General features: G+C 40.1%; 7 protein-coding genes across 16 annotated transcripts; 4 read left to right on the forward strand and 3 right to left on the reverse strand.

Annotated features, from left to right (window-relative positions):
• Nucleotides 1-10,220: 10,220 nt before the first annotated feature.
• On the reverse strand, nucleotides 10,221-14,453 carry LOC311298816 (T-cell surface antigen CD2). The gene is made up of 6 exons (XM_084422070.1): nucleotides 14,331-14,453; nucleotides 13,536-13,829; nucleotides 13,153-13,401; nucleotides 12,976-13,053; nucleotides 12,396-12,545; nucleotides 10,221-11,468 (listed from the first exon to the last, which is right to left on the reverse strand). Exons 1-6 carry the CDS (start codon nucleotides 14,386-14,388, stop codon nucleotides 11,296-11,298), a joined length of 1,002 nt encoding a protein of 333 aa, XP_084278196.1. The 5' UTR covers nucleotides 14,389-14,453; the 3' UTR covers nucleotides 10,221-11,295.
• A 5,917-nt stretch (nucleotides 14,454-20,370) lies between these two features.
• On the forward strand, nucleotides 20,371-31,841 carry LOC311298098 (uncharacterized protein). Of its 5 annotated transcripts, XM_084420775.1 has the most exons (14): nucleotides 20,471-20,485; nucleotides 20,576-20,672; nucleotides 21,664-21,954; nucleotides 23,109-23,357; nucleotides 23,450-23,554; nucleotides 23,673-23,711; nucleotides 24,497-24,535; nucleotides 24,706-25,194; nucleotides 26,101-26,154; nucleotides 27,671-28,159; nucleotides 28,923-29,168; nucleotides 29,269-29,334; nucleotides 29,489-30,088; nucleotides 30,281-31,841. In XM_084420775.1, exons 2-14 carry the CDS (start codon nucleotides 20,621-20,623, stop codon nucleotides 30,904-30,906), a joined length of 3,345 nt encoding a protein of 1,114 aa, XP_084276901.1. In that variant the 5' UTR covers nucleotides 20,471-20,485; nucleotides 20,576-20,620; the 3' UTR covers nucleotides 30,907-31,841. The 5 variants fall into 5 exon arrangements, with proteins under 5 accessions (XP_084276900.1, XP_084276903.1, XP_084276902.1 ...); XM_084420774.1 differs by having other exon boundaries at nucleotides 20,371-20,672; XM_084420777.1 differs by lacking the exon at nucleotides 29,269-29,334 and having other exon boundaries at nucleotides 20,371-20,672.
• Nucleotides 31,842-34,057: 2,216 nt separating this feature from the next.
• On the forward strand, nucleotides 34,058-48,037 carry igsf3l (immunoglobulin superfamily, member 3-like). The gene is made up of 9 exons (XM_084421115.1): nucleotides 34,058-34,309; nucleotides 41,799-42,167; nucleotides 42,463-42,879; nucleotides 43,098-43,496; nucleotides 43,738-44,121; nucleotides 44,269-44,643; nucleotides 45,579-45,962; nucleotides 46,323-46,706; nucleotides 47,528-48,037. Exons 1-9 carry the CDS (start codon nucleotides 34,204-34,206, stop codon nucleotides 47,719-47,721), a joined length of 3,012 nt encoding a protein of 1,003 aa, XP_084277241.1. The 5' UTR covers nucleotides 34,058-34,203; the 3' UTR covers nucleotides 47,722-48,037.
• Nucleotides 48,038-52,643: 4,606 nt separating this feature from the next.
• LOC311298131 (lymphocyte function-associated antigen 3-like) lies at nucleotides 52,644-63,143 on the forward strand. 5 transcript variants are annotated; one of them, XR_014628910.1, is made up of 7 exons: nucleotides 52,644-52,729; nucleotides 52,852-53,026; nucleotides 53,433-53,723; nucleotides 61,856-62,095; nucleotides 62,178-62,294; nucleotides 62,506-62,599; nucleotides 62,979-63,143. XR_014628910.1 is itself a non-coding variant. In XM_084420831.1 (7 exons), exons 2-7 carry the CDS (start codon nucleotides 52,966-52,968, stop codon nucleotides 63,062-63,064), a joined length of 933 nt encoding a protein of 310 aa, XP_084276957.1. In that variant the 5' UTR covers nucleotides 52,644-52,729; nucleotides 52,852-52,965; the 3' UTR covers nucleotides 63,065-63,143. The 5 variants fall into 5 exon arrangements, 2 of the variants coding, with proteins under 2 accessions (XP_084276957.1, XP_084276958.1); XM_084420831.1 differs by having other exon boundaries at nucleotides 62,462-62,599; XR_014628911.1 differs by lacking the exon at nucleotides 52,644-52,729 and adding an exon at nucleotides 52,736-52,782.
• A 2,860-nt stretch (nucleotides 63,144-66,003) lies between these two features.
• On the reverse strand, nucleotides 66,004-67,250 carry LOC311298133 (eIF5-mimic protein 2-A-like). The gene is made up of 3 exons (XM_084420835.1): nucleotides 67,052-67,250; nucleotides 66,847-66,969; nucleotides 66,004-66,759 (listed from the first exon to the last, which is right to left on the reverse strand). The coding sequence occupies exons 1-3, from the start codon at nucleotides 67,233-67,235 to the stop codon at nucleotides 66,725-66,727; spliced, it is 342 nt and encodes a 113-aa protein (XP_084276961.1). The 5' UTR covers nucleotides 67,236-67,250; the 3' UTR covers nucleotides 66,004-66,724.
• A 19,167-nt stretch (nucleotides 67,251-86,417) lies between these two features.
• Nucleotides 86,418-97,349, forward strand: cd58 (CD58 molecule). Of its 2 annotated transcripts, none has more exons than XM_084420833.1 (7): nucleotides 86,418-86,449; nucleotides 86,546-86,689; nucleotides 91,639-91,929; nucleotides 95,781-96,020; nucleotides 96,103-96,210; nucleotides 96,369-96,461; nucleotides 96,840-97,349. In XM_084420833.1, exons 2-7 carry the CDS (start codon nucleotides 86,629-86,631, stop codon nucleotides 96,944-96,946), a joined length of 900 nt encoding a protein of 299 aa, XP_084276959.1. In that variant the 5' UTR covers nucleotides 86,418-86,449; nucleotides 86,546-86,628; the 3' UTR covers nucleotides 96,947-97,349. The 2 variants fall into 2 exon arrangements, with proteins under 2 accessions (XP_084276959.1, XP_084276960.1); XM_084420834.1 differs by having other exon boundaries at nucleotides 96,375-96,461; nucleotides 96,840-97,057.
• Nucleotides 97,350-101,864: 4,515 nt separating this feature from the next.
• Nucleotides 101,865-108,201, reverse strand: bzw1b (basic leucine zipper and W2 domains 1b). Its single transcript, XM_084420830.1, has 12 exons — nucleotides 108,087-108,201; nucleotides 106,651-106,723; nucleotides 105,992-106,168; nucleotides 105,802-105,896; nucleotides 105,044-105,109; nucleotides 104,822-104,957; nucleotides 104,637-104,746; nucleotides 104,036-104,206; nucleotides 103,797-103,943; nucleotides 102,453-102,591; nucleotides 102,248-102,370; nucleotides 101,865-102,160 (listed from the first exon to the last, which is right to left on the reverse strand). The coding sequence occupies exons 2-12, from the start codon at nucleotides 106,712-106,714 to the stop codon at nucleotides 102,126-102,128; spliced, it is 1,263 nt and encodes a 420-aa protein (XP_084276956.1). The 5' UTR covers nucleotides 106,715-106,723; nucleotides 108,087-108,201; the 3' UTR covers nucleotides 101,865-102,125.
• Nucleotides 108,202-144,179: the final 35,978 nt, after the last annotated feature.

A 144,179-nucleotide genomic window follows, 5' to 3' on the forward strand; every position in this document is an offset into this window, starting at 1 on the left:
CAGATCGAAAAATCCAAAGCAATCCAAATAATCTTATCTAATTAATATGATAAGACTATTATATAGCTAGGCCTACTATAATTATTAATAGCAATATATTATAACTATTCTAACCTGATATAATGTAATAATATACAGCCCTAACACATATGACACAATAACGACAATGACAATGGGAGTTATCTAACTCTCTGACTCTGACACTACTACAACTGCTTCTACTACTCCTGACAATACCCACAAGGTGGCGCGAGTTTCGAACCGCCTTTTATCCGGAAGCAACACTCAGACCGAACCGATGACATATCCACACAAACCGAGGCCTCGTTTGTCAGTGGTCACGTGATTTTCACGTAACAACACAAGCCTCGAATCGCGGCTTTATCTGGCACGTTCATTTTTTCTCAACACAAGCTCCGACGCCTCGGTTCGAATGTCACATAACTCTCCCTGGGGCCGAGTATTGTACTGCGTTTAGCATTCCCCTAGTGTTAGCTTCTCTACGGGGCCCATCCAATGATCTTAGTCTTGCCTTGTCTTTTGTGTTTTCCTGTGTTCTGATTCTTGCCTGTGTTTCCTGGATTCACCCTTAGCCTACCACTTTGGACTCTGTTTGCACCTCGTTTGGATTATTGCTGTTTACCTGGATTATCTCTCTTTGCCTTGCCCCTGTTGGATATTGTTAGCCGATCGTCTACTCACGCTTGCCCTAAGGATTACTCTGTGTCATGCCTCTGCCATATCTGTTTGCTGTTTATTGACCCTGCCTGTATGATGACCATGTTTTGGAATAAAGCCTTGCATATGGATCCGCACGTCTCACGTCTTGTTCACCCCGTTACAATGTGAGAATGCCAAGGAATAATTCTGAGTGTAAAATTAGTCTACGTCAAATAAGTAAGTCGCTTTGGATAAAAGCGTCTGCTAAATGACTAAATGTAAATGTAAATAATTATTACAATAAGTTAGGCTCCATTGTCTAACAAGCAAATTCAAATTATACACATTTATTATTCACAATATGGAAAGAGGAAATAAAACATAGGTCATTAAGAGCATGACTCAAACATGCCATTAATGGGCTAAATCATGTCCTCTTTTATTTTATAAGTTATTTTTATCCATTTCACATCTCCCACATATGGGTAGTTGACAAATGGCTTTAAAAGTACTTTTTTTTGGAAAACATAACTTTTTAAGAAAAAATACATATATTTATGGAGTATGAAAACTGCAGTTTCAGAAAATAGTAGTGGTCACTCATTTTGTCAATGACTTCACATATTTTTTTCACGTTTTCACTCAACAGTACTGTAAATGTGTCCTATGGTGTGACATTTAAAAAGTACTAAGAAATTCTATTAAATAACATAAAAAAATACTTGAGAAAGAATTGTTCACATTATTAAAACATTATTTTCTTAAAGTGATATTTATTTTACATGAAAGTACTAATTATAATCATTTTCAACATGGATAGATGAACCTGATAAACTTTTCCCTACGAATGTCAATAAAACTTTTTCGCCAACCTTACAAAACTTTTTGAAATTGTACCTATTTAAGAGGAGATATTATTGTAACTCCCCTAATGCCAAACTATTTTAAAATAAGTATATTTTTCTGTTGTTTTATGTTTGTCACACCATAGGACAAAACGTCACACTAAAGGACAAAGATAGTCATTGCATAAAAAGAGTCAGAATATATAGTGTTTATTGTAACAATAATAAAGGAGGACATTTTTTTTAACTTTATATATTCGTTTTAAAAGCTTCTTAAGGAGGTCTTGTCCTATGGTGTGACATCTGTGTCCTATGGTGTGACAGGCCAAAGTGTCACACCAAAGTACATTTCCTGTGACATTTTCTGTCACACCAAAGGACATTTGAGCTGTTGTGGCAGTTAATTACCATGCTAATACTAGCTGAACAGTTATTAGCAATTGGCATGGCACATTTGCATAATATTACATAGTCCTGCTGTTAAAAATAAAAATTTTAATTAAAAATTTAAATTTAGGGGTGTCACACTAAAGGATAAAAAAAACTTAACAACTTCAGTGGTCTGAAAACAGTTAAATATTTGAACAATTCTGAGAGAAATACTTGCCATGTGCACTTCCATGGGCTTCATAGGGGTCTTCAGTCACATGACCTTGAATGGGGTCTTTCAACTAAATTTAGTTGTCCATGATATTGCCCAACTTAATATCAGGTTATTGCATAACACCAAAGGACATTTTTATTCTGTGACAAACTTTATTAAATTCCTACACTTTTAGAAATGTATGTATAGGAAAAGTGATGGCCACTTAGTGAAATAGACACTTGCACAATTATGCCAGGAGTGTTCATTAAGATGTTTAAACATTATTTTCTTTATTTATAAAAGTTAATATTTATGAAATAATGTTGTCTACCGTCACACCATAGGACAATTTTGAGATTTGGCTCAAAGTTGTAAAAAAATTAAAAAATAACTCGGTATTTAAATAACAAATTCATGTAAAATTAAAGCTGCAAGCAGCCTCACAGGGGCCAAGCCCTCCAATGGTTCCCTGGGTTCAAAAAATAGCTAAAAATACTTTGCTTTCAAAACTTTATAAGAAACTTTTATTAAAGTATTTATTAAAGAATACCAAAGTATTCTTACTATAGCAGAGCCGCAAGAACAAAAACAGCACAAATTGAATATACATATAAATGTACATCGAGCATTTAAGCACCAACAGCAGTGCAGAGCTGGAAGGAATTTAAAGGACATCTTTATACACAATTTTAAAGTTGTCCCACATAGGATTCGAACCCACGACCTGAATGGTTTGGGACTCGTGATATGTGGTTTAGCAACTTGCGCCACTCAGAGGACGTGAATTACACAGCTGCTGAGGAGAGGCTTCACTATATGAATGAGCACACAAAATCATGTTAACGAGATTAGCATGCTAAGCTAGCTTAATGCTAATGTAGCTTATAGTTATCCTGATAGCTGAAGAGCCACATTAGAAAGAATGGCATCTGGTTAGCATGCTAACCAATTTTTTATGCTAAGCTAACTAGCATAAGACAACAAACACAGGCTAGGTCAACTTTGGAGACGAATATCTCGGGAACGGTAGCGAAAATCAAAAATCTATTCAGTCATTTCTGTGCAGCTTGGTCCAAAGATCATCTGAGCAAACTTTGGGCAAAATTGAGCAAGATTTGAAGGAGGAGTAGCGAAAAAACTGTTTACCATTTGCTTCAATATGGCGGACAGTCACATTGTTGGAAAATGACAAATGAGATATCGTCGGAATCTGCATAATCCAATGAACGTAATGACATAAAGAAATCAAATTTTAACCAATGTTTTCAAAAGTTATAAGCATATTTGCAAAACACCTTATACCTCTGGAACACTAGGTGGCGCTGTGTTCAAAGTTCTCAGGTACCTTCAGGCCATGCCAATGATGATCTCTACCAATTTTTGTGCCGATATGTCAAATACTTTATAAGATAATGCAATTTATGACAAAAATCAAAATGGCGGACAAGTGGTTCATCCAATCCTGGCATAATCGGTATCCATGGATTCGGCATGACCCAAGGAATCCAGAGATACCGAATGTATGCTTTTCTGACAAACTGTTCAAAAGTTATTGGCCAAAATAGCCATTTTCCATATCTCATGACCCGTAGGTGGCGCTGTTTCCAACTTTGGCATGGAACCTCAGGGCATACTTCCGATGAAGCGTACCAATTTTCGTTTCGATTGATAAATTTTTGGCCAAGATACAGCCTCTGAACCAATTTTGGGTCGACCTCGTAAACTTTACGACACCATAACTTTTGAACAAACTTGAATAAAAAAAATCTGTTCAGTCATTTCTGTGCGTCTCAGTCCAATGATCATTTGAGTTAATTTTTGTCAAAATTGGTTAAATTTTGAAGGAGGAGTAGCGAAAAAACGTAATACTGTACTTGTACAAAATGGCCACTTTTCTTAATGGACTATATTGGTCTTGATCACCATGATGAGAGGAATCAAGTGTACTAAGTTTCATTTTTCTAGATCTAAGGGTTCAAAAGTTATAACCATTTCAATGTTGAATCTTTGAACTGGTGGTGGCGCTATAGAGTTGGTCCTAGAGACTCCAAAATTGGTCCAATTACTTTTCATGACGATATGTACAAGTGTGCCAAATTTCATCATTTTCCTACTTACAGTTCATAGGGCTGCCATAGACTTCCATTTACGGAATAATAATAATAAGAAAACTAACAGATACAATAGGTGCCTTGGCCCCTAACAAGAAAATGTTTAACCATTTATAGTATTCTAAATGATGAAAATGTGAAATAAATTATTTTTTATCTTCTGTTACGGTGAAAAAGCCACGTCACGTCAACTACCCATATGTGTGTTTTAGCAAGGCGGTCTGTGTTGAAAGTTGGTGAATGAAGATACTTGCCAGGTTACATGCCACGACTGCTTTATTAATTTATCCAGTGTGAAACCCGGACACCGCCACACAAATGTGGCTTTTTGTTAATGACTGTCCTACTACAGGATTTAACACAGAGTAACAGCTCACTACCAGTAACAAATCACACTGTAACAGTCTGACACAGGCAATTCTCGTTGCATTTTCATCAATTCATTTCTTAAGTTATCCTTTGACTATGTTCTAGCCCGCCATCTAGTGGCAAATTTTTTTTTTTTTTTTTTGGCCCGATGCCAAACTTACTTGCCAACTCCTCCTCTAGATTGCTCACAAACTGTCATCTATATGATTTAGATTTCTAGGGTGCTCATTGTTCTACTTTCTGTAGAATATACAGGCCATTCTTGACAGCTTATCTTCTGTTATCTCTTTACATTCTCTCTTTGTCAAACAGGTACACAGAAACCTTCCACAAATGATGTTTTATAAACAAAGTTCGGGAGGAGCACGTTCAAATAATCAATCCAATCTACTTGTCATCAAACAATTACTATGTCTACCCTATCAGCATGAGAAGAAGCATATATATATTTACACAACTCACCTAACATTCCTTGACAGTTTTTCAGCATCCCTCCACCACCCCGACTCCTCACTCTTGGCTCATTCTTTTACCGAGCCCGGAGCCTCTCCTCGGACAGCACGCCAAATACGCTTTTATTCTATCAACTTATTTGTAAGTGTGAACTCGTGAAACTGCAACAAGGACATCTTAACCGGCATACTGTGATCTCTAGAGCAGAGTGCAGAACTGTTTATCACTTAATTTGCCTAGTTAATTAGTTCACTCTTCATTAGTTTGTGTCCAGAAATGAAAACACATAATTGATGTTTGTGTTTCTGAACACTGGGTACTAGTGTGAGAGAGTTTCACTTCAGACATCAAGAGCGAGGAAACCCAAATGAAAACAGGTCAATGCGGCGTTGCATCAAGCAATATTTTCACGGTTTAGAGCGTTTGAAACGCATGCAAGTCATTATTAAAGATGAACTGAACTGGAATTTTGAGTAAAGGTGATATAAAAGATGCATTTTATTTATTCTCATTGGTACAATTTTTAAAGTGGCAGAATTTGTTAAAAGGGATAAAATGGTATGTTGAAAATGTTGTTGTTGTTACACGGGCGCCGCCATCTTGGATTTCAACATTCGGCAACGTCACTGGAATGGTAAGCTACTCCGTTGCTAACCAACACTAGCAGAGCAGCCATTGCATGCAGCCCCTGGATTTCGAGTCCGTAGTGAGCATTTTTTAGCGACAGGCTATTTAGAGAGTTGTACTTTCAATACAACTGGTTCACTGGTGAGGGTTAGGCTAAACCTGAGGCTATTCCGTCAATGTTAAACTTTTCAGGCTGTAGTACAGGGCAGACCGATAGACCAATGGCAAGTACTAACACCACCGATGCTATCTATGTAACCGCAGAGACAGGGCGCTGAAGAGGACTGTTATCATGATAGCAAGCTAAGCAAAGGGCTGGATGTAACGTTGTCACATACACAAACCATATTGTGTTCAATATAGCTTTATAGCGTTCAACAAAACTGAGACACTCATTCATTGAAATTGAGTAACAAAATCAAGCTATATACCAAACGATCCAACCTAGGGAAAGAGCTAGCAGCTAACGTAAACACGTTGGAAGCACTTTTGTCAAACTCCACAAGCTAGCCACCACTCCGACCATATAAACCATGACTCGTCTCGATAATAATGCCTTTACTAGCTGCTAATAAAACCACAGCAGGTCTGTAAACAGATTCCAATGTCCTACCCACCCTGAAGCTAGCTGATGTCCATCGTCTCAGGGCACATTGTTGATACAGAGGGAGTTCAGTTTTTTTTTTTTTTTTTTTTTTTTTTACGTTTCTTCATTCGGATCCATTTGCGATCCATTTCATTCTGAATAAACAAACAACGCAGTTTACATGCTTCATCCTTGTTGCATTATTCACTAAGATAATAATTAATAAATGCACGCACAATTATCCGTTAACTTGATAAATGTTGCAGTCAGATATGTTTTATGCACAAACAAATGCCTTTCAACGTACACAATTCAGAAGTAATGAATAGGCAGCAATTTGTACAAATAGAGAGTCTGTAAGCCTACTATACGTGTTGTAGCCATTAAATAAGCCCATTTAGTTTCATTAAAATATTATTTATTCTTTTATTATTATAATTTTTTTCATCTATGTTGAATATAAAAAAGTTAACAGCGTGAGTAAGATAGGATATGCGCAATATATCGAGAGATATGGAGCGGGTCAGACATGATTTTGACCACTTAATTAAGATTTGCATTGTAGAAAGCCTTTCTTTAAAGTGAATTTCGTTTTGTATAAATTGTATCTTAATTTTAATATTTTTTCATCAACCTGTATTTAATAAGCAAATATAGCAGACATTATAATCATGGAGGCGTCCGCGCGTCCACTTGCATTGCACGTGAACTGGAGCGCATCTCATCCTAACTTAACCGAAACTCAGTGTATGCCTTACACACATGAGAAATATAGAAAGCTTGAAATGTCTTTAAACGAAACAATTCAAAACGAAAATAAATAGGCTACTCTCTGATTGTGTAATGATGTGCATTTCTCTCTAGGCGCGTTCACTACGGAGATGGCGATCGTCAGCTTAATCTTTGCAGCCGACACTGTTTATTAATATAAATAAATGCATGCGCGTCACCGGATTTACAAATGCACATCTTGCTTGTTGCACGCACACATATTATGTAGGCTACATATTACGAAATAACGAGATATTATGTTGAAATAATTAGGCTAATTATTAATTCTCATTAGGCTATTAATAATAAATCTATAAGAATATTTGATTGAATGCTGAATGTTGCTTGTTCAATTGAATACAATTAATACTTTAATTGTGATAATTAAAATAATTGATTATTAAATAGTAAGTGGCCTATGTTTGCTCATTTATTAATACTATTTGTATATATCTAGCACCCCCTCAGCACCTGCGTCAAAAAATTCTGTGGCGCCGCCCCTGGTTATAACGGCCCACGTATTAAAAAAATGGTAGGTTTAAATCGGGCTTGGGTTCATAATTACAGTTAATGTGTCAGGCCGGGCGTGTGGTGGTAGTCAGATACCCATGCCATTAAAATTACTCATTTTCGTCTGTGTATAGGACCTGCAGCTGCAGCTGCCTATATACCTTCGCAGGTCCTACCATGCCGGTGACGTCATCGGAATTGCCAGCGTTCTTATACTAACAAACGCAATTTTTGTGTTGCTTAAAAAAATAGCTATATTGATATTTTTAATTCAAATTTTTTGTGTAATTTACTTTTAATTGTCATAAACAACACATTATCAACTTTGATTATTTCAGTTCAGTTCATCTTTAAGCAAGTTATTCTTATTAGCTATACCCAGAGCCGGCCCAGCCACTAAACGACCTTTGCAATTGCAAAGGGCCCTGTGGCCAGCAGAGGGCCCCCTAAAGTCACTGCTACAACGCTCTTTATCATGATATTTATCATTATGCATCATGATAAGCACAGTTGTTATTTATTTATTTCTTATAGCGATTAACAATTTTCCCGCGACCGCGAGTCTTGACCCTGAAATGTCCCTATGATGTCACTCGTTGTCAGTCAGTCAGTTAGGCCAATTTATACTTCTGCGTCGGGTGCGCGTAGTAGGTACGGCATAGACGCGTATCATACGTCGTACCCTTCGCCGTACCCTGACGTGCACCTCCTCAAAAATTTAACTACGCGTCGCGGTGACGCAGACCGCAAGATCTGTGATTGGTCGGCTTGGTAGCATCGCATTTCCTCCTACACATTTCCGGCGTGTTCTTCTGCACCGCCCGTCATTTTTAAATTCGGTTCAACCGTCAACAGGTTCACAGGTCGCACGTACCATCTCCTCCGACGCCTTCTCTCGTTTCTGCCTTTTAGTTTTAGTGATTTCACTAAAGCTGTTTTTCCACCCCGATAAGCTCCAACTCCAACATGATCCACTCTCTTTCAGACGCTAGTAGCCTAAACTCAAAACAGCCGCGAGGAATCTAAACACAGTGGAAAATTAAAACCCGCCCCCGCCAACTAGCGTCTCAGTGGTGTAACTGTAGAGCAACACAGACATAACGCAGAAGTATAAATGCTCACGACGGAGTCACCTACGTGCGTAGCCTACGACGTACACTAGGGCGTACACTCGACGCAGAAGTATAAATTGGCCTTGTCGTGACTTTGACGTCGAGCGTTGACGATGTCTGAGAAAAAAAGAAAATATCTTTCTGGAAATGAAAAACTTAAGAAGAAAAGACTGGAGGAAGAGAAGAAACAAGAAGAAAAAGGTATGTAAGCCTAATTGTCCGATACCTGTATGGATAACGTTAATAATCTGTATCTGCACAAAGTCGTATATTAACATTAGCCAAAATCGCGCATGTATTAACTTTCATTACCGCTACAGTTGTTTACATGCTAATAACATGCTGCTGCATGAAATTGGTTTAGTATTATGCCTATTATTCGATGTGGTGTTAATGCATTTAACAGCAATATAAACCCAGATTGGCTTCTAACTTACACTAAAGGGCTAACACATTAATTTATTCCTTATGTCCAGGATCACTTTTAAAATACATGCTGCCAGTGAACAAAGCACTCATCTTTTTTTTTTCATTGCAGCTCCATCAATTCCTAGTTCACAAGAAGCTGACAATGTTGGTAAGTTCTGTGTTTTATTTATAGAGATAGATACATTCCCCAGTGGTTGTAGTGTCCTGTCCTTTGCTCATACATGAAATTTGTCATGAGGTGGGTTTGTAGTAGCTGTTTTATTGAGCAAAGCTGCTAACGTTGAAAATACAATTTACCTAAAGTAACTTTAAAAGAAAATGGCAGATTGCATTTGTAAATCTTCCAGGTTTGATGCTAGGGACACGGGTCATTTCAGTTCAGTCAGTCAATTACATTTTTTTTTTTTTTTAGCAGGTCCATCCATCCCTACCTCCAGCTCTAGTGTCACACAAGAAGCTGACAATGCTGGTAAGTTCTGTCTTTTATTTTAAACTAGATTTGTATAGTTCTATTGAAATGTTATTATTGTTTTTTTTTTTTTTTTTTGTTACTATTGATCTTATTTGTGGTGTTTTAGATGTTATTGTTTTGTTTATTTGAAAGATTCTAACATTTGAATGTTCTATTTATTTATTTATTTATATATTATTTTATTTAAATGTTATTTTATTTGCTCTATTTAATTTAAATTATATATATGCTTGTGCCTCTTAAATTGTTGTCAATAAAAGATTGGTTTGGTCAGAGAAAATCACTTTATCAGTCTTTTTATTCAGCAAGTTCATCAATGTGTGTTCAGCTTTCACTTATAATAATACAAATAATAATTCATTACATTTATATAGCGCTTTTCTAGGCACTCAAAGCACTCTACATAGAAGGGGGAATCTCCTCAACACTTCTGCTCAGCTCAGTGGTATCACTGTTTTTTTCTGTTAGACATCAAACATAGTAGATATAATAATAATAATAATAATATGTATCGTATAGTTATTAGGTAGTCATTGCTTTTCTTTAGGCCTTAAAATGGTCAAAGGGGCCTCAAACCAAATTTTGCATAGGGCCCCCAAAGGTCTAGGGCCGGCTCTGGCTATACTATTAGCTACATAGATTAGAAAACAATACATTTTTAAAGAATAAAGAAACATGGAAAAACACTTGCATATTCATGAGGTTGATTTTATTCATTTAGAAAAGATGTGGAAATGTGATACCAGCATGTCTCATTTTCCTCTCACATATAACCAGGTTAACCTTCTGACTGCTTGAAAAACCACATCCCACTCATTTTTCAATTGGACGCAAGACTTACGCAATAATGTGTTTATTCATTTGACGTTTCAGAAGTCATGTGGAGGCACAATGGAAAATTCAAATACATTTGAACGGGAGATCAAGAAGGCAGACAGAAGAAAGCACATGTACCCACATCTTCACACATTCAAACCAAGTGTCAGAATCACATTTACACTTACCACATGTGAGAAACCTCAATGTAACTTACTGGTTCACTGTTAAACTTTAACTTGTTATTTAAATGGTGAGATAAAACACTTAAGGGCACCGTTTTCATAAAGTGGACCCATTTCTGTTTCATGGATAAAAAAATCTACCTTTTACGTAACTTTGCTAACTTGTAATTTGTTGCTGGAAGCCATTTAACAGTAAGTGTGCAGTAAATTTTAAAGGTTTTTTGAGTCTACTGAACTGTGAGAGCTCTGTGTTACGCTGTTTTCTGAACTCAACCACAATTCAGTGACATCAGTTAAAACAGGAAAAGTGCAAAAAGTCTGTTGTGCTTGCATGTACGAAGGTGGTCTCGCTGAGCCCAATCACATAACTTCACACAGATCCTCATATAATCGACGGAAATGACCTAGATTCAGTGAGATACATACAGTACACTTACAGAGTATTTATGAAACTAGAAATGCTGTTTGTTCAGAATAAAAGTTGACATATAAAACAAAGTTATATTAACTCAAACATACCCAAACAAACTGAGAGACTAAACTAATATCACACACACACACAGAGAGAAACATCACATCTTGACAAATAAGCTTTTTTTAGGCTTCCATTTGTGCTACTTCATTGTTTCGATGACTTTACAGTTACTCTGAATTGTTTAAAGCTGTAATAATGAAGAATGAGTAGATGTGTGTTTTGACTGGTGTATTTTCCATTCAGCTTTGGTGTTGTTGGTCTCAGAGTCTCGGGAAGGCCAGGTTGTTCTCACTGGGGTTGAAGAGCAGGAGGACCTCGAGAGCTGGGCAGGGGTGGAAGAGGACGCAGGCTTTTGGACGGTCTCTGAGAGTCCGATTTCTGCATGTACTGAACATCAGGCTGATCGGTGTAGTCGTACTGTGTACCCGGCATTAGAGAGGCGAGTCGAAACTCAGCTTCCTCTGTGGAACAGACGGAGACAGCAGAACGTGAAACGACCGGTCGGTTTGAGAATTTTCAGAATATTCAGATATTTTATATTAGTTTGCCCCGCTTCATCTATACTTATTTGCGTGGTTGTGAAACACACCCCATTATTACCTCAATCAGACCAACAAATGGCTGTTTTCAGCTGTTTGTCTGTTCTAAGTGTGAAGACAAACACAGTATGTGACGGATGTGTCACGGATATGATGGCTGTAATCAAGCGCATGATGAAGGAGATGCTATAGGACACTTCAATCCAATACTTGAACAAGAAAACGTACAACCACATATCACAGAGAACTGAAATAATGCTAGACAAGAGACTGACTGAAACATAGCATTACAAGACACCGTTTTCAACTAAAAAAGTAAAACTTTTTATGGTTTTGGCCGTTCGTTTACACGACAATGTAATGTGTTTGGGCGCCTCAAACTTTTGAAACCGGGTTTCAAAGTGCAAGTTTTTGAAAACGGTGTCCGTGTAAACAACAACAAAGAAAAGACGCTGATGTCATATACATGCATATTACGTGTTCAGTCTATATTGTTTAGACTACATTGTTATCGCCATCTAATGGCCTGGCAGCAGAATACAGCGCTTTTAGACATTTTCGCGGATCCGTGTGAATGGGGATCGCTTTGACAAAGGTGTCGTCTCTACGCGGAAAACTCAAAGGAAAAACGTCTCCGTTTCAAGCATATCGTTGTCATGTAAACGTACCCTTAAATGAATGGGCAAACAAGATAATAGACAAGACACACCTGAACTCAAATCAATAGTTAGTAACAAACAGGGAGAGAATGGAGAACTGACCTAATTAACAGACAAGAGGATGAACAAAGAAACTCACACATGAACTGAACAGAAAACAGATCAAAACACAAAACATGACAACTCTTACCCTTGGCCTTCCTCTTGTTTCGTCTGCAGCAGCGACAGACACACACGAGGCAGATGATGAACAGAACCAGGAGGAAACTTGCTCCTCCCGTCAGGATCACCAGCATCCACCAGAAATCCAAGCCAAATAGCAACTCCTTCTCCGACACAACTAATAAAGGATCAAATACAAATAAAACATTTTCATCACCACCATTTATAATTTGATATGAATTTAATATGTGAGAATGAGACTATAGAGTGATTTGAGACATAAAAAACTAGCATAGCGACATATGAAGTCAATTTTCTTTTACAACATTCAATGATACAGTTTAGCATCATTATACAAAAGAATTTTGTGATTGACCAATTAGAATCAAGTATTCCAAAGTACTGTAATATATGTTATGTAAATGGCTTTATATGATCTTTTTTGTGCAAAAGAACATTTGAACAATAATGATATAATTTCATGTAATACGTGTTCATAATTTAACTTAAGAGACAATCAAGGTTGATAAAAGGAGCTTCATAACAGAAATCCCTCAATGGCAGAAAACATGATCATGAGGAAATTTGGGACCAAAATAGACAATTACCATCTTTTTTATTTTTGTTGTTGTTGTTCTCTTCTTTTTTGCTTTTCTTGTCTTCATTGGTGTTTTTTGCTTGTGGTCCTTTAAAAGGGTTATAAAATATTCTTAGAGTCAACTAATTAACCCAATGTTGTCCTACATGAGAATAAACATGTGAAGTGATTTGTTCTGCTATATAACCTGTGTCAGAGCACTTCGGCTGAACATCTTTTGCTGATTTATTGCTGATCATGTTTCTGAGTGTGCATGAGAACCTATCTCCAGGTGTGAGCTCAGACGAGCTGACGTGTAAAACGGCACGCGTCGTGTCGGACTTCTTTCCGTTTTTCGTCCAGGACACAGAAACCTCACTGCTGTTCAGTGGACTACAACTCAGATTGACTCCGTTTTCTACACACTCGAACATGACTGTAGGTTCAGGCACTGGCTCTGAAACACACACACACAACAACAGCAAGGCTCAATGCTGACACACACTTGGTCTTGCTTTGAACGGGCAAAAAGAGAGGAGAGAAATAACTCAATGCCTTAAATCGCAGCAGACCACAAGCTATAGTACGTACCTTGTACACAGAGCTGGTGTGTGGTTTTCTTTATGAGCTTTCCATGTTTATCGTGGACTTCGCCTTCGTACTTCCCAGATTGTTTTTTCTGTATGTTCTCCAGTATCAAGGATCCATAGCGGTCAACATCGAAATCATGTATCTTAACTTTTGAGCCCTTTTTTGAATATACCCTGCTGCTTACATTATATGTCCAAACCAGGTCGTTTTCCTCTTGTAATTTTCCAATATCCAGTCGAATCTCAACTCTTTCACCCACTGCTTTGTAGATACATGAGGAGGATACAAATTTACCTAAAACAATAAAGTGGTGCAAAAAGTTTGAGAATATTCTGTTGTGCTGCGTATCAAGCACACATGACCTTTCATGACTTGATCTGACACATTCACAAGAGAAAAGACTGATATCTTAAAACACTTTTACTCAAAGAAATGGGTCTTACATGGGAAACACATGAATGGGTGAATTAGTTATTCATATGAAACCAAATGCAATTCTATGAAATGTGATTGGAAGTAATTTAATTTGTTTAAAAACGATCTGAAAAAAGCAGAAAAGAAAATTGGGTTTGCGTTCAACAACTTTAATGACTGATAAATGAAACTAAAATTCAATCCAAAACCAAAAACCGCTCAATTGATTTCTTATTTGGTGAAACAAACAATTCACTAAGAAGAACATTTTGTCTATAATCAGACAAGAGGCATTACAGAAAAAAAAAAAATATATATATATATATATATAGATAGATCTTTTTTAATTATACATATGTATATAATTGATCAACAACTTACCAGAAGAGAAGATGAAGATTAAATCAAAGAGGAGAATTAATGTGAAGTTTATCATCATTTTCGAGCGAGTGAGTGAGCAGTTTTGTTGTAAGATGTCAAGATCTCAGTGGTTTAGTTTCCTGTAAGTGTGTGTCTGGGAGTGTGTGCGAGTCACGCTGTAATTCAGTGATTACAGTATAATGAGATCATTCTTATTGTCTATTGTTGAGAATAAAACTATAGAAAATGCATTGTTTATATATTGTAGTCTCTGCATTGTTAATATACAGTATTGATAGTTTATATATAAATAGTGACTTCTTCATTCATTTTCACTGTAATACACAAATCATTATTTTTAATCAGCTCATATGTAAAGAATGAGTTCAATGGTTTTTATGCTTTGAATCCTAATATATATATAATGTATGCGTGTGTGTACCTGATATAGGTTACGGGAACCAAATGTCCCCACAGAGATATTTTTGACTTTGTGGGGACATTTTTTATTGTTTTGTCTAATGTGAGGAAACAGCTTATAAATCATATTAAGTGATGTTTTTTGACAATGTAAAAATGCAGAAAGTTTTTTGTGTGATAGGTAGGTTTAGGGGAGAGAATATACCGTTTATACAGTATAAAAACCATCTATGCAGAGCCCCATAAAACATGAAAACACAACATTGTGTGTGTGTGTTTGTGTGTGTGTGAGTGAGAGAGAGAGAGAGAGAGAGAGAGAGAGTGTGTGTGAGAGTGTGTGTGTGAGTTTAATGTATTTGTAAACATTTAAAAAACTCTTAATATGAATGCAATTAATGTCCAATAAAGGTTGGCTTAAAGCACTTAATTTATTCATGCTTATCTATGTGTTTGTTTTGCAATTGATCACAATAATTTCAATCTCTTTATTTAAAAAGTCTTTGAAAATGACTTTTACTTTGCAATTTCTGTCCAGGTTATTTCTCTCAAATGAATAAGTCATCTGAGCGTGCAGTGCAGTGCTGCCGTCTGGAGGAGATGTGAAGGAGAGACAGTTCCCCACTGTACCGGAGTCAGTTTCAGTTTTAAATTCAGTTTCTTGGAAAGACCGACTGTATGTGCGAGACTTCAATGTGTGACACACTTAAAGTGCAGTAATATGATAAAACAATTACCCAAAAAACTAGTGTGTTGATTAGTACCTTATTAAATTAAAATACTTGGAAAACAAATACCCATTTACAACATCCAGCAGCACAACGAACTGTTTCTGCACAGATAAATTATAACTAGAGACTGCTGACAGCGAAAGCCACGCACATCAAGTTTAAAATGACCGATCTCACTCTTACATTAAAAATAAGTGAAAAATTAATCATTCATCATTGGGTTACAAGCCATTTGGGTTAAAAGTAACCCAACAGTTGAATTTAGGCTACTATTTATTTTTATTAATTACATTATTTATATATATATATATATATATATATATATATATATATATATATATATATATAACCTAATGATGTTAAAAATGACCCAAATGGTTTTTCTTTGGGAAAGTAACCCAACTGACCCAATACGTGTAACCCAATGTGTAAACAACCCAATGTTTTTTACTGTGTATGCCGAGTAATGTCAAGTTAAATCAAGTCACCTTTATTTATATAGCGCTTTTTACAATACAGATTGCATCAAAGGCTCAGTCGGAGAGACCAGGCTCAGTCGGAGAACCCAGGCTCAGTCGGAGACCCCAGGCTCAGTCGGAGAGACCAGTCTCAGTCGGAGAACCCAGGCTCAGTCGGAGACCCCAGGCTCAGTCGGAGGACCCAGGCTCAGTCGGAGGACTCCAGGCTCAGTCGGAGGACCCAGGCTCAGTCGGAGACCCCAGGCTCAGTCGGAGAACCCAGGCTCAGTCGGAGAACCCAGGCTCAGTCGGAGACCCCAGGCTCAGTCGGAGAGACCAGTCTCAGTCGGAGAACCCAGGCTCAGTCGGAGACCCCAGGCTCAGTCGGAGGACCCAGGCTCAGTCGGAGGACCCCAGGCTCAGTCGGAGAGACCAGGCTCAGTCGGAGAACCCAGGCTCAGTCGGAGAGACCAGGCTCAGTCGGAGACCCCAGGCTCAGTCGGAGAACCCAGGCTCAGTCGGAGAGACCAGGCTCAGTCGGAGGGCTCAGGCTCAGTCGGAGGACCCAGGCTCAGTCGGAGACCCCAGGCTCAGTCGGAGAACCCAGGCTCAGTCGGAGAGACCAGGCTCAGTCGGAGACCCCAGGCTCAGTCGGAGAACCCAGGCTCAGTCGGAGAGACCAGGCTCAGTCGGAGGGCTCAGGCTCAGTCGGAGGACCCAGACTCAGTCGGAGACCCCAGGCTCAGTCGGAGAACCCAGGCTCAGTCGGAGGACCCCAGTCTCAGTCGGAGGACCCCAGTCTCAGTCGGAGAACCCAGGCTCAGTCGGAGAACCCAGTCTCAGTCGGAGACCCCAGGCTCAGTCGGAGAACCCAAGCTCAGTCGGAGGACCCCAGGCTCAGTCGGAGAACCCAGGCTCAGTCGGAGAGACAAGGCTCAGTCGGAGACCCCAGGCTCAGTCGGAGAACCCAGGCTCAGTCGGAGAGACAAGGCTCAGTCGGAGGACCCAGGCTCAGTCGGAGGACCCCAGGCTCAGTCGGAGAGACCAGGCTCAGTCGGAGAGACCAGGCTCAGTCGGAGACCCCAGGCTCAGTCGGAGAACCCAGGCTCAGTCGGAGAGACCAGGCTCAGTCGGAGGGCTCAGGCTCAGTCGGAGGACCCAGGCTCAGTCGGAGACCCCAGGCTCAGTCGGAGAACCCAGGCTCAGTCGGAGGACCCCAGTCTCAGTCGGAGGACCCCAGTCTCAGTCGGAGAACCCAGGCTCAGTCGGAGAACCCAGTCTCAGTCGGAGACCCCAGGCTCAGTCGGAGAACCCAAGCTCAGTCGGAGGACCCCAGGCTCAGTCGGAGAACCCAGGCTCAGTCGGAGAGACAAGGCTCAGTCGGAGACCCCAGGCTCAGTCGGAGAACCCAGGCTCAGTCGGAGAGACAAGGCTCAGTCGGAGAACCCAGGCTCAGTCGGAGACCCCAGGCTCAGTCGGAGAGACAAGGCTCAGTCGGAGAACCCAGGCTCAGTCGGAGAACCCAGGCTCAGTCGGAGACCCCAGGCTCAGTCGGAGGACCCAGGCTCAGTCGGAGAACCCAGGCTCAGTCGGAGAGACAAGGCTCAGTCGGAGAACCCAGGCTCAGTCGGAGACCCCAGGCTCAGTCGGAGAGACAAGGCTCAGTCGGAGAACCCAGGCTCAGTCGGAGAACCCAGGCTCAGTCGGAGAGACAAGGCTCAGTCGGAGAACCCAGGCTCAGTCGGAGAACCCAGGCTCAGTCGGAGACCCCAGGCTCAGTCGGAGGACCCAGGCTCAGTCGGAGGACCCCAGGCTCAGTCGGAGAGACCAGGCTCAGTCGGAGAACCCAGGCTCAGTCGGAGAGACCAGGCTCAGTCGGAGACCCCAGGCTCAGTCGGAGAACCCAGGCTCAGTCGGAGAGACCAGGCTCAGTCGGAGGGCTCAGGCTCAGTCGGAGGACCCAGGCTCAGTCGGAGACCCCAGGCTCAGTCGGAGAACCCAGGCTCAGTCGGAGGACCCCAGTCTCAGTCGGAGGACCCCAGTCTCAGTCGGAGAACCCAGGCTCAGTCGGAGAACCCAGTCTCAGTCGGAGACCCCAGGCTCAGTCGGAGAACCCAAGCTCAGTCGGAGGACCCCAGGCTCAGTCGGAGAACCCAGGCTCAGTCGGAGAGACAAGGCTCAGTCGGAGACCCCAGGCTCAGTCGGAGAACCCAGGCTCAGTCGGAGAGACAAGGCTCAGTCGGAGACCCCAGGCTCAGTCGGAGAACCCAGGCTCAGTCGGAGAGACCAGGCTCAGTCGGAGGGCTCAGGCTCAGTCGGAGGACCCAGGCTCAGTCGGAGACCCCAGGCTCAGTCAGAGGACCCCAGGCTCAGTCGGAGGACCCCAGGCTCAGTCAGAGGACCCCAGTCTCAGTCGGAGACCCTAGTCTCAGTCGGAGGGCTCAGGCTCAGTCGGAGACCCCAGGCTCAGTCGGAGAACCCAGGCTCAGTCGGAGAGACCAGGCTCAGTCGGAGGGCTCAGGCTCAGTCGGAGGACCCAGGCTCAGTCGGAGACCCCAGGCTCAGTCAGAGGACCCCAGGCTCAGTCGGAGACCCCAGGCTCAGTCAGAGGACCCCAGTCTCAGTCGGAGACCCTAGTCTCAGTCGGAGGGCTCAGGCTCAGTCAGAGGACCCCAGGCTCAGTCGGAGACCCCAGGCTCAGTCAGAGGACCCCAGTCTCAGTCGGAGACCCTAGTCTCAGTTGGAGACCCCAGGCTCAGTCAGAGGACCCCAGGCTCAGTCGGAGGACCCCAGTCTCAGTCGGAGACCCTAGTCTCAGTCGGAGGGCTCAGGCTCAGTCGGAGAACCCAGGCTCAGTCGGAGAACCCAGGCTCAGTCGGAGAGCAGCATCTTTACAGAAAGTGCATGAGTCCACATTACAATCTAGAGTGTTCTGTTATCAGAAGTGACTGTCTTAGTTATGCATTTCAGAAATTAAGGTTATTTTCGTAAACGAAAACTGAAACTAAGACTTTCTAGACTATTGGTCAAAAAACATTTTCGTAAACTGAAATAAAATAGAAATTTCAACATTAATGAAAAATTAAAACTAAACGAAATAACAACAGTTACTGAAAAACTAACTGAAACAAAATAATAATTAGCAGAAATAAATAATCTTTTTCGTAATTAATAAGCTGTCATCCTGTAGCCTACCGGAAATTCACTTTTTTCCATTCCACTGTGCTACTTTATTTTTCAATGTATGACCGCTGCGCTCGAGTCTCGCGTCTTCTGCAGCATCACGTGCATGACACGACGCTCTAAAAATGCGGCACTCAAGTTAAAATAAGTTCAACTTTTAAAAGACGCGTTTTGTGCGTCTCAAGACCTTGCGCTTTTTCCCCATTCCTCTGCCCGCGTCTTTCTGTGTGAACCAGCCCTAAGAAGCAGAAAGGCCCAAATAAGTATTTCCACCTCATGCAAATACAGCTGTACCTTAATTCCAGGTATAAGATCACCATCTCATGTGAAACTAGCCTAAACAAGATAGGCCTATACCACACATATTAGACAAGATACCACACTGAGCAGAAAACGGAAACAACAAATAGCATGTCTAGAGCCCAGAAATAGACGTATATTTGTCAGAGTAGAAGTAGGCCTATACTAAATGTCTGGTCTGAAGAGAACATTTGAATATGTGTATAAGTATATGATTTTAAACGATGCAATAGACAAAAAGGGATAAAAGGATCCAAATAAATGGATCAATACAAGAATAATGTTTGAAAGGATTAATCATTGAAATAACCTTAAAGAATAATCGTACGCATATCATTTTCTTTTTCTTATACACCACGTTTAACAAGATTTCATTTTTAATATTATTATATAATTTTTACTTTTTAGTTGCATTTGTTTGGTTCTTTGTTCATCCTCAAACAATTATTTTATTTTTATTATCAAGAGGTTTTCACAAGAGTTAACTGCAAACTGCAAACATTAAACTTTGCTGAAATTAAATGTCTTTAACTGGAAGTGTTCTGTTTTACTCTGCTAAACTATAATTACTAAAACTAAAACTGAAACTAAATCTATAAAAACTAAAAAAAAATGTGTTCACAACTAAAACTAACAAAACCATTAATGAAACTAACTAAAACTAAACTGAAATTTATAGGAAATTTGAAAATGATATTAAAATAAACACTAATTTAAAAATGCAAAACTATAATAACCTTGATGTATATACAAAATCACAGTTAGCTAAAAAAATATTAATTTAAACAATAATAATTTAATGCAGAAACAATGAGCTCATTGAAGTAACGAATACTTGTTTGTTAACAAATAATTACATTAAGAAAATATAGCATTGGTGGTGCTATGTTTTGTGATCGCTTTTAGTGAGAAAATCATCATGAAAGAGACCATTAGCTGTTATATAACCGGTTGTCGTTTACTGCATGCGTCACTTATAAAGGTGCGTTTACACCTTCAGTCTCCGCCCACAGTTTCAGGAGGACACTCGATATAACTTTAAGCTGAGTTTTCTGTTCATTGTTCCTTTACTCACTGCTTCAAAACGGTGTGGCGAGTTTTTAATGGTTTATTTGTTTTGTTTTGTTAGCGTTAGCTGTCGAGATTTATGCAGTCTCCATTAATTATCCCCGCACAGGCGCGCGCACGGGGTTAAAAAGAAACTCTCGAGACCTGAGGGAAGATGGCTGTAACTAAGAGTTTGGTCTTCATTACATGTCTCTGTTTTGCTCGAGGTAAGTCCACAGCTTTTTTAACATGGAGATGAAGTAAAACAGACTATTCCCCTGTAATCCAGGTGCAATGACCTGTGCGGGAAACAGAAACTTCTGGGCAGGTCGAAACATACAGACATTCGCAGTAATAAATGCTTCTTTAATAAGTCATTGTTTAAAGAGTTCTGGAACGGGGTATGAAGTATTTAGCATTTAAGGAATAGTTGAAGCCAGACTAAAAAGATTAAAAGTCGAACGTTTGTAAACTTTGGTGAATCTCTCTTTGAACGCAGGACTTTAGCTGAACTTTGGACTGAAGCTGTTCTGTGATCTTGAACTGAAACACAAAACCTTTATTTGATAAGATCAGGCTAGAGATTTATACCAAAATGGGATTTGTTGTTTGTTTACAATATATATATATATTTTTTTTAACCAACAACTTGCAGGCTGGTAACTTGATTTAATGAAACATCCAGAACAAGGTCATATTTCTTTTCAAAATCAAAGGAATAAAGTCATTGTATTTAGCATAAAGACAATTAAATCTCAGGCTCTAAACTTTAATGTAGTTTCTATGCATAATTGTATTATTTATAATTGAAGTATCTATTGTTTTAATTGTTTAATTGATATTACAAATGTATTACAGTATATTTACTGTTATATAGTAAAGATTGCTGTATTGCAGTAATGATAATCTGTCATTAAATATCGAAACATGTAGGCTAGACACATTATGGCAATGAGAATGTTGGGGGAATATCTTGAAAATTGTTGGTGCATTTAAACATTTATTAAAAATGTTAAATTTTTAAATATGGTACAGTGCAAATAATAAAATATGCTTAATTGTCTCATAGCAGAATATTATGTCCTGTATTTGTCTTTTGATTTTAGTGTAAAATATGACCCAGGTTTATTTTTGTGAGATTCACCCATTGAACTTCACTAAAGAAGAACCATTGAACCAAAGAACCTTCACTAATAGTGTCTCTTTCATCTCCTATAGATTTTGTTTTCTGTGATGACTATGAAGAAACTGGAAAAGAAATCACACTTACTCCAAGCATCCGTGGAAATCCTACAGAAATAGTGTGGAAACACAATGGGAACATGGTTCTGTGGTATGACGGGAGTGAGGTGGTGGAGTACGGCTCGTTCACTCGACGTTTAGTGATTGATTTCGAAACAGGACAGCTCACAATAAGAAAACTAACCAGCCAAGACAGTGGACAATATACGTCTAAAATTGTGATCAATGGGAAAGATCAGACCTCCAGTCATACCGTGACAGTTTTGGGTAATCTATCTATCTATCTATCTATCTATCTATCTATCTATCTATCTATCTATCTATCTATCTATCTCTTACCTTACCGTCTGTAGTGTCAAACTACAAGGCTCTTCTGCTTGGTGAAATTCAATATTTTAGACTAATGTATATCAGTTGTAGCAGATTTTGTTTCAAGGGAAATATGTATATTTAATCATAACTCCTTATAATTAATTATTAATATTGAATTGATTCAAATTACAATCAGTTCATCTGTTCGTCCAGCGAACACTCAGTATTGTTCGTCTATCAACTCTCAGAAAGGATATTTTTCATGGCCACAGAAAAATAACGCTGTATAGCATGTAGCTGTGATTACATTGTTAAATTGACGTTGATTTAAAAGCAGAGACTAGAATCAAAACTCACATGAATGTGCACAAAAGTTTTATTTAACTAAATCCAAAACACATAACTGATCTAAACAAACACATACACACAATCACGCATACATGGGAAATGAAAAACGTGAGATTGAATGAAACCGAGTTCAGAACCCGGGGGAATGAAGCGATCAAAAGAGTCATTTAACCATCTTAAGGAACCATCAGCTTCTTACTTCAGAGCACCTTGTCAACAAGAGGTCTACCGCTTATACTAAACCCCTGTGTCGTTAGATAAATGTAGGATACATGCAATGCCTTAGCTGTCGAATGAGCGTCCGGTTGCAGCCTCAGGAGAAAGTCTTGATGGCTCAGTAAGTCAATGGAGTTGAAGTTACAATCAGTTTCTTCTTTGTTGAACAAAGAAATGAACACTTGCGGTGTTAGTTTGACTCTGTTATGGTCAAGGAAGTTATACACATGGCTTGATTATTTACTTGTGAATAATACAATATTTACCAAGCCTTCCTGTAGCTCAAACAGTAGAGCAGGGAAAGCAAGAACTGATAAGAATGTAAATGTGTACCTTGAAATGCTTTGGATAAAAGCGTCTGCCAAATGCATAAATGTAAATGTACCCATAAATATTTAAAACAGAGAAAGTGACGTTAACAATGTTATTGATTAATAATCAATAACCTTGATTATTAACTGAAACAGTTTTAGTTATTGATTAGTAATCTCAAAATGAGCAAATATCCACTGATTATCACTAATGCCTCTGCTTTTGGGTCTTAGATGTTCTGCCAGAGCCTCAGGTGACCTGTGAACCGGATGAGACTTCGAATGTTAAAAAACTGTTGTGTTCGGTGGAATCCCGAACTCAGCTGAGATATAAATGGAGAGGACCGAATATAAAGGTTCAATCGGGACCAGAGCTTCTCGTTGAAGAACAGGAGGAAAACCGTGACTCGGTCTATACCTGCACTGTGGAGAATCAAGCTAACAGCAAGAGCACAGACTTTACTCTGAGAGACTGCCACACAGGTTCGCCAGCCGATCATTCAACACAACTGTTGTAGATGCCTTGAGACTCTGATGCAGATGCTTTACGTTTACACTATGTCTTTTGTGTGCAGGCGGAGCAGGGACTGCTGTACTTGTTTCAGTCATAATAGTAACAATACTTCTCATCATTCTGCTTATTCTACTGGGAATATTCTTATACAGACGTAGAAAAAAGTGTAAGTGCCATGAAAAAGTATTCAACAATTTGCTCTCAAAATACATCTTAATTTGACATCCATGTCTCACAAAGATTATATTACAAAGATTTTTTTTGTCTTGTACATGGATGAGCAGTAAGGCAGCCTGGCAAGAAACCACCAGACCCTGAACATGGTAAGATCAGGGTTTGTACAGAGCTTGGAAAATGTTAGATTTTTAACTCTTATGCTTTCAAGGTTTGAGATGCTTTCAATGTTTGACATGACATGATTTGGCATCTTGTGTGACTTGTGTGAAAAACAATACAAATGTTGCTCTTTCTACAAAACAAACGTTTGCAAGTTATATAATTTTGCATAATATGCTTTAGCCAAACATCCATATTAAAATAACATCATTATCTCAAATAGTCTTATATAAATATAAATAGTAGTTCTTTTATTACGATTTTTTTTTCTTTTTAATTGCTCTAGTTAGCAATTTCTTGATGACTGTCTGTCCAGGAAGCCTGGCTTCCCTCAAAATCTCATCAGAAATGTATTTTGTCTATGTATAATTAATCTCTCTATTTATTAAATATTCGTATGCATTTAATATGTATGTGAATGTAAGTTAAATCATATCATGACTTCTGTGTGCAGAATCACAGCCTATAGGGCTTCAGTTGAAGTTTATGGGAGATAGATAAGCCATTGATTTCAAAGGGGCAAAGTCAAAGATATAAAGCTTCAAGCTTGGGATTCACTAAATGATATTTGCCTATAATTTGCATATAATGCCCTGCCTTATCTAGTTGAGGATTGGATGAGCTCCTAAATATGCAGGACTTTGCAAACTTGATAGTTCTTGTAATTTATAAGCACTGCCATAAATTCACTTGTAGACATTTAATAGAGCATAAGCATTTTATCTAATAAAAGATAATTTTATGTAATCAATAATGTTTTCTGTTAATTTAGGTAGCCTGTTGAGAAACGACCCAACGGATGTCATTCCAGGTAACAATTACTATTTAGTATTATTATCAACACTAGACATGCTGACATGATATTTACAGTGGTAGCTGTTGCTCGTGTTGCTGGATAACACTATAAACTCACTCTCAGCTCTCACTGAGAATGAACGACGCTTGAATCTGCTGTTAATGTCTTTGAATGCTTTGTTTCAGGTTCGTCTGAAGCCACACTCCCTAGTCACACCAGACTTCCCCCTCAAAAACCATCTATTGTTGATAAGAAATGGCATCAGGACAATGGAGCAGAGAGTTCAGGTGAAACTGATGAAGAACAAAAACTTTTGGAAAAAAAATCGCAGGAACAAAATCTTAAACAGAGTCCACAATCTGCTGTGTCAGAAACAAACCAAGAGGACACCGGAAGTGGAAATGAAGGAGATCTAGACAAAAATGAGAAGAACAGCAAAAATGCAGTTGAAGCAGAAGAAAACATTTACAGCAAACCTGATGAAACTGAGAAGGAGAGACATAAACAGAGAGAAGAAGAAGAGGAGAAAGAGAGAAGTCAGAAACAGGAGAGCGGAAATGAAGAGAAGTTTCCTGAGCATCAGAACGAGAGAGAAGAGCAGAAACCTGAAGATAACCGTGAGGATAATCAGACACCAGGAGAGAAAGAAGAGCCGAAAGACAGACGAGACACAGGTAAAACACTGATTATATGTTTGTCTGGAGAAACAGAACATGATTCTGAAATAAACATCTCATCTGGATATAAAATACCATTTTTATTACTTCTGTAATGTTTTTAAATTTACATAGAAGGAGTTTTAAAGGAGCCGTATGTAAGATTGTGTATAGAGCGGTGTATCCCCTCCCCCTCCCCCCTGACTCGAGGTTGCCAGATAGGCTGCAGGATCCAGCAGGAACGTTTGTAGCTGCAGCTGTGGTAACTAGAGCTGAGCTGGCAACCCAGATGCCGAAACACTACTGACTTCGTGATTGGTAGATAGGTGGAGGGTGGGGCTTCAGGCCAAAACACAAGATGACAACATCAACATCAGTTGAGGGCTGCAACTTCACTTTTTAAATGACAATATCCTGGCCGGACTACTGTTGTCAGTGATATAAGTATTTGAAATGAACATGATTTCTTAATGTCTAGTGACATATCAGGGCCATTTTATGATTAATTCAAAAACATTTCTTACATACAGCTCCTTTAAGGGTTTGTTCACCTGATTTGTTGAGTCATTTTTTGGTTAAAAAGATAGATCACTCCAAAAAATTGGTCTTTTTTTTTCTCTCATCATATCAGCAACATGATGGATATCAGTGGAACACAAAAGGAGAGTTTCAATCATCTTCACACAGCTCTTTTCAAGTAGATCTGTCAAGCTCCACAAACTACATTAGAAACATAATAAAAGTGATGAATGTGATTGGATGAGCTCCTAAATAGGCAGGACTTTGAAACGAGTGACTAATAACTGACAGTTGGTGACATTTATAAGCACTGCTGTAAATTCACTCAGAGAGTTAATAAAGCAAGAGCATTTAATATAATGAAAGATCATTTTAAATAATAAAAAATGTTTTCTATTAATGTAGGTGAAGGCCAAAACCTGTTAAGAAATGACCTTCCGCCACCGGTCGTTATGACAGGTAACAAATGATTTATTATTATTATTACTAGGTCTGAGTGATATGGCCAAACAAATTATTGCAACAAAAATTTTCATGTCAGTCAATTCCAATAATTATCACGATAAATGTCAGATCTTTATTTCTTTCAAGTTTAAAGGGAGATTTATTTATTTAAAATTTTTTTTTTTTGCTTCTAAGTGAAAGTTGTAGAAACCAGACCGTTGGTTGTGGTTTTAAACTACAATTTTAACATCTGTAGAAATTGAAACAACCTCATTTCTGTCAGGACCACTATTGTCAAACACGATTGACAGTTAGCACACAGTTTGGATTGGTGGTATGGTTCTGTCTGGGCAGCCTAGCATGGATAAGAGCAGCGATAACCCCCTTAGGGTCTGAACAGAACAGAACCAACATGAATGTATGCAGATCATTAATTCATTTTAATGTACAACATATTTAGAGAATTTTAGTCTGATGTGAGGGGAATCAGAATGGACAAGAGGAGGAGCTGGGGAGGGAGGAGGGTAATTTGCTCCTGAGAAACGCGATAGCTGCTGATAATACTGAAGGAGCTTATATATGTATACAGTGATAGGCGTCGTATTCCTATAGGTAGATGTGGATCAGCTGAGGGTCACTGATGTGAGCTTGACTTACGTGACCTGCCAGAACTGACGCTACGCTTGATTTTTAAATGGTACAATGTAAATATTCTGATTGTTTGAATTTTATTAAAATAACCCATTGGACTTTCATAGTAGCATACATTTTAGATCATGATAACCACAGTTAAAAGCACACATATATCACCTCAGTATCATGGTAAAATGTAACTATATAGTTTCTATGGTATTGTATGAAAAACAGTAGCCTAAATATATTTAGTATAAATGCACAAAGTTTAATCACATAAAAAAAAATATGTCATTATATTCCATTAATCCTTTAATAAATGCAAGGCATGTCTTAAATTTGATATTTGATTTGATTAGCCTTTATTGTCTCCTAGCGGAGAAATTCATCTTGGGCATTCGGGACAACAGATGAATATGTCAATATGAATATCCCACATTCCTGCCATAATACTATGGTGCAGTTAGTGTTACTACAGTAAACCCATGGTAAATGATCGTGATTTATAGATTGAAAAGCCTTCAGACTGTATCGTTGCGCAGTGTTTCTCCTGTTTGTCAGCGCTGTTTAATCTGGCCATTAAATTATTAACTCTGAGCGGATAAATGGTGCGTGTGGCGTGGTTCAAATGAGTAGCACTGGTTCATTTCCTTGTTTGGCACATTAACATTATCGAACATTTTTCGAACTCTTGTTATCGTTTTATCGAGGAACATTATAGCGCAATAATTAGCGTTTTATCGCCCAGCCCTGATTATCACTAGACATGCTGACATGATATTTACAGTGGTAGCTGTTGCTCGTGTTGCTGGATAACACTATAAACTCACTCTCAGCTCTCACTGAGAATGAACGACGCTTGAATCTGCTGTTAATGTCTTTGAATGCTTTGTTTCAGGTTCGTCTGAAGCCACACTCCCTAGTCACACCAGACTTCCCCCTCAAAAACCATCTATTGTTGATAAGAAATGGGATCAGGACAATGGAGCAGAGAGTTCAGGTGAAACTGATGAAGGACAAACACTTTTGGGAAAAAAATCGCAGGAACAAAATCTTAAACAGAGTCCACAATCTGCTGTGTCAGAAACAAACCAAGAGGACTCCGGAAGTGGAAATGAAGGAGAACTAGACAAAGATGAGAAGAACAGCGAAAATGCAGTTGAAGCAGAAGAAAACACTTACAGCAAACCTGATGAAACTGAGAAGGAGAGACATAAACAGAGAGAAGAAGAAGAGGAGAAAGAGAAAAGTCAGAAACAGGAGAGCGGAGATGAAGAGAAGTTTCCTGATCATCAGAACGAGAGAGAAGAGCAGAAACCTGAAGATAACCGTGAGGATAATCGGACACCAGGAGAGAAAGAAGAGCCGGAAGACAGACGAGACACAGGTAAAACACTGATTATATGTTTGTCTGGAGAAACAGAACATGATTCTGAAATAAACATCTCATCTGGATATAAAATACCATTTTCATTACTTCTGTAATGTATTTAAATTTACATAGAAGGAGTTTTAAGGGTTTGTTCACCCGATTTGTTGAGTCATTTCCTGTTAAAAAGATAAATCACTCAAAAAACAAATGGATCTTTTTCTCATCCTCATGTCAGCAATATGATGGATATCAGTGGAACACAAAATGAGAATTTCAAGCATTTCCACGCAGATTTTTTCAAGCTCCACAAACTACATTATAAAGCATAATAAAAGTTTCATTCATGTAGCTTGTGCACTATGTTCCTATCCATGAGTATTTATGTAATAGCTTATAACATACAGACCTAAATGTTATTCACTGAAAGTTTTCCCACCACAACTCTCGTATTTAATGGAGCGCATTAATGGAAAAATTTAATCTTCAGTCTGTTTGTCACACAAGGCTTAAGGAGATTGGGAATATAACACATGAGATGTATGGACTAATTTTATGGTACTTTCATGGTGATTTTATTGTGTTTTTGTCCGTTTTGATATTGGTCACTATGAACTGTTGAATAAATACGAGTTGTGTGAAGATTAAAAAAAATACTCCTTTTGTATTCCACTGAAAAACTAAGGGTTTAAAGCAGACCTCAATATCAGAAGCATTAACCTATCATTAGGTGGAAGACACACAATTACTAATTTTCTACTAATCAATTTTGAAATCATAGAGACTGTGAGTCCACAATCTGCTGTGACAGAAAAAATGGATTCAGAAAATGAAGCAGAACAACAACACAAAAACGAGAAGAAGAGCCAGAGTGACAAAGGTGAACAATCAGTTGAGCAGCAGAACGAGAGCATGAGAAATCAGAAAACCAAAGATACGGCTAATAGTGAGGATTACATGAGACCAGGAGAGAAAGAAGAGAGAAGTGAAGAGAAAAACCAGGACGGGATAGACAGAGCAGACACAGGTAAAATGCAGATGATGTGTTTGTCTTGAGACACAAAACCTTGCAGACAAATCACTGGATTCTGAAATAAACATCTGATCTGTTTTTCTGCTTATTTCAGTGGAAGCTCGCGATCATCCCGCCGTGGATCAGCTGTTGGACGATGAAGCTCTCAGTTCTCCGGCGGGTTAGTTTCTGCCTTTTCTTCTGACCTGACTTTAACTGTGTACTTATTGTCTACACATCCAGTCCAGATTCAGAAGATTGATATTGTCATTTATTAGTCATTTGAACAAAGTGTTTGAATGAGTGGATGACGTTTCTTATCTTGTTCAATTTAGTAATAGATTCACCATGCCTGGAGAAGAAACCTATAAACAGCAGTGACTCGTCTTCGAGTCAAACTGACCGAAGTAATTACACAGAACAAGACAAAGAAGAAGAAAGAAAACGTCCTGGACTGGAACCGGAAGGTGGCCAGGAACAAACCAATCCTGATCCAGAGACCCAAAGCTGCAAACAAACTGATTCAGACACTATAATAAACAGTGTGCCTCAGCGGCTGGGACACGACGATGAGTTGAGTAGACAAGATGAAGAAGTGCAAACAAAAAATCTAAAACAGAGTCCACAATCTGCTGTGTCAGAAACAAACCAAAAGGACACCGGAAATGAAGGAGATCTAGACAAAAATATGAAGAACAGTGAAAATGTAGTTGAAGCAGAAGAAAACACTTGCAGCGAACCTGATGAAACAGTGAAGGAGAGACATAAACAGAGAGAAGAAGAGGAGGAGAAAGAGAAAAGTCAGAAACAGGAGAGCGGAAATGAGAAGTTTCCTGATCATCAGAACGAGAGAGAAGAGCAGAAACCTGAAGATAACCGTGAGGATAATCAGACACCAGGAGAGAAAGAAGAGGAGGAAGACAGACGAGACACAGGTAAAACACTGATTATATGTTTGTCTGGAGAAACAGAACATGATTCTGAAATAAACATCTGACCTGACTTTAACTGTGTACTTATTCTCTACATATCCAGTCCAGATTCAGAAGATTGATATTGTCATTTATTAGTCATTTGAACAAAGTGTTTGAATGAGTGGATGACGTTTCTTATCTTGTTCAATTTAGTAATAGATTCACCATGCCTGGAGAAGAAACCTATAAACAGCAGTGACTCGTCTTCGAGTCAAACTGACCGAAGTAATTTCACAGAACAAGACAAAGAAGAAAGAAAACGTCCTGGACTGGAACCGGAAGGTGGCAAACAAACTGATTCAGACACTATAATAAACAGTGTGCCTCAGCGGCTGGGACACGACGATGAGTTGAGTAGACAAGATGAAGAAGTGCAAACAAAAAATCTAAAACAATCTGCTGTGTCAGAAACAAACCAAAAGGACACCGGAAATGGAAATGAAGGAGAACTAGACAAAAATATGAAGAACAGTGAAAATGTAGTTGAAGCAAAAGAAAACACTTACAGCAAACCTGATGAAACTCAGGAGAGACATAAACAGAGAGAAGAAGAAGAAGAGGAGAAAGAGAAAAGTCAGAAACAGGAGAGCGGAGATGAAGAGAAGTTTCCTGAGCATCAGAACGAGAGAGAAGAGCAGAAACCTGAAGAACAAACTGGCCAGGAACAAACGGCAGAAGAAAAAAATCCTGACCCAGAGATACATGAGGAACAAACCTGCGCTAACGTAGATGAGTTGAGTACCCTAATGATGAAGAAGTGCCAAATAAATGAAAAGTGACTGATACAGGCCAAAGCTTTAAATTGATTGATAATAATGCAAAGGTTATGCAAAATGAAGGCGAAACTGAAGTGCAATTACAAATTCAACATGGTGGACACTTAACTCAACCAGAAGATAGTGGTAATAGTGGACAGAGAGACATGAGCAATGAGCCAGAACAAGACATGAAGGAGGAAATGATCCACCGGAAATGAGTCAACACGTCAAAAATGAACAAAAGTTACAAGACTGTGGTGTAAATGTCTCTGATTCAGACTAGATAACCAGTGACATGCCTGTGCCAGAGGACAAGAAACAACATGCAGTGTAGGACAGTCATCGTTCAGCGCTGGATCTGAGCACACATACGGTTTCTGGTGGAAGAACAGATGTTGAGATTAGCAATGAGGGAGGTGAGGTTTTGAAAGATGAACAGACAAACACTGGTGACCTAGAGCCGTGTGGAGGGAGTAGTGAGAGTTGTGAGAAGGAAAACACTGGAGGAACATCAGAAATAACAGAAGATAATGAAGGAAATGATGGACACGTTCTACAGCAGGTGAAAACAAGATGTAGAGAAGGAACAGTCCAAATACTCCGGCATCAAATTGTGCCATCTGAATAAAAACTGTGGCTGTCAATATTTTACATTAGTTTAGTCCAGTGGCAAGAATACGTTAGTGAACGCTTTGAAACTATATCTCTGTGTTTCCAATGACTTTATCCAGCCTGCCGTGTCAATGCTCACTCAATATCATACATTTTTGAAAAGTACTGTACAGCTGTTTGTGTGTTAGTTTAGTCAATATTGTTTGTTATATAGATTATATTTGTCCATAATTGTAGCCTAGCTGAAGATCAAACCACATTTTATGAGTAATCAATGCAGAAAACTAGTTTTTGCCATGCAAACGTGCGTTTAGCACCAGCCTGTGGTTTACAGAAGCATTATGAGAAAAGTGGAAATGTATTTTAAAGAAATGTAATTGATGTATATGCCAGTTACATACAAAATATTTATTTTAAAAAAAATTGGCAAAGACAAAATATATTGTATATGATCACATATATTATTTAAGGAAATATTGTTATGGTTGCAGTTGTCTTCAGCTCTGTTTTGAAGAAAGCTGAAGAAGTGGCCATAGAAAGCTTAGGTGAGGTGGGATCAAGGTCAATTAAGGTAAAGACGATTACAGTGACAGTGACAACTAATGTTTAGTACATTAGGCATGCGAGAGTGAGTCTGTTATTATTGATGCGCAAACAAACTGTATGTGCGCTCCTGCCTCACTGATCACTATAACATCAGATTTCTGCATGAACACAGTTCAGTGTGGCCTGTGTGTAAAATGAAAGTCCTGCGAGTGTTTTATAACGGATGCTCATGAAGAAGTGGGTTGAGGCAGTCTGAAACTGTTCACTTCTGATGTCGACCCACCTTCAGAATCATGCGTTTTGAATTATGAATTTTTCTTTTGAATTATGCGTTTTTCTTTTGTATTTTGCGGTGTTTAGTAATTCTGAATGGATCCGTAGAGTAGCTGTATAAATGCAGTCAGGTCAAAGCGGAGGGTTAGGGATCTTTTGGTGTCTCCCTGTCCTGTGGATCTGTTCGGGACTTGAGTACTTTTAAGTTGTAAAGTGTCTGCTTTGAATCTGTCTTATATATTGTTTTAAAAAGTTATAATTGATAGCTATTATAATAGCTTCATTTTACAAAGTGTGTTTGCAAAAAGAATTCTGAAGGTTTAAATCTATCTTGAATTTATTTTGTTTAAAAAATAACATGCAGTAGAAGAGTAATAACACTAGGAAACAATTTATATATATATATATATATATATATATATATATATATATATATATATATATATATAAAAGGTTTAAAAACAAACACTTCTCTTTGCTGCAGAAGTACAGTATAGGAAATGTCATCTTAGGGGATCTTGCAGGATCGATTTGGAGAAAAAGGTTGAGAGCCACTGGTTTGTTGGTTGGAATGTGAATAATAAGGCCCTATTTTATTATTTTTCTTACACAAATTTAACAAACCAAAATGTCTGTGATTGTTTCATTTAATTAAAAACATTCTAAATATTAAATCTTTTCTTGGCTGATTTCTAGAAATCTGATAAAAAGGACTTGTACTTTTTAAAATTGTGTTTGTATATGTGTATGTCCAGATGCTTATTTGTTCACATGTTTCCCAATGATTCAAAGAAAGAAAGGTGAGTACATGATGACAGAATCTTCTTTTTTGGGGCGAACTCCCTTAAAAAGTGTGAATGATTGTTGTTTAAATTATTAAATTACATTTAAAACAAATTGTGAACATCTTAAAATTAGGCTACTGGTTGGCCTGTAAACATTATAGTAATCAATATGCACACACACACACACACACATGACACACACACACTAAAGTAAAAAGGGTAACCCGTGGTTCAAAGAGTTTTATCATTTTTGATAACGAGACCAACAAAATCGGTGGAGTAGCTTTTAAATGTAACTCTGAGATGATTAGTAAGGTTTCAATTGTTGTTCACACATGTTCGTTTTGTGTGAACTGTCACAGTCTCTTGCGTCAGAGAACATCATGTTTATGCGCTTGTTGAAACCTGTATCAGGCCCGGTTCCAGAATCAAATTACTGAGGGTGTATAAACACAGACATAAAAATCTAAATCTAAAGAACCATTCTGCTATAAAGAACCTTCTTCTGTACAATGGAACGATTCCATGCTAAAGGTTCTTTATAACCATTGATGCCAATAACCTTTATTTTTGTATAAGCAACGATTTCACCATAGCAGTGTACAGTGAGACATTTAAGACTGTTTAAATTACAAGTCATCACTTTTAACAAAGTTTTATTTTCTATTAATGTATAAGTCTGCCTTTACATTGCTTTAATGCGTTACTATTTCAACATGTCATATTTCTGTTCCGCGCAGAGTGAATCCAGCATGGGGATGTCACTTCCGAAACTTCATAGCCTGTAAAACAAGTTTTATTCAATAGATTAGCCTCGAGCGCGAGCCAAGACCGCTCCCTTTACAGTCATTAAAACACCTCTGATTGGCCGTTGCGTTCAAAAGATTACCATATATGTCTGTGATTGGCTGCATTGCTCAACTCTGCTTAAACACGTTGTACATTTGAGGATCTCCAGTCCAGAGCGCAAACACAAATACGCACGGAAGCGTTTCCCAAACCTGTTTCGCCAATATATTATTACAGTATCAACTAACTGAGGGTTTGAGTTATGCTGTTCTCGTAGAACCGGGCCGGACCTGTGTTAACCTGTTCTGAGGAGATGAGGGAGAAAGCGAAAGGATCGATCAGATTAAGGATGTTGGACTTTTGGTGCCGACTGTGTCACCTGTCTCTGTTGATGTGTCTCACAGGACTCCTGCAGGGGGGTAAGACTGAACACAATTTCATTTTATATTAAAGATTACAAATATATAGACTGAACTGGTCCTTTTATGTTTAAAACGTCTAGAGACGCCTTGCCCAGGTGTAGGGTAAGTGTCAGGGTACAACTAAAGACACACCTTAAGATACATGTTCTTTTCACTACTCTAGTATAAATGCGGGGGAAAAAGTATATGTTTGAATTGAACATTGGTGGAGCAACATATTTTGTATGGAAATAAATCATAAAAGTGGTTTGTTTGGTTTAAAAGTCTTTTAAATGTATGAGGTTTCAGGGAGGATCTTTTACCCCACATGCAGACACACGGGGTAAGAGGCACACAGTATTGATGCAAATACTTTATCTAAAGTAACATGGTTTTAATAATGTCTAAGTTATTACTTGTTCAAAACAATCACTTTTGCAAAGTTTGTACTATTTTCTGTTTATTTTGATAAATATAATAATTATTTATTGTTCAGTAAACATACTGTCATTAAAATGTTATATAAACTATATATATATATATATATATATATATATATTATATTATATTATATAGATTTACAGTGGTAACAAAAACATATTTTATTATATGATATGATTATCATATTTTTAAATATGATGGTTTCATTATAAATATGGTGATTATCTCTAAGGTGGACACCCAACTTAATATATGATATTTACCATCTGAATCCGACCGTGTCATGTCAACAAATCGACAAGTCAGTCAGCTGTTTATTATCATTTTAATTATTGTGTCTTTCGCCTTTTACCCCAAATACCATACTTGTACATATTCTTCTGTTACTGAAAAACGGTTGCTTTAATTACCTTGAAAAATAATAATAAAATAAAAATAATATTTTTTAGCGATTCTCATTTGCTAATTAAAAAAAAAAATCTAATATTTGATTAAATTAGTGCAGAATCAACTTTGCGCTGCAGTTATCACAAAATAATCCCAGATCGGGTGATCAGGATCCTGATCCGAAGCTTACGCAAAGAAAAATTCCTAGCAAGCAGCTTTGAGCATAGGTTGAAAGATGAACATTTAAGGGGCAATGTACAGTCATACCACATACTAAGCTTTTCACTAAATAAATAATAATGTGGACATGAAATATTGATTTGATTTGAAACGGTTTTAAAATCTGCATTCCATACAACCATCCCTACATTACATTGTAAAACAATCATTCTGGCAACAAGGCGAACATGTGTACTTATGCCTAAAAGTAGTCTTTTTGTATAGATTATACATTCTAAAAAACATTGGGTGGAAAGTAACCCGGTTTGAGTTGTTTTGCAATCAAATGATATAGGTCAAACCCAAATATAGACAAACCCAACCGTGGGTTATTCTAGCTTAGCATGTTGGGTTGTTCTTTAAACTCACCGTAAAGGTTAATGTATGCTAGTTCATTTTACAGTAATACTAGCTTGTTTGTACCTCATACATGGGACATGTATTTTGTAAAATACACAGCAGAGCAACCATTGTGTTTACATGATACAACCTTTATTTTGAATGAATACAGTTCAGTTTTTATTAATGTATACCTACATTTAAACTTGTTTAACAAACATTTTAGAAATAAACATTTAACATTTAAGAGTAACATTTCAAGTGTAATCAACCGTTCTCTATTATCTATGGAAGCTTGTTTCCGCCTCTGAATAAAAAATAAAAAGGATAATTGCGACTTTTTTCTTGCAATTGCATTGACGTCTCTCAATTCTGACAAATGCGTGATTTAAACTCGCATTTGCGAGTTATAAAGTCATAATTGTGATATATAAACTTAGCCTGGAAATCCAGACCTAAATCTAAAAGATTAATGGTCTGGCGTCGACTAATGAAACTCGGCCAGCTCGAGGGGCGGCACCAAGCGTGCATTTGAAAATCTCACTGCACGCAATTGGTCAAACTATAACCAATCACAACAATAAACCCCATACGCTCTTAGCTACCAGCGGAGCTAACTGGTAGATTATACTCTTGCCGTATCCGGTCGGCAAAACAGCAAAAACGCCCTTCTTGCAAAGGAACGATTCGAGCGCCGTCTTCGGTTCCTCTTTTAGATAAAAAGCCAAATCTAACTCGTTCATTGTAGCGGCCAAAGCCGTTTCAAACAACTGGTATTCATCCATAGCCATCTTGCAATGTTTACTAATGACTTCGACGTCACAGCGCTGTCGTCATCTCGCCTCTGGCCCGCCTATATCAGATAACCCGATGTGATTGGTGCAGCTCAGATCGAGGGGCATATTGTGACAACGAAAGATATTGTGACCGACTCCCTATAACCTGTACATAAACAAAGTACAGAGATCTGACAACATTCAATCAACTTTGTTCAAAACACAGAGGTCCATAGAGACAACACAGTGTAGATATATATATATATATATATATATATATATATATAAATATAAAACAATACAATACAAAGCATTTAAGAATGATGCAGATGAGGCATATACAGGCTTCGGGTCCAATGTTTCCAAAAGCAAGATGTGTACCTTGTGTCACTCTTAGAAACATCAGCTATGGACACAATGATCATATTCTTAGACCCTGTCAGTCTGCACATGAATCTAGACATAACATTTCTTAAAACAGCGTTAAAAGTGGGCACATTGTTAGACACAAACATTTCACTGGCACTACTCCACCTAGGAATTTTAAGCACAATTCTCAGTGCTAAAATGACACCACAGGTGGGCAGTATACAGTGGAGTGCAATAGGTTTTGAAGAGATTTTAACATCAGGAGTGCACATGTGGAGTTTGCGTGCCAGCATGTTTGCCTGCCCATACAGTTTTCCACACTGACGCTGCACATCATCATCATCTCTTATCACATGTCCCAGATATTTAACTTTCTTTACAACCTCTAGTGGTTCACCTGCCAATGAGAAAGAAGGATAGACACAATTCATATCCTCCTTGGTTCTGGCGATCAGTACCACACTCTTCATTGAGTTAAATTTTATATCAAACATTAGTCCATATTGAGAGCATATTCTAAGAAGTTGCTGCAGGCCAGCACTGGAGGGAGACAGTACCACCAAATCATCAGCATATTGCATATGATTAATGAGACTATCCCCCACCAAGCAGCCAGTCCTACAGCCCTTTAGCTCCCTAGATAAATGATCCATGTACAGACTGAATAGCAGCGGAGACAGAATTCCGCCCTGCCGCACTCCATTGGAGACATAGAAGGCTATTGACAAACTCATCCCCCACCTGACTTGCATAGTTTGGTGAGAGTACCAGAACTGCAGTATCCTGATTAGGTAAGAGGGGACACCACGCTCATGTAGTTTACCAAACAGTTTCCCATGATTGATACGATCAAAAGCCTTTGACGCATCCAGGAAACACATGAAGACTGTGCTATTGCGTGATCTGTACCTATGGACAATTTCTTTAAGTGCGTAAATACACAGATCAGTTCCATGCTTGTTCTTAAAACCAAACTGATTATCTGTTGACGCTATGTATTCTGCAAGCCTATCCATAAGGATCCCTTCTAGTACCTTGGATAGTATACTTGCAAGTGCAATAGGTCTATAGTTATCTATACTTGTTAATTTACCAGTCTTATTTTTAACTACAGGTACTAGCAAGACAGATAACATGGATCCAGGAAGTATGCCATGCTTCATTAACCCAGAAAAGCATAGAGCAAGTAAAACTGAAATACTTTGACTAGCGTATTTCAGATGTTCTGCTGTTATTCTATCCCACCCACAGGCTTTGTTCATTTTAAGTTTGTCAGTAGCATAACATACTTCTTCTGGCCCGATGACTACACCATCACTGTGAGGTATCTCTCCTATGTTAAACACATCACTCTTCACACAGTTAAAAATGTTCTCATAGTGTCTCCTCCATAGTTCTGCAATGTTTTCAGGTTCAGTAATGCCATCAATACTAGAAGGCAGTGGCATTTTGCTGTTGTTAACCACTTTCACCTCCTTCCAGAACTCATAAACATTATTAGTTTGTAACTTTCTCGCCATAGAGTTCGCCCTCATAGTCTGCTCATTTCTTTTTATAAAACGCACAGCATATTTGAACCTAGCATTAGGCCGTACCTTGTGCTCACAGACTGGGCCATGCCTAGGTTTGCCTGCTAAGACCCATCTTCTAAATGCATCTCTTGCCTCCATATGAACATCACGGACATAGTCATTCCACCCTGGTCTTACAATATGTTGTTTCACCACTTTACTTCTTAGTGGTTCACTTCCATCAACTAAACAGTTCACAATTCTATCATACATTGCACATAGGTCATTATTGTGACTTACATTCTTACAGCTGCTATCCACACACATAATTGCATCAACAGGTAACTCAATATTACTCAAGTGCACATCAGTCAGTAACTTGTAATATTGCAGGTCGTCTTCTGTGAGCCTTGTCCAGTCCAGTATCTCACCTGGTTTATGGCTGTCACTACAGACAAGCTCAGGTAGACCCTTAATATTTATGAACATAGAGACAGGAATATGGTCTGCTGTGGCCAAACCATATAGGATCTCAGCCTCCTATATACAATCATGTGCATCAGCTGTAGATATACAATGGTCCAACCAGGATGTAGTATGCCAAGCTTCACTCACATGTGTATAGCTATCAGCTGGCAGTAATTCCTTAGTGGACAAAATAACCTTGTTATCTTTGCAGAATTGTGTCAAGTGTTGACCAAAAAGTGAATTAGTATCTGATATATCAGCATTCAGATCCCCCAAGACAAATATGGATGTATATTCACTTTCCCTTATGTAAGACCCAATAGAAGCAAGCTTATTCAAGTACTCATTTTCATTTTTGTGACATTCACATGGAGTGTATACATTTAAGATTATAAAAACATTCTTATTATGCACCACCTTAATTCCTATGCACCAGTCCACATCTAACCTGATCACAGTGACCAAAGGGTCAAGTTTCTTGTGCCAGAATATGGCCACACCTCCTGGGATCCTTCCACTCAGAATTCTGGTGTTTCAGTCTGTTGTGGATTCCCCTGCCCCATGGAAATCATTATGCACAGTGTTACGTTTATCCAGATCTTGAATAGCTAAAAAAGTCTCTTGCAAACACACCACATCAGCATTCTCAAAGAGCTTGTCAATAACAGTGTGTTGGGCTCTCGCTCCAGCATCCTGTCCAAGCTGCAGACCACGGGAGTTATAAGATACAACTCTCATAGCAGTTTATCATTGTTTAACATGCATGGGACATTTTTTTAACATCCAAAGTAATTAGATTCAGTATAATCATTTAAAAAAAATCATCATGCAAAATGGCCGATGCTGACTGACACTTTTTGCTTACTGATATCTCATCCCTGTATGTTACATTTCATAAAATAATATAATTTGTAACACAGTAAAAACTTGTATAAACTACAAAAATGTATTTCTCCAAAGAAGTGCATCGATTCGTCAATGCTGAGAACTGCTCTCTCCTGAAGCGGATGCAGAAAGCCCACACTCTAACTCAACGGCTGGGTTGTTTGGGCAGTTCAGTAAGCAGACATACTGGCTAAACCACCATCTGCTAGCCGCCTCACGTCACAGAAGTCAGATAAATGCAAACACAGAGACTCTTTCACCTAGATATCATCAGTAGGGGCTTTTGCACCAGGTAGTTCTAGGAACTCAGTTATAGGAACTAGCCACCAGGGTTGTTCCCCGAGAACTAGTGGTTCCTCTAGGGCCGTTTTCCTGGTTGCATTCGCACCACCAGTAGGAACTCTGAAGTGGCGTAAGCCGCGCTTGATGGTGTGAGAACGCCAGAGCCTGAGCTCACAGTGCTCACATTCACTGTCTTCATTCGTTTACGATCTGTTGCACAGTCCTGTCTAATACGTTATTAGATAGAACTGTTATACAATGAAAGTAAACATTATATGAAAAAGTATTAGCGTTTTGTGTGGCTGATGCTCAAATTATGTTTTGCTTTGTCCCCTCAAAGTTGCGTTAAATTTTCTACTTTGCAAAAGTTGTGTTGTCAAAAGAACCGACTTCGATACCAAGTCGGTACTGAAATTTAAAAAATGTGATGCTTTTAGTGCTGTTGAGCGTAATCGTAAACACCTCTGATTGCTCATTGTTCTCATCAAATCATCAACTATGTCTGTGGTTGACTACAATGATCAGCGCTTCAAAAACATGTTGTAAATATACTTCAATGACGCTCTTGACCAAGCGCTTACACAGATACACATGGGAGCGTTTGAAAACAGGGATCTAGTAGCGGACCGGTCCACTGATAGACACCTGCTTGTGCTTTCAAAAGCTCCCGCTTTCGAAACACTTTCAAACACTTCTGTGTGCTCTCAATCGCTCACGTACGTTGATCATTGTAGCCAATAACAGACATATCCAATGAGCGCGTGTACACAATGGGCAATCAGAGGTGTTTACGATTGCGCTCAAAGCGTCACATTTTTCATATTTCAGCACCGACTTGGTACCAAAGTCTTTACTTTTGACAACACATGTAACAAGGTTAGTTTTTCAGGGAAAGAGGCAGGAACTGGCAAACATTCAATAACTTTAATATCCAAAATAAACAAACACAAAACAAAAGGAAAAGCTCCAAGCCTGGTCCTCTATCGTCCTTCACTGTCATCGCTCCTTCTTTTATGCTGCTGAAACTGCCCCGTGAGAACTCGAGACTGGTGCGCCGTGCAGGTGACACTCATTAACACTCATGCCACGGGGAGAGCGGGGAAAAAGATTTTTGGTCCATTTCCCAAAACATACTGCCATCCAGTCCTCCACCAGCTGGGGGAACTCCTCTGCCATGCCTGGCGGTGGACCTGGATAGCCCTCGGTGGACGGCCTATGACTCCTCCTCCGCCTGGTGGACGGCAACGGCTCCTCCGGGTTCGGGCAGTAGGCAGGAGTCCTCCCCATCATGGCGGACAGCAGCAGGCCTTAGCAAACGGCCAAGACTCTCGGATGGTCTGCCCGGGCGGACGGCAGCGAGATAGTCCAAACCCCCCGGCAACTCACTCCAGCCCACCGCTTTGAGTGTCAGTGGTGGCAGAAATTAACTCTGTTTGCATCATTGAATCATTTTGCTGTTATCTCTGCAAAGCTGCTTTTGAAACAGTCTGTATTGTTTAAAGCATTAAATAAATAAAGGTGACTTGACTTGACTTATGTCAGAGGGTGGAGGAGGGGTGTATTGTTACTTTCAACTGTGAGTGAGATTGACAACGGCTGGGTTAAAAAAGAAGAAAGAAAAGAAAACAAAAACACCAACAGGCATGATCCAGCGTTTAGGGAGTTTTTGGACATACTTCCACGTAAAAAAGAGAATGTGTTGATGCAGTTGCGTGCATCCTGTTCATCACGTCACATTTAATGTCACTCCACACATTTCAGATTATTTAATATATGCTACTTAACAAGTCTTCCTAACAATTTGCCTGTCTGATGCATCTCTCCACACAGATCTGTGCTACGGCCAGCGTCTGGTCCAGATCCAGGAAGGTCCTCTGTATAGAGTGAAAGGATACCCCATCTCCATATCCTGTAATGTTAGCGGGTTTAAAGGCTCATCTCTGCAGGATTTTGAATTTAAGGTCAAGAAATCAAACGTGGATATAAATATCATCAGTACTAAAGAGACAGACTTTGCCTACGCAATGTACTCCAGTAGAGTAAGGGCAAAAGAGATTGAGATTGAGAGGTTGTCAGGATCTTCAGTTCTCTTGAGGATCAAAAATTTGCTGGAAGGGGATGCTGGTGATATCTTCTGTCAAACCCCAAACACAGATGGCAGATATTTCGGAAGTTATGAAGCAGAAACAAAACTTAATGGTAAGATATTTCTTTATCTTGAGTGTTTTGGTGATTAATCAGATGATTTGGCTATTTTGAGATTATTGACATTTCATTGGCAGATCTATATCTAGAGAGATCCATCTGTTAGCATCCATTGCCATTTGCATTCATCCCAACAGAAGATGATCAGCTATAAGCTGAAGTTGTACATATATTTATTTAAATGACGATTATATCAGACATCAGTTACTCTCTAGATATTGGTATTGGCATTGAAAACACATAATGGTCGACCATTCGTTACTAATGTTTTCAATGCAAAAATCCACAGTGATTGAGGACACCCTGAAGGCATCGTACTCTGGCTCTTCCTCTCAGAGCTTGTCTGAAGGTGATCCTCTTCAGCTTGAGTGCCAGGGCTCCAGTGAAACTTATCAGCACACCCATCTGTCGGTCAGCTGGTTTCTCCACAGTGAAGCGGATGAGAACCCCCGACCAATCATCACTCTGGACAAAGATCTGACTGTAAAGCCAGGAGCTGGATTTGAGGATCGCTACCGCAGAGGTCTTATCAGCATGGATAAGGTGGAGGACACAACCTTCAGACTGAAGATGGTGCAAGTGCAGCAGTCAGACCAGGGGAAAATCTACTGCAAAGCCATTGAGTGGATCCAAGACCCAGACCGTTCCTGGACAGAGATTGCCCACAAAACCAGCACACCATGTAACGTGGAGGTCAAACAAATAGGTAAGATTTATGTTTTGTAATTTAAACCAGAGTTTCTCAACTGGTTTTGCTTCACAAAGCTTTACACCTAGTGACCCAAAAGAATTTAGAGTACAAAAGTTAAAAAAAAAAAGTCCTTAAAATGTTGATATTTATTCACATTTATCTACACATTTTATGCTCTCTGCTGTCAATAGTTTACAGTACAATTACTCCTGCTTTTTCCTGTGTTTCATAAGTGGCTGAGGCAGGTTCGTTCAGTGTCAATATGAAGGCCTCAAAGGAGGCCCTACAGGTGGGAGATGCCCTGGACATCCACTGCAGTGTGAAGGCACAGATTCTTCCTGGTCATTTATTTTCGGTGACCTGGCTGAAGGACCAGAAGAACGTGGCTCAGATTGGATCTTCTGGGATGCTCACAGTGTTTGACAGCTATGAAGAGAGAGAGAATGCAGCGGAGATGAGAGCAGTGAAAAGCAGTCGTACGGACTACTTGCTGACCATCCGTTCGGCTAGGGCTGAAGACCAGGGCCAATACCAGTGTGAAGTATGGCAGGAAGACATAAATGATGATGGCACCTTCAGAAAAATACAAAAACAACTGTCCAGTCCAGAGACAGTGAACATCACCGCCAAAGGTAAATAATGCTACAGTGATTCTCCTCTACAGTCAAGTGGACTTTATTGTGTTGCAATTCTGTGTTGTGTGTTCTGGTCATTTCCACTGTCAAGAACATCCTAGACATCTACCGTGTAATGAGACATATAATTATTATTTATAACAAATATATAAATACACAGATAAAAATAAATAATTCAATTATATGGTATTGCATCACAAGACACTGACATTGCCTGTTTATTTGCCTGTCTGGTCAGAGAGTGATCTAACGCTGGTCATGGTGACGGAGGAAGCTGTGACAGAGGGAGATACTCTACAGGTCACCTGCTTGGTGTCCAGATCCAAAGGTCCTTTATCAGTGTCATGGCAACACAAGAAAGACTCAGGGGATTCCTTCAGAGATGTCATCAGTCTGACCCATGAGGGAGTGATGAAAGATATTGGGACAAAGTATCAGAGCAGACATGTTCAAACACTCCATTCTCCAGCTGGAAAGTTTACCCTGGAGATCGGTGCATCTGCAGCATCTGACAGTGGCGAATACAGGTGCAGTGTGTCTGAGTGGACCGTACAGAGCAATGGAGAGATGACGAAAGCCAACACACAGTCTCAGCAAAAAGCCATTTCGGTTAAATCTGTTGGTAAGACTGTTATATAATCACACATTATTCTCAAGATCAGAGAAACTGTCTAGATATGCTGACATGAATTCTTTGTCATTACTTATATTTCTACTGCATGTTACTGATACCAGAGTATGAGTAATCACTGCAGACATTTCTTTTCAGAATCTCTAATGCAGGTGACCTTGAAAAGTCGTACAACAAATGTGCATATCAATTCTTCAGTAGAATTACTATGTATAGTCAAAGGGCCTAAAGTGTCTCTGGCTGTACGCTGGATGTTTCGGCCCCCCAATTCTACTGTACAAACGAATATTTTATCCATACGCCACACTGGAGAAATCGCCTGGGAAGGAGATCAGAGAAGCTATCAGCTGTCCATTCAGACACAGCCGTCAGCCACACATTTTTTGCTCATTGTGCCACAAGCCAGCAAGCAACACGAAGGACAGTACCAGTGCCAAGTTGATGCCTATCAAAAGAATGTACAGAAAGCCATGAAGAACTCCAACCCGCTGGCGGTGACTGTACAAAAACCTGGTAAATACAGCCGTTTATTTAAAAAAGAATGTATTAAAGTGAACGTTCGCCAATTATAATGCCACTTTGTATTGTTACAATGTCAGTAGTATGCTCTGTGCATTATGGGTGTTTTCCTACCTATTTGGCAAAAGAGTAAAGAACAGCTCTTTTTCTCTAGACAACAGGTTTTCTCTAGTCAGGTAGCACAGATTTCAACTTTTTTCCAAATAAAGCGTTGCCACCAACCTCAGTAGCAGCAAATGCAAATCTAGCAAAAATGTATGTGTCAGATGTGGGTGTTGAGAATGCGCACGACAAAGGAGTACGAGAAAAAAAACATACTTTATTATAATACACAAACTAAAACTTAGGAGATAGCTGTAGAATAGCAAACACAACCACGCTATCTTAGACGAGACCAAACAACGAACTGAGGAAACTAGGGGCTTGAATACACAGGGAGAGTAAACAACGTAAAAACGGAACAGGTGTTAAATTATTAAGAATTTAGGAGACTAACTAGGGAACTAAGGCAAACAGGAACACAGAAACTAAACTAAACAAAGCATACATGTGACAGTATACACAATAACCGCATTATACCAAATGTTACATTTTGCAAATAGTTACAGACACCTAGGGCCAGATTTACTAAGCAGGGCTAATTCCTGCGTGAGAGCGAGCGTAATTCCATTAAAGTGCAGATGGGAGTGGAAAGTTCTGCGTGTGATCTACTGACGACGCGAAAATTAAAGAACACAGACGCAGTCAAATGCAATCTACCAGTCTGGTTTAAGACGTGCTTTTTTTGGGGCGGTAAATAATGCCGCATTGCATAATTCATATAATTCCATTTGTATTGTCCTAAAGCATTGAGACGACTGTAGATTCAGCAGTTGGTTGAATATCTTGTTTTTTCTCTACTCTCCTCATTTTGTAATGTTTACCAACAGTCAGTAAGATGAGCCTGTCCAGACTCAAGTCTCGCCTGGAAACCACTGTCAACACTGATGCTAAGATTGAATGCTCAGTCCTGACGACAACCACAGATACTTCTCGTTTCACGATTGCATGGATGATTGGGTCCCAGATGCTCTTAACTATGGACCTAGATGCTGTTGTCAAGATTGGCCCCGCAGCTGGACTAGAGATGGACCAGAGAATCCGCATGGAAGTAAGACAGAAACAGACCTTCCAGCTGACTCTCCATCAGGTCAGAACATCTGACAGTGGACAGTATCGCTGTGAGGTGGAAGAGTGGCTTCAGGATCCTCTTGGTGACTGGTATTCCCTAAAGAACATGTCTGGTTCCACAGAGCTTGTTGTCAATGAGAAAGGTAAAAAAAACAAAACAACCCCATTTACTTTATTGCAATTGCCTTTTCACTGAATTTGTATGGAACTGTCTGTGGGACATAAGCACATTGTACAAAAATGTATGAATGAGATCATACAAATTCATATGAATTAGCCACCAATTCACCAAAACATAAAATAGTTACCTTTTAAACATTTTTAACTTCATGTCACTAAAAATATAAAAAATTGCAGAGATTAAATCATCACAGAAGAGATTTATTCAAATCATTATATTTATGGATTTATGTAAATTATGTATTTTTGAATAAATTAAGAAATTCAGACAAAAAATAATTTAGTTATTTTTTAAACTTTGATGTTGTGTTTGATTTAAACAGAAAGTAAACTGCATGTTAAGAAGGAGAACCGAATGCTCAACTTCACCAATCATCAGACTGGGTTCACCGTTGACTGTGTCATTGAGTCACAGTCCAGTGATAAGTCTACCTTTGAGGTCACCTGGTTCAAGGTTCAGGAGGAAGAACCAGTCGCTATATTCACTGCCAGGCGTGATGGTACCTTACACAGTCCAATCGGTGATAAACATCTGGTGTTTGGACGACCACTTGCCACACACTACAAACTGACTGTGCTGCAGATTCATCCCACTGATGAGGGTCAATACTACTGTCAGGTCGAGGAGTATCTTCCAGCTGCTGACAACTGGAGGAAATTGGTTTCAGATACATCTGGAGAGCTCTCTGTCCAAGTCCACACTGAAGGTAACTATCTTCAAACTAACATGTCTTCATACTAAACAAATTGAGTCATTTTGATAATTTCCACTAGGATTGAGTCACTAAATAAGCCTGCTCACATCCCTTCAACCACATGGTGACCATGTTTTCACCAAGTTGGACATGTTCCTGGAACAACATCCCAATCAGCCAATATGATTTTAGGGTTAGGGGTGATGTTAGGATCAGGCTTGTACACCATTACTAAATTAAATAGGTCCATATTGTGCTTTTAAGGGGCATACTACACCAGTAAAACAGCTGTTATAATATAATATAATATAATATAATATAATATAATATAATATAATATAATATAATATAATATAATATAATATAATAATTTGCTTGTAAGGGAAAAAAAAAGCATAACTGAAACTAAATATAAGGCAACTTTTAAATGGCCATCATTGTGAAAACAGACTATTTGGCCACAAAATATCTGTACAATGTTAACCAACCAAACCTTGACCCCATGGCAAACCCAAATATGTAAAACGTGGAAATATTTGGTGACTTGCTGGTGTTCTGTTTGTCTAAAAGCAGTGGTTCCCAAACCTGTCCTGGAGTACCCCCAACACTGCACGTTTTCTTTGTCTCCCTAATCAAACACACCTGATTTAACTCATCAGGAGACAAAGAAAATGTGCAGTGTTGGGGGTACTCCAGGACAGGTTTGGGAACCACTGGTCTAAAGGGATGGGCTTCTCTTGTTGTATTGAAAAGAAAATAATAATAATAATTCTTCGCAAATCTTTCTCTTTTCCAAAAAAACAACAATCTAACATTTGATTTGTTTTTTTTAGGTGCTGAAAAATCGATTGACTGGTTATTAATAACACTGGGAATAACTATTCCTCTGATTTGTTTTCTTGTATTGGCTATAATATTGTTGTTGACAAGGAAGCACAAAAGGAATTCTGATCAGAAGAAAAAGAAAACCGGTCTGTGGGCTGAAAACCACCCCCTTAATGCTGTGCCAAAGACTTCTGCCAGGTGACCTGTCTACCACAGCTACAGTTTTAATCACACAGCCCTGTGACACACAAAGTACTGTTACTGTCACAATCTGTGTTTCTTCTTTTAATTTGTAGATCATTGTTTCCTTTGTTCCTATTACGTAACGATAACTCATTGGTTCATTGATTACAAACACATTTTCCTCATTAGTTCTCAGTGTGTTTAATGCCTTCAACTCTATCACTCTTTGTCTGATATTGTCTGTGCTTGTGCACACTGTTGCGTTGCCTTCCTGTTTTGCATTAGTCATTTTTAAATTACTCTTTTGTTTTGTTAAATAAAGTACGCTGCACTTTAGATCCACTTCACCTCGTGACAGAAAACCCAGAGTGAAGAAAGGATTTATTATTATATTTATTATTTATTATAAAATGGATCTAGCAGCAGTACAAATCCTCCTCCTCTCACAGGGCTATCGCTTCCTCTAGGATCACAAAGAGAGCATTTTAGGTCTGGTCCATCTCATTAGCTCCAATGGCAGCAGCCTCTGTGTGTTTTTCGGGCAGGACTAAACAGCCAAACAAAGGCTTGCCTGCTCGTAGATGATCCTCGAGGGACATTTATTGAGTATGTGGACTGGGTACTTAGTCAATGTGGATGTGGCCAATGTGGCCTCGGCCCTCACTCCCACCGGCTCTGCCTCAGTCCTCACTCCCACCGGCTCTGCCTCAGTCCTCACTCCCACTGGCTCTGTCTCAGTCCTCACTCCCACTGGCTCTGTCTCAGTCCTCACTCCGCCTTAGTCCTCTCTCCCACCGGCTCTGCCTCAGTCCTCACTCCGCCTCAGTCCTCTCTCCCACCAGCTCTGTCTCAGTCCTCTCTCCCACTGGCTCTGTCTCAGTCCTCACTCCGCCTCAGTCCTCTCTCCCACTGGCTCTGTCTCAGTCCTCACTCCGCCTCAGTCCTCTCTCCCACCGGCTCTGCCTCAGTCCTCTCTCCCACCAGCTCTGTCTCAGTCCTCTCTCCCACTGGCTCTGTCTCAGTCCTCTCTCCCACCAGCTCTGTCTCAGTCCTCTCTCCCACCAGCTCTGCCTCAGTCCTCTCTCCCACTGGCTCTGTCTCAGTCCTCTCTCCCACCAGCTCTGTCTCAGTCCTCTCTCCCACTGGCTCTGTCTCAGTCCTCTCTCCCACCAGCTCTGTCTCAGTCCTCTCTCCCACCAGCTCTGTCTCAGTCCTCTCTCCCACTGGCTCTGTCTCAGTCCTCTCTCCCACCAGCTCTGTCTCAGTCCTCTCTCCCACTGGCTCTGTCTCAGTCCTCTCTCCCACCAGCTCTGCCTCAGTCCTCTCTCCCACCAGCTCTGTCTCAGTCCTCTCTCCCACCAGCTCTGTCTCAGTCCTCTCTCCCACTGGCTCTGTCTCAGTCCTCTCTCCGCCTCATTCCTCACTCCCACCGGCTCTGCCTCAGTCCTCACTCCCACTGGCTCTGCCTCAGTCCTCACTCCGCCTCCGTCCTCACTCCCACCGGCTCTGCCTCAGTCCTCACTCCCACTGGCTCTGTCTCAGTCCTCACTCCGCCTCAGTCCTCACTCCGCCTCAGTCCTCTCTCCCAATGGCTCTGTCTCAGTCCTCACTCCCACTGGCTCTGTCTCAGTCCTCACTCCCACTGGCTCTGTCTCAGTCCTCACTCCGCCTCAGTCCTCACTCCCACCGGCTCTGTCTCAGTCCTCACTCCCACTGGCTCTGCCTCAGTCCTCACTCCGCCTCAGTCCTCACTCCCACTGGCTCTGCCTCAGTCCTCACTCCGCCTCAGTCCTCTCTCCCACCGGCTCTGTCTCAGTCCTCACTCCCACTGGCTCTGTCTCAGTCCTCTCTCCCAATGGCTCTGTCTCAGTCCTCACTCCCACTGGCTCTGTCCCAGTCCTCACTCCGCCTCAGTCCTTACTCCCACCGGCTCTGTCTCAGTCCTCACTCCGCCTCAGTCATCACTCCTCACTCCCACCAGTTCCACCTCAGTCCTTTGGCACTCTGGCTCCACCTCGGCCTCGTTCCAGACTCACTTTTAAATAACACATTTCAAATCAGCAATACAATTTTTAATTACCTGTCCCATAAATGTTGTTTCTTATGTTCAAATAGTGTTAAAAACGCTTATATTTTAGGCTGGACAAGCCGATGTGCATGTGCAGACTGAGGTCTATTACAATAGGCTATGACCTTGAAAGACTTTTGTCTAAACACATTGAAATGCACAGAATCATGCAATACACACATTCGGCATGTAAATGTGGATTATAATGAAATATTAGTTTTAGGTTTGTGAATTTTTTTTATTTTTTTTTACTCTGCTTCAAAATGTACACAAATTCATTTGTAAATGTTTTACCGTTTGAGACTTTGGTTTAGAAATATAATACAATTTTTAATTACCTGTCCCATAAATGTTGTTTCTTATGTTCAAATAGTGTTAAAAACGCTTATATTTCAGGCTGGAGAAGCCAATGTGCATGTGCAGTCCTAATTTCATATCTCAGGTGACTGACTGTTTCTGTAGCATATAGATAAAAGGATAAAAACAAGGCGGTCAGAGAGAGACTTACAGTCTTTACAATGGCATGCACTCTATGAATGTATCGAGCACATGTAATTTTCAAAACTCACAACTTTCAAAAAACATTTATAGGGTTTTTGTCAATTTAAAGTATTTTGTAAAGATGTTTTGTCAACAGTTGTTAAACATCCAACAGTCAAAAGTTAAATATGGTGCTACCCTGACTAAGCTCTATTACAATAGGCTATGACCTTGAAAGACTTTTGTCTAAACACATTAAAATCAAGCCATACACACATTCACATACACGTATATGTGGATTACAATGAAATATTAGGTTTAGGTTTGTGATTTTTTTTTTAATTTTTTTTTTTTTACTCTGCTTCAAAATGTACACAAATTTGTTTGTACATTTTAACCGTTTGAGACTTTGGTTTAGAAATATAACTTGTCTGATTCTACTACCACAAATGGATGGCCTTTGTAATATTATAATTGCCTGTTCATAATTTGAGAAATTCTCCTTTAATGCAAATATATTTGAGACTGACTGATATAGGGCCTAGACCTTTATCGGTATCACTATGGAAACTTTCCTTTTTATTTGCACACCATGTAAATAAATTTGCAATCCACCTTTGGCTGTGTAATGTTCTTGCTGTTTTCCTGTTTATGAATGTTTGCTCATGTAATGTAACAAAAGAAGCAACAGATCTTTTCTTCCATATTGTGATGCACATTTAAGTGAAACGAGTTACCAAAATGGAAATTAAATGTACGGTGTGGACTTGTTTCTATCCATCAGCTGTTGATTGACAAGTTTGCATTTGATTGTAAGAAAAGAGGGCAGGTTTAAACAGACTAAATGTTTGGATGTCAGGGTGTCTGGTGTAAGTCTGTCATTTTTACTGGAAGATCCAGTTGTCCATTTATCTAAATGGTACAAGATTATCCTACTCAAATCTATGTGATAAAAGAGTTAGGTCAAAAGTAATCAAAAAGTAGGCAGAATATGTTACCTAAAATATGTCATCTTTAGTTGACTGACTAGAATTTTCATGTAATTTGGAATCAGTAACCAGTTATAATTGGCAAGTAATCTGCCCAGTACATGGCACTGCATGTGTCTGTACTCAATAGCTGTTAATATTACTATGGCATAATGTTAAATATTATTAAAACATAAGTTCATACACAGAAATATGTAATTGTATTTAGCTGTTTTTTCAAATCATTTATGACTGATTTTTTCAAATCTTCTTAATGGTTGATATTTTTCCTGGTTTTGTTTTGGGAAGCATGTTTCGTGTCTTAGTTTGTGTTCTAGAGTACTAGTTGTGTCCTACTTTGAGTACTACTAGGTGTGAGGACAGTGATGAATGTATACACACTCAGTGTATAGCTGAACACCACCTGTCTGCCATGAGGAAAGAGCAAACGAGACGGGGGGAAAGATCATTGTCAAGATAATCTACAAAATCAAGCTTTTGCTTTGAAGAACATAATGGATGAATAATACATTCGGTAACACTTTAGTTTAGGGTCCAATTCTCACTATTAACTGGTTGCTTATTAACATGCATATTAGAATATTGGCTGTTTTTTTAGTTCTTATAAAGCACAAATGAATGTCTTATTCGGCAATACTATATTCTACATCCCTTAATCCACCCAATAGCTAAACTTGACAACTGCCTTACTAACTATTAATAAGCATTAATTAGGAGTTTATTGAGACAAAACTGGTAGTTAATAGTGAGAATTGGACCCTAATCTAAAGTGTGTGACCATACATTCTAATACTAATATCTTCAAAACTGAAAATAACCGGAGATTACAAATAAGGTAGGCATAACAGCACAATTTTCTGTAAAGTTGCCTAATTAATTGTTGTGTTGATAGTAACTAACAGTTCACGTTTCGTGGAGACGGTGACAACAGAGCTTATGTGGTCTCTAACTCATGTGATCACTTTGTTTCAAGTGAAGCTTCTCACTTTTCAATTTGCCTCCATAATTTACCGTAGACCATGCTGAATAAATGTATCATTTATAAAATATAATTTAATGTGTCGATTGGGTGACTTGAGAAATACAATCATAATGGTCTTAAATGATCCTATATTAAGTGACACAAGGTATTCTTCCTGGTTCTGGAAGCACTGAAACTCAAGTTTGTGTGTTCTTAAATAATGTTGGTGTATGTAAATCTGTTTGTATGTTATATTTTTCTTTCTGTTTCTTTAACTTTGTGATATGGACCTAAGGGTCTGGAAATATATAAATAATTAATTAATCACACTTCAATGCTGCAGATAAGATGCCTTTCAATGTCTCCCAGACCAGTTCACATAAGAACAATATCTAATCATTATGAGCATATTTTGCTAAAACGCTCACTGTTCACGGACATCTCTTGATGTTATACAGGAAGTGTAGGTTGTCTGAGTTCGCAGCTGTAGGAGGTGGTGCTTATGTACAAAACAGAGAGCCGTGTAAAGGTGAGTGATACCTTTTTCTTTGAGGGTGTTCCGGTATGGCAGCTTACAATACAGTAAGCGGTTAAATTGGCACAATTATACATATAATATATATATTATATACTCGTTCATTTTAATTACAGCTTCCGTCTCGAACAGCTGCACCGTAAAGCCACACACTGCGAAAATCAAGCTCGTTCCGCGAGCTCTCGACGGACCGGGTCACCTGAACAACTGACCGAAAGTAAAACTAGACAATGAGACCGCTTTGGGAAGTATCGAGTCTTTTCATCTGTTTAATACTATCAAGATTATCCAGTAAGTGATGTTCTCTATTAGGCTACTTGTCATGATTATTTGCTTCATATGCTGAACATATTATTGAAAGTTGTTCATTATGAGTTGTTTTGTAAGCTGTGTTTTAGTCGTAATGGTTACATAACAAGTTCTTCTTAAAGCGAATCTGACAAATCCGGATAAAGCAAACAATGAAATAGACTGTATCCATAAAAAATAGAGCTTTTCTTTGTTGAGACAGAAGAAGCCTAATGTTAAAGACAATGTTCAAGCAGCAGCCAATAATTTATTTAGGATCTCTAATTCACATTTAGATTTTCATTGTAAAACTCAACTTAATGTAGATTATTATATTTTAGATGTTTAAACTTGCACCATTATCTTTACCTTTGCTGATTTATTAACCCCTTTTCTAAATATGAATCAGATGCTGTAACGCCTATCGTCTATGTCAAGAATGGGACGAGTCTGACTTTAAATCCAAATATTCAAGGAAAGTTTGAAGACATTTTGTGGACACACAATGGAAATAAGGTGGCTGACCATGATCCGACTGAATTTCAAGATTACGGTCAGTTCAAGGAAAGATCAGAGATTGAATTCACTACTGGACAGCTCACGGTTCATAACATGACCAGCCGTGACAGTGGCATTTATAAGTCTGTAATCCAGATCAGTGGGAAGCTGGAAAGTTCTGAAAGAGAAGTTCAAGTTATCGGTAAGTGAGAATGAAATAAGACGGCAGTATTGTTGGTTACACTGATTTAATGTTGGCTTGGCTGGAGTATCATCATACCTGTGCTGGTGAAGCTGGATGACCGAGAAAATCTTGTTTGTTAAGCTAAGACATCTGACGACACCAGCACACGAAACACAACATACTGTACAAACTATTGTGGTTTTTCAAGACAGACGCTGACATATTCTATTGATGAATGAAATGGATGATTTGAAAGTATGTATGGACTTTTCAGGAAGTAATTGTTTCATGTCATTTATTTTTATTTTATAGAAAAAGTCCTGGAAACTGTTTATGGATGTGACACAGATGGAAAATCACTGTAATTTAGGTTAAATTAAGCTACAAAATAATGATGCATTTTAAATTTTAATAATCTTTTTTTATGCAATTTTAATCATTCAAAATGCATTTTTGTGAATTTTAAGCTATAATCATGTAAAATATCCTCGTATATTAAACTAGGCAGGTAAGAACATGTTTCAAAAATGTCAATGTCTTGTAGCCATAAGCTTGTTTTCACCATGGAATAATACAGTAATAATGAAAAAGGGTACTTGTGACTTTTTATCTCAGATTTCTGACTTGTTTTTCTCGCAATTACGAGTTTACACCTCGCAATTCTGAATTGCATGATATAAAGTCAGAATTGTGAGATAAAAAGTGTAGCGTCTGGACCAATCAGACACACACACACATTATTCATTTATTTAATGAATAATCCAGCAAACTCACTCTCCCAACAAAGGCCTGTGAAACTTCCCCCAAAAACATCCCAAATGAAGCCAACACAATGGCAGAACCCGGTTTCCTGTTACAGGACACACTGAAGCTGGAGGAAATTCCAGAGAGCTGTGACTCTAACTTAAAGGTCCCATTGCATGGATTATTTTATTAGTTTAGAATGTGTCCTGGGGTGCCCTTATAATGTTAGTATGCTTTTTAGATCAAAAGTTTATAATGTAGAAATAAAAGGCATATTTCCTAGCCTGATTTTAGCCTCTGATTTGAGCGCTCTGTTTGAAGGGGCGTGTCTGCTGTGAGACTTCAGTGTAAACGCCCACTGCTGTGATTGGCTGCTGTGAGACTTCAGTGTAAACGCCCACTGCTGTGATTGGCTGCTGTGAGTCTTCAGTGTAAACGTCCACTGCTGTGATTGGCTGACATGCTTGCATATGAAATATTTATCATTACATGTGGAACTCTCTCGAAAACTTTTACTATTACAGCTATTATACGTTTTTACTGTTACAGCTATCGGGATAAATGAATCGTGAGAAGTTTTTTTAAGTATTTAGATCTATTCCCATCACATAAAAGGTTACAGTGATGAGCATTGAGCAGATGACAGTCGGTTGATCGCGTGAATGAAGATCTTATCATTGCAATAATCACTCGCGCTGTGTGATTGACAGCTTGGGCGATTGGAAAGGGATTGTTCTTTGATCGCTTTCTGTATATTATTCACAGTTTAAGTAAGATTATTTTCATTCTACTTAGAGAAACGACGTGAAGTTGATCGTTTAGTCACTGGCTTGATTTACTGATGCATAAACAGTATTGAACGACTTTGAGAGAAAGATTATCTGTCTGAACTTCACAAGAAATTCACACTTCTAACTTCATCTCTGTTTGGATCCTAATGAATGAACTGGGCTAAACTAAGTGCTATCAAAGTGTCGCCGCGTGCCAGAGCGATTGAGTGCACGCACTGAGACGAGAGAGGTATGTATCAACTCGTCTTAGTTAAGGGAATAACATAGTTTAATTTGAAAAAACAGTGGAGTGTTCCTTTAAGTTTCCTTACCCCTTTTAAAGAAGGGTGTGTTAGAACTAAACTGATGGTTTGCTCAAGGCTGTTGATCTGCTGAATTTCAAACAATGCTATAACTTCTTGCTTTCCTGTATTCTGCCTCAGCTCTCTTTCCCTTGGTAAACTGTATGCATGTGTGTGTGTGTGTGTATGTTAGAGCAGTGGTTCTCAATTCCAGTCCTCGGGACCCACTGCTCTGCACATTTTGTATGTCTCCCTTATTTAACACACCTGAATCAGATCATCAGCTCATTAGGAGAGACTCCATGAACTGAACTGAGTGTGTCAGATAAGAGAGACATACAAAATGTGCAGAGCAGCGGGTCACGAGGACTGGAGTTGAGAACCACTGTGTTAGAGTAGTTTAAGTGTTTAGTTTAGTTAATAAAGTCTTGTTCATGTCACACGTAAAGTTGTCCGTGTCTCAAGCTCATAACTGGAGTCACTAATCATATCGATTTTGGCTACTGCTCTTAGTAGTACTGTAAAGTAAGAAAGACATTTCCCGTGCCCCGGAAATGTACATTTCTTAGAATTAATAAACAATTAATCCTCAGTGTTCACGGGACAAACAGGCTAATTGATTGTAATATTAATTTACGAAAGTAAGTTAATTATAGTAACTGATCCAAATATTCATAATCAATTATAACAAGTTATTATTGACTATTAATATTTCATAGAGCTAATTTGCTACAAAAGTCAGAATTGTGAGTTATAAAGTCAGAATTGCGAGATATAAAGTCAGAATTGCGAGATAAAAAGTCAGAATTGCGAGATATAAAGTCAGAATTGGATCATATAAAGTCAGAATTGCGAGATAAAAAGTCAGAATTGCGAGATATAAAGTCAGAATTGCATCATATAAAGTCAGAATTGTGAGATGTAAAGACAGAATTGCGAGATATAAAGTCAGAATTGCGAGATATAAAGTCAGAATTGCGAGATATAAAGTCAGAATTGCGAGATATAAAGTCAGAATTGCATGATATAAAGTCAGAATTGCGAGATATAAAGTCAGAATTGCGAGATAAAAAGTCAGAATTGCGAGATATAAAGTCAGAATTGCGAGTTATAAAGTCAGAATTGCGAGATATAAAGTCAGAATTGCGAGATATAAAGTCAGAAAGAATTGCATGATATAAAGTCAGAATTGCGAGATATAAAGTCAGAATTGCGAGATAAAAAGTCAGAATTGCGAGATATAAAGTCAGAATTGTGAGATAAAAAGTCAGAATTGCGAGATATAAAGTCAGAATTGCGAGATAAAAAGTCAGAATTGCGAGATAAAAAGTCAGAATTGTGAGATATAAAGTCAGAATTGCGAGATAAAAAGTCAGAATTGCATGATATAAAGTCAGAATTGTGAGATATAAAGTCAGAATTGCGAGATATAAAGTCAGAATTGTGAGATAAAAAGTCAGAATTGCGAGATATAAAGTCAGAATTGTGAGATATAAAGTCAGAATAGCGAGATATAAAGTCAGAATTGCGAGATATAAAGTCAGAATTGTGAGATATAAAGTCAGAATTGTGAGATATAAAGTCAGAATTGCGAGATATAAAGTCAGAATTGCGAGATAAAAAGTCAGAATTGTGAGATATAAAGTCAGAATTGTGAGATATAAAGACAGAATTGCGAGTTATGAAGTCAGAATTGCGAGATATAAAGTCAGAATTGTGAGATATAAAGACAGAATTGTGAGATATAAAGTCAGAATTGCGAGATATAAAGTCAGAATTGCGAGATATAAAGTCAGAATAGCGAGATATAAAAACAGAATTGTGAGATATAAAGTCAGAATTGCGAGATATAAAGTCAGAATTGTGAGATGTAAAGTCAGAATTGTGAGATATAAAAACAGAATTGTGAGATATAAAGTCAGAATAGCGAGATATAAAGTCAGAATTGTGAGATATAAAGTCAGAATTGTGAGATATAAAGTCAGAATTGCGAGTTATAAAGTCAGAATTGCGTGATATAAAGTCAGAATTGCGAGATATAAAGTCAGAATTGCGAGATATAAAGTCAGAATAGCGAGATATAAAGTCAGAATTGCGAGATATAAAGTCAGAATTGCGAGATATAAAGTCAGAATTGTGAGATATAAAGTCAGAATTGCGAGATATAAAGTCAGAATTGCGAGTTATAAAGTCAGAATTGCGTGATATAAAGTCAGAATTGCGAGGTATAAAGTCAGAATAGCGAGATATAAGCCGTTTCTCAATACCAAGTACGCAAAGTTCGGAATTGAGTCCTTGGTAGTTCGGACTGACAAGTTCGACTCAGGAGAACGAACTCCCGAGGACGGGAGGACACAAGTCCGATAATTCTGAAATGGAACAGCAGCGTACTTGATAGTGTCACTCATGCAGCTCGCTCTGGCTACTCCGGTTATCTCTTTATAGGCTACAAATAAAACAAAATATGTTATAAACCACCTTTGCCTCTTTTCATTTTCATTTAAAAAAAACTTTAACATAATGGCCACACAAATGTGGTTCAGGCAACGCAATTGATTATCTTAACTGCATATTTACAACAACACGAAATATAAAGCACAACCCTGACTCTTTGTTTTCATTTTAAAAATATGATGAATAAAAACATTATAATATTGATCATTAAAACGAACATTTAGCAAAAAGAGACAGGGTTGTGTCATATATGTATATACAGTGAAGAGAATGTAGGCAACATGTAGGCTATAATAAAATATTTTATGTTTTAAATATATAAAATAAAATGACATAACCTTTTTTTTTGTTAAATGTCAGTTTTAATGATCAATATAAGTAGCCTAAAAGGTATAAGAAGCTATACAATAATAAAGCAAACGATTCAGTCAAACATAAGTCAGCTCTCTAGGCTACATCGTTAAAGTTAAATAGACTAACGTTAAATTATGAAACTTCACTTTGCCCTCAGCTAAAACGTTTTGCCAGGGAACAAATTATACATTAATGAGACAAATAAAATAAATAAATCGCCTGTTGGATATACAGAAGACGATTTATATCTCATGTTAAACCATTAGACTAGAGACATCCGAGACAGCGGCAAGTCAGCAGCAGTAGCCGAGGAAAGATTGTTCTCGGCGGGGTACGAGCGCCGCGCGTCCGATTGCCTGGTTCTCACAACTCCGAAAACGTCAGATCAAATTTTCAAATAGGCGCTATCTTTATAAATAAACCAAAGATTTGAGCTTTAAACAACTACATTCTCGCCTGAAATACTCTTAAAACTACATTTCATGACACAATTATAGCAGTATTTTTAAATTACGCGGGGTTTCTCCTCTGCTATTGACGCTTGCTGGTTGGTGTGCGATGCATTCTGGGATACCTGGCTGTCTCGAGTTCGCACAAGTCACCTCTCGATGCATCCTCGGTAAAAGGGGCGGATCAAGAACACATCCGGGGATTTGAACTGGACTTGGCTAGATGTGAACTTTGAATTGGAACAGTACTTGGGCAGCGACTGATGACGTTTCACAAGTCCACAAGAACACAAGTACAGACAAGTTCGCATATTGAGAAACGGCTATAAAGTCAGAATTGTGAGATATAAAGTCAGAATTGCGAGATATAAAGACAGAATTGCGAGATATAAAGTCAGAATTGCGAGATATAAAGTCAGAATTGCGAGATATAAAGTCAGAATTGCGAGATATAAAGACAGAATTGCGAGATATAAAGTCAGAATTGCGAGATATAAAGACAGAATTGCGAGATATAAAGTCAGAATTGCGAGATATAAAGACAGAATTGCGAGATATAAAGTCAGAATTGCGAGATATAAAGACAGAATTGCGAGATATAAAGTCAGAATTGCGAGATATAAAGTCAGAATTGTGAGATATAAAGACAGAATTGTGAGATATAAAGACAGAATTGCGAGATATAAAGTCAGAATTGTGAGATATAAAGTCAGAATTGTGAGATATAAAGTCAGAATTGCGAGATATAAAGACAGAATTGCGAGATATAAAGTCAGAATTGCGAGATATAAAGACAGAATTGCGAGATATAAAGTCAGAATTGCGAGATATAAAGACAGAATTGCGAGATATAAAGTCAGAATTGCGAGATATAAAGACAGAATTGCGAGATATAAAGTCAGAATTGCGAGATATAAAGTCAGAATTGTGAGATATAAAGACAGAATTGTGAGATATAAAGACAGAATTGCGAGATATAAAGTCAGAATTGTGAGATATAAAGTCAGAATTGTGAGATATAAAGACAGAATTGTGAGATATAAAGTCAGAATTGCGAGATATAAAGTCATTATTGCGAGATGTAAAGACAGAATTGCGAGATATAAAGTCAGAATTGCGAGATATAAAGTCAGAATTGCGAGATATAAAGTCAGAATTGCGAGATATAAAGTCAGAATTGCGAGATATAAAGACAGAATTGCGAGATATAAAGTCAGAATTGCGAGATATAAAGACAGAATTGTGAGATATAAAGTCAGAATTGTGAGATATAAAGACAGAATTGTGAGATATAAAGTCAGAATTGCGAGATATAAAGTCATTATTGCGAGATGTAAAGACAGAATTGCGAGATATAAAGTCAGAATTGCGAGATATAAAGTCAGAATTGCGAGATATAAAGACAGAATTGCGAGATATAAAGTCAGAATTGCGAGATATAAAGTCAGAATTGCGAGATATAAAGTCAGAATTGCGAGATATAAAGACAGAATTGCGAGATATAAAGTCAGAATTGCGAGATATAAAGACAGAATTGCGAGATATAAAGTCAGAATTGCGAGATATAAAGTCAGAATTGTGAGATATAAAGACAGAATTGTGAGATATAAAGACAGAATTGCGAGATATAAAGTCAGAATTGTGAGATATAAAGTCAGAATTGTGAGATATAAAGACAGAATTGTGAGATATAAAGTCAGAATTGCGAGATATAAAGTCATTATTGCGAGATGTAAAGACAGAATTGCGAGATATAAAGTCAGAATTGCGAGATATAAAGTCAGAATTGCGAGATATAAAGACAGAATTGCGAGATATAAAGTCAGAATTGCGAGATATAAAGTCAGAATTGCGAGATATAAAGTCAGAATTGCGAGATATAAAGACAGAATTGCGAGATATAAAGTCAGAATTGCGAGATATAAAGACAGAATTGCGAGATATAAAGTCAGAATTGCGAGATATAAAGTCAGAATTGCGAGATATAAAGACAGAATTGTGAGATATAAAGACAGAATTGCGAGATATAAAGTCAGAATTGCGAGATATAAAGTCAGAATTGTGAGATATAAAGTCAGAATTGCGAGATATAAAGTCAGAATTGCGAGATATAAAGACAGAATTGCGAGATATAAAGTCAGAATTGCGAGATATAAAGTCAGAATTGCGAGATATAAAGTCAGAATTGCGAGATATAAAGACAGAATTGCGAGATATAAAGTCAGAATTGCGAGATATAAAGACAGAATTGCGAGATATAAAGTCAGAATTGCGAGATATAAAGTCAGAATTGTGAGATATAAAGACAGAATTGTGAGATATAAAGACAGAATTGCGAGATATAAAGTCAGAATTGTGAGATATAAAGTCAGAATTGTGAGATATAAAGACAGAATTGTGAGATATAAAGTCAGAATTGCGAGATATAAAGTCATTATTGCGAGATGTAAAGACAGAATTGCGAGATATAAAGTCAGAATTGCGAGATATAAAGTCAGAATTGCGAGATATAAAGACAGAATTGCGAGATATAAAGTCAGAATTGCGAGATATAAAGTCAGAATTGCGAGATATAAAGTCAGAATTGCGAGATATAAAGACAGAATTGCGAGATATAAAGTCAGAATTGCGAGATATAAAGACAGAATTGCGAGATATAAAGTCAGAATTGCGAGATATAAAGTCAGAATTGCGAGATATAAAGACAGAATTGTGAGATATAAAGACAGAATTGCGAGATATAAAGTCAGAATTGCGAGATATAAAGTCAGAATTGTGAGATATAAAGTCAGAATTGGAGATATAAAGTTTCAATTGCATGTTATACAGTCAGATATAAGTTATAAAGTCTCAGAATTGCGAGTTCTTCACAATTCTGACTTTATAACATGCAATTGCGACTTTATATCAGGCAGTTATGAGAAAAAAAAGTCCAAATTGTGAGATAAAAGTCGCAATTATCTTTTAAATGTCTTTATTCTGTGGCGGAAACAAGCTTCCATAGCCATGAGATGAGTTTTGTTATAAAGTATTTACGTTTACGTAGCATCTAAATCCACCATTCGCTGTTCCCTCAGATGCTGTACAGGAGCCGATCGTGACCTGTAATCTGAACAATATTTCACGAGCACTGTTCTGTTCAGTGTCATCTCAGTCTCATGTTTCTTATGAATGGACTGGATCAGGTTCAGCTCAGCAGTTCGGGCAAGAGCTTCACATCAGCAGAGAGGAGGAGCCTGATTCAGTCTATATGTGCACTGTGAAGAATGAAGTGAGCCAGAAGAGCAGCAGCTTCACTCTGAAACACTGCGACACAGGTTTACTTCAGGCTCATTACAGTAATGCTCAAGTACAGTTCATGATGAAGATAATGAGTATTGTTCTGTTCTCCACAATCAGATCAGAATATCATTCTACCTGTTGCATTATCCATCATCGCTGCTGTTGTTCTGGTGGTCATAGCTGTGGCTGTAGCCATTTATTTCAAAATAAAGAAACAAAGACAAAAAAAGAACGGTAAGATGCTCAAAACCATAAAGATATGAATGTGATATGGTTTTCAGTTTTCCATTTACATACTAATCTAGTTATAATTATTATTGTATTTAGTTTAAAAGTTCAACATGCACCGGTATATTTTAAGCTCATAAACATAATTGAGTCATTATTACTGTTTTTTCCAGCAAAGGACTCTAAGGAGAGAGGAAAAGGCCGTGGGGATGGACAGGGAGAAGAAGAGCAAGAAATGAATATGAATATGAATAAAGGTGTAACGGCTCATTCAGCACTTCTGGATGAGCAGACGAAGAGCAGTGAACCAGGTGAGCATGTTTAGAGAGTTTGACTGGACGTCAGTCTGACTGTATTCCTTTAAAGACGACTTGCTCTGTTGAGATAAACACATGATCACAACAGCACATCTTCCTGTTTCTACAGTATATAGCACTTTAAAAAAATATTTGGAGTAAAAACAATTTAAATATGAAGTCTTCACTGCACTTGAATAGGTGTTTTTTTCATAAGTTATAAGATTAGTTTTGTTTTATAGAAATGAAAATCACAAACGTTTATAGCTTTGTAATTTCATGGCAAATTTAGAACAGATTTACATTTGACCCTTTTCTGGCTTGTCAAATTGTCATTAAATTGCTTTAGCATTTTATTGGTCAGGGAATAATTTCTGGAAACATTGTATTTTAGAAAATGACAGTGACAATAAAGAGGAGGAGAAACCTGGACAAGACAGAAGTGAAGAGTCGAACAGACGGGACACAGAAATGACTTAAACACCCCAGGATCCAAATATCTTTTACAATGTGGTGCTTCATATGTAATTCAGAAATAAAACACTTTTTTTAGCTTTAAGAGGCCGGTGTCTTCATTTAAAAAACTAACAACTAAAAAAAAACACTCTCCAAGTGGGGCGTTTACATGACACCATTTTCTACCAAAAACTGAAAAATAATGTGCTTTGGTCTCTTATTTACACAACAACAGCATTCTGGGGACTTGAAAACGCAAACTTTAGAAACCGGGCCTGTTCTTCGTACATGGATTACTCCGCTATCAGGATTTCACTGTTGACGATTTGACATGATCCAGGGGCCTGTACCATGATGGTAGTTTACAAACTCAGGGTTACAGGATTAGTTTTGAGTTGATAAAACCAAACCAATCTAACCAGGCTTTGTTGGTACCATGATGCTGATCATCAACTTGCCCTGTCAACTCAGGCTTTGATCCTGAGTTTAGGAGTTTAGGTGTGACATCAGTAGCGAACAGCCAATCACACGCTGAGAAAGAGTGAAACTGCGATTCATTTCTCGCGAGAGAAGCAGTGCGATTCACTTCTCTCTTCTGCAGAATATTACGAGATTGAAAAATATTAAGAATTTAAACAAATTTACACAGCAAGAAGAAAATAGCTGTCTATGAAACACGACAACTAAAAAAAAAAAAGTATTGCTATATCAGTGCAAGAAAACGTGAAGTTAATTTATACAGTTGACAAAGGTAGGCTACAGAGAGAATTTAACATTTAAGCTCACATGTAGTCATTTTATAGCTTTATCTATTGATTCTAAAGCGTATTTATATTACCTTTCTTATTTTATTCATTTAAACTGTGTGTATTAATAATTGATAAACTAAAATTATACATGTGTGATCGATTAAGGTTATAATAATTATATATTTAATAATTATAAATATCTATATCATACAAAATTATTATTCTAAATAAGCATTAGTAAAAGCCAGCCGATTTTGTCTTTAAAAATAATTTGCTATGTAGTGACCATTAATTTGGAGTAGAAACAGGTGGAGTGACTTTATCGCATCAGACATGTGTCACTTTGCTCACAGCTGATTGGTCCAACTTCGGTTTGCAGCCTCTTACCTGGAACATCACCTGACCCGGACCAGGGCTGCGTTCAGCCCCCGACAAAACGTTGCACAACGTTTTTTAAACAGAAACGGTGATGCGTTGAACACACTGTTCTGATGACGCAAGAGTTGCAACTATGGCAGCTGAGAAGGCCATTCTTTGTGTTCTTTATTAAGAATTTTCGGAGCCTGATGAAGTCGGTATAAATATGTGTTTAATACTACAAAATATGCCCGATGTTACAGTTACTGCACTTGCCGCCCAGAACAAAAGAGAACATCCCAATCGAGTGAAGGGATTTGTGGAAACTGAAATGGAAACATATATCTTACCTAATTCAGACTAAAACACATCTATTTAGCCTCACATACTGACTTTATTTGTAGTTCCTACTGTTTTAATACCCTGTATTTTCTTTCTCATTTTTAGGAAAAGCACTTAATTACCATTGTTTATTTCTATACCAATACACTTGCAGTGAAGCTAAAAATATAAACAACTACATCATTATGTTGATATCCTATATTTTTTACAATAAAACTTTCGACAAACATGTCTTCTAATATCCTCAGTCGTTGCGTATACCGAGGTGCATCGAACACATTAGTAAATTACTTTCCTTGAACCCATTGTGCGAGTTCACTTTAATACCCCGTGTTTTATATACATGTTGCTGCTGATTGGACTGCAGTTCTGACACACCCACCAAATCTCAAACCCCGTTGCACACCGGTGCACGCCGCTTCCAGGAAACATGACGTTCAACCCGGAAACCGTAGCAAAACGTTGCGCACCGTTTTGAACTTGAACATGGCCCAGGTTAGCCATGGAGCGTAAGTTACTATGGCGATGGACATGGCTAAAAGCCAAACCACTTTCATGGTGCCTAAAACCCAGGGTTGGTGCAAACTAAACTGAAACACACCTGGCTATCCCCCTGAACCAGCATCATGTTACAGGCCCCAGGATTGTTTGGTTCTTTGAAGCTCATGCCAGAGTTGCTGTCATAACAGATTTGTAAACTCAAACCTGCTTGGGATCATCTTATGTAAACAGGATCAGATTAAATTTAAGCGTACGTGATATTTAAAGTCTGTCACAGCTTTTTTTCTTAAAAGTAGAGTACATTAGTGAACCAGGGACAATAATTTAAAATAATTTAAAACAAATGTGTAGTCCATCATAGGCAAGGCAAGGCAAGTTTATTTATATAGCACATTTCATACACAATGGCAATTCAAAGTGATTTACATAGAAGAAATTAAAATAATAAAAAAATTAAAAGTAAAAAAAAAAAAAAAAAAAAATACAGTACAGTACAAACAGTCGGACGAACAGTGGCACAGTGCTCATTCAGTAAATGCATAGCTGAACAGATGTGTTTTGAGTCTGGATTTGAATGTGACTACAGTAGGAGCACATCTGATCTCTTCTGGAAGCTGGTTCCAGCTGCGGCTGGCGTAATAGCTAAAAGCAGACTCGCCATGCTTAGAGTGAACCCTTGGTATTTCTAGCTGATATGATCCTAATGATCTGAGTGATCTGTTGGGTTTATATTCAGTGAGCAATAGAAAGCCAGTTTTTCTCAGAGATTTATCAGTTTACCCAATAATTTTATTGGAGTCTTGCTGATGTAGTTAGTCTGAGACATGCAGTCATTTGAACAGCTGTTATTGGAGAGGCTTGATGCACATAACCTTTAAAACACTTCATGCTGTCATAAATCTGATTCACAGGTCAAATGTAATGATTTGCTAACTACATTGAAAAAAAAATGTCAAGCCTGTACAAATACTAGAAATCATGAAATTGTGAATCATGTAACAGTACATTTCACTTAACTGTAAATAAAGTCATTTAATCGCTTGAGTCTCTAGAGACAAGAAAACAGTGTCAGATCTGTGACGCTTCATTACGTTGCTGTCTTGCCATCAGCCAATCACTGCATTACCCAAAACCACGATCAGCGTTGATATATCTGCTAATCTCAGACAATTTACCCTGAGATTTAATCAAATCTGGCTAATTTTGATCAGACAGGTACTGGCCTGGCAGCAGAATACAGCGATTAAGTTCACGTGTGAATGGGGATCGTTTGATAATGTTAGCTGGACACAAATGAAAAACTTCTCCATTTTTAGTACATCATGTAAGCAAACCCTGAGGTGTTCAAACTGGACTGCAAGTCACTGAATTGAACTTCTCATTTACTATGAACTACATAAACCCGACCAGTCCAGTCACATGACCAGTGACCACCTTTTGTCTTCCTAATGGAGTTGGAAGCTTTAAAGAACTACTGAAGCAGGACTTGGACTATATACTTTATTTTTCAAGAATCAAGTCAAAATGAAGATTAAAAAAAAATTCACACTGCAAGTACATATCCAGAACAAATCCAACTAACATAAAGATCTTATATAAAAACTGAGTAGTACAGAACAAATCAAGACTTTAAAAACAGTTCTGCAAGTTAAGCCCTTAAATGATCTGGACCCTTCAGCTTCAAAATACAAGACAATCCTGGCAGTAGATTATTCCGGAACGAAGCGATCCGGCTTCAGTCTCCGTCCGTTTCCTCCTCAGACTCAGATTCTGAAACACAGGAGAGACTTGCATCAAATATGACCAATAGAGGAATCCAGAGGGAGATTTGGAGGTTTAACTGGGACGGCTACTCACCCTCTTCTGCACTCTTCAGCCACTCCACAAACTTCTTCATCTGCTCCAGGAAGAAGCCTTTCCCTTTGGCGAGATGGGCTTCGGTGTACCACTTCAGGATCGCCTCTTCACTCACAACATTCACTGCAGGAGAAGCAGCAGAGGGTTAGGAGCGGTCTAATGAAGCTCTTCAGGAGCACTAGAGTCAGCATTAGAGGAGCTCTACCTTTATAGAGCAGCAGAACGATCTTCTGGAAGGCGTTCATGAAGTGGATGTTGTCGTAACAGTACTCCTGAACCCTCAGCAGAAGCGTGAGCTCAGACAGGCCCTGAGTGGTGAAGGCCTTCAGGAGAGGGCTGTGTTGCTGAGGAGAGAGAGTCAAGAGTATGCTCAATATTAACAGGGTCATTGGTATTGACACGGCATAGAGAATCATGTAACACTTGTTCTCAAATTACCAAAATATTTTCGTTTCAAAATGTACACAAATGTGTTTTTACATTTTTTGCAAAAGATCTTTTCTTCCATATTGTGATGCACATTTAAGTGAAGCGAATTATCAAAATATAAATTAAGTAGGGTGGTAGGGTGTGGACTTGTTTCTATCCATCAGCTGTTGATTTACATTTATATTGTAAGAAAAGAGGGCGGGTTTAAACAGACTAAATTTTTGGAAAAATCCGACATACATCACCAGGGTGTCTGGTGTAAGTCTGTCATTTTTACTAGAAGATCCAGTTGTCCATTTATCTAAATGGTACAAGATTATCCTACTCAAATCTATGTGATAAAAGAGTTAGGTCAAAAGTAATCAAAAATTAGGCAGAATATGTTGCCTAAAATATGTCATCTTTAGTTGACTGACTAGAATTTTCATGTAATTTGGAATCAGTAACCAGTTATAATTGGCAAGTAATCTGCCCAGTACATGGCACTGCATGTGTCTGTACTCAATAGCTGTTAATATTACTATGCCATAATGTTATATATTGTTGTGGAAGAAATGTAATATGTTCTATATGTTTGCATTTTTTTTTATATTCATATAATCTTAGTTTGTATGTGTATGACCTTGTATACGTGACTTGGCAAAAAGTAATGTGTGACTGAATTTATGACCGAGACAGAGGGGCTCCACTCAAGGGTAGCAGGATAAGATGGCTAAGAAGTATCTTCATTTGTCCTAACAAAATGTTAGTTATGGCTAAGAAGTATCTTCATTTAGCCTCGAGAAACAACCTTGGGGGAGGAACAACTATAAAGAAGGAAGGATGCCCCCACTCGTTGTCACACTCTGCAGGCACTTTGTATGGCTGTATGACTGCTGACCTTTCCTTGCAAGGGAATAAATAATCTTTAAAGACAATTGGAAATGTTTGTCTCTTATTCAGTATAAGAAAATTGTTTGCCACTACAATTTGGCGTTGATCGGCAGGATTCCTTGGATGTGTCTCTTGGACAGTTTGGCCACCTGGACTTGAGAGAGAGGGGCCGACCGCAAGGGCCCAAGAGAGACACCACTGGAATCATCAAAAGAACTGAAGTGGCGTAAGCTGAGACTGGTAAGAGACAAAGTCTAAATGGTTATGGTTACCTGTTTGAGAGGGATTGACTCATGATGGTCAAGAGAACACTGTGGTGGACTAGTACAGATTACTAGTCCAGACTAGTACACATTATTAGTCTGGTGGGTTCAGTTATCCACGAGAGTGTATTGGGGAAAACCCTGAGGGTCTGTTTGATCAAATTTGTGGGCAGGTTGTGACTGCTCACCTTTTTCAACTGAGGTAAAAATTGATCTCTCTAGAGACGTCTAGAGTTATATGAAAAAAACACAGAAAAGAGGGACCATCATGGAGAAATCTCAAAAGTAGTAGAGTAAAATGCGCAAAAAAGATCAATATGATAAACCGCTGTTAGGTCTGATGAAAAAAACATGGGAAAAAAAAATGTTTGAAGGGTATTGTGTGTGTGTGTGTGTGAGAGAGAGCCAACAATATTGTGCTGGTAAGAGGAGGCAGAGTGCAGAAAAAAGTCGAACTGTCAGGAGAAATAAAGTTTTTACTTTTTCATCCAGTAAATGGATGCATGACATTAGATATCTAAAGAACTTAAATTTCTATGATAAACACTGAAGTAGCAAGCAGCTATAAGGCTGTGTGTGCGACTTGGGGATTGAGATATGAGTAATATAATATTTTGGTTTCTGTAAAACAGTGGGACTGAGACAATAATGATAATACTTGAATCTGCAGACTAACCATTTTGAGAAGACATATAGTAGAAAATGTATATTATGAAAATAACATTTCTGAACTTATGAGTTGAAATGGTATGATAACGATGAAGATTATGATTTGGTTATTGTGATTGAATCCGTCACTGGTGGACTGTCGAAAGAAAACAGAGAAATGCTTATCAGTGGCTCTGTTTACATTCCGGATCGGGACACACTGCTTCAACGGTGTGCAGTAAGTTGTAGCCGTTTGCAAGCTCAGAGTGATCAAACTATAGGCAATGTTTCTGTTGCTGTAGTTGAGGCTGAAACAAATTCACCAGATGACAGAGTTGTGGTCACCAGGGCAATTTAGCCCGTAATTTTAAATGCCCACTCAGAAAAGTGTGAAAGGGACTGTTTTCGTCTGAGGAAGAATAAGAGATAAAAATAAGGTCAAAAGATTGAAGTCTTAAGGAAATCTTTTTGAATAAAAGATCTATAATAATAATATTTTATAAGTGATTGGATAAATACAGGTTGATGTAAACTACAAATGTGAGTTGCAAAAATATATTACAATTATGTTTTTCACTAGTTCACACTTACAAATAAGTCAGATAGAATAAATGCGTATTTGGCGTGCTGTCCGAGGAGAGGGCTCCGGGCTCGGTATTCGGCCCGAACCCAGAGTACTCCCCCCGTATTCCTGGCTGTGAAAGAACAAGCCAAGAGTGAGGAGTCGGGGTGGTGGAGGGATGCTGAAACTGTCAAGGAAGTTAGGTGAGTTGACAGAGTGAATATATATATGCTTCCTCTCATGCTGATAGGGTAGACATGGTAATTGTTTGATGAGATGATTGATAGATTGATTATTTGAACGTGCTCCTCCCGAACTTTGTTTATAAAACATCATGTATTGAAAACGTATGTCATTTTTGGCAAATATGTCTTAAGATAGAAGGAAAATGTTACAAGTATCCGTCCTGAATGCCTCAGAGTCTCTCTCATTCAATGTCAGCTAAAAGCGGTTATCTGAGCCTGTGTCACAAATGCCATCTATAGTAAAGCACAGTGTTTCAGTTGAAAATCATAGACACAGAGATGTTAAAAGTAATCATTGCCATTCAGAGGGCAATTTGTATTTAAATGTTTTAAAAGTAAAATTCAATGACTTTAAAGAAGTCTTTAAAATAATAATGCAGACCTTAAAAGATAGAAGTGACATTTTGACTAGTTTATTTTAGGACCAGTAACTTCTTTGTCTGATCTTAGTCTCCACCATGAAACAGGGCCGATGGCTCCGGCTACAGACGTAGATGTACAGTGAATAGACGTATGTGATCTAAATTCACTGAGATTTTGCTGATTTGAAGAGGTTTAACAGATTTAATTGATTAAATACTGCTGTTATTATCTTGTCTCCCTGTTTTAACACTATGCAACCCCAATGGCTCTGGTGGCTCTTGAATGTGCCTTCCCTAAGCTCCAGAAAACACCTGATTCTGTTGAAGAAAACTGATTTTGTGATGGGAAAGAGCGGTTAACAGTGTGCACGAGGTGATTACTCAACGACGGGTAAGATCCTCTTTGGCCAAGCGAGGGCAATCTAAGGCAGGGGGTCACGCCGACACAGGGCATCGACCCTGATGGGAGGTGTTTATGTGAGATGGGTGTGAGAGTGGAGCTGATGGTGTTTATGTGAGATGGGTGTGAGAGTGGAGCTGATGGTGTTTATGTGAGATGGGTGTGAGAGTGGAGCTGATGGTGTTTATGTGAGATGGGTGTGAGAGTGGAGCGGATGGTGTTTATGTGAGATGGGTGTGAGAGTGGAGCTGATGGTGTTTATGTGAGATGGGTGTGAGAGTGGAGCGGATGGTGTTTATGTGAGATGGGTGTGAGAGTGGAGCGGATGGTGTTTATGTGAGATGGGTGTGAGAGTGGAGCTGATGGTGTTTATGTGAGATGGTTGTGAGAGTGGAGCGGATGGTGTTTATGTGAGATGGGTGTGAGAGTGGAGCAGATGGTGTTTATGTGAGATGGGTGTGAGAGTGGAGCGGATGGTGTTTATGTGAGATGGGTGTGAGAGTGGAGCAGATGGTGTTTATGTGAGATGGGTGTGAGAGTGGAGCGGATGGTGTTTATGTGAGATGGTTGTGAGAGTGGAGCTGATGGTGTTTATGTGAGATGGTTGTGAGAGTGGAGCGGATGGTGTTTATGTGAGATGGGTGTGAGAGTGGAGCTGATGGTGTTTATGTGAGATGGTTGTGAGAGTGGAGCGGATGGTGTTTATGTGAGATGGGTGTGAGAGTGGAGCTGATGGTGTTTATGTGAGATGGTTGTGAGAGTGGAGCGGATGGTGTTTATGTGAGATGGGTGTGAGAGTGGAGCTGATGGTGTTTATGTGAGATGGGTGTGAGAGTGGAGCGGATGGTGTTTATGTGAGATGGGTGTGAGAGTGGAGCAGATGGTGTTTATGTGAGATGGGTGTGAGAGTGGAGCGGATGGTGTTTATGTGAGATGGGTGTGAGAGTGGAGCAGATGGTGTTTATGTGAGATGGGTGTGAGAGTGGAGCGGATGGTGTTTATGTGAGATGGGTGTGAGAGTGGAGCTGATGGTGTTTATGTGAGATGGTTGTGAGAGTGGAGCGGATGGTGTTTATGTGAGATGGGTGTGAGAGTGGAGCTGATGGTGTTTATGTGAGATGGTTGTGAGAGTGGAGCGGATGGTGTTTATGTGAGATGGGTGTGAGAGTGGAGCAGATGGTGTTTATGTGAGATGGGTGTGAGAGTGGAGCGGATGGTGTTTATGTGAGATGGTTGTGAGAGTGGAGCTGATGGTGTTTATGTGAGATGGTTGTGAGAGTGGAGCGGATGGTGTTTATGTGAGATGGTTGTGAGAGTGGAGCGGATGGTGTTTATGTGAGATGGGTGTGAGAGTGGAGCAGATGGTGTTTATGTGAGATGGGTGTGAGAGTGGAGCAGATGGTGTTTATGTGAGATGGGTGTGAGAGTGGAGCTGATGGTGTTTATGTGAGATGGTTGTGAGAGTGGAGCGGATGGTGTTTATGTGAGATGGGTGTGAGAGTGGAGCAGATGGTGTTTATGTGAGATGGGTGTGAGAGTGGAGCGGATGGTGTTTATGTGAGATGGGTGTGAGAGTGGAGCGGATGGTGTTTATGTGAGATGGTTGTGAGAGTGGAGCGGATGGTGTTTATGTGAGATGGTTGTGAGAGTGGAGCGGATGGTGTTTATGTGAGATGGTTGTGAGAGTGGAGCTGATGGTGTTTATGTGAGATGGTTGTGAGAGTGGAGCGGATGGTGTTTATGTGAGATGGTTGTGAGAGTGGAGCTGATGGTGTTTATGTGAGATGGTTGTGAGAGTGGAGCGGATGGTGTTTATGTGAGATGGTTGTGAGAGTGGAGCGGATGGTGTTTATGTGAGATGGGTGTGAGAGTGGAGCTGATGGTGTTTATGTGAGATGGGTGTGAGAGTGGAGCGGATGGTGTTTATGTGAGATGGGTGTGAGAGTGGAGCTGATGGTGTTTATGTGAGATGGGTGTGAGAGTGGAGCAGATGGTGTTTATGTGAGATGGGTGTGAGAGTGGAGCTGATGGTGTTTATGTGAGATGGGTGTGAGAGTGGAGCGGATGGTGTTTATGTGAGATGGGTGTGAGAGTGGAGCTGATGGTGTTTATGTGAGATGGGTGTGAGAGTGGAGCTGATGGTGTTTATGTGAGATGGGTGTGAGAGTGGAGCTGATGGTGTTTATGTGAGAGTGGAGCGGATGGTGTTTATGTGAGATGGGTGTGAGAGTGGAGCGGATGACTGTGAGGCCAGCAGCATCATTAGATCATGAAGGGGGGGGGGGGGGGGGGATATGGCAGTCTGACACCGAAATGTGAGTTCCTTTCAAAATATCAATAGAGGCCAGTCAAATGTATGAAAGGCTAGGTGGGTGTAGAGCTGTAATCGGGCCTTAAAAGTTCGGCCCGAAAAGGCCCGAGCCCGACAGAGTTTGGCCCGAGCCCGACAAGTACATTTTGATTGACAGCTTTTTAAAAGCCCGAACCCGTTTACAGCCCGACTGTCCAAAAGGCCGTCTATCAGCAGTGATAAGAGTGTCGGAGAATAGCGCGGACATGCGCTTCACACCGCGAGCCGGCACACGCACCACTCGGTGGAAAAGGGAGAGAAAGAAAAAAAGAGACGCACGCACACAGCACCTTTGTCTTTCGTAAAAAAAAGGAGTAATTTATACATTTTTTAACATCATTTATTCATGACTAACGGAGGCTAGAGGCCACTTGGAAGTTCGAACAAAGAAATAAAATAAGTCCTCCAGAGACCAGCCTCCATTTCACCTCCTCAAGATCCATTTTCACGCTAATCTAAACACATCACCTGACCGCTCATTTACCACGCAACCCGAAGCGCGAGCCCGAGCCCGGCCCGAGCCCGTGTAAAATAATAGAAATTAAGACCGAACCCGACCAAACCCGTCGGGTCCCGTCAGGTCCCGTCGGGTTCGGGCAAAGATCTTCAGCTCTAGGTGGGTGTACACCGTGACCTGACAGGTTAGACACAAGACTAGAAAACTGTGAGAATGTGTTGTTTGTAGTTGGCTGTGCCTTCAGAGACAAAACAACAGGCCTGAATCAAGCAAGATAGACAGTGACCACTGAATTTGAAGTATTAGTCATAGGGCTGTTGTCCTCAAATTATTATGCTTAAGAAGTTGAGTTTGTGGCTTTAAAGGTTGTATCAGCGAGTTCAGGCCCAAACATAAATGATCACATTCATCTAATTGTTAGGGGTTAACAGTTTAGGACCCAATGACCAGATGTTTGAAAGAAGACCCGTTGTCAGAATTATAAAAAATAGAAGAAAAGTTTTACTGAAGATAGTTTGCAGTTTCATCAGCAGAAGTCAGCTTCAAGACTCACACAGGAGTTCATAGGCCGCCCTGCTTACAGTTACAAAGATCACAGCAGTTATACCCTTCACCACACACACACACACACACACACACACAGCAGTTATACCATTTCCAAGGTCTAAGCTACGTCATTGCTTACAGGCTGAATGATTCTTCTGTATTCTGTATCTCTGATATTTCTTCTCATCTTACCCTTTTTCCCTACATGCCAGTTCCTCCTGCATCATTTTCCTTTCTTTTCACTCTGCCTCACTAACAGTACAGTATTGTTTTTTTTTTTTTACAATCCCCACACACACGTCTCATACAACAACCTTTTTGTTTTTTACTTCCCTCTTCCACCGAGTCTCTCACCGCTGTCAGCCTAGTGACACTTAAAGTTTCCTCTTTAGGGAAATCATGGTATTTTATTAATTATTCAACACCCTTGTTTTCATAACATTAATTTTAATTTTATTTTTCATTATAACAACTTCTCACAGTATTCCTCTATCAAATGGTTAGTCTGAAAATCCCCAGAAATATTATCAGTATTGTCTCAGTCCCACTTATCTTTACTGTTTTTCACAAACCAAAATGTTACTCGAATCTCAATCCTTAAGACAGCCATATAGCTGCTTTCTTCTTTAACCTTTATTACCATCCATTTAATGGATTGAGAAATAAAACTTTTTTTAGAAGTTATATCCACTCCTCCTTTGTTCGCCCACCCGCCTTTCATAAAAATGAGGGAGCTCTCTCTGGATAATTTGGATAGTGACTTTGCCAATGTGTCACTTTGTCTCTCTGCCATCAAGTCAATTATTTTTAAGTTTACCATCATGATCCCACAGGTGTCTTATTTAAATTTAGACCCTCAGTTGAATTTAGAGTTTTTACCCCTTAATGGATGACAATCTTCAACTTCACAATTCCAATTTACACAAATACTAATCCAGAGAGTAATTCAGATCAACATCATAAATGACAAAAGTAGTCATAATTACTAGTAGCAGACAGAGCTGGAAAACCAATCCATTTAAAGCTCGTCCCAATGTTCTGTATCGTCTATTTATCAGATTGACTCAGAATTATCAGCTTCTTTAAAGTTTGTCTTTTCACTTAACCCATCTGTAATGATAAAACACTCATTCCAGAGGTTAATGACACAATATTCACAAAATCAGGAAATAATAGTACCACAAACTAACACATACAAGACATGAAGTGCAGTCACCATCACACACATGCATTCTAGACACACATATGCTCATTTTCAATGTTCACTTTTATGTATTTTGCAACTCATATTTTTAGTCATTATCTGTAATTTTACATCAACCTGTATTCATCAATTCACTTATAAAAAATATTATTATAGATCTTTCCTTCTAAAGGATTCCCTTAAGACTTCAATATTTTGACCTTGTTTTTATCTCTTATTCTTTCTCAGACGAAAACTTTGATATCGTCATTTAAACACGGATCTACTTTCAAACCCACATTAATACCAGAAATTTCTGTTACATTCACATTTTCTCACCTTCTGAGTGGCCATTTACAATTACGGGCTAAATGGCCCTGCTGACCATAATTAAAACACTCTCTGTCATCTGGTGGGTTCAGACACCTTGCCTATAGTTTGATCATTGAGCTTGCAAACGGCTCCAACTTACTGCACACCCTTGAAGCAGTGTGTCCCGATCAGGAATGTAAACAGAGCCACTGATAAGCAGTTCTCTGTATTCTTTTACAGTCCACCAGTGGCGGATTCAATCACAATAGCCGAATCATAATCTTCATCATTATCATCGGCAGCACATTAAGTTTCATAAGCTGCACAGAAAATCACTCAACATATTCTAAGGGGTTTTCACAATGTGTCTGTTTAACTTGAATCACATTTGTCCAAGGAAATGATCCCCAACCCATAATTACATTTACTTGCTTTTTGTAATTATCTTAAGCAATACAAGGATAAAAATTACAAATTTCAGTTTCTTTCTTTGTTTGTAGCCAGTCAAGTTGTTGTTTAAATTTCAAAACAGAATCAAAACCCTGACTACCCATTTTCTTATTAATTTCTGCACATTTCTTTGAAGTCAGAGCACAGCTGCTTACAGCGTTTGCTCTCTTCTGTCTCACTATTTGTTTCAGGACTGTTCAGGTTACTTAATTCATCAGCCATATATTAATCATGGTTCAAACTCACCTGAAGTTATTGCAGAAATGGAGGCGGCGATCTTTGAACAACACAGCTTGGCTTCTGCGTGATGAAACTGCAAAGTATACTCCAACATGACAGTTACATATACTGGTCCACGCCAATTTGGGTCACAACTTTTTTATTTTTCTCTTGGGATCATTCCTGATGCATCCCTGGCAAACAACCCTATTTTTGTTAGTATCCCTAACTGCCTGATTCACTAAATTCGGGGATCCCCTATCTGAGATGGAAGAGATGGAGTAGGTTTGCGGCGCCCTGGACCTTCAATCCAGGGACGTACTCTGCTGGGGTGTTGCTACACCAACAATGCCCAGCGGGGCCCCCACAGAGCACGCCTCGCTTGCGCTGTCTGCTCTTGTTAACTTTAAACAATGCTATCAGCGACTTCTTATACTTTTAACTTAGTATAATTAATCTTCACTCTCCTCGTCGGAGTGGAGCTCTTCCGTCCCCCTTCACAATCTCATCCACTCAGACAGTACTACCAAATAATACAATCTTTCTTTCTACCTTGTTTGCTGATTTGCCAGGGGTGTCACCAAGAACAATTGCCCGCATCCTCTACCATTACTGTTAGGGGTTAACAGTTTAGGACCCAAGGACCAGATGTTTGAAAGAAGACCCGGAGTCAGAATTATAAAAAATTGAAGAAAAGTTTTACTGAAGATAGTTTGCAGTTTCATCAGCAGAAGTTCAGCTTCAAGACTCACACAGGAGTTCATAGGCTGCCCCGCTTACAGTTACAAAGAACACAGCAGTTATACCATTTCCAAGGTCTAAGCTACGTCATTGCTTACAGGCTGAATGATTCTGATTGGCTAAGAAATTCATAAACATAGTAATTTCCACACATATACAGATAGACAGAAGCATATCTCCATAGATTATGCCGCTGACACTCGGACCCTGAAGTTAGGCACGTCGTGACCTTCCAGGTCGCAGATTTGGGTTGCTGGGTGCCAGCATGTCTCGAACAACAACTCAGTCAATCTCCAACAATGCCAGTGGTTCCTTAACCTGTAAGCAAGAAGACTAACACACACACACACCCGACACACATCTTTTCCAAGGTTGGATTTGGCCAGGCTCTAACTATAAACAGGAGTCTCGTCTCAAAACATCAAGATAACAAGTTCTTTCTCTCAGGATAGGACACTTTATTCTAAATGGAAACTATAGGCTTTAACTGACAAAGGGTCCCTTAAACTATAGACTTAAATGACTCCTATGTGTTTTAACATGTTGAAGACCTTTCTCAAACACAAAACCAGTCCCTATTTAATTTCTGGAAGCTGGGATAAATAGGCAAGCAACGTTACTGCATTCAAATATCAAATACTGACATTAATGAATACATGAAAAGAACATTTCAGTAATCACACTGGTAACTTATAACAAAGTAAAATCTCCAGAGAAGTCATTCAACTCATTTGATATTTAGAAGGAAAAGTATTGATTAATACCTTGATTATAATCACTCATTACATATACATTGAAGCAGCAGTGGATTCCAATCCACTCCCTTCAGTCCCCCGTTTTAGACCAATGTGGGGTCCTAAACACCACATCTGGTCTTTCCATAAAGGCTGCTTCAAAATGTTTGTTGTCTGACCCATGCTCTTCTGTCAGGTTATTTTTTTTATAAAACAGACAATTTATTTTTCCTTCAAGGACTTAACATAAACATAATATCCCACATTGTACCTTATTGATCTCCAGAACCTTTGGACATAGCTGTCTTTACATCTCTTACACAGCTGTTATTCATCTTGCCGAATTTGGTATTATCATCCACTATAACTGATACAAAACAAGTACGTATTTATTCTCTGGAAGCCGGGCTAAATAAGCAAGCACTGTTGCTGTATTCCTAGCATGGGCTAGACCCACAGTCACTATACTCAGATCCTAAATACAGACTATAATCATTGTCTATAATCATAAATACCAGGATACATCCATAAAACTATAATTTCCAATTCCTTTTATCATAAACTAAGAAAGATAGTTAATCCATTATTTTCACTACCCCTATTATAGACCCTTAAGGTTCAAAACACGTTTGTCAAACTGAAAATAAACAACAACAAAAAAAATACAAATAATAATTAAGACCCATAATAATCCATCTAAGCACTTTAAGTCTCTACTGAATTCATCCTTCAGTTTACAGTGACATAGCTTGTAACATCTTGTACTTTTTTTTTTTTAAATAGAATAAAATAAAACAAATTCACATCATCATTTCAGTCATTATTTTACCACTAAAATATAGAATTGTTCCCCATTCTGCTTAATAAAACTTTTGTTCATTCCTTATCTTTATATCACGTTAATACCTGTTAATCATACTCAATGCCTTATTTTTATCTGAAACTCACTTTTCAGACCATTTCAACTTAATTTGACTGAACAGGCGTTCATAAATAGTTCCATAAATTCTATCAGAAATTGTATTTTCATAACATACATTTTTCTACTATATTTCTTCTCATCTTACCCTTTTTTCCCTACATGCTAGTTCCTCCTGCATCATTTTCCTTTCTTTTCACTCTGCCTCACTAACAGTACAGTATTGTTTTGTTTTTTTACAATCCCCACACACACGTCTCATACAACAACCTTTTTGTTTTTTACTTCCCTCTTCCACCGAGTCTCTCACCGCTGTCAGCCTAGTGACACTTAAAGTTTCCTCTTTAGGGAAATCATGGTATTTTATTAATTATTCAACACCCTTGTTTTCATAACATTAATTTTAATTTTATTTTTTATTATAACAACTTCTCACAGTATTCCTCTATCAAATGGTTAGTCTGAAAATCCCAAAAAATATTATCAGTATTGTCTCAGTCCCACTTATCTTTACTGTTTTTCACAAACCAAAATATTATGTTACTCGAATCTCAATCCTTAAGACAGCCATATAGCTGCTTTCTTCTTTAACCTTTATTACCATCCATTTAATGGATTGAGAAATAAAACTTTTTTTAGAAGTTATATCCACTCCTCCTTTGTTCGCCCACCGGCCTTTCATAAAAATGAGGGAGCTCTCTCTGGATAATTTGGATAGTGACTTTGCCAATGTGTCACTTTGTCTCTCTGCCATCAAGTCAATTATTTTTAAGTTTACCATCATGATCCCACAGGTGTCTTATTTAAATTTAGACCCTCAGTTGAATTTAGAGTTTTTACCCCATAATGGATGACAATCTTAAACTTCACAATTCCAATTTACACAAATACTAATCCAGAGAGTAATTCAGATCAACATCATAAATGACAAAAGTAGTCATAATTACTAGTAGCAGACAGAGCTGGAAAACCAATCCATTTAAAGCTCGTCCCAATGTTCTGTATCGTCTATTCATCAGATTGACTCAGAATTATCAGCTTCTTTAAAGTTTGTCTTTTCACTTAACCCATCTGTAATGATAAAACACTCATTCCAGAGGTTAATGACACAATATTCACAAAATCAGGAAATAATAGTACCACAAACTAACACATACAAGACATGAAGTGCAGTCACCATCACACACATGCATTCTAGACACACATATGCTCATTTTCAATGTTCACTTTTATGTATTTTGCAACTCATATTTTTAGTCATTATCTGTAATTTTACATCAACCTGTATTCATCAATTCACTTATAAAAAATATTATTATAGATCTTTCCTTCTAAAGGATTCCCTTAAGACTTCAATATTTTGACCTTGTTTTTATCTCTTATTCTTTCTCAGACGAAAACTTTGATATCGTCATTTAAACACGGATCTACTTTCAAACCCACATTAATACCAGAAATTTCTGTTACTTTCACATTTTCTCACCTTCTGAGTGGCCATTTACAATTACGGGCTAAATGGCCCTGCTGACCATAATTAAAACACTCTCTGTCATCTGGTGGGTTCAGACACCTTGCCTATAGTTTGATCACTCTGAGCTTGCAAACGGCTCAAACTTACTGCACACCCTTGAAGCAGTGTGTCCCGATCAGGAATGTAAACAGAGCCACTGATAAGCAGTTCTCTGTATTCTTTTACAGTCCACCAGTGGTGGATTCAATCACAATAGCCGAATCATAATCTTCATCATTATCATCGGCAGCACATTAATTTTCATAAGCTGCACAGAAAATCACTCAACATATTCTAAGGGGTTTTCACAATGTGTCTGTTTAACTTGAATCACATTTGTCCAAGGAAATGATCCCCAACCCATAATTACATTTACTTGCTTTTTGTAATTATCTTAAGCAATACAAGGATAAAAATTACAAATTTCAGTTTCTTTCTTTGTTTGTAGCCAGTCAAGTTGTTGTTTAAATTTCAAAACAGAATCAAAACCCTGACTACCCATTTTCTTATTAATTTCTGCACATTTCTTTGAAGTCAGAGCACAGCTGCTTACAGCGTTTGCTCTCTTCTGTCTCACTATTTGTTTCAGGACTGTTCAGGTTACTTAATTCATCAGCCATATATTAATCATGGTTCAAACTCACCTGAAGTTATTGCAGAAATGGAGGCGGCGATCTTTGAACAACACAGCTTGGCTTCTGCGTGATGAAACTGCAAAGTATACTCCAACATGACAGTTACATATACTGGTCCACGCCAATTTGGGTCACAACTTTTTTATTTTTCTCTTGGGATCATTCCTGATGCATCCCTGGCAAACAACCCTATTTTTGTTAGTATCCCTAACTGCCTGATTCACTAAATTCGGGGGTCCCCTAACTGAGATGGAAGAGATGGAGTAGGTTTGCGGCGCCCTGGACCTTCAATCCAGGGACGTACTCTGCTGGGGTGTTGCTACACCAACAATGCCCATCGTGGCCCCCACAGAGCACGCCTCGCTTGCGCTGTCTGCTCTTGTTAACTTTAAACAATGCTATCAGCGACTTCTTATACTTTTAACTTAGTATAATTAATCTTCACTCTCCTCGTCGGAGTGAAGCTCTTCCGTCCCCCTTCACAATCTCATCCATTCAGACAGTACTACCAAATAATACAATCTTTCTTTCTACCTTGTTTGCTGATTTGCCAGGGGTGTCACCAAGAACAATTGCCCGCATCCTCTACCATTACTGTTAGGGGTTAACAGTTTAGGACCCAAGGACCAGATGTTTGAAAGAAGACCCGGAGTCAGAATTATAAAAAATAGAAGAAAAGTTTTACTGAAGATAGTTTGCAGTTTCATCAGCAGAAGTTCAGCTTCAAGACTCACACAGGAGTTCATAGGCTGCCCCGCTTACAGTTACAAAGATCACAGCAGTTATACCATTTCCAAGGTCTAAGCTACGTCATTGCTTACAGGCTGAATGATTCTGATTGGCTAAGAAATTCATAAACATAGTAATTTTCCCCACATATACAGATAGACAGAAGCATATCTCCATAGATTATGCCGCTGACACTCGGACCCTGAAGTTAGGCACGTCGTGACCTTCCAGGTCGCAAATTTGGGTTGCTGGGTGCCAGCATGTCTCGAACAACAACTCAGTCAATCTCCAACAATGCCAGTGGTTCCTTAACCTGTCAGCAAGAAGACTAACACACACACCCGGCACACATCTTTTCCAAGGCTGGATTTGGCCGGGTCTCGTCTCAAAACATCAAGATAACAAGTTCTTTCTCTCAGGATAGGACACTTTATTCTAAATGGAAACTATAGGCTTTAACTGACAAAGGGTCCCTTAAACTATAGACTTAAATGACTCCTATGTGTTTTAACATGTTGAAGACCTTTCTCAAACACAAAACCAGTCCCTATTTAATTTCTGGAAGCTGGGATAAATAGGCAAGCAATGTTACTGCATTCAAATATCAAATACTGACATTAATGAATACATGAAAAGAACATTTCAGTAATCACACTGGTAACTTATAACAAAGTAAAATCTCCAGAGAAGTCATTCAACTCATTTGATATTTAGAAGGAAAAGTATTGATTAATACCTTGATTATAATCACTCATTACATATACATTGAAGCAGCAGTGGATTACAATCCACTCCCTTCATAATCTTTCCTAACGATCCGCTAGCTGCCCGCCCCATAAGCAGGCCGTCAAAAAAACGCGTCTCTGTAGGCAGCCAATAGGCTCTGAGATCTGCACACAAAAGCAATTGGTTTCACCAACCACTCAAAACCAAAATAAATTGTGTTCCAACCAATCACCGACAGGGGTTGGGTGTTGTGAGGTTTTGCGCTCGTGCACGCAAATCAATCCCCAAGAGGAGGAGGATTAGGGCGAGGGAATACCATCGTGTTTATTCCAAGACACGAATAGTTATCGGGAAGGCTTTTGAAAGGTGGAGAAACTTAAAGAACTGAATTATTTTAAATCTGACCCCGAGGTTGCACTGTTTCTTCTGGACAGGTGAGTAGCTGCTAGTGCTGACTTGTTTGGATATGAACTGTGTGTGAAAATATCCTTCTTGGAAATAAATAAAATTTCTTAAGAAATGCGCGTGCATGATCGTTTTTTTCATGATGCACGAAATGGGAGGGAGGGGCGAGCTAACTTGGTTTGTTTGGGATCTCGCTTCAAACACAAACAGAAGTGATGTCACCCACAATCGCTGATACAACCTTTAACTGAAGCCTGGAAATGAATGGCAGGGAAATGCATGACGATTTAAAAACTATTGGTTTTGGTTTGGGGTTGGTAATGATTTTGGGGCATTGTGGAAACATTGAAAATTTTTGAAGTCAGATGGTCATCCTATCATGCTGGCCTAGTGTCAAATTTGCTGGTGGATATTTTTTTTTTACCTGATAGGATTTCAATGTGGAAATGAGAAAAGTGTATACAAAAAAAAAAAAAAGATTTTGTTTCTGTAGAAAATTGAAGGGCAGACGCTAGCTGAAAAGCTACTGCCACAGAAACAACGGAGATTTTGTTTAACGTTATCTGAAAGTAACCCTTGATTTTTCTGACTCCTTACAGAGCATTAGTCTTTTAATTAAGACACAGAGAAGTCTGTTTGGAGGAAATTTGGCTGCAATATTAAAGAAGCGTTTGGTTTAGTGTTGATGGCAAACCTTGTTACTGAAACATTTCTTAAACCACTATGATAAATTATGCACGGGTTGGACCATGCATCAAAATGGGGGGTGATAACTTTTGTTTGGAAAACACATTGATGTGAATGGAAGGGGTTAAACAACGAGTACCATCAACAGTTGTGTGTGTGAACATGTAGAAAATTGAAAACACATAGAAAATTGTTTGCCACTACAATTATTAAAACATAAATTCATACACAGAAATGTGTAATTGTATTTAGCTGTTTTATTCAAATCGTTTATGACTGTTTTTTTTTTTTTTAAATCTTCTTAATGGTTGATTATTTTCCTGGTTTTGTTTTGGGAAGCATGTTTCGTGCCTTAGTTTGTGTACTAGAGTATTAGTTGTGTCCTACTTTGAGTATGAAGTGTGAGGACAGTGATGAATGTATACGCACTCAGTGTATAGCTGAACACCACCTGTCTGTCATGAGGAAAGAGCAAACGAGACGGGGGGAAAGATCATTGTCAAGATTATCTACAAAATCAAGCTTTTGCTTTGAAGAACATAATGGATGAATAATACATTCGGTAACACTTCTCACTATCAACTAGTTGCTTATTAACATGCATATTAGGATATTGGCTGTTTTTTAGTCCTTATAAAGCACATATTAATGTCTTATTCTGTCTTAATAGTGTTATTTTTAACATATTCTACATCCCTGCCTTAATCCACCCAATACCTAAACTTAACAACTACCTTACTAACTAATAAGCATTAATTAGGAGTGTATTGAGGCAAAATTGGTTAATAGTGAGAACTGGACCCTAATCTAAAGTGTGACCATACATTCTACTAATATGTTCATTTAACTGAAAATAACCGGAGATTAGCCTACATATAAGGTAGGCATAACAGTTGCTACGATTATCTGTAAAGTTGCCTAACCACTTCATGAGCATATTTTGCAAAAACGCTCACTGTTCACGGACATCTGTTGATGTCTATACAGGAAGTGTTGGTTGTCTGAGTTCGCAGCTGTAGGAGGTGGAGCTTAATGTACATTACAAAACAGAGAGCCATGTAAAGGTGAGGAGACAGGGGTAGCTGCCTGCAGCTTGGAGTAATGGCCGTGGCAAGAGATAGGGGCGTGGCAGGAGGTTTCTCATTGGTCAAAGGAGTTTCCTCTTAGACAGAGTCAGAGCCATAGAGAGAAAGTTGCGACACAGCAATGGCGGCTCGTGGAGCCTCTCAATAGTTCCACTATAGTAACGGTTCCACTACAACCGTTCTATTAATGCATTTTTACCCTTTGTTGTGTAATAAGAGGTAAAGGCTTCTAAAAGGTGTTAAATATAGCATTGGGGAGTGTGATAGTGATTGGTGGAAGTGATAAAGTGAGAATATCATTTGAGACTATTTGAGAATATGTGCAATAACAAAAAAAAATCCTTATTTTAAATTGCATATTTGAGTAACAAAAACGTACGGGTGGAGTTTTTTAGGCATTGTGTTTCTGTAAGCTACCTGTCTATATTATGTTTCAGCTCAGCTGATTTTTGGATTGATGGGAAATGGAAGTTTATTCGTGAGATTAAAAACAATGCTTAAAAGCAGCAAGCCATTTACAAAAACAAATCACACTAGACTAAATGGGGAATAATACTAAATACCACAAGATGTAATATATGCTACTATAATTTGTCCCGTTTTTGTCTCCTTAATCTCTTTCAACACAAGAAGCAGAAAGGGATTCAGTGGATCCTGAAGACTCCCTGCACTGACGCTGTACCCTCACCTTCAGTTTCAGCTCCTTGGATTTTACAAGACTTTCCTTGCTCCTTATTTTTAATAAACATTAAACTTCCCAGTGTTGGTCTTTGTGAAAAAGTTCAGATGCACCCAAGTATGATTAGTGGACAATATAGCATAAAATCTTTAGTTCTATTTAGACTGCTCCGCCTGCTGGCATATTTTCTCCTCTGTGTCGGACACTGCAATAACAACATAAAGGAAATGACAGACAACATGCTTGACGTGCAGTTTATTAGACATTTATAAAATCCCATTGTGCTAAATCAATGCTATATATATATATATATATATATATATATATATATATATATATATATATATATATATATATATATATATATATATATATATATATATATATATATATGTGTGTGTGTGTGTGTGTAATTGACAAATAAACCTTAAAAAATTGTGTTTTTAAAAAATCTCAAAATCTTTTCAAAACTGATGTTTCAATTTTTATTTGTTTTATTTATTTATATTTTTGAGTCATTAACTTTGACTTTTTGAAATTTAAACAAGTTTCAGTTGTAAACATTTATAAGTGTTTAAATTCAACTGACATGGAAAGTGTACCAACCTTCCCATACTTGAAAGCAGTTTTTACCAGTATTAGAGAGATCTACAACCCTTTTCACTCTTCATTAAGGCTCCTCTGAACGATTTTCTGGACAAAGGTTTTTCAATTAACTACTGAAATGTATTAACTTTGTTTAAATGAAAGGTTCAAATGATGCCATAGAATTTCATTTTTTATTCTTAAGACACCATTTGAGTTTTTAGACTGTTCATTTGTGCGGACAGTTGCTACTATGAATCAGTGAAGGAATGAGTTTTGACTTAGAACACAAGCCTTTGATGACAAATTCAATTGACGTTTCAAAAAATTAATTGTAAAAATGACAACTTAATAAATGTTTTTTTTTTTGGATAAATTGGTGTTTGTTTTGCTTAATTGATTAATGTCACTTAAAAGAAGGATATTAAACCGTTTTTACTTCATTTTATAATTATATGGTGAGTGTTTGATCAAACACGTAGCCTAGGCTATGCCTATACAGCAAAAACATTTGCTGTACCATTATTATAAAAATAACATTAATTTTAGTTTGTATGTAGGCCTACTTTAAATGAAAGTACAAAACTAGTATAACTTTAATAGTGTCAGGAGACATTTTTATCTTTAAAATAATAATTTAATTCGTTTTTAAAAAGTCGCGGTAACTTTAACGTACTTTTTAATATATTCTCAATATCATTATTGCTATTTTTACAGTGACAGAAATGTATTTGGTCTTGTATAATTGTTTGTTGACCAAAAGTGATTAAGTTTATGGCTCGCTTTTATGCGGATCAGGAAGCTTTCGGTTCCTCCTGGCACGCCCCATTCCTTCTGACCTCGTGGCACGCAGTTACCTCTACTTGGAGGTGAGTGACATACCTTTTTCTTTAAGGGTGTTCGGGAATGGCAGCTTACAATAAATTGCCACAATTATACCCTACTCGTTCATATTTTAATTACAGCTTCAGTCTCGAACAACTGTAAAGCCACACACTGCTCGAGCGCTTGACGGACCGGTTCACCTGGAAAGGACTAAAGTTAGTCAATGAAACCGATTTGGGAAGTATCGAGTCTTTTCATCTGTTTAATACTGTCAAGATTATTCAGTAAGTGATGTTCTTTATTACTTGTCATGGTTACTTGCTTAATACGCTGTAAATATTACTGAAACTTGTTAGAGACTGTTCGGTATTTATGGAATGGACCACCGGAGGAAAATAGGGAGAGTCATGTGATATGTCTTTTTATTCTTTGTTGAGGAGGGGATGGTGACGTCATAAATTTTTTTTAGTCTGGGGGCCGGGAAGGGTCACCCAACTTTTGTATTTATGAAAACAGTCTCAGGGTGTATACTGCGGAAGAGGATTAGGGCCAGGCAATAATAAAAAAAATAAAACCATCTCGAGATTAAAGTCATTATAATGCGAGATTAAACTCGTTAACTTTCGAGAAAAAAAGTCGAAATACAATCTTGAGAATAAACTCATTAAATATTGAGAATAAAGTCGTTGTGTTTCGACAAAAAACTCGTTAAATTTCGAGAAAAAAGTCGAAATACAATATTGAGAATAAACTCAATACATTTCGAGAATAAAGTCGTTGTGTTTCGAGAAAAAAACTCGTTAAATTTCGGGAAAAAAACTCGAAATACAATCTTGAGAATAAACTCATTAAATTTCGAGAATAAAGTCGTTGTGTTTCGAGAAAAAAAGTCAAAATGAAATGTAGAGAATAACGCATTGGATCAGTGTTCAAGCCTACTGATAGAGGACATGGCAGAGTTGGATCACTTAGTCAAGCTATATTTTAGACTTTCTTTCAGTAACAAAGAATAGAACATTCTTAGGTCGGCTAGGTCTTTTTAGAAGAAAAAATCAGTCCAATTTGCGCGATGTACTCGCTTTTGTCCAACATGAAATTCAACGAGGTTTCGTGGTTTCCCAGGATACCATAAGACGCATTAATAAACTTTTTGATCCTCAATGTGTGGAATTTCGACGAAGGAGAGTAGGCTACACTTGCGCTGGCCCAAATGCACTCTGGCATATAGACTGTGGACAGCTATGATAAATTAAAACCGTACGGCATTGCCATTAATGGCTGTATAGATGGTTACAGTCGTTACATTCTGTGGATGGAGGCGTACACAACCAACAACGATTAATAATGCATCTTATGGTATCCTGGGAAACCACGAAACCTCGATGAGGCTAGGCTATGCAATGAACACTAATCGAATGCGTTATTCTCTACATTTAATTTCGACTTTTTTTCTCGAAACACAACGACTTTATTCTCGAAATTTAATGAGTTTATTCTCAAGATTGTATTTCGAGTTTTTTTCTCGAAACACAACGACTTTATTCTCGATATTTAATGAGTTTATTCTCAAGATTGTATTTCGACTTTTTTTCTCGAAATTTAACGAGTTTAATCTCGAATTATAATGACTTTAATCTCGATATTTAATGACTTTATTCTCAAGATTGTATTTCGACTTTTTTTCTCGAAATTTAACGAGTTTAATCTTGAATTATAAAGACTTTAATCTCGAGATAGTTTTATTTTTTTATTATTGCTTGGCCCTAATCCTCTTCCGTAGTATTCACACCAGGAAAGTCCGTTAGTTCACTTGCTTTGGTCCGGACCAAATGTTGATTTTTTTTGTTTGGTACGGTTCGCTTTCACACTGCTCTTTTTGCAAATGAACCAAAATGTGTAAACAAAACCACACGTGTGCTAAGGTCGTCCATTCATTGGACAGGAATTCTCAAGCAGGGAAAAGCAGGAAGTGCACAAACAGGCTCAGCATGGAGATAATGTAATATTTGTTATTTTACTGATTTGGTGTTATTCTCTACAAACGCAATATGAAGAAACTATATGGTAGATAAAAGCCCGCCCGCACCGACAATTGATTGCTTGGGTCCTTACATTCGCTTCGTGAGGCACACTAGCTGGCACACACACGCAAGGTCTCTCGCTCCCTCTCTCTCTGCCGTGCGCGCGCTCTTGCTCGCTCGCTCGCTCGCTTTAGACACCATTATGTCAAAATGTCCGTTTTGTTAAGTATCCTCATAAGAGTAGTCAAATAAAAAGGCGCAGTTTTCTGCAATTGGGTCGGTTCATGTTCACACCGTAAACGAACCGTACCAGAGTTCGTTTGGAACCGTACCGAGACCACCTCTTCAGCTGGGTCTCGGTTCGATTGTTTGGTCCGCACCCGAGTTCGATTGCTGTATTCACACCTGCCCAAAAGGTCCGCACCAAGGGGGGAAACGAACTAGAGTTCGATTCAATCGAACCAAACGAGGCACGTGTGAATACACCCTCAGTCTCGACCCCCCATCGCTAGCAGATGGGTCGGACCCAAAAAAAATCCAGTTTGGCGCTGTTTGACAGTGAGCGCGCGCTTCGGGGCGTACGGGCTCAGAAACTATGCTAGTTGAGTAAAGTTGGCAAAACATTTACAGATTCGACCTTCCCGGCTCAATAACTCGTGAGCTAAACGTTGTTACTACACACACAACATCTCTTTTTAATCGTAGTAATGTAGACAAGCAGCTACAATCTAATTTTCCTCGAAACGAGCTTTCCCTCGCAGTGGACAAAATACATTGATCTGTATGCGCAGGTTGAGAGACAGATCCGAAGGGACCGTCTGCAAAGTGCAAAACCCGAAAAGCGTTACTACGAAAACAGTCAATAACTTCACTGTCACACACTATAGTGTCATCAAATTCAGCTTACACACTACTGCTGTCCTGATGGTTATACTACAACACTTATTTTGGTATAAAAGTCTTTTTGCATAATTTTTATGATTATTATTTATGAAAAATATTAAATAACTTCACTGTAATGCACTGCATTATTGCCAAATTCACACCTCAGTGCTGTCCTGTTGGTTATACTACAACACTTATAAAAAAAAAATAATAATTGTATATACAATTGTAAATGTATGCATTTTATAATTTTTATTATGAAAAATATTCCATAACTTTACTGTAATACACTGCATTGTTGCCAAATTCAGTTCACACCTCACTGCTGTCCTGATGGTCAATACAACACTTATTTTGGATAAATATCTTTGTATATTTTTTTGTGATTTTTATGAAAAATATTTAATAACTTCACTGTAATTCACTGTATTGTTTGCCAAATTCAGTTCACACATCACTGCTGTCCTGTTGGTTATACTACAACACTTATTTTGGAAAAAAATATATTTTTAATTTTATATACAATTGTAAATGTATCATTTTGATGATTTTTATTATGAAAAATATTTAATAACTTCCCTGTAATACACTGCATTGTTGCCAAATTCAGTTCACACATCACTGCTGTCCTGGTGTGGTTATACTACAACACTTATTTTGGAATTTTTATTTTATTTTTTATTGTAAATAGTAAATACAATTGTAAATGTATAATTGTTATGATTTTTATGAAAAAAATCAATAACTTCACTGTAATATACTTTATTGTTGCCAAATTCAGTTCACACATCACTGCTGTCCTGGTGGTTATACTACAACACTTATTTTGGATAAAAATCTTTTTGCATAACTTTTATGATTATTATTTATGAAAAATATTCAATAACTTCACTGTAATTCATTGTATTGTTACTATGTTGGAATAAATATATTTAAAATGTTATATACAATTGTAAATGTATCATTTTGATGAAAAGTGTAGTATAACCATCAGGACAGCAGTAGTGTGTAAGCTGAATTTGATGACACTATAGTGTGTTTCGTAGTAACGCTTTTCGGGTTTTGCACTTTGCAGACGGTCCCTTCGGATCTGTCTCTCAACCTGCGCATACAGATCAATGTATTTTGTCCACTGCGAGGGAAAGCTCGTTTCGAGGAAAATTAGATTGTAGCTGCTTGTCTACATTACTACGATTAAAAAGAGATGCTATGTGTGTAGTAACAACGTTTAGCTCACGAGTTATTGAGCCGGGAAGTTCGAATCTGTGAATTTGTTGCCAACTTTACTCAACTCGTATAGTGTAGCCTACTTACCTCACACACCTGAGAAATATATCTATAGAAAGCTTGAAATGTCTTCTTTTAAACAGAACAATTCAGAACAAAAGAAAACAGACTGCTCTCTGCTTGAGTAATCCGTATGAAGTATGCATTTCTCTCTGGCGCATTCACTACTGCGAAGATCACGAGTCAGCATCGTCAACTTCAGCAGCCGACACTGACACAGGAAACGCTTGTTTATTAATAAACAATTTAAATGTCTCCTTGCTATATTTGACATATTCATAATCATTACCTTTGCCAGTTCTTTGTGACAGCTTTTAGGTGCTTTATTGGCAGCGCCACCCACGTTACATAAACGCGTCACCACCACATTGCACCAAAAACATGGAGATTTTTTTTTTTTTTAAATAAAAAATCGTGATACAAACCGAATCGTGGGTTTGGTCTATCGTTACAGCCCTAGTAAGATGAGAAAGCAGAGGTTAAGTCGTTTGTCATGGTTGTAAAAAAAAACAATGGATATCTGAACATCTTTGCCAAGCGCAAACCCGTACAGAAGTAATCAATAAATTATAGGGGAGGGTCATGCCTTTTTTCACAATCATTTTGGAGGGTATTGCAAATGTATTGCTGGCGAAGGGAGGGTCATGTCTATTTTGACTATAGATCTCAAAACTCCTCACCCTTAAATAAAAAAAAAACGAACAGTCCCTTAATTGGAGTTGTTTTGATAAGCTCTTTTAGTCGTAATGTTGCATAAGAAGTTTCAAGTGCATCAGACATATCCAGATTAAGCAAACAATGGATTACACAGTATCCATAAAGAATAGAGCTTTTCTTTGTTGAGACAGAAGAAGCCTAATGTTAAAGACAATGTTCAAGCAGCAGCCAAGAATTTATTTAGGATCTCTAATTCACTACTACATTTAGATTTTCATTGTAAAACTCAACTTAATGTAGATTATTATATTTTAGATGTTTAAACTTGCACCATTATCTTTACCTTTGCTGATTTATTAACCCCTTTTCTAAATATGAATCAGATGCTGTAACGCCTATCGTCTATGTCGAGAATGGGACGAGTCTGACTTTAAATCCAAATATTCAAGGAAAGCCTGAAGACATTTTGTGGACACACAATGGAAATAAGGTGGCTGACCATGATCCGACTGAATTTCAAGATTACGGTCAGTTCAAGGAAAGATCAGAGATTGAATTCACTACTGGACAGCTCACGGTTCATAACATGACCAGCCGTGACAGTGGCATTTATAAGTCTGTAATCCAGATCAGTGGGAAGCTGGAAAGTTCTGAAAGAGAAGTTCAAGTTATCGGTAAGTGAGAATGAAATAAGACGGCAGTATTGTTGGTTACACTGATTTAATGTTGGCTTGGCTGGAGTATCATCATACCTGTGAAGCTGGATGACAGAGAAAATCTTGTTTGTTAAATAAGCTAAGACATCTGACGACACCAGCACACGAAACACAACATACTGTACAAACTATAGCAGTGGTTCTCAACTCCAGTCCTCAGGACCCGCTGCTCTGCACATTTTGTATGTCTCTCTTATCTGACACACTCAGTTCAGTTCATGGAGTCTCTCCTAATGAGCTGATGATCTGATTCAGGTGTGTTAAATAAGGGAGACATACAAAATGTGCAGAGCAGCGGGTCCCGAGGACTGGAGTTGAGAACCACTGCTATAGTGGTTTTTCAAGACAGACGCTGACATATTCTGTTGATGAATGAAATGGATAATTCACTCTGTGATGTAAGAACAAAGTATTTATGGACTTTCCAGGAAGTAAATGTTTCATCATATCATTTATTTTACTTTATTTAAAAGACCTGGAAACTGATAATGGATGTGACACAAATGGGAAATCATAGTAATTTAAAGGGGTGGTATAATGCCACTTTTTACAAGATGTAAAAGAAGTCTCTGATGCCCCCAGAGTGTGTATGTGAAGTTTTAGCTCAAAATACCCCACAGATATTTTCAAATTGTCCTTTTTGAGGGTTTTGTGTGTGTCCCTTTAAATGCAAATGAGCTGCTGCTCCCTTTCAAGAATAGGGCGGAGCTTCAACAGCTTGCAGACATGCACTAATATGACAGAAGCTGTTTAGCCTTTTATGTTTAAACTGGAGTCAGACAATGATGGAGAGACTCAAGAAGAAGTGACAACATGTATGAAGTGACAACGTTTCTGAATGGTTAGTTGATGAATTTATGTTTCTGATGTGGAGTTAACTATCTTCAATTAGCATATTCTGTCATGATAATCTATAAAATCGCTTGTGTGGGAACTGGTTTAAGATCCCTACAGAGTTGACATGCTATTGCGATTTGTGTTACGTACTGTATTGCAATAAACGTGAAAAGACAAATGCGACAGCTTGAGCATCATCACAAATGTGCTCTACTACTACAACTCTTCGTGCCCTATTTTAACGATCTGAAACGCAAGTATCAAGCGCGAAACGCAAATAACTTTGTGGGCTGGTCTCAGGCGCTGTTGCTATTATACCGGCGGGATAAATGACTCTTGCAACGTAAATCTAAAATGGGTTGGTCTGAAGTAGCTTCATTACTCATAGGTGTGGTTTGGGCGTAACGTGAAATAAACCAATCAGAGCGTCATCTCACATTCCCTGTAAGAGCAGGCGTGCTTGTTCCATGGCGGATTGCTATTATAACGGCGGATTTGCCAGGAGCGGTTCACAGCCGAGGAGACCGACGTTCTCGTCAGGGCCGTAAAACACAGAGAAGTGACACTGTAGATGGGAGAAACACACCCAAACTAGCTTCGGTTAAACAGGCGTATAATAATTTGGGTAAATGTGTAAGCTAGATTTATGCTGTAAGGCCCGTGAAATTGGTCCAATGGAGGTTTTCCAATAACACAGGGAAGGTCTCACGTGCTCTGTCCTTTCCTCATGCGAAGTATTGGTGGTTAAATTTGTAATACATTAATCATATGTATTTACTCGTTAATTCATCTGACTCCATAAATGAAAGGTTTTAATAATATCTGTGCCTCACTAAAAGTGAGTGGGTGTTTTACTATTCCGTCTAACTCTTCAATGAAAATAATATCAAAGTCAGTGAGAATAATCAAATGTAACAATTTATTATGTCAGGTAAATGTATCATGCCAATTTCATAATCAATTCAAAGATAATCGATACAAAACATCAAATGCTCTGGAATAGAGAGAAGATGCAAACCCAACATTAAGAAATACGTTAGGCTGAGAGATCTATATCTCTCAGCCTAACGGACCGATCTGAAGTACAGAAAAGGCCCCGATCTCCCTGCTGCACCTCCTTAAATAGACAAACCTTTTCACCTGGAACCATGTGCTAACAATAGAAATTTGCATTCAGAGGTACACTGTAGCACCTCTTGGGGGTGTGACCATTTGCTTGAGAGACCAACCCCTCCTTGTATGCTAGTTATCCATAAACCTTCAAAAACCTTATTACCTTGTGTTTTACTTATTCTGGAAATAGGACATTTGTACCAGTCGCACTGTGACATTTTAAATGATACCAAACATGAAAATACTCTGTGATAATCATTCACATTAAACTATACATTTTCTTGGGTGATCTTCGGGTGATCATCTGAGAGAGAGAGGGGGTGAGGGAAAGAGATGTAGATTAGATGACTCGGAGGTGAGACTTTCGTCTCGATGGTGCATGAGAGCCAGTTCAAATGCTAATCTCCAGAGAGGTCCTTTTGTCCTCTCAGGGCCTGGTCACCCCCAAAACAGACTGTCTGGAATCTCCTAATTTATCAATTCTTACAATGCCTATTTTTTCACATCTTCATGGACACCACAATGATTTCCCTCGTGTTTTTCCTGGTCAGTGGAGGAATTGTTTTCTGAAGCTGCAAAATAGCACCAGGGAACGTTTGCGCCGGAAAACGCAGCCTCTTTTCACTGAACCGCCCCCGGGAGCGCAAGTTCATTCCCTAATTTACTGACGTGCGTCTGTGGAGGGAAAAGTCCGCTGTGCTTCAGGTGCAAAATAGGAATGATACATGCGTCGGTGTACAAAGTCAATTGCGCTGGGTGCAAGATAGGGCCCTTCCTCTTCTCATGGACTCATCCCCTTTGTTGCGCGTTCCCGGGGGCGGGGTTTATGTAAATTGTTTTCGTAAAAATAATCATTATGTAAAAATAAACTTCGTGTTGTGATGTCACTAACCCGGGAGGAAGCTCGTGTAGTCCCTATCAGCCGTTTGTTGTAGTCCTTAAAAAGCGATTTCTGTAAAAGAAAATATCTCCCTTTGCTTTGAACTTTTAGCGTTGTAACTTTGCAGATTTACATTTACATTTATTCATTTAGCTGACGCTTTTATCCAAAGCGACTTACAATTGCTATATATGTCAGAGGTCGCACGCCTCTGGAGCAACTAGGGGTTAAGTGTCTTGCTCAGGGACACATTGGTGTCTCACAGTGGATTCGAACCCGGGTCTCTCACACCAAAGGCATGTGTCTTATCCATTGCGCCACACCACCCCCGATGTTGTTTATGCCTGAAACAGCAACATTACACACTAACTAAAGCAGAGGTGGAAGTAACGAATTACAACTCCTCACGTTACTGTAATCAAGTAGTTTTTTACTTTTACGTACTTGTACTTTTTTGAGTATATTTTTAAATCTGTCATTTTACTTGTACTCAAATAGATATTAAGCTAAGTCTGCTTCGCTACTTGTAAAATCACATTTCATTACTGAGTACAATTTGAATTTATATTCAAATCTTTGACCGGCATTTCGGTAGCCAATAAAAATATCCGTCCTTCGTCTTCTCGAGGAGTGGTCGTTCCTCAACCAGTTCTTCCAATTTCTCCAGCTTACAGTTAATACTTTAAGTATAAATCTTTAAGTGTAAAGTTTATTTTTTAAGCATAAAGCCACCGCACTAGCCATTATTTTCAATTGAAGGAGGCGTAGGCGTGTTATCCTAGCATTAATGGCAAGGAAAGACCCTTATACTTGTGAGCGGCACATATGAGGTGTTTCTGGGAAGTTATAAATTCCCTTCGCAATTTGAAAGGAAATGGAAACACGGCTACTGTCTTGTAGCTATGAGATTTAGCTCAAAGTTTTGTCAAATAATTTACGTTTACGTAGCATCTAAATCCAGCATTCGCTGTTTCCTCAGATGCTGTACAGGAGCCGATCGTGACCTGTAATCTGAACAATATTTCACGAGCGCTGTTCTGTTCAGTGTCATCTCAGTCTAATGTTTCTTATGAATGGACTGGATCAGGTTCAGCTCAGCAGTTCGGGCAAGAGCTTCACATCAGCAGAGAGGAGGAGCCTGATTCAGTCTATACGTGCACTGTGAAGAATGAAGTGAGCCAGAAGAGCAGCAGCTTCACTCTGAAACACTGCGACACAGGTTTACTTCAGGCTCATTACAGTAATGCTCAAGTACAGTTCATGATGAAGATAATGAGTATTGTTCTGTTCTCCACAATCAGATCAGGATATCATTCTAGTTGCATTATCCATCATCGCTGCTGCTGTTCTGGTGATCATAGCTGTGGCTGTTTATTTCAAAATAAAGAAACAAAGACAAAAAAAGAACGGTAAGATGCTCAAAACCATAAAGATATGAATGTGATATGGGTTTCAGTTTCCCATTTACAAACTAATCTAGTTATAATTATTATTGTATTTAGTGTAAAAGGTATATTTTAAGCTCATAATCCCAGATATTTGAGTCATTATTTACTGTTTTTTCCAGAAAAAGAAAGTGTGCAAGAAATGACTGGTAAGAATGAAGGTGAAACGGCTCATTCAGCACTTCTGGATAAGCAGAAGAAGAGCAGTGAACCAGGTGAGCATGTTTAGAGAGTTTGACTGGACGTCAGTCTGACTGTATTCCTTTAAAGACGACTTGCTCTGTTGAGATAAACACATGATCACAACAGCACATCTTCCTGTTTCTACAATATATAGCACTTTAAAAAAAAATTGGAGTAAAAACAATTTAAATATGAAGTCTTCACTGCACTTGAATAGGTGTTTTTTTCATAAGTTATAAGATTAGTTTTGTTTTATAGAAATAAAAATCACAAACGTTTATAGCTTTGTCATTTCATAGCAAATTTAGAACAGATTTACATTTGACCCTTTTCTGGCTTGTCAAATTGTCATTAAATTGCTTTATCATTTTATTGGTCAGGGAATAATTTCTGGAAACATTGTATTTTAGAAAATGACAGTGACAGTAAAGAGGAGGAGGAAACTGGTGAAGAGCAAAACCTCACTGGACCAGAACAAGATAGACGTGAAGAGCCAACATCAGGGACACAGACATGACTTGAACACCTCAGGACCCAAATATCTTTTACATGGTGCTTCATATGTGGCAACACTTTATAATAACGTTCAGTTGTAAGTCATTTAGAAGTGGTTAGTTAATGATGAACTAATCGTTTACACAACATTCATAAATGATTAGCAAGTGATATACTAACATTTTATGTATGTTTTGTAAATTCTGTAACAAGTCATTTACATTTGATTAGTTAATGATTAACTAATCATTTACAAACCATGACTGTGTTTCATAAATGTTTAATATTTTTTATTTTTTGTATGTTTTGCTCACATCAGGTGCACAGTGTTTAAAGACTCCATGTGTTTCAGAGAAAACAGCTGTCTATACCCTCACCAGTCAGCACTGTAGTACACACTTACACTACACTACACACTGCAGTAGATTTAAATAAAGAAAAACGAAATTAAAATAAAGAAAAAAAAAATTAAATAAAGAAAAACGAAAAATAAATGAACAAACTGTAATAAATAAAGAACACGGTAGCATACTTTCATAATACAAGCTCAGGCATGCACTTCTGTCCACACACACTCCGCTGTTCTCATGCTCTTCTGTCCACACACACTCCGCTGTCCTCATGCACTTCTGTCCACACACACTCCGCTGTTCTCATGCTCTTCTGTCCACACACACTCCGCTGTTCTCATGCTCTTCTGTCCACACACACTCCGCTGTTCTCATGCTCTTCTGTCCACACACACTCCGCTGTTCTCATGCTCTTCTGTCCACACACACTCCGCTGTCCTCTTGCTCTTCTGTCCACACACACTCCGCTGTTCTTATGCACTTCTGTCCACACACACTCCGCTGTTCTGCACTTCTGTCCGCTGTTCTGCTCTTCTGTCCACACACACTCCGCTGTTCTGCACTTCTGTCCGCTGTTCTGCTCTTCTGTCCACACACACTCCGCTGTTCTCATGCACTTCTGTCCACACACACTCCGCTGTTCTCATGCACTTCTGTCCACACACACTCCGCTGTTCTCATGCTCTTCTGTCCACACACACTCCGCTGTTCTCATGCTCTTCTGTCCACACACACTCCGCTGTTCTCATGCTCTTCTGTCCACACACACTCCGCTGTTCTGCTCTTCTGTCCACACACACTCCGCTGTTCTCATGCTCTTCTGTCCACACACACTCCGCTGTTCTCATGCTCTTCTGTCCACGCTGTTCTCATGCTCTTCTGTCCACACACACTCCGCTGTTCTCATGCTCTTCTGTCCACACACACTCCGCTGTTCTCATGCTCTTCTGTCCGCTGTTCTGCTCTTCTGTCCACACACACTCTGCTGTTCTGCACTTCTGTCCACACACACTCCGCTGTTCTGCTCTTCTGTCCACACACACTCCGCTGTTCTGCTCTTCTGTCCACACACACTCCGCTGTTCTGCTCTTCTGTCCACACACACTCCGCTGTTCTGCACTTCTGTCCACACACACTCCGCTGTTCTGCACTTCTGTCCACACACACTCCGCTGTTCTGCTCTTCTGTCCACACACACTCCGCTGTTCTGCTCTTCTGTCCACACACACTCCGCTGTTCTGCTCTTCTGTCCACACACACTCCGCTGTTCTCATGCACTTCTGTCCACACACACTCCGCTGTTCTGCTCTTCTGTCCACACACACTCCGCTGTTCTCATGCTCTTCTGTCCACACACACTCCGCTGTTCTCATGCACTTCTGTCCACACACACTCCACTGTTCTGCTCTTCTGTCCACACACACTCCGCTGTTCTGCTCTTCTGTCCACACACACTCCGCTGTTCTGCTCTTCTGTCCACACACACTCCGCTGTTCTGCTCTTCTGTCCACACACACTCCGCTGTTCTCATGCACTTCTGTCCACACACACTCCGCTGTTCTCATGCTCTTCTGTCCACACACACTCCGCTGTTCTGCTCTTCTGTCCACACACACTCCGCTGTTCTCATGCTCTTCTGTCCACACACACTCCGCTGTTCTCATGCTCTTCTGTCCACACACACTCCGCTGTTCTCATGCTCTTCTGTCCACACACACTCCGCTGTTCTCATGCTCTTCTGTCCGCTGTTCTGCTCTTCTGTCCACACACACTCTGCTGTTCTGCACTTCTGTCCACACACACTCCGCTGTTCTGCTCTTCTGTCCACACACACTCCGCTGTTCTGCTCTTCTGTCCACACACACTCCGCTGTTCTGCTCTTCTGTCCACACACACTCCGCTGTTCTGCACTTCTGTCCACACACACTCCGCTGTTCTCATGCTCTTCTGTCCACACACACTCCGCTGTTCTCATGCTCTTCTGTCCACACACACTCCGCTGTTCTGCTCTTCTGTCCACACACACTCCGCTGTTCTCATGCTCTTCTGTCCACACACACTCCGCTGTTCTCATGCTCTTCTGTCCGCTGTTCTGCTCTTCTGTCCACACACACTCTGCTGTTCTGCACTTCTGTCCACACACACTCCGCTGTTCTGCTCTTCTGTCCACACACACTCCGCTGTTCTGCTCTTCTGTCCACACACACTCCGCTGTTCTCATGCTCTTCTGTCCACACACACTCCGCTGTTCTGCTCTTCTGTCCACACACACTCCGCTGTTCTCATGCTCTTCTGTCCACACACACTCCGCTGTTCTCATGCTCTTCTGTCCACACACACTCCGCTGTTCTCATGCTCTTCTGTCCACACACACTCCGCTGTTCTCATGCTCTTCTGTCCGCTGTTCTGCTCTTCTGTCCACACACACTCTGCTGTTCTGCACTTCTGTCCACACACACTCCGCTGTTCTGCTCTTCTGTCCACACACACTCCGCTGTTCTGCTCTTCTGTCCACACACACTCCGCTGTTCTGCTCTTCTGTCCACACACACTCCGCTGTTCTGCTCTTCTGTCCACACACACTCCGCTGTTCTGCACTTCTGTCCACACACACTCCGCTGTTCTCATGCTCTTCTGTCCACACACACTCCGCTGTTCTCATGCACTTCTGTCCACACACACTCCACTGTTCTGCTCTTCTGTCCACACACACTCCGCTGTTCTCATGCACTTCTGTCCACACACACTCCACTGTTCTGCTCTTCTGTCCACACACACTCCGCTGTTCTGCTCTTCTGTCCGCTGTTCTGCTCTTCTGTCCACACACACTCCGCTGTCCTCATGCTCTTCTGTCCACACACACTCCACTGTTCTGCTCTTCTGTCCACACACACTCCGCTGTCCTCATGCTCTTCTGTCCACACACACTCCGCTGTTCTCATGCACTTCTGTCCACACACACTCCGCTGTTCTGCACTTCTGTCCGCTGTTCTGCTCTTCTGTCCACACACACTCCGCTGTTCTGCTCTTCTGTCCACACACACTCCGCTGTTCTGCACTTCTGTCCACACACACTCCGCTGTTCTGCACTTCTGTCCACACACACTCCGCTGTCCTCATGCTCTTCTGTCCACACACACTCCGCTGTTCTCATGCACTTCTGTCCACACACACTCCGCTGTCCTCATGCTCTTCTGTCCACACACACTCCACTGTTCTGCTCTTCTGTCCACACACACTCCGCTGTTCTGCGCTTCTGTCCACACACACTCCACTGTTCTGCTCTTCTGACCACACACACTCCACTGTTCTGCTCTTGTCCACACACACTCCGCTGTTCTGCGCTCTAGCCAGAGAATACTCCCGTTGCAGGAACACTTTAGTAGGCCAAGAAGCAGCAAATATATTTATTAAGTATAACGAGGTTGGGTTCCTTCAACTGTCCATCCTATTAAAAATGGCTAGGCTATATAAGACAACTGTAAAAGAGTATTGTTTTTCGTCAGATTTTACAGTGTTGAACATATTCAAGCGTGAACGAGAGCCGTTTCGAGGGGGATGCAGGTGTGCAAACAACAAACGAATATTCCAATGTAAAATTTTCAATTCAAATACCAACCCACCGAACGACTATTCGGGTCCAGCCCGCTCTCTAATGGCTTCATACATACAAAAAATAAATAAAATGTATTAAACATTTATGAAATGCATATTCATGTTTTGTAAATGATTAATCATTAACTAATCAGATGTAAATGACTTGTAACTGAATTTACAAAACATACATCAACTGTTAATATATATCGCTTACTAATCATTTATGAATGTTTTGTAAATGATTAGTTCATCATTAACCATTTATAAATGACTTACAACTGAGTGTTATTATAAAGTGTTACCCAGCTTTTTTTTCTTAAGTAGAGTAAATTAGTGAACCAGGGATGATAATGTTAAATAATTTAAAACAAATGTGGTCCATCATAAGACAGCCGGTTTTACTCATTGAGAGATTTATCAGTTTACCTAATAACTATATTGGAGTCTTGCTGATGTAGTTAGTCTGAGACATGCAGTCATTTGAACAGCTGTTATTGGAGAGGTTTGATGCACATAACCTTTAAAACACTTCATGCTGTCATAAATCTGATGCACTGGTCAAATGCAATGATTTGCTAACTACATTGAAAAAGATGTGAAGCCTGTACAAATACTAGAAGTCACGAATCATGTAACAGTACATTTCACTTAACTGTAAATAAAGTCATTTAATCGCTTGAGTCTCCAGAGACAAGAAAACAGTGTCAGATCTGTGACGCTTCATTACGTTGCTGTCTTGCCATCAGCCAATCACTGCATCACCCAAAACCACGATCAGCGTTGATATATCTGCTAATCTCAGACAACTTATCTCCATTTTTAGTACATCATGTAAACAAACCCTGAGGTGTTCAAACTGGACTGCAAGTCACTGAATTGAACTTCTCATTTACTATGAACTACATAAACCCGACCAGTCCAGTCACATGACCAGTGACCACCTGTTGTCTTCCTAATGGAGTTGGAAGCTTTAAAGAACTACTGAAGCAGGACTTGGACTACATACTTTATTTTTCTAGAATCAAGTCAAAATGGAGATTAAAAAAAAAGAAAAAAGTCACACTGCAAGTACATATCCAGAACAAATCCAACTAACATCTTAAAAAGATCTTATATAAAAACTGAGTAGTACAGAACAAATCAAGACTTTAAAAACAGTTCTGCAAGTTAAGCCCTTAAATGATCTGGACCCTTCAGCTTCAAAATACAAGACAATCCTGGCAGTAGATTATTCCGGAACGAAGCGATCCGGCTTCAGTCTCCGTCCGTTTCCTCCTCAGACTCAGATTCTGAAACACAGGAGAGACTCGCATCAAATATGAGCAATAGAGGAATCCAGAGGGAGATTGGGAGGTTTAACTGGGACGGCTACTCACCCTCTTCTGCGCTCTTCAGCCACTCCACAAACTTCTTCATCTGCTCCAGGAAGAAGCCTTTCCCTTTGGCGAGATGGGCTTCGGTGTACCACTTCAGGATGGCCTCTTCACTCACAACATTCACTGCAGGAGAAGCAGCAGAGGGTTAGGAGCGGTCTAATAAAGCTCTTCAGGAGCACTAGAGTCAGCATTAGAGGAGCTCTACCTTTATAGAGCAGCAGAACGATCTTCTGGAAGGCGTTCATGAAGTGGATGTTGTCGTAACAGTACTCCTGAACCCTCAGCAGAAGCGTGAGCTCAGACAGGCCCTGAGTGGTGAAGGCCTTCAGGAGAGGGCTGTGTTGCTGAGGAGAGAGAGTCAAGAGTATGCTCAATATTAACAGGGTCATTGGTATTGACACGGCATAGAGAATCATGCAACACTTGTTCTCAAATTACCAAAATATTGCAGATAAGAGGCAGCATGTGTCCTGGAGAAACTGAGCTTTTGTAACGCTGTTTGCTTCAACATACGTTTTGTACCGATGGATATCAAGACAGAATTTACTGTATTACGTGGAACTTCACGGAATTAGTCAAATTTGAGGAATAGATAAAAGCAGGTCAGTACACTTGAATCAAATTGTGATAGATTAGTCTAGAGTCTATGATAATTGTGATAGATTAGTCTAGAGTCTATGATAATTGTGATAGATTAGTCTGAATTTGAAACCATAAAGAGAATATTCAAATATGAATCTGTGAGTTAATGGTTTCATGTACCAAACTCACGTGATGCTCATAAAGGCTGAAAACACTGAGTGTCAGACATGAAACTATTCATTCACACAGATTCATATTTGAAGTCTTTTTATGGTTTAATATTCACTTTGAGCATGTTACGGTTTCATTTGAGAAGATTGTCATATCAAACAGAAACTCAAAGGTCTTCAAGAAACTGTGACATATACTGTTGTACAGTAGAGTTTAGCTAGGCCTCAGTGTAAGAACACTAATATTAGTTATTACATTTCTTCCATGTTTTAATTTCTAACAGTAAAGCTCATTTGTGCAGCACTTTGACAAAAATGGTTTGATTTCATTTGATTAAAAGCAATTAAATTGTTTTATACATTAACCAAAATTAACACATTTCTGAAAAACGTGACATTTTTTAAATGATTCATTTAATTAAACCATTACAATGGAATTCAGAAGACCAAAACGGAACTTGGTAAAAATGAAATTTTTGAAGAGAAAAAAAAAAAACCCATATGGCCGTAAGCATTTAATTTATTAAACTAATAAATTGTACAAGTTTCATAATTAGACAAGCTTTTTGATTGCTTAATTTAACCATTTAAAAAAAAAAGAAAAAAAAAAGAATTTGGAATATAAAACTGATTTCATAGGGCCCTACAAAAGAACAACATGTCTGACATCTTGATATCATCTCAGTCATATTTGTGTTTTATTTAATATTTAACGTGGACTAGAAGCGTTTGGAAAAGCGTGTGTGGCGAGACAGTGTATCCAGAATAACGTAGGTGTAGCTCGATAACCCTCTAACCTTCAAGTGTTTGATGGACTGCTCAGCGACCAGCTCCTCTTTCTTGTTCCACTCCATCAAGCTCATGATGCTGGTCCACATGATCCCAATCATCTTCTGCTCAGAGATGCTGCTCCGCTTCATTTCCTCCTTGCAACTGGAGATAATCTGGAAGAAACAGATCAGAGATCATGATTTTTCTCTCAACACAGATTCTGAGGCAGAAGGCCAGCGGCTCGAGTAGAAGCGTCTTCACGGACCTCAGTAAAGGAAACGCCCAGAGCCATCTGCTCCTGCAGCTCTTTCTGAAGCTCCTTGCGAGCTCCTATCGACTGCCGGTTACGGGAGAAATCAGAGAGCTCCTTCAGCCCAGCGTCAGAGAAGTACTTGGAGAAATACTCATAGCTGCGCTTGTTCACCGGGAACAGCTCCTGCAACACATTAACAGGTGGAGATGACTGCCATAAAACAGGTTCACTTGCATTAAATCACTCACTCTGATATGCTGCATCTTCAAAGGTCAAACTGACATTTTGCATACAATTACACTGATGTACAGTTAAAATAGAAGTCAATTTTTATTAATATGTTTATTCCTTACTATTTTTATGCACCTGTGCACTAGGGAAAATTCCTTGTACATGTTTCAAGTCTGGTTTGAAGTCATCTTTTTAGTATGGCTCTTAGAACTGATTGAGTGCACAGGTTTTAATTTTGTGTTTGACTACGTAATTGCTTTGTTGTATTATCTATGCAGTTAAGCACTGTCTCAATGGAGGATTTAAATGTGCTATAGAAATATGTTTTGTACTCGTTATTGTACTTGCTAATAAAGGCTGTTTCTGATGCGCTCAGACTCACCATCAGCCGGTCGTCCATGCCGACCTTACGCAGAGCGCAGGCCACAGAGTTAATGTCCTTCTCGGTGATCCACGCTTTGAACAGCTTCACAGCGAAGGCCGGAGACACTCCTATTTAAAGCAACACCACGTTTAGTATAAAAACAAGCAAATCAGAGAAAACCTGAGTGTGTGTGTCAGACGTACCTTCTTTGACCAAGTTGTCATTGAAGAGGCTGCCCAGGATTGAGGCGGATATGCTCCCGTTAGCCAGTAAAATGCCAGTAAGCATGGCGAGCTTGTTGCGCTCGGACTCACTGAACCCTTTCAGGAACAGGAGCAACTGGAGAAGAAAAGAAAAAGGCACAAACTTTAGTCTTTGGTCTTTAAAAGTCCAAATGTTATAGGCTGATATTGGATTCAAGTTACCTTTTTGATCTCCTCTTCGAAACCCTTTTCCAGGTACTTGTAACGCCGGATTAACTTGTTAAAAACCTAAAACAAAATAAACAGGAAGTCAATTTGAGAACGTATAAAGTATTGGTATTAAGATGTGTTTTGGTCGATCGGATCACAAGTAGACGAGGGAGACATTCCTGTTTACACCTGGTGTCTTAATCCCTCTCTTTTATCCACTTTCAACCACTTCTGTCCTGATTTTGTCAAGTGGAGGGTCTATGGGCGGGTAAACTTAGTTTTTTACAGATCTTTTGATCTAATGGACGAAATAAGCTCATGCTATTTACATATGAACATGAGCGGAGACGACGGAGAGCATCAGCTTTTGATGTCACATGCGTCAACTGTCTAATGAAGACCCAAGTTTGGTTTGAAGAGAAAAAGTTTACCAAATTTATAAGTTTAAATCCCATCTGGCTAGAGTTCTTCCCATAATGTTCACGCATTAGGTCAGTAGTGGAGAGTAGACAGTGTTTTGTAGCTGTTCGAAGACATTCAATCACATGCGTTTACACTATGAAAGCAACCCGGTCGAATGAGTTTTCACTGCCTCTGGAAGTGGTGAAAGTGGACGAGCTTGTGATGTTTTAGACCCCGTTTACAGCTGTATTTAGTGTCGTCCACTTGTGATCCAATCGACTAAAACGCATCTTAATACCGGCTGTAAACAGGCCTCAGACACCATTACACATCTTGACCCACATTCCTGACAGAGAGACTTCACATACCTGAGCATACGCTCTCATGGTCTTCACATCTTCTTGTGCGGTGAAGAGACAGAAGTTAGTCCGAGTCATGTCGTCAGATATGGCACCTCCCGGAGCTGAGCAGCACAACCACAGATGGAAACGCTCTAGTTAAAGACTATAATTCACTGCTGAAACAAAGCGGTTCAAAAAGAGATAAACGTCCTCTTACCCAGCATTCCACCAGCCACCAGGATATCAAACAGGGTTTCTGCATAGCGCCGATAGTCAAGCTTGGCACCAGAGGAATCTAGGAACTTGGCAACAGCTTCCAAATCAGGGCCAGTTTGATTTAGTCCTTGTACAATGTGTTCCTGAAACTGGGTAGGGTCAAATCTCTCCTTTTCATCTGTTCAAACGGAAGAGAAAGCAGAAGTGAGTGAGGCGTAGCGTCCAATGACATGCCTAGATCTCAGTAAGAGGTTCAGAGTAAAGTCCACCGACACTAAAGCAGTGCGATTAATCATTTATACATTAAAAAAAAAATTAAAAAAAATTCTGTGTTGATCTAGAGAAAGCCGTTTGGCCATCTAGGCATGAAACCGTCTTTTCAACCACACAGTATCGTCATTTCCGCGTTATTCATATCACAGAAGTACTGGAATAAAAGTTTATAGTTTGGATATAAACACTACGGAAGCGATCAAAAGAACAAATCACCTTCTGAAAGCAACTTGATATCATCGTTATTGAAGCATCAACAACATTACACCAGTAGGTGGCGACAAGTGACTTTAGTCATCCACATTAACACGAAACTACAATTGCTTTTAAAATCTGATTCAATAAAGTACAAAAGGGACAACTTTTAAATAAAAAACAAAGACAAACCTCTCTTGCGTGTCTTGAAACGCTGGCCTGTTAGCGTTGGCTTCTGCTGCTTTTGAGTACTCATAAAAGATACCTTAAGAGAAAGAACAAACGATTAAAGTTTACAAATATCATGCAAGCTTTAGGTTTAAAACTGCGTCACAAACAGTCTTTTCTACCTCACACTAGGCTATATATTTCTATAGTATTCTTTTGGTATATTTATAGTAAAACACTTTAAGCAACACTTGATCCATTGATACAAACACCGCTTCTATTGTTCTCATTTCTAAGTCACTTTGGATAAAAGCATCTGCTAAATTAATAAATGTAGTATATTTGTATAAAAAAAGTATTAGTATAAAGTGTAGAGTCAGGATTTAGACTGATGTTGTGGCAGCTGCAATCACAACCAGCAATTGACCTTAGAAAGTAATGTTACGCTTCAAATAAGCCGTGTGCTATATTATGCCAGTAGGTGGCGACAAGTGTCTTAATGTACTTGGATTCGTTAAAAAAAAAATGTAATTCATGTAAACTAATACATTCGTTTAAAATAAACGTATCAATATTATTTTAGACAGTAACGTTACTCAACATTAAATAGAAGATTTTGTCAGAACCTCATGTAAACTACATGTTTTGTTTGTCTGCTTTGTTTTCAGAACCGTGGGAGATTGTGATCTCTATTCTAAAAAAATAAACTAAGCTATTGAGTCCGAAATTAATCTTAAATGAAAATATTATATCTGGCATTCAACTACTATCAGTACTTTTCCCATATTACCATGTACAATCTTAGACTATGATGAAGCTATGTACATTAACAAGGGATTTGGTAAAATTATAATGCATTAATGTGAGATCCTGAAATGTTTTCTTATTTTAAAGACGCACTTCTCATCCAGTGAGCGAACTGCGCAGTAAGCCCCGCCCCTCTCTATCTCCGCCCCCTTTCCGCGAGACTGCGGCCCTGTTTAATGGACGATGATCACTATTCACTAAACTGTAAAGTACAACCAGATGATCGTTTGCAGCTCATTTAGCTACAGCTGGTTTGAGTGGCACACGCGCATTCGTTCAAAAGAGACTCGCTTATAGTAAATACAGTTTCGCATAATTAAAATGTGTTCCTTTAATTCAGTTGTGTTCGACAATCACTAGTCTTGCGTCATGAAAACACTCTGCTCGTACGATACATTTATTTTTAGAGTCTTCTTAATTTTATATTTTAGAAAACACTAAATAAGGGACAATAGTCTCGAACACACAACTATTTGTCCATTCTCATCCACACCTGGACAATACTCAAAACAAATTCCATACTTTTCCAAACTGCGTAGGTACCTTGAAAACTCAAAATGTCTTAAAAATGTCTCCCTGGGTCAATCACACGAGAATAAAAACGAAATACGAACAAGGTTTACCATAAAAGACCACTTTAAAGCAAAACTTACCGAAATACTTGAGGAAAGACAACTGTTTCCGAAGAGTAACCCAAACAAATGAATAATGGCGAGCACACTTCCTCACACGCGCTGAGCACCAGCTAAATAAAGGCTGGACTAGTCCATTTGCAGAGGGGGGAACAGTGACGGGGAATACGGTGAAAATGGATAAAAGCAACTAAATGGCTATCTTTTATCCGATTTTTTTAGTTAACATATAAATAAATTTGTAAGCTCACTAATTAAATAAGGTAATCTTAATATTTTTAACAAATATTACGTAACGTCTAACTTGGTTCCCCCTCTAAACATAATTCGCTCCGTTTCCGGGTTTTGTAATAGTTCATGAATCATTTGTTCCTTCCGACGTCACGTAAAGAAAGAAAGAAAGAAAGAAAGAAAGAAAGAGAAAGAAAGAAAACGAAAAGGCTAAGTGGTCTTCGTGTGGTCTAAGGCTAATGTGTGGTCTGTTTCCACACATTTGGATCAAAAAATAACAAAATCATATTTTTTCAAAAATGGAGGTGTTGTTGTTTTTTGTTGTTGTTTTTTTGTTTAAGAAAATGGAGATCAGATATATATATATATATATATATATATATATATATATATATATATATAATTTATTCAGAAGCCCAAACTGAGCAAAAATAGGCAATGTGGTGCAGTTGCTGATATTTATATGTCCAAACAGTAAAATCAAATTATGATGTGATCAGATAAACACCAAATAGTGTCTTTAGTGTTTACATTTAGACTTCTTAGTCCATCTTTTTGTATGTGGCCAATTTAAACAAAATAAAATAATGTTCATAAAATACTATTTTACTTATAATATAAATAAAGTAAGTGTTTTCAATTTTGTATTTAAAATCTCAGCGAGGCAGATGTTGAACGCAGAAGAAAAGTATAGGGCCTATGATCATACGTACATTCTGTTGTATACAGTATTCAGTTATCAGATATCGTCTCGGAATGTACTTTACTGTCTCAGATTCAGAGTTACGGCACAGAATGCGTCACATCTGGCAAAAGTTTTAATCTCATGCTGTTGCGCAACTGTTCCTGGACCAGAATGTCCTTCCCAACACTGCGCTGGGTCACGTGACCGAGACACATAAAACTTGATTCCAGTAACTGTGTCTGAAGTCCTGAAGTCTGAATCCTTCAGCTTATGCAGAACACAGCTGGTTTAACATATAGCTCATGGCATTTTGTGTGTACATGTGCGTAAAAAGACGTGCACCGTCTCCTTTAGTGTTTGGTGTCGTTTCTGTATTTAAGACTAAGTTCATGATACATGTGACGAACATCATCGACCTCAAAAGAAGAGCAAATAACATGAACATATAGTCAAACCGTGTCAGAGCATATTGGACAATTTATGGCTTGAGTTTTTATTTATAATGTTTGTTTTGTTATTTCATGTTTCTATATTTGTATTAAAACATGATTAGATCATTTATTAAACAGTATTATAACATTAGTACATTAATAACAATAATGTAGGCCTAGTCTGTTTGTAATAGTTGTGATTTGCTGTTTTCTTTAGCATCAGCATTTAAGGGGTTAAAGCTGGTAGTTCAGGAAGTGCCATATGAGTAAATATTAGTGCTGCGTATGTGCTGTTACTGCCATTACTGCTGTTCTGTGTCAAGCCTTCAACCAAGAGCTCTTTCTTAAGACAGTACAATAACATATTCATCAGCAAGCTGTAATGAAGGCCAGTGAAGACAGCCTTTACGTGTTCTTGTGATTCAGAAGCCATGTTGCAGCAAATCACACTTGCTGTCGCAGGAATTAGTCAAATATTTCATTATTTTCTGTGGTTTGACTCCATATGCACACATTGGATTAAATAGTGCAGTTGTAAATAATCAATAGAATGGCTGCAACAGAAAGGGAAGTTCGAAGTCCTGATTATACAGTAATTGAATAGGTTCAATAAAGTCAGTCAAATCTATTTTATAAAACGAATAGTTCCAGTCCTTGATTCTGATTGGTTGAGCCGCGTTTGAAGCCGTTGTAAAGACTCAACAAACACACACACCTGCGACCGCGTTACATTAGTGTTACTGCGCAACTGCCGTTTGTGATTCTTTGTTGCTGCATGTGTTGCTAGGCAACCTCTTAGGAACTACATTGCTTGGCGGAGGAATAAATGTGTTATAACGTTATATATTTTTGTTTCTGGGGGTTATTTCATAAATAAAAGAAATATTAAAATGGATATTGTTATGGAGTTACCGTTTTATAAAAGCAATAAGCCCCTTGAAGCCGTGTTTTACAGTGGATTTAGAACAGCTAAGGGGGTGCACAGGTCCGCGTCGTGCCTAACAACGCCCCTCAGCTGTTCTAAATCCACTGTAAAACACGGCTTCAAGGGGCTTATTGCTTTAACCCTAAAACTGGCAATGTGATCTGGGTGTAACATAGTTTTTGTCGTCTTTTTTGGGGCGTAAGAATGATTTTTTCATCAAATCATTTTTATCATTTATCACAGCCTGGTCTGTCTTGCTGGTCACATGATTTGTTTAAACATTTTTGTGATAAATTAGTCAGCCTGACCTAAATGCAACATGGCTGCCAGTGGTGCAGGACATTCAGATTTTGAGATAAGTAAATATATATTAAACTTAGGCTACTTTTCTTTTGAAAAAATGATGCTAACACTGCTAACATTAATTATGAACATTGTCTTAAGGTTGCTGAAAAAGAAAATGTATAAAAATGTTGTTCATGTTGTTATTTAGCACGTTTTGAAATATATGTTACACCTGAGGCACTTTTGGGTATAAAAAAGGGATTAACTTTGTATTCATTTTTGTAACAATCGTTGTATTCTGAGGCAAGGCAAGGCAAGTTTATTTATATAGCACATTTCATACACAATGGCAATTCAAAGTGCTTTACATTGAAGAAATTAAAATAATAAAAAGAAATAAGAATAATTAAAACAGTTTAGAAAAATAAAAAATAAAATACAGTACAAACAGTCGGACGAACATTGGCACAGTGCTCATTCAGTAAATGCATAGTTAAACAGATGTGTTTTGAGTCTGGATTTGAATGTGACTACAGTAGGAGCACATCTGATCTCCTCTGGAAGCTGGTTCCAGCTGCGGCTGGCATAATAGCTAAAAGCGGACTCGCCATGCTTAGAGTGAACCCTTGGTGTTTCTAGCTGATATGATCCTAATGATCTGAGTGATCTGTTGGGTTTATATTCAGTGAGCATATCTGCAATGTATTGAGGTCCTAGGCCATTGAATGATTTATATACCAGTAATAATACTTTAAAATCAATCCTAAATTTAACTGGGAGCCAGTGTAAAGACCTGAGGACTGGTGTGATGTGTTCATATTTTCTGGTTCTGCTCAGAATCCTGGCGGCAGCGTTCTGTATGAGCTGCAACTGTCTTATGGTCTTTTTGGGAAGGCCAGTGAGGAGTCCATTACAGTAATCCACCCTGCTGGTGATGAAAGCATGCACAAGTTTCTCTAAGTCTTGTCTGGAAACAAAGCATCTAATTCTTGCAATATTTTTCAGATGATAGTATGCTGATTTAGTTATTGCTTTGACATGACTACTGAAACTAAGGTCTGACTCTAGTGTCACACCAAGATTCCTGACTTGATTTTTGGTTGTTTGACCCCTAGAGTGAAGGTATGCGTTCACCTTGAGAACTTCATCTTTGTTTCCAAACGCAATGACTTCAGTTTTGTCTTTGTTTAACTGAAGAAAGTTTTGACACATCCAACTGTTTACTTCATCAATGCATTGGCACAGGGAGTCAATGGGGCTATAATCGTTGGGCGATAGGGCTAAGTAGAGCTGTGTGTCGTCTGCATAGCTGTGATAAGCAATTTGGTTCTTTCTCATTATTTGGCTCATTGGGAGCATATACAGGTTGAACAGGAGTGGCGCAAGAATTGAGCCTTGAGGGACTCCGCATGTCATGGATGTCCACTCAGACTTATGGTCTCCTATACTCACATAATAACCTCTCCCATCTAAGAATGACCTGAACCATTTTAGGACTATCCCAGAAAGCCCATTTCCGACCGCACATGTGGTGCGGTCGGAAACCAGATTGAAAATTGTCAAAGTATCCATTCGAGCATAAGAATTTGTTCAGCTGATTGAAGACAACTTTTTCAATGATCTTGCCTATGAAAGGAAGATTTGAGATCGGTCTATAGTTGCTTAATATGTTCTTATCCAGATTGCTCTTTTTCAGGAGGGGCTTGACAACTGCAGTTTTTAGGGAGTTTGGAAAACTCCCAGAGAGAAGTGAAGCATTTACCACTTCTAGAAGATCTGCTTCTAAACTGTTTAACACACTTTTGAAAAACGATGTGGGAAGTGTGTCAAGAGCACAGGTTGATGTTTTAAGGTGCTGTACGGTTTCTTCCAAAATTTTGCCATCAATTTCTTTGAAATCAGACATAGTAACTACTTTCTCAGGTGGTTTGATCTGTCTGACCCCAGCGCAACTCAAGGATGTGCTGATCACCTTTCTGATATTATTGATTTTCTCAGAGAAGAAAGAAGCAAACTCACTGCACTTGTTGTCTGAGAGCATTTCACTGGGAATCTGGCTTGGGGGGTTTGTCAGTCTCTCTACAGTAGCAAAAAGAGTGCGTGTGTTGTTTAAATTGCTGTTTATAATATTTGAGAAGAAAGTCTGTCTAGCTTTGCCTAGTTCCATATTGAAAGCATGAAGGCTGTCTTTGTAGATGTTATAATGGACTACAAGTTTTGTCTTCCGCCACATGCGCTCTGTTTTTCTGCATTGTCTTTTCATATTTTGCACTGCTGTTGAGTTTCTCCAAGGTGCCTTTTGTCTGCCACTCTTCTTCCTGACTTTCACAGGAGCAATATCATCAATTACACCTTTAACTTTTGAGTTAAAAGAATCAAGGAGAAAATCAACAGAGTCTGCAGATATGCTTGGTGTTAAAGATATAGCCTTCATAAATAGGACACTAGTGTTCTCATTTAAGCATCTCTTCTTGACAGACACAGATCTAGCTCTGTGGTTTTTGTGGATCTGCATCTGACTGTGGATCTGTGGATCTATTCTGAGGTTTTTTTTTTTTTTTTTTTTACAAATTATAAAATGTACAGGTTAAACTGATACAGCCTAGGCGTTTCTCAATGTCAAGGAAGGATCCTCGGAAGCCAGAATTTCGAGGATGCTACGTCATCGACATACGTCGAAGGACTGTTCCAATGTCGAGGATCCTCGGAATTTCCACCAAGGACTGAGTCCTTCGTTCGAAAAATATCCCATATACAGGAAAGGATGCATATGTGTAGCCTTCGCGCTCTCAAATCACCCACAATCCTATGCGCGCAGCTTTGCTATCTTGTTCAAAAAATTAAAAATGTTGGACGTTAACGGAGTCGGAGCGTTAACGGATCAATATGCTTTCAAATGTAAATATATTTACGTTACCAAACATTTGTTTAAAAAAATAATTACATCCATTATGTTATGGGTCAAATTGACCCGCACTGTTTAAACACACTTAACAGTCAAATAATCAATATGATTAAAAAGGAGTTTATTGATTTAAAAACGATTATATTGCCTGAGTGAACAGAACTGCGTCCATAGCAACGCTCTGTTTTTCATTTTCACTGACGTAATGACGCACTGACGTGCACTTGCTAGCCTGTTCCATTTACGTGTTCTCCGAATGCTAAAGAGGAACCTCGCCTAGCCTCTGAAGGAAGTGACTTGGAAGGACCAGTCCTGCCAAGGAAGTATCCTTGAGAAACACCTCCTGTCTGTCTTGAGTATGCTGGTCACATGATTTGCTTCAAGTTATCTGTGATCAATTAGTCAGCCAGACCTAATCCAATTTTTTTTACCATTTTACCAATTTTTTTTTAACCATTTTTATGGTAACGCAAGGTCCGATTTTAAAACGGTTTTCACAGGCTGAATCTTGAGTTTGTAAGCTTTCCAATGATATATAATATGTCAACATTATATGAGTTGAAGTATAGGATATAATTGTTTTAAACATGCAATGGCAGTTACAGTTATAGATTTGGTCCTTTTTTTATACCCTAAACAGGCAATGTGATCTGGGAGTCACAACTCATAACATCCAAAATACATAACATTTTTCAAAAATTCTTTTGGATATGATTTACTTAAGTCCAGATGATATAAAAAATGACATGAAATTATTTGTTGCTTATCATTTTCTACTCTTGCCTGTTTAAGGGTTAATTAGGGTTAGGGTTAGAATAAGTTGATATGTAGATGCAAAGATACTCATAGTCAGTAGAGTCTGTTAGAGGAGCATCACAATAAAAGAGTTAGCAGAGATTAAGCAGATATTCTACTAATACTCTAATGATAGTTAGTTAAAGGAACACTTATAAGTCCATACATACCCTTTTCATTTCTGTGCGTTCTGTAAGTGTTATTTGACGCACCCACCGCTAGCCTAGCTTAGCACAAAGACTGGATGCAAATGGATAATGGTAGCATACTAATCCCAATAAGTGACAAAATAATGCAAACATTTTCCTATTTACATGTTGTGATCTGTATAGTCACAGCGTGTACAAATAACAAGGCTATATGAGACAGAGACCATTTTTAATCGTATAAATACTGGGAACTATATTCTCACTAGGCGTAGGAGCACAGCTAACGTTACTTGGGCGGAGTGATTAGCGCAGCACACGAGACAATGATTAGTATGCTACCATTATCCATTTACATCCAGTCTTTGTGCTAAGCTAGGCTAGCGGTGGGTGCGTCAAATAACACTTACAGAACGCACAGAAATGAAAAAGGTATGTATGGACTTATCTAACTCTGGGGGATACTGTGAATAAGCTAAAGTCTCAAAAAGTCGGAGTTTTCCTTTAGTTAACACGTAGTTGCAAAGTTGAATGTTCAAAAGGGACCATCAAAATAGAGTGTTACCAAAACTTACATTTATTATTTAGTTCCTTATACACGTGTATTATCTTTAATGATCAAAAAAGTAGATGTTTAAAAAATACATTAGACGAATGTTCAATAAAACGTTCCAAAAAAAACTTCCGCGAACAACGTGTATACATATTTGCGCAAACATTTTGACGACATTGTAGACCCAGATCGTCATGCCTGAAGCTCTGTGTGGAATAGCACCTGTTCTCCACAGGAGGGAGTCCGTCGTCTCCTGAGTTTAGACTTCCGGGGTCACAGCTCTCCTCAACTGCATTAAGCTCATCAGTCTCGCTATATTTAGCACAGCTAGTACACGCTTCGGTTGAAAAGCTGATCATTCCTTTTGGGAATCATTCTGAGCATTTCACCCCTTTTTTTGACCCTGGAATTTATTGCATTTTTTCCTGTTTGCCTTGTGTTTTGGATTTTTCTGCCTCATTTGTACCGTTCACCCTGGTTGCGAACTTTTCCTGTTTCTTAACTCTTTTTTTTTTTTTTCTGCCTGCTGTTTCATTAGTTTTCCTGAATTGCTAAAACACATTTCTCGAAACGTTAAACACAAAATCAAATCTTCAAACTAGATTCACAAAACCATTGACTCTTCTGGCAAAATCAAACAATTGCTTTAAAACCATTTCACCTGTACTCGAAATCAGACAATGCTTTCAGATCATACACACAGGAGAATGCAAGCACTACAGATCATTCATTAAACACTACATAAAAAAAATGGAGAACACAGCATGTAGTTACAATTTTTTTTTTTTTATTGTATATAGTAAACATTTTGCTAAAAAAAGAAATAAAGCACACCAATCTAAATAAATCACATCTAAGTATAATGAAAATACTGAAAACCATGTTACTACAAAACAACAACAACAACAACAACAAAAAAAAAGCCTCAGAATTATTATTCTCATGTCTTAGAGCTGTTCAGTCCTAGACTTTCCACCTCCACGCAGAGGAAAGCTCTTCTATTGGGCTGAGGAAAGGCCTGTATGGTGGAAGGAAGGAACGCATTTATGAATGGTTGTTGTTGAACCACTCTGTCGGATTCGGTGAAAGCTGACACCGTCCCAAACCACGACATAGTTGGGAAGCACTGCTGCGCTCGCTCAAACTAAACACTCCTTAGACCATCCAGAAATGTGAGAATCCAATCCCAGTATTCAATATTCTCAAATATTTTACAACACACTTATATATGTACTGTCTGTAGTAAGTGTAACACTGAACAAAAAAAAAAGGCCGAAGTCATTATGATGAATGGAGAAGAAGTGTTTTCCATTCATCATAGTGTTTTACAGTGAGCACATCAGTGTTCAACTGGTTCTTATAAATGTCTATTCATATGATGGTTTGTGTGTGTCATTTGAAAACAAAATACCATTTTGAGAAGAAATAACATTGTTTTGAATGTAAAGTTTAATTTTGCAGGAGAATTGAGGGGTTTTGCCCATTGTGTGTGTGTTTTTTGATTTGTGTGTAGAGTTCTGAGAATATGAGGCATGCTTTCAGAAAATGTGTGTAAACAATCGAGAAAAACTGTAAAAGATAATTGCGACTTTTTATCTCACAATTGCGAGTTTACATCTCGCAATTCTGACTTTATTTCTCAGAATTGTGTTATAAAGTCAGAATTGCGAGATATAAAGTCAGAATCGTGTGTTATAAAGTCAGAATTCTGACTTTTTTTCTCGCAATTGTGACTTTATATCACGCAATTGTGACTTTATAACACGCAATTGTGAGTTTATATCTCGCAATTCTGACATCTTTTCTCAGAATTGTGAGATATAAAGTCCTTTTTTTTTTTTACCTCGGAATAGTTTATATCTCACAATTCTGACTTTATAACACGCAATTGCGACTTTATATCGTGCAATTCTGACTTTATATCTCCCAATTGTGACTTTATTTCTCAGAATTGTGACTTTATTTCTCACAATTGCGACTTTATTTCTCGCAATTGCGACTTTATTTCTTTTTCACTCCCTGTTCGTATCGATCCCACAGGGGCGTGTCTTTTTGAGGAGGCCGAGCATTGGTGGTTCAGTGGTAGAATTCTCGCCTGCCACGCGGGAGACCCGGGTCCGATTCCCGGCCAATGCAGAAATTGACTTCTGGGGCCTCATTTATAAAACTGTGCGTAGGAACCTTACTAAAAGTGTACGTGCGCCCGAAAGCCAAAAATCACGTACGCAAAAAAAAATTCAGACTTATAAAACCGTTCGTACGCCAGAACCTGCGCAGAATTCACTTTATAAATCCCAGTCAGCGGAAGATTGTGCGTACATGCGTCTCCACCCGAAATAACCATATATGGAGCTTACAACGCCTAGTTTTACTATGCAGATCCTCATCTACATATCATTTGCATATGATTATTCATCCACGTGATAACTTAAACGTTATCACGTGGATGAATAATCATATGCAAATGATATAAACGGTACAAGAAACATTACATTAATACAAATCAAGTAGTTGTCTATCCTTGCCTTGTTTTTGAATAGCCTACATAAATCAAATAGTGTAAAATACATTTCAGAGAAAGTTTTTCTCAATCTTTTCCACTTGCCGAATTGTATTTTTAATTGATTTATATTTTTAATGGAAACAGATAGGCCTTGGGCATTATTTGCACGAAACTATTTTCTCAGACAATCTGGTATTATCATGATAAGCAATTATCTCTGTGGTTAAAACATTAAAGCACGCCACAGGAAAAGTGTTCAAAAACAATCGCATCCACAGCAAATATTTCTAATGATTGAATAAAAAAAAAATGTTGTAACTTTAGTAATGATTTCATGTTTAAGTGTTTAACTCCATTCATTTGAATGGCATATTTAATATAAATGTTTATATCAGAAGTATTTTATTTATTTAAACTGTTATTTGCGTCAGTTTCACTAAACGGCTCAACACGGTCGCTGCCGCGGACATTTAAGAAGAAATGGATATTTGCTTCAAGTGACAGGCTTGGTGATTGAAATTTGTATTTGTATAATCTTTCTGTATATGTTTAATTTTCTTTAGATTTTCTGTATAAAAGTGACCAAAAATACATTTAACTCCAGCTCACCATCGGTGTCGCCAAAGTGTTCCATCTCCAAAATGTTCGTACGCATGGGTCAGAGTTTGCGTGCATGTGCGCAAATTTTCCCGTCAAGTTTTTCTTTATAAATCCCACCTTTTGCGCAGGAACTGGCGTACGCATGTTTTCAGCCCCGTTTTGTGCGTACGCAAGCTTTATAAATGAGGCCCCTGGTGTGCCAGAGGTCTGGTTCTTTAATCCCTTGTATTGTCACTCCTGCTAATCCACATTTCTGATGGCAATTGTAAGCTCAAGGCAAGTCCCCTGTCATTCTGTCATTATGAATCTTCTCATCATTGTGCAGCCCCATATTATGTGCCCCTCGTCAAAAGGGATTTTACTCAAGATCAATAAATGTTCCTCATCTTCCATCTCTTACCAGGAAGCATACCTTCACTCCCTGTTCGTATCGATCACACAGGGGGCGTGTCTTTTTGAGGAGGCCGAGCATTGGTGGTTCAGTGGTAGAATTCTCACTTCCCACGCGGGGGCCTGTCGCGAATAACTGTGACAGAAAACCAGCCAATAGGATTGCAGCTCTTGCGGAGGCTCGTCCCGAAATACTTGTGAAAGAAAACCAGCCAATAGGATTGCAGCTCTTGCGGAGGCTCGTCCCGAAATACTTGTGACAGAAAACCAGCCAATAGGATTGCAGCTTGTGCATTTAATAATTTTAAGCATTGCTAATTTTAGGATTTAAGCATGTACATTGAATTACTTATTTTAAACATTCCCCATAATTAAGGTTTAAAATCTTAACTGAGGCATTATCAAATGCGAGATATACGAGTAGAAAGTATAGAAAATATACTGCTCAAATGAACTGAATATACATTGATTCACTGATAGGAGACAGAACACTGTGTAGAAAAGAATCATCAATATGTTTATTTACATGTAAGAAGGGAAAAAGCATGAGATATTTCAATTAAAATGAAATATACCAAAACAAAATAAACCAAAACTAAAAACTACAAAACCAAAACCCAAACTAACTATTTACATAGGTACATTTTCATATTTACATAGGTGCATTTTCAGAATATATTTGCATCTATACAGAAGCCTATAAAACCTATAAACATACAGAACATATACACATCTACAATAAATTATTTATAAGTATAAACATGTGAATTATTTCTTCCTTTCATCCACCCATCTCTGCCTCTCTGTCTCATAGTAAGAAGACTGCTGAAATTCATTCCAGTTCATCTCCTTGGCCATGCCCTTATCTCTGTATAGAGAGTACACTTTAGATGGGCAGTAGATGTATTTCCCTGCCACTCCAGGGAAGCCCGTATGGATGTGTGGGCTGTTTGGCCCCTGTTTCAGGTCCATGTGGCAGAATCTGCACCGGCGGCCTGTTTGCTGGGAGTCTGGCCTTTTCCTCTTTTTCTCCGTCTTCTCCTCCACCCGTTTCTTGGTGGCCTCCAGCTCCCTCTGGAAGAATTCTGTTTGTGCAAATTCTCCAAAAGGCATTTTGGGGTTAGAGAGTCCCTCAGCAGCATAACTTTGATGCACCTTCTTTGAACAATAGAAGTAGCGCACAGGCCCTTGTTGGTGGAAAAAGTGGATGGAGGATCCATCAGTCTCATATCGAGACTTGGGCTTTCCACAAGCAAGACACGTCTTTGTCTGCCTTTTCTTCTGCTCTGGCTGATGCTGTTGCTGCTGCCTCTCCAAGATGCTCTCCACAATCTTCTCAACGGAGTCTTGTATCAGAGGTGTGGACAGGGCAGGTGCAGGTGGGTTCACAATAGCCGGCTCCATGGTGACCACAGGAACACTAGCAGTCTCACTCCCCTTTGTTAATGAGTGCCACAGCTGCTGAGTCTCCAGAAGTTTTTCCTGGCTTGTGTTCAAAGAAGAACTGGTGTTGAGGAGTTTTGCCAGGTGCTTCACATAGCGGGATATGTGCAGCTTGGTCGTGGGGTGCATTAAGCTATTGGGATCTGTGGCAGACTGATGGACCATTTCAGCATAGTCTCGATCCACAAGCTTCAGAATGTCCTTTTCCCCATGGTACTTCTGCAGCAAGCTGTCGATAGCTTCTTTCATTGTTGGCGTCCAGCGTGTGTGGTCCAACACAAAAACCCGTCCACCCGTCTTTATGGGTCCTGTGCGAGCGCTCCTCGGTGAGGACCTCAGCGGGAGAGGCATAGCATGTGAGATTTCTGGAACACAATAAAGCAATGACAGTTGATCAGATGATCATGATGTTATATTAAAACATAATGCAAAAATGTACGTCTAAAAAGATTATGTTAACTTACCCATTGCCACTGGAGATGCCTGGTCGTCTTCTGATGGCATCTCCTGCTTTAGCAGTGCACCAGCAGAGAGCGAACGACCGATGGATAGTGCCGATCTAGGGGATGCCGTGCCGGAAATCGGTGTCCAGCTGGAGGAGGGTGCTGCATCTGGAGTCTGGGCTTGGGCAGGACCACGTGTCTGCACAGGAGGCAGAGGCACAAGAGCAGCTGGTTCATCTCTCTTTTGGGTTCGGTGTTTGTCCCAATCCAGAGGAACTGGACGGCAGCCTGGCTCTGTGTACTCTAGGCCAAACCTCTCTCCGGTGTCTCTGTCAGAGAGATGAAGTGCTGGGTACTTCTCCTGCCCAGTCACTCTCTTGGAGGCAGAATTTAACTCCACTATTAGAGCTGGGTCAAACACATCAGGGAGGATGACACCTGGCTGCTTAAGGTCCACCAGCCGTTGGTAGTTCCACCGTGCCACCCCTGTCATGCCTTGGGCCTGGAAAAATTCAGTGGAGACATGAGTCCCAGTGATCCACTGGGCCTGGTGGAAGTGGTACCCCTCCTGCTGTGACGTACCTCTGACTGGGATCCAGATGGGGACTTTGGCGCCTTCACCGGGTATGTGGTTTAGCTGAAGAGTTCCACCATACCGATACATTATGCCCTCAGAGAGTTCAGGGTCACTGAGGCAACCGCGGAGAATGTGAACTCTCTGTATGCGCCAAGTTTTCAGCATGGATGGCTTGAAGAGTGGGACACTGTTGGGGTCCATGGCCTGGTGCAGATGCTTCAGGACTTTTTCCACTCTGTCCAGCAGCTCTGTGGGTTGTGGTATTTTGGTCCTGCAGTGCTCCCGTATGTGCTGTTTGGTGGGATTGGCTGGATGGATACCACAGAACCTATAGGCATCCTGGAGCCTCTTTAGATCCTCCTGATCCACCACAGAGAAGGCTGCGGAGAGGAGCTGGCAGAAAATGCTGAACAGAGGGTGATGCTCAGAGGTGCACTCCCGTGAAAAACGCCTCAGGCAGTGGAACAAGTCCAGCTTCACCACAATGTTGTGATTGAAATGTGACCGTGAGGCACAGGTGTTCTCCAGCGGTCCAGAGGTGGCCCCAGCAACAATGGAAGGGGTAGTCTTCCAGGCATCCCAGTGTAGATGTTCACCAGGGATGCAGTCTGGGATCTTAAATGGAGCACAGCAATCCCTAAATGCAATGCACAAAGATGTAGATCAATTTAGATATTTTTAAAAGAAACAGAATTTGTTACTGTCAAAATAAAAAAAGTTGATGTTTGTCATTAATGTTAATCTAAGAACAAATCAAAAACTCACTGCTCTTGACTGAATAATGTTTGTAGCTTTAAGAAGGATTAATGTATATTTAATTTCTAATTTATGCAGTGAAGGCTGTGAAGTTTTTGATAACTTTATTCAATTTCTGTATATATTCTACTTGATATACCTACCTAAAAATCTTAGGTTAGATTAGTCAAAGACTATGAAAACAATAACTTTTTGTGCATTTTGACAGGGCAAGTAAAAATCTGAACTGCTTTGACTGGGCCAATAGAAAAAAAAAAAATTATATTGAAGGTGTATTGAAGGCACAGGTAAATGTGTTATTTAATATTATGGGTTTATGTGAAGATTGTTTTAAGTTCACTCAAATTAAAAGTTGTTATATTATTTAAAGCCTTATTAATATTTTAACATTATAGCTTTCAATTATACTGTAATGCTGAATGCATATAATTAATGGCTAAAATTTAGAAAAAAAATATCAATTTCATCAAGACACCAGTAGCGGTATTGGTGCCATCTTTCATAAAAAGATGCCAATAAACAAATATTTAAAATATAAACAACTGTCTCTATGTTGTTTCTACGTTTATTTGGGGAGTATATGTAAAATTATTACAATATAAATATTAGTTTTTATTAATCGCAATTATATTAATGCAATTAATAATTTTTTTTTTAATTTTTTTATCGATTGACAACACTAGTTATTAGACATGACATTGGCTGTTTGAATGGCAGTGGTAAGAGAAAAGATGGCAGTTCTCACCTGTCCATCCAGTGGAAGCCTGCCTTTTCCACTCCAGCATCGCTGTACCTCTTGGCCATTCCCTGGTACATCGGCTCCAAGGACCTCTCAGTTTCAGACTGAACCATCACCCAGGAAACAATCAGCCAGTTCTCATTCATGATGGCATAACTGGACATGGCACCAGATGCCAGCGTTACTTTTCTTGCAACTTTCCTGGTGTGGTCTGACCTGAGGACCTGCCCAAAAGTGCCCTGGAGTAGTTTGGTCATGGCTGGCTGTTGACGTCTGAACTCATCTAGTAGGCAGTCGGTCAGGTAGAAGCTGGACACGGAGACTCCATACCACCCATCTTGGTCGTCATAATGCCCGAAAGCACGTGGCGTGTTCTCCTTCCTCAGAAACTGCCCAATGGTCCTCTGTCCATGCATGCCGGCCTCAGCATCCTTGACGCTTTCTATGGCTTGCAGGTATGCCAGGTGAGCTCGCTCATACTTGAGGTGCATGAGCTCATTCACCTGGTTTGCCATATCGGTTGGTGACTTGCCAGTGCGCCTCAGCTCATCCATCACAGTCTTGCAGATGGCCTTCTTGTAGGTCAGGAATGCGGGCAGAAGGTTGGTAAACCGCTTAGGCAGCTTCTCAAGCCATCGTGGATTGTCAGCAAACCAGTTCCTCCGACAGGCCTTGCAGCAGAGACGTGAGGACAAGATGTAATACTGGCCACTGGTGCCAACAATCACTCGGGGCCTGCCCACACCTGCAGAGACCACCTGTGGATGAGGACATCCATGCAGACATGGGAGGAGGTAATTGTTCCTCAACCTGACCATGATGTGACTCTCGGGCTTCCAGATGAAAAGTGGGTGGAGCTGGAAGAAGTTGGGAGATGGGAGCGCAGCCACCGTATCGACAAGCTCAGGTTGTGGAGGAAGACGCCACAGTGAAATTGTGTTCCCTGGGTTACGCACTGAGCGAGACCCAGGCCACAGCCCGAGATCCTGAAGCTCTATCCTCATCCACAGCTTCTGGTGTTGAGAACAGTTCCAGTTACTCATGTCGTGGTCATGCCCAGGCAAGAGAACAGGAACAGGAATGAGTGGCTGAGCTGAGGGAACTAGGATTTAAAAAGAAAAATGGATAGAGCAAAAAGAATGTAATGCAACTAATTTTTATTATAGATTGCATAGTGTGAAAAACAAAATGATTAAAGCAGAGTTAAAACATCTTAGTGTCAGGAGTTCACAAAATGGAAGGGTTGTCTACATGCTGTTCATTCTTACCATCTTCGCCACTATCTTTAAAGGCAAGCGCTTTGCGTGCAGAGGTGCCAGCAGCACTTGTGCGGGGTCCTAAAAAGAAGTGCAGTCTTTATGTTTTGCATTTGTATAGGCTATTAGCATCATGATGTGATGAACAAATTTTGGTTGTGTTTGTGAAAATGATACAGAGTTAGATCTGCTATGCATTAAGCAGATGTGTAATTGAGTATCAGTCCTACACTAAAATGGAAACATACCTAGAGTTGACTCAGGCATCTCTGCTGTTGTCTCCTTTACAAGGAATGTCAGCTCTGCTGGAAGGGGCACAGGGGTTTTCCTCTTCAGGCCTGGAGAGGCTGGAGCTACATGAACGTAAATATACCAATTATTATGTTTATGTAACCAAAATTAACTAAACATTTGACTACATGAACTTGATTACAGTGTTTTTACCATCAACTGGTGATGCTTGCAGTTCAACAGTTGTATCAGGATTTGGTTTGGACAGTGCTTCAGATAAAACTATAACAGACAAAAATCATCAGTCATTTTAGAATTCGCAATATATGCAAGTGTTGGTGTTAGTAAGAACTCAATGAACAAGCACGCATTCAAGTGTTAGTACCCAACGCTACTTAATTTGTTTTTAATACATCATGAATGGAAAGCAAAAAGTGCATATTTACCCACGTTGTGGTTGGAATCAGTTCATCGTGGTAGGATCAATTCATAGTCCTTAGGACAGTTAGTATAACGAACCATATTGTTAAAGGAACATGGCCGGAACATGACCAGAACACAAACAATATAACAAGTTAAGTGAAGGTTCAGTTTTGGAGGGCATTTCATCATGTAAAAGAATCGTACTCCAGCCCTGAAACCTTTTATTTAAACACCTTTCTTTGCTCCTGGTGACACTCGGGGTATGACAGCTGCTGCTACTGCTGCTGGCACAGCAACTGGTTACACACAAACACAGGGAAATAAAAGTGGAAGACAGCAGATACAAAATAGACCATAGGTCATCATCAATTCTGACATTTGGTCAGTGTAACAACAGTGTACTTACAGCTCTGCACTTGTAGCTTAGAAGGTGAGATGCCCAACATCGCCCTCTCCAGCTCTTCATCGTCATCCATCACTGTGGCACAGACAAGAATTTGTTTTCCAAATTTAGGATGAATTATAAGCATTTTTCACATGTACATTTATATTTTAAATTTTGGATGTACAGGAAATATTTTAAAGTGTATTTCTGGTCATACATGAATAGTAATTTTAATCTAAAAAAAGTGAACAAAAATGTTAATAGGACAACCTACCCAGGGGTTTAGCTGGGGCCCTTAAGGCATGCTCAGCAGATGTCGAAGCAGTGGCAGATTCCTGCCTCTTCCTCAGGTACTGCTGCAACTTGCACATGCGTGTCCCTGGGACACAGCTCTTCCCCAAGATGAAGTCTGCATAGCCATCAGCTCTGCCATCCCATATCTCCTTCCAGGTGCTCTTGGCCCGGGAACCAAAGCCAACCAGCTGGTCATCTTCCGATGAGGCTGCCGCAACACCCACTCTACTGGCCTCATAGGCAAGAAGAGACAGGATCTCTCCAAAACTAAGAGCATAATTTACAAATGACTGTAGGCTGTCCGTGCCATGCCCCTCAGACATACAGATGCCTGATGCCTCCTCCTTCCGGAGGTTCTTGATGAGATACATAGTGTACCCTACATCATTCTCTAAAAGCCACCTGAAAGCCTTCCCTTTATATTTCCCAAACTGCAGGATGGAGTCTCCCAGCACCTCCGCCCTGTCTGAGGCATCCCCTCCTCTCTGACGGACCACAATCAGAGCATTCTGCCGCACAAGGTCCTCCCTAATGGCCACAGACTTGTCCTGCTGAGTGGGGTCGTCCTTAATCCGCCTAGCTTCTTTAGACGGCTCCTGGAGGAGAAATCCGAGTGGTCCCTTGCCGAACACAACACATATTCTCCCTGGGAAGAACATCATTTTCTTCTGCATCTTGATCTACCTTAAAAGAATAATATAATTTTAGGTTTAATTTACACATTTCTCAATACTTAGGTCACTTTTGCAAAACTCTTCACACAGTGAGCACAACAGAAATCTATGTGGGTTTAAATTACATTTAAAATTACAAATATTGAGAAATGGATCACACAAGGGCTTGTTCAATCTTTGATATCTGAACTTTAGTCACATAGGCCTACTGTAGTTTAAAAGGTCAAGAAGACAATACCTTTTCATACATAAAAAAAAAAAAAAAATGTTTTTTAAAAAAAAAAATGTTAAAAATTATTAATGGTTCAGTCTGAGATGGTAATAACTTGGTCTCAAGATTTTGGTTAGTAGTCAGACAGACAGTAGGCCTATCTGTAGGCGAATTATCAACACATTAAATGTATACTGTATATAGCTTATTTGACGTCACAATATGAAAACCATTCACATAAATCTAAAAAAACGATCATGTTCATTCATTATTTAGCTCGTATTCAACACCATATAAAACGAGCGATGCTGATTTAACGTCATGACAGGAAAACTATAACTTACACATGAATAATTAAAACGATCATGTTAATTAATCGGCACTTCATTTCATAACACGTCATCTCTTTACCAAGCAACCGATGCTAGCTACAGTACCAATATGACTGTACATTAAAACTTTAGTTTTAAATTATGCTCAAACAACGTATCTTACCTTTGATAATTGAAAAGAAGTCTGAATGATGGTAGTGAGTCGATGTCTCCACAGAAGTTTGTATAGAATGATGATAGTGAGTCGATGTCTCCACAGAAGTTTGTCTAGAATAAAAGGTTTTAAAACATTGCGCGTCTGTAAAAACTCGGACCAGCGCCAAAAGTCGTAGTGGACAAAAATATATTACATCCGTAGTGTTTTAGCACTACCATTGAGAATGAATGGGAAACGGTTTAGGGCCGTTTAGCTAAACAATTCTCGGGTCCGCCGCGGGAGACCCGGGTCCGATTCCCGGCCAATGCAGAAATTGACTTCTGGTGTGCCAGAGGTCTGGTTCTTTAATCCCTTGTAATGTCACTCCTGCTAATCCACATTACTGATGGCAATTGTAATAATAATAATTAATAATAATAATAACGTCACTGCCATTGATGGCAATTGTAAGCTCAAGGCAAGTCCCCTGTCATTCTGTCATTATGAATCTTCTCATCATTGTGCAGCCCCATATTATGTGCCCCTCGTCAAAAGGGATTTTACTCAAGATCAATAAATGTTCCTCATCTTCCATCTCTTACCAGGAAGCATACCTTCACTCCCTGTTCGTATCGATCCCACAGGGGCGTGTCTTTTTGAGGAGGCCGAGCATTGGTGGTTCAGTGGTAGAATTCTCGCCTGCCACGCGGGAGACCCGGGTCCGATTCCCGGCCAATGCAGAAATTGACTTCTGGTGTGCCAGAGGTCTGGTTCTTTAATCCCTTGTAATGTCACTCCTGCTAATCCACATTACTGATGGCAATTGTAAGCTCAAGGCAAGTCCCCTGTCATTCTGTCATTATGAATCTTCTCATCATTGTGCAGCCCCATATTATGTGCCCCTCGTCAAAAGGGATTTTACTCAAGATCAATAAATGTTCCTCATCTTCCATCTCTTACCAGGAAGCATACCTTCACTCCCTGTTCGTATCGATCACACAGGGGCGTGTCTTTCTGAGGAGGCCGAGCATTGGTGGTTCAGTGGTAGAATTCTCGCTTCCCACGCGGGAGACCCGGGTCCGATTCCCGGCCAATGCAGAAATTGCCTCCTGGTGTTCCAGTGGTCTGGTACTTTAAAGTTTTATCATGTCACTTCTGCTAATCCACATTACTGATGGCAATTGTAAGCTCAAGGCAAATCCCCTGTCATTATGAATTTTCTCATCATTGTGCAGCCCCATATTATGTGCCCCTCGTCAAAAGGGATTTTACTCAAGATCAATAAATGTTCCTCATCTTCCATCTCTTACCAGGAAGCATACCTTCACTCCCTGTTCGTATCGATCACACAGGGGTGTGTCTTTTTGAGGAGGCCGAGCATTGGTGGTTCAGTGGTAGAATTCTCGCTTCCCACGCGGGAGACCCGGGTCCGATTCCTGGCCAATGCAGAAATTGCCTCCTGGTGTTCCAGTGGTCTGGTACTTTAAAGTTTTATCATGTCACTTCTGCTAATCCACATTACTGATGGCAATTGTAAGCTCAAGGCAAATCCCCTGTCATTATGAATCTTCTCATCATTGTGCAGCCCCATATTATGTGCCCCTCGTCAAAAGGGATTTTACTCAAGATCAATAAATGTTCCTCATCTTCCATCTCTTACCAGGAAGCATACCTTCACTCCCTGTTCGTATCGATCACACAGGGGCGTGTCTTTTTGAGGAGGCCGAGCATTGGTGGTTCAGTGGTAGAATTCTCGCTTCCCACGCGGGAGACCCGGGTCCGATTCCCGGCCAATGCAGAAATTGCCTCCTGGTGTTCCAGTTGTCTGGTTCTTTAAAGTTTTATCATGTCACTTCTGCTAATCCACATTACTGATGGCAATTGTAAGCTCAAGGCAAATCCCCTGTCATTATGAATCTTCTCATCATTGTGCAGCCCCATATTATGTGCCCCTCGTCAAAAGGGATTTTACTCAAGATCAATAAATGTTCCTCATCTTCCATCTCTTACCAGGAAGCATACCTTCACTCCCTGTTCGTATCGATCACACAGGGGCGTGTCTTTTTGAGGAGGCCGAGCATTGGTGGTTCAGTGGTAGAATTCTCGCTTCCCACGCGGGAGACCCGGGTCCGATTCCCGGCCAATGCAGAAATTGCCTCCTGGTGTTCCAGTGGTCTGGTACTTTAAAGTTTTATCATGTCACTTCTGCTAATCCACATTACTGATGGCAATTGTAAGCTCAAGGCAAATCCCCTGTCATTATGAATCTTCTCATCATTGTGCAGCCCCATATTATGTGCCCCTCGTCAAAAGGGATTTTACTCAAGATCAATAAATGTTCCTCATCTTCCATCTCTTACCAGGAAGCATACCTTCACTCCCTGTTCGTATCGATCACACAGGGGCGTGTCTTTTTGAGGAGGCCGAGCATTGGTGGTTCAGTGGTAGAATTCTCGCTTCCCATGCGGGAGACCCGGGTCCGATTCCCGGCCAATGCAGAAATTGCCTCCTGGTGTTCCAGTGGTCTGGTACTTTAAAGTTTTATCATGTCACTTCTGCTAATCCACATTACTGATGGCAATTGTAAGCTCAAGGCAAATCCCCTGTCATTATGAATCTTCTCATCATTGTGCAGCCCCATATTATGTGCCCCTCGTCAAAAGGGATTTTACTCAAGATCAATAAATGTTCCTCATCTTCCATCTCTTACCAGGAAGCATACCTTCACTCCCTGTTCGTATCGATCCCACAGGGGCGTGTCTTTTTGAGGAGGCCGAGCATTGGTGGTTCAGTGGTAGAATTCTCGCCTGCCACGCGGGAGACCCGGGTCCGATTCCCGGCCAATGCAGAAATTGACTTCTGGTGTGCCAGAGGTCTGGTTCTTTAATCCCTTGTAATGTCACTCCTGCTAATCCACATTACTGATGGCAATTGTAAGCTCAAGGCAAGTCCCCTGTCATTATGAATCTTCTCATCATTGTGCAGCCCCATATTATGTGCCCCTCGTCAAAAGGGATTTTACTCAAGATCAATAAATGTTCCTCATCTTCCATCTCTTACCAGGAAGCATACCTTCACTCCCTGTTCGTATCGATCACACAGGGGCGTGTCTTTCTGATGAGGCCGAGCATTGGTGGTTCAGTGGTAGAATTCTCGCTTCCCACACGGGAGACCCGGGTCCGATTCCCGGCCAATGCAGAAATTGCCTCCTGGTGTTCCAGTGGTCTGGTACTTTAAAGTTTTATCATGTCACTTCTGCTAATCCACATTACTGATGGCAATTGTAAGCTCAAGGCAAATCCCCTGTCATTATGAATTTTCTCATCATTGTGCAGCCCCATATTATGTGCCCCTCGTCAAAAGGGATTTTACTCAAGATCAATAAATGTTCCTCATCTTCCATCTCTTACCAGGAAGCATACCTTCACTCCCTGTTCGTATCGATCCCACAGGGGCGTGTCTTTTTGAGGAGGCCGAGCATTGGTGGTTCAGTGGTAGAATTCTCGCCTGCCACGCGGGAGACCCGGGTCCGATTCCCGGCCAATGCAGAAATTGACTTCTGGTGTGCCAGAGGTCTGGTTCTTTAATCCCTTGTAATGTCACTCCTGCTAATCCACATTACTGATGGCAATTGTAAGCTCAAGGCAAGTCCCCTGTCATTATGAATCTTCTCATCATTGTGCAGCCCCATATTATGTGCCCCTCGTCAAAAGGGATTTTACTCAAGATCAATAAATGTTCCTCATCTTCCATCTCTTACCAGGAAGCATACCTTCACTCCCTGTTCGTATCGATCACACAGGGGCGTGTCTTTCTTGGGAGGCCGAGCATTGGTGGTTCAGTGGTAGAATTCTCGCCTGCCACGCGGGAGACCCGGGTCCGATTCCCGGCCAATGCAGAAATTGCCTCCTGGTGTTCCAGTGGTCTGGTTCTTTAAAGTTTTATCATGTCACTTCTGCTAATCCACATTACTGATGGCAATTGTAAGCTCAAGGCAAATCCCCTGTCATTATGAATCTTCTCATCATTGTGCAGCCCCATATTATGTGCCCCTCGTCAAAAGGGATTTTACTCAAGATCAATAAATGTTCCTCATCTTCCATCTCTTACCAGGAAGCATACCTTCACTCCCTGTTCGTATCGATCCCACAGGGGCGTGTCTTTCTGAGGAGGCCGAGCATTGGTGGTTCAGTGGTAGAATTCTCGCTTCCCACGCGGGAGACCCGGGTCCGATTCCCGGCCAATGCAGAAATTGCCTCCTGGTGTTCCAGTGGTCTGGTACTTTAAAGTTTTATCATGTCACTTCTGCTAATCCACATTACTGATGGCAATTGTAAGCTCAAGGCAAATCCCCTGTCATTATGAATCTTCTCATCATTGTGCAGCCCCATATTATGTGCCCCTCGTCAAAAGGGATTTTACTCAAGATCAATAAATGTTCCTCATCTTCCATCTCTTACCAGGAAGCATACCTTCACTCCCTGTTCGTATCGATCCCACAGGGGCGTGTCTTTTTGAGGAGGCCGAGCATTGGTGGTTCAGTGGTAGAATTCTCGCCTGCCACGCGGGAGACCCGGGTCCGATTCCCGGCCAATGCAGAAATTGACTTCTGGTGTGCCAGAGGTCTGGTTCTTTAATCCCTTGTAATGTCACTCCTGCTAATCCACATTACTGATGGCAATTGTAAGCTCAAGGCAAGTCCCCTGTCATTATGAATCTTCTCATCATTGTGCATCCCCATATTATGTGCCCCTCGTCAAAAGGGATTTTACTCAAGATCAATAAATGTTCCTCATCTTCCATCTCTTACCAGGAAGCATACCTTCACTCCCTGTTCGTATCGATCACACAGGGGCGTGTCTTTCTGAGGAGGCCGAGCATTGGTGGTTCAGTGGTAGAATTCTCGCTTCCCACGCGGGAGACCCGGGTCCGATTCCCGGCCAATGCAGAAATTGCCTCCTGGTGTTCCAGTGGTCTGGTACTTTAAAGTTTTATCATGTCACTTCTGCTAATCCACATTACTGATGGCAATTGTAAGCTCAAGGCAAATCCCCTGTCATTATGAATCTTCTCATCATTGTGCAGCCCCATATTATGTGCCCCTCGTCAAAAGGGATTTTACTCAAGATCAATAAATGTTCCTCATCTTCCATCTCTTACCAGGAAGCATACCTTCACTCCCTGTTCGTATCGATCCCACAGGGGCGTGTCTTTTTGAGGAGGCCGAGCATTGGTGGTTCAGTGGTAGAATTCTCGCCTGCCACGCGGGAGACCCGGGTCCGATTCCCGGCCAATGCAGAAATTGACTTCTGGTGTGCCAGAGGTCTGGTTCTTTAATCCCTTGTAATGTCACTCCTGCTAATCCACATTACTGATGGCAATTGTAAGCTCAAGGCAAGTCCCCTGTCATTATGAATCTTCTCATCATTGTGCAGCCCCATATTATGTGCCCCTCGTCAAAAGGGATTTTACTCAAGATCAATAAATGTTCCTCATCTTCCATCTCTTACCAGGAAGCATACCTTCACTCCCTGTTCGTATCGATCACACAGGGGCGTGTCTTTCTGATGAGGCTGAGCATTGGTGGTTCAGTGGTAGAATTCTCGCTTCCCACACGGGAGACCCGGGTCCGATTCCCGGCCAATGCAGAAATTGCCTTCTGGTGTTCCAGTGGTCTGGTACTTTAAAGTTTTATCATGTCACTTCTGCTAATCCACATTACTGATGGCAATTGTAAGCTCAAGGCAAATCCCCTGTCATTATGAATTTTCTCATCATTGTGCAGCCCCATATTATGTGCCCCTCGTCAAAAGGGATTTTACTCAAGATCAATAAATGTTCCTCATCTTCCATCTCTTACCAGGAAGCATACCTTCACTCCCTGTTCGTATCGATCCCACAGGGGCGTGTCTTTTTGAGGAGGCCGAGCATTGGTGGTTCAGTGGTAGAATTCTCGCCTGCCACGCGGGAGACCCGGGTCCGATTCCCGGCCAATGCAGAAATTGCCTCCTGGTGTTCCAGTGGTCTGGTTCTTTAAAGTTTTATCATGTCACTTCTGCTAATCCACATTACTGATGGCAATTGTAAGCTCAAGGCAAATCCCCTGTCATTATGAATCTTCTCATCATTGTGCAGCCCCATATTATGTGCCCCTCGTCAAAAGGGATTTTACTCAAGATCAATAAATGTTCCTCATCTTCCATCTCTTACCAGGAAGCATACCTTCACTCCCTGTTCGTATCGATCCCACAGGGGCGTGTCTTTCTGAGGAGGCCGAGCATTGGTGGTTCAGTGGTAGAATTCTCGCTTCCCACGCGGGAGACCCGGGTCCGATTCCCGGCCAATGCAGAAATTGCCTCCTGGTGTTCCAGTGGTCTGGTACTTTAAAGTTTTATCATGTCACTTCTGCTAATCCACATTACTGATGGCAATTGTAAGCTCAAGGCAAATCCCCTGTCATTATGAATCTTCTCATCATTGTGCAGCCCCATATTATGTGCCCCTCGTCAAAAGGGATTTTACTCAAGATCAATAAATGTTCCTCATCTTCCATCTCTTACCAGGAAGCATACCTTCACTCCCGGTTCGTATCGATCACACAGGGGCGTGTCTTTCTGAGGAGGCCGAGCATTGGTGGTTCAGTGGTAGAATTCTCGCCTGCCACGCGGGAGACCCGGGTCCGATTCCCGGCCAATGCAGAAATTGCCTCCTGGTGTTCCAGTGGTCTGGTACTTTAAAGTTTTATCATGTCACTTCTGCTAATCCACATTACTGATGGCAATTGTAAGCTCAAGGCAAATCCCCTGTCATTATGAATCTTCTCATCATTGTGCAGCCCCATATTATGTGCCCCTCGTCAAAAGGGATTTTACTCAAGATCAATAAATGTTCCTCATCTTCCATCTCTTACCAGGAAGCATACCTTCACTCCCTGTTCGTATCGATCCCACAGGGGCGTGTCTTTTTGAGGAGGCCGAGCATTGGTGGTTCAGTGGTAGAATTCTCGCCTGCCACGCGGGAGACCCGGGTCCGATTCCCGGCCAATGCAGAAATTGACTTCTGGTGTGCCAGAGGTCTGGTTCTTTAATCCCTTGTAATGTCACTCCTGCTAATCCACATTACTGATGGCAATTGTAAGCTCAAGGCAAGTCCCCTGTCATTCTGTCATTATGAATCTTCTCATCATTGTGCAGCCCCATATTATGTGCCCCTCGTCAAAAGGGATTTTACTCAAGATCAATAAATGTTCCTCATCTTCCATCTCTTACCAGGAAGCATACCTTCACTCCCTGTTCGTATCGATCCCACAGGGGCGTGTCTTTTTGAGGAGGCCGAGCATTGGTGGTTCAGTGGTAGAATTCTCGCCTGCCACGCGGGAGACCCGGGTCCGATTCCCGGCCAATGCAGAAATTGACTTCTGGTGTGCCAGAGGTCTGGTTCTTTAATCCCTTGTAATGTCACTCCTGCTAATCCACATTACTGATGGCAATTGTAAGCTCAAGGCAAGTCCCCTGTCATTCTGTCATTATGAATCTTCTCATCATTGTGCAGCCCCATATTATGTGCCCCTCGTCAAAAGGGATTTTACTCAAGATCAATAAATGTTCCTCATCTTCCATCTCTTACCAGGAAGCATACCTTCACTCCCTGTTCGTATCGATCCCACAGGGGCGTGTCTTTTTGAGGAGGCCGAGCATTGGTGGTTCAGTGGTAGAATTCTCGCCTGCCACGCGGGAGACCCGGGTCCGATTCCCGGCCAATGCAGAAATTGACTTCTGGTGTGCCAGAGGTCTGGTTCTTTAATCCCTTGTAATGTCACTCCTGCTAATCCACATTACTGATGGCAATTGTAAGCTCAAGGCAAGTCCCCTGTCATTCTGTCATTATGAATCTTCTCATCATTGTGCAGCCCCATATTATGTGCCCCTCGTCAAAAGGGATTTTACTCAAGATCAATAAATGTTCCTCATCTTCCATCTCTTACCAGGAAGCATACCTTCACTCCCTGTTCGTATCGATCACACAGGGGCGTGTCTTTTTGAGGAGGCCGAGCATTGGTGGTTCAGTGGTAGAATTCTCGCTTCCCACGCGGGAGACCCGGGTCCGATTCCCGGCCAATGCAGAAATTGCCTCCTGGTGTTCCAGTGGTCTGGTACTTTAAAGTTTTATCATGTCACTTCTGCTAATCCACATTACTGATGGCAATTGTAAGCTCAAGGCAAATCCCCTGTCATTATGAATCTTCTCATCATTGTGCAGCCCCATATTATGTGCCCCTCGTCAAAAGGGATTTTACTCAAGATCAATAAATGTTCCTCATCTTCCATCTCTTACCAGGAAGCATACCTTCACTCCCTGTTCGTATCGATCCCACAGGGGCGTGTCTTTTTGAGGAGGCCGAGCATTGGTGGTTCAGTGGTAGAATTCTCGCCTGCCACGCGGGAGACCCGGGTCCGATTCCCGGCCAATGCAGAAATTGACTTCTGGTGTGCCAGAGGTCTGGTTCTTTAATCCCTTGTAATGTCACTCCTGCTAATCCACATTACTGATGGCAATTGTAAGCTCAAGGCAAGTCCCCTGTCATTATGAATCTTCTCATCATTGTGCAGCCCCATATTATGTGCCCCTCGTCAAAAGGGATTTTACTCAAGATCAATAAATGTTCCTCATCTTCCATCTCTTACCAGGAAGCATACCTTCACTCCCTGTTCGTATCGATCACACAGGGGCGTGTCTTTCTGATGAGGCCGAGCATTGGTGGTTCAGTGGTAGAATTCTCGCTTCCCACACGGGAGACCCGGGTCCGATTCCCGGCCAATGCAGAAATTGCCTCCTGGTGTTCCAGTGGTCTGGTACTTTAAAGTTTTATCATGTCACTTCTGCTAATCCACATTACTGATGGCAATTGTAAGCTCAAGGCAAATCCCCTGTCATTATGAATTTTCTCATCATTGTGCAGCCCCATATTATGTGCCCCTCGTCAAAAGGGATTTTACTCAAGATCAATAAATGTTCCTCATCTTCCATCTCTTACCAGGAAGCATACCTTCACTCCCTGTTCGTATCGATCCCACAGGGGCGTGTCTTTTTGAGGAGGCCGAGCATTGGTGGTTCAGTGGTAGAATTCTCGCCTGCCACGCGGGAGACCCGGGTCCGATTCCCGGCCAATGCAGAAATTGACTTCTGGTGTGCCAGAGGTCTGGTTCTTTAATCCCTTGTAATGTCACTCCTGCTAATCCACATTACTGATGGCAATTGTAAGCTCAAGGCAAGTCCCCTGTCATTATGAATCTTCTCATCATTGTGCAGCCCCATATTATGTGCCCCTCGTCAAAAGGGATTTTACTCAAGATCAATAAATGTTCCTCATCTTCCATCTCTTACCAGGAAGCATACCTTCACTCCCTGTTCGTATCGATCACACAGGGGCGTGTCTTTCTGATGAGGCTGAGCATTGGTGGTTCAGTGGTAGAATTCTCGCTTCCCACACGGGAGACCCGGGTCCGATTCCCGGCCAATGCAGAAATTGCCTTCTGGTGTTCCAGTGGTCTGGTACTTTAAAGTTTTATCATGTCACTTCTGCTAATCCACATTACTGATGGCAATTGTAAGCTCAAGGCAAATCCCCTGTCATTATGAATTTTCTCATCATTGTGCAGCCCCATATTATGTGCCCCTCGTCAAAAGGGATTTTACTCAAGATCAATAAATGTTCCTCATCTTCCATCTCTTACCAGGAAGCATACCTTCACTCCCTGTTCGTATCGATCCCACAGGGGCGTGTCTTTTTGAGGAGGCCGAGCATTGGTGGTTCAGTGGTAGAATTCTCGCCTGCCACGCGGGAGACCCGGGTCCGATTCCCGGCCAATGCAGAAATTGCCTCCTGGTGTTCCAGTGGTCTGGTTCTTTAAAGTTTTATCATGTCACTTCTGCTAATCCACATTACTGATGGCAATTGTAAGCTCAAGGCAAATCCCCTGTCATTATGAATCTTCTCATCATTGTGCAGCCCCATATTATGTGCCCCTCGTCAAAAGGGATTTTACTCAAGATCAATAAATGTTCCTCATCTTCCATCTCTTACCAGGAAGCATACCTTCACTCCCTGTTCGTATCGATCCCACAGGGGCGTGTCTTTCTGAGGAGGCCGAGCATTGGTGGTTCAGTGGTAGAATTCTCGCTTCCCACGCGGGAGACCCGGGTCCGATTCCCGGCCAATGCAGAAATTGCCTCCTGGTGTTCCAGTGGTCTGGTACTTTAAAGTTTTATCATGTCACTTCTGCTAATCCACATTACTGATGGCAATTGTAAGCTCAAGGCAAATCCCCTGTCATTATGAATCTTCTCATCATTGTGCAGCCCCATATTATGTGCCCCTCGTCAAAAGGGATTTTACTCAAGATCAATAAATGTTCCTCATCTTCCATCTCTTACCAGGAAGCATACCTTCACTCCCGGTTCGTATCGATCACACAGGGGCGTGTCTTTCTGAGGAGGCCGAGCATTGGTGGTTCAGTGGTAGAATTCTCGCCTGCCACGCGGGAGACCCGGGTCCGATTCCCGGCCAATGCAGAAATTGCCTCCTGGTGTTCCAGTGGTCTGGTACTTTAAAGTTTTATCATGTCACTTCTGCTAATCCACATTACTGATGGCAATTGTAAGCTCAAGGCAAATCCCCTGTCATTATGAATCTTCTCATCATTGTGCAGCCCCATATTATGTGCCCCTCGTCAAAAGGGATTTTACTCAAGATCAATAAATGTTCCTCATCTTCCATCTCTTACCAGGAAGCATACCTTCACTCCCTGTTCGTATCGATCCCACAGGGGCGTGTCTTTTTGAGGAGGCCGAGCATTGGTGGTTCAGTGGTAGAATTCTCGCCTGCCACGCGGGAGACCCGGGTCCGATTCCCGGCCAATGCAGAAATTGACTTCTGGTGTGCCAGAGGTCTGGTTCTTTAATCCCTTGTAATGTCACTCCTGCTAATCCACATTACTGATGGCAATTGTAAGCTCAAGGCAAGTCCCCTGTCATTCTGTCATTATGAATCTTCTCATCATTGTGCAGCCCCATATTATGTGCCCCTCGTCAAAAGGGATTTTACTCAAGATCAATAAATGTTCCTCATCTTCCATCTCTTACCAGGAAGCATACCTTCACTCCCTGTTCGTATCGATCCCACAGGGGCGTGTCTTTTTGAGGAGGCCGAGCATTGGTGGTTCAGTGGTAGAATTCTCGCCTGCCACGCGGGAGACCCGGGTCCGATTCCCGGCCAATGCAGAAATTGACTTCTGGTGTGCCAGAGGTCTGGTTCTTTAATCCCTTGTAATGTCACTCCTGCTAATCCACATTACTGATGGCAATTGTAAGCTCAAGGCAAGTCCCCTGTCATTCTGTCATTATGAATCTTCTCATCATTGTGCAGCCCCATATTATGTGCCCCTCGTCAAAAGGGATTTTACTCAAGATCAATAAATGTTCCTCATCTTCCATCTCTTACCAGGAAGCATACCTTCACTCCCTGTTCGTATCGATCCCACAGGGGCGTGTCTTTTTGAGGAGGCCGAGCATTGGTGGTTCAGTGGTAGAATTCTCGCCTGCCACGCGGGAGACCCGGGTCCGATTCCCGGCCAATGCAGAAATTGACTTCTGGTGTGCCAGAGGTCTGGTTCTTTAATCCCTTGTAATGTCACTCCTGCTAATCCACATTACTGATGGCAATTGTAAGCTCAAGGCAAGTCCCCTGTCATTCTGTCATTATGAATCTTCTCATCATTGTGCAGCCCCATATTATGTGCCCCTCGTCAAAAGGGATTTTACTCAAGATCAATAAATGTTCCTCATCTTCCATCTCTTACCAGGAAGCATACCTTCACTCCCTGTTCGTATCGATCACACAGGGGCGTGTCTTTTTGAGGAGGCCGAGCATTGGTGGTTCAGTGGTAGAATTCTCGCTTCCCACGCGGGAGACCCGGGTCCGATTCCCGGCCAATGCAGAAATTGCCTCCTGGTGTTCCAGTGGTCTGGTTCTTTAAAGTTTTATCATGTCACTTCTGCTAATCCACATTACTGATGGCAATTGTAAGCTCAAGGCAAATCCCCTGTCATTATGAATCTTCTCATCATTGTGCAGCCCCATATTATGTGCCCCTCGTCAAAAGGGATTTTACTCAAGATCAATAAATGTTCCTCATCTTCCATCTCTTACCAGGAAGCATACCTTCACTCCCTGTTCGTATCGATCCCACAGGGGCGTGTCTTTCTGAGGAGGCCGAGCATTGGTGGTTCAGTGGTAGAATTCTCGCTTCCCACGCGGGAGACCCGGGTCCGATTCCCGGCCAATGCAGAAATTGCCTCCTGGTGTTCCAGTGGTCTGGTACTTTAAAGTTTTATCATGTCACTTCTGCTAATCCACATTACTGATGGCAATTGTAAGCTCAAGGCAAATCCCCTGTCATTATGAATCTTCTCATCATTGTGCAGCCCCATATTATGTGCCCCTCGTCAAAAGGGATTTTACTCAAGATCAATAAATGTTCCTCATCTTCCATCTCTTACCAGGAAGCATACCTTCACTCCCGGTTCGTATCGATCACACAGGGGCGTGTCTTTCTGAGGAGGCCGAGCATTGGTGGTTCAGTGGTAGAATTCTCGCCTGCCACGCGGGAGACCCGGGTCCGATTCCCGGCCAATGCAGAAATTGCCTCCTGGTGTTCCAGTGGTCTGGTACTTTAAAGTTTTATCATGTCACTTCTGCTAATCCACATTACTGATGGCAATTGTAAGCTCAAGGCAAATCCCCTGTCATTATGAATCTTCTCATCATTGTGCAGCCCCATATTATGTGCCCCTCGTCAAAAGGGATTTTACTCAAGATCAATAAATGTTCCTCATCTTCCATCTCTTACCAGGAAGCATACCTTCACTCCCTGTTCGTATCGATCCCACAGGGGCGTGTCTTTTTGAGGAGGCCGAGCATTGGTGGTTCAGTGGTAGAATTCTCGCCTGCCACGCGGGAGACCCGGGTCCGATTCCCGGCCAATGCAGAAATTGACTTCTGGTGTGCCAGAGGTCTGGTTCTTTAATCCCTTGTAATGTCACTCCTGCTAATCCACATTACTGATGGCAATTGTAAGCTCAAGGCAAGTCCCCTGTCATTCTGTCATTATGAATCTTCTCATCATTGTGCAGCCCCATATTATGTGCCCCTCGTCAAAAGGGATTTTACTCAAGATCAATAAATGTTCCTCATCTTCCATCTCTTACCAGGAAGCATACCTTCACTCCCTGTTCGTATCGATCCCACAGGGGCGTGTCTTTTTGAGGAGGCCGAGCATTGGTGGTTCAGTGGTAGAATTCTCGCCTGCCACGCGGGAGACCCGGGTCCGATTCCCGGCCAATGCAGAAATTGACTTCTGGTGTGCCAGAGGTCTGGTTCTTTAATCCCTTGTAATGTCACTCCTGCTAATCCACATTACTGATGGCAATTGTAAGCTCAAGGCAAGTCCCCTGTCATTCTGTCATTATGAATCTTCTCATCATTGTGCAGCCCCATATTATGTGCCCCTCGTCAAAAGGGATTTTACTCAAGATCAATAAATGTTCCTCATCTTCCATCTCTTACCAGGAAGCATACCTTCACTCCCTGTTCGTATCGATCCCACAGGGGCGTGTCTTTTTGAGGAGGCCGAGCATTGGTGGTTCAGTGGTAGAATTCTCGCCTGCCACGCGGGAGACCCGGGTCCGATTCCCGGCCAATGCAGAAATTGACTTCTGGTGTGCCAGAGGTCTGGTTCTTTAATCCCTTGTAATGTCACTCCTGCTAATCCACATTACTGATGGCAATTGTAAGCTCAAGGCAAGTCCCCTGTCATTCTGTCATTATGAATCTTCTCATCATTGTGCAGCCCCATATTATGTGCCCCTCGTCAAAAGGGATTTTACTCAAGATCAATAAATGTTCCTCATCTTCCATCTCTTACCAGGAAGCATACCTTCACTCCCTGTTCGTATCGATCACACAGGGGCGTGTCTTTTTGAGGAGGCCGAGCATTGGTGGTTCAGTGGTAGAATTCTCGCTTCCCACGCGGGAGACCCGGGTCCGATTCCCGGCCAATGCAGAAATTGCCTCCTGGTGTTCCAGTGGTCTGGTACTTTAAAGTTTTATCATGTCACTTCTGCTAATCCACATTACTGATGGCAATTGTAAGCTCAAGGCAAATCCCCTGTCATTATGAATCTTCTCATCATTGTGCAGCCCCATATTATGTGCCCCTCGTCAAAAGGGATTTTACTCAAGATCAATAAATGTTCCTCATCTTCCATCTCTTACCAGGAAGCATACCTTCACTCCCTGTTCGTATCGATCCCACAGGGGCGTGTCTTTTTGAGGAGGCCGAGCATTGGTGGTTCAGTGGTAGAATTCTCGCCTGCCACGCGGGAGACCCGGGTCCGATTCCCGGCCAATGCAGAAATTGACTTCTGGTGTGCCAGAGGTCTGGTTCTTTAATCCCTTGTAATGTCACTCCTGCTAATCCACATTACTGATGGCAATTGTAAGCTCAAGGCAAGTCCCCTGTCATTATGAATCTTCTCATCATTGTGCAGCCCCATATTATGTGCCCCTCGTCAAAAGGGATTTTACTCAAGATCAATAAATGTTCCTCATCTTCCATCTCTTACCAGGAAGCATACCTTCACTCCCTGTTCGTATCGATCACACAGGGGCGTGTCTTTCTGATGAGGCCGAGCATTGGTGGTTCAGTGGTAGAATTCTCGCTTCCCACACGGGAGACCCGGGTCCGATTCCCGGCCAATGCAGAAATTGCCTCCTGGTGTTCCAGTGGTCTGGTACTTTAAAGTTTTATCATGTCACTTCTGCTAATCCACATTACTGATGGCAATTGTAAGCTCAAGGCAAATCCCCTGTCATTATGAATTTTCTCATCATTGTGCAGCCCCATATTATGTGCCCCTCGTCAAAAGGGATTTTACTCAAGATCAATAAATGTTCCTCATCTTCCATCTCTTACCAGGAAGCATACCTTCACTCCCTGTTCGTATCGATCCCACAGGGGCGTGTCTTTTTGAGGAGGCCGAGCATTGGTGGTTCAGTGGTAGAATTCTCGCCTGCCACGCGGGAGACCCGGGTCCGATTCCCGGCCAATGCAGAAATTGACTTCTGGTGTGCCAGAGGTCTGGTTCTTTAATCCCTTGTAATGTCACTCCTGCTAATCCACATTACTGATGGCAATTGTAAGCTCAAGGCAAGTCCCCTGTCATTATGAATCTTCTCATCATTGTGCAGCCCCATATTATGTGCCCCTCGTCAAAAGGGATTTTACTCAAGATCAATAAATGTTCCTCATCTTCCATCTCTTACCAGGAAGCATACCTTCACTCCCTGTTCGTATCGATCACACAGGGGCGTGTCTTTCTTGGGAGGCCGAGCATTGGTGGTTCAGTGGTAGAATTCTCGCCTGCCACGCGGGAGACCCGGGTCCGATTCCCGGCCAATGCAGAAATTGCCTCCTGGTGTTCCAGTGGTCTGGTTCTTTAAAGTTTTATCATGTCACTTCTGCTAATCCACATTACTGATGGCAATTGTAAGCTCAAGGCAAATCCCCTGTCATTATGAATCTTCTCATCATTGTGCAGCCCCATATTATGTGCCCCTCGTCAAAAGGGATTTTACTCAAGATCAATAAATGTTCCTCATCTTCCATCTCTTACCAGGAAGCATACCTTCACTCCCTGTTCGTATCGATCCCACAGGGGCGTGTCTTTCTGAGGAGGCCGAGCATTGGTGGTTCAGTGGTAGAATTCTCGCTTCCCACGCGGGAGACCCGGGTCCGATTCCCGGCCAATGCAGAAATTGCCTCCTGGTGTTCCAGTGGTCTGGTACTTTAAAGTTTTATCATGTCACTTCTGCTAATCCACATTACTGATGGCAATTGTAAGCTCAAGGCAAATCCCCTGTCATTATGAATCTTCTCATCATTGTGCAGCCCCATATTATGTGCCCCTCGTCAAAAGGGATTTTACTCAAGATCAATAAATGTTCCTCATCTTCCATCTCTTACCAGGAAGCATACCTTCACTCCCGGTTCGTATCGATCACACAGGGGCGTGTCTTTTTGAGGAGGCCGAGCATTGGTGGTTCAGTGGTAGAATTCTCGCCTGCCACGCAGGAGACCCGGGTCCGATTCCCGGCCAATGCAGAAATTGACTTCTGGTGTGCCAGAGGTCTGGTTCTTTAATCCCTTGTAATGTCACTCCTGCTAATCCACATTACTGATGGCAATTGTAAGCTCAAGGCAAGTCCCCTGTCATTATGAATTTTCTCATCATTGTGCAGCCCCATATTATGTGCCCCTCGTCAAAAGGGATTTTACTCAAGATCAATAAATGTTCCTCATCTTCCATCTCTTACCAGGAAGCATACCTTCACTCCCTGTTCGTATCGATCCCACAGGGGCGTGTCTTTTTGAGGAGGCCGAGCATTGGTGGTTCAGTGGTAGAATTCTCGCCTGCCACGCGGGAGACCCGGGTCCGATTCCCGGCCAATGCAGAAATTGACTTCTGGTGTGCCAGAGGTCTGGTTCTTTAATCCCTTGTAATGTCACTCCTGCTAATCCACATTACTGATGGCAATTGTAAGCTCAAGGCAAGTCCCCTGTCATTCTGTCATTATGAATCTTCTCATCATTGTGCAGCCCCATATTATGTGCCCCTCGTCAAAAGGGATTTTACTCAAGATCAATAAATGTTCCTCATCTTCCATCTCTTACCAGGAAGCATACCTTCACTCCCTGTTCGTATCGATCACACAGGGGTGTGTCTTTTTGAGGAGGCCGAGCATTGGTGGTTCAGTGGTAGAATTCTCGCTTCCCACGCGGGAGACACGGGTCCGATTCCCGGCCAATGCAGAAATTGCCTCCTGTTGTTCCAGTGGTCTGGTACTTTAAAGTTTTATCATGTCACTTCTGCTAATCCACATTACTGATGGCAATTGTAAGCTCAAGGCAAATCCCCTGTCATTATGAATCTTCTCATCATTGTGCAGCCCCATATTATGTGCCCCTCGTCAAAAGGGATTTTACTCAAGATCAATAAATGTTCCTCATCTTCCATCTCTTACCAGGAAGCATACCTTCACTCCCTGTTCGTATCGATCACACAGGGGCGTGTCTTTCTGAGGAGGCCGAGCATTGGTGGTTCAGTGGTAGAATTCTCGCCTGCCACGCGGGAGACCCGGGTCCGATTCCCGGCCAATGCAGAAATTGCCTCCTGGTGTTCCAGTGGTCTGGTTCTTTAAAGTTTTATCATGTCACTTCTGCTAATCCACATTACTGATGGCAATTGTAAGCTCAAGGCAAATCCCCTGTCATTATGAATCTTCTCATCATTGTGCAGCCCCATATTATGTGCCCCTCGTCAAAAGGGATTTTACTCAAGATCAATAAATGTTCCTCATCTTCCATCTCTTACCAGGAAGCATACCTTCACTCCCTGTTCGTATCGATCACACAGGGGCGTGTCTTTTTGAGGAGGCCGAGCATTGGTGGTTCAGTGGTAGAATTCTCGCCTGCCACGCGGGAGACCCGGGTCCGATTCCCGGCCAATGCAGAAATTGACTTCTGGTGTGCCAGAGGTCTGGTTCTTTAATCCCTTGTAATGTCACTCCTGCTAATCCACATTACTGATGGCAATTGTAAGCTCAAGGCAAGTCCCCTGTCATTCTGTCATTATGAAGCTTCTCATCA

This window comes from Rutilus rutilus, assembly GCF_951802725.1.
Source record: "Rutilus rutilus genome assembly, chromosome: 10".
Classification (NCBI taxonomy): Eukaryota; Metazoa; Chordata; class Actinopteri; order Cypriniformes; family Leuciscidae; genus Rutilus; species Rutilus rutilus.

Bases quoted from the DNA above. Each gene is read 5' to 3' on its own strand.
- LOC311298816 (XM_084422070.1), bottom strand. From the start codon at position 14,388: ATGATGATAAACTTCACATTAATTCTCCTCTTTGATTTAATCTTCATC. The intron at 13,830-14,330 runs GTAAGTTGTTGA...TTATTGTTTTAG, and splicing joins AATCTTCATCTTCTCTTCTG to GTAAATTTGTATCCTCCTCA. The intron at 11,469-12,395 runs GTAAGAGTTGTC...TCTGTTCCACAG, and splicing joins AAACAAGAGGAAGGCCAAGG to AGGAAGCTGAGTTTCGACTC.
- LOC311298098 (XM_084420774.1), top strand. From the start codon at position 20,621: ATGGCTGTAACTAAGAGTTTGGTCTTCATTACATGTCTCTGTTTTGCT. The intron at 23,358-23,449 runs GTTCGCCAGCCG...TTTTGTGTGCAG, and splicing joins TCTGAGAGACTGCCACACAG to GCGGAGCAGGGACTGCTGTA. The intron at 29,169-29,268 runs GTAAAATGCAGA...TGCTTATTTCAG, and splicing joins GATAGACAGAGCAGACACAG to TGGAAGCTCGCGATCATCCC.
- igsf3l (XM_084421115.1), top strand. From the start codon at position 34,204: ATGAGGGAGAAAGCGAAAGGATCGATCAGATTAAGGATGTTGGACTTT. The intron at 34,310-41,798 runs GTAAGACTGAAC...CTCTCCACACAG, and splicing joins CACAGGACTCCTGCAGGGGG to ATCTGTGCTACGGCCAGCGT. The intron at 42,168-42,462 runs GTAAGATATTTC...AAAAATCCACAG, and splicing joins AGCAGAAACAAAACTTAATG to TGATTGAGGACACCCTGAAG.
- LOC311298131 (XM_084420831.1), top strand. From the start codon at position 52,966: ATGAGACCGCTTTGGGAAGTATCGAGTCTTTTCATCTGTTTAATACTA. The intron at 53,724-61,855 runs GTAAGTGAGAAT...CTGTTCCCTCAG, and splicing joins AAGAGAAGTTCAAGTTATCG to ATGCTGTACAGGAGCCGATC. The intron at 62,096-62,177 runs GTTTACTTCAGG...CTCCACAATCAG, and splicing joins TCTGAAACACTGCGACACAG to ATCAGAATATCATTCTACCT.
- LOC311298133 (XM_084420835.1), bottom strand. From the start codon at position 67,235: ATGACCCTGTTAATATTGAGCATACTCTTGACTCTCTCTCCTCAGCAA. The intron at 66,970-67,051 runs GTAGAGCTCCTC...CTTCTCCTGCAG, and splicing joins CGTTCTGCTGCTCTATAAAG to TGAATGTTGTGAGTGAAGAG. The intron at 66,760-66,846 runs GTGAGTAGCCGT...CCTGTGTTTCAG, and splicing joins GCTGAAGAGTGCAGAAGAGG to AATCTGAGTCTGAGGAGGAA.
- cd58 (XM_084420833.1), top strand. From the start codon at position 86,629: ATGAAACCGATTTGGGAAGTATCGAGTCTTTTCATCTGTTTAATACTG. The intron at 86,690-91,638 runs GTAAGTGATGTT...AATATGAATCAG, and splicing joins AATACTGTCAAGATTATTCA to ATGCTGTAACGCCTATCGTC. The intron at 96,021-96,102 runs GTTTACTTCAGG...CTCCACAATCAG, and splicing joins TCTGAAACACTGCGACACAG to ATCAGGATATCATTCTAGTT.
- bzw1b (XM_084420830.1), bottom strand. From the start codon at position 106,714: ATGAGTACTCAAAAGCAGCAGAAGCCAACGCTAACAGGCCAGCGTTTC. The intron at 105,110-105,801 runs GTATGTGAAGTC...ATTTTGTTTTAG, and splicing joins CCATGAGAGCGTATGCTCAG to GTTTTTAACAAGTTAATCCG. The intron at 104,207-104,636 runs GTGAGTCTGAGC...AATGTGTTGCAG, and splicing joins GCATGGACGACCGGCTGATG to GAGCTGTTCCCGGTGAACAA.